General features: G+C 40.9%; 7 protein-coding genes, 1 long non-coding RNA gene and 2 other non-coding genes across 12 annotated transcripts; 4 read left to right on the forward strand and 6 right to left on the reverse strand.

Moving 5' to 3' along the window:
* Positions 1–25,753: 25,753 nt before the first annotated feature.
* On the reverse strand, positions 25,754–28,698 carry LOC146691157 (CD276 antigen homolog). The gene is made up of 5 exons (XM_085435348.1): positions 28,598–28,698; positions 28,050–28,412; positions 26,791–27,084; positions 26,590–26,687; positions 25,754–26,385 (listed from the first exon to the last, which is right to left on the reverse strand). Exons 1-4 carry the CDS (start codon positions 28,689–28,691, stop codon positions 26,602–26,604), a joined length of 837 nt encoding a protein of 278 aa, XP_085291474.1. The 5' UTR covers positions 28,692–28,698; the 3' UTR covers positions 25,754–26,385; positions 26,590–26,601.
* Positions 28,699–31,735: 3,037 nt separating this feature from the next.
* On the reverse strand, positions 31,736–37,036 carry nifk (nucleolar protein interacting with the FHA domain of MKI67). Its single transcript, XM_085434446.1, has 6 exons — positions 36,796–37,036; positions 36,075–36,203; positions 35,241–35,349; positions 34,922–35,133; positions 34,111–34,173; positions 31,736–33,759 (listed from the first exon to the last, which is right to left on the reverse strand). Exons 1-6 carry the CDS (start codon positions 36,916–36,918, stop codon positions 33,547–33,549), a joined length of 849 nt encoding a protein of 282 aa, XP_085290572.1. The 5' UTR covers positions 36,919–37,036; the 3' UTR covers positions 31,736–33,546.
* Positions 33,944–34,074, reverse strand: LOC146691159 (small nucleolar RNA ACA64). Its single transcript, XR_014915854.1, has one exon. It is a non-coding gene; the product is annotated as a small nucleolar RNA ACA64 (small nucleolar RNA).
* On the reverse strand, positions 35,419–35,549 carry LOC146691160 (small nucleolar RNA ACA64). Its single transcript, XR_014915851.1, has one exon. It is a non-coding gene; the product is annotated as a small nucleolar RNA ACA64 (small nucleolar RNA).
* A 1,671-nt stretch (positions 37,037–38,707) lies between the features above and the next one.
* LOC146691161 (high affinity cGMP-specific 3',5'-cyclic phosphodiesterase 9A) lies at positions 38,708–47,907 on the forward strand. Of its 2 annotated transcripts, none has more exons than XM_085435353.1 (14): positions 38,708–38,822; positions 40,179–40,340; positions 40,428–40,479; positions 40,648–40,750; positions 41,016–41,158; positions 41,231–41,290; positions 42,798–42,975; positions 44,723–44,845; positions 45,376–45,468; positions 45,547–45,614; positions 46,154–46,256; positions 46,326–46,430; positions 46,895–47,041; positions 47,428–47,907. In XM_085435353.1, the coding sequence occupies exons 1-14, from the start codon at positions 38,735–38,737 to the stop codon at positions 47,617–47,619; spliced, it is 1,617 nt and encodes a 538-aa protein (XP_085291479.1). In that variant the 5' UTR covers positions 38,708–38,734; the 3' UTR covers positions 47,620–47,907. The 2 variants fall into 2 exon arrangements, with proteins under 2 accessions (XP_085291479.1, XP_085291481.1); XM_085435355.1 differs by having other exon boundaries at positions 46,154–46,253.
* Positions 47,908–51,005: 3,098 nt separating this feature from the next.
* On the forward strand, positions 51,006–76,687 carry LOC146691162 (glycerol kinase-like). 2 transcript variants are annotated; one of them, XM_085434448.1, is made up of 20 exons: positions 51,006–51,181; positions 54,028–54,101; positions 55,995–56,101; positions 56,187–56,264; positions 58,220–58,299; positions 58,491–58,628; positions 62,104–62,213; positions 63,655–63,721; positions 68,277–68,312; positions 69,053–69,120; positions 69,886–69,928; positions 71,630–71,710; positions 71,810–71,888; positions 71,987–72,083; positions 72,801–72,885; positions 73,136–73,256; positions 74,254–74,397; positions 75,106–75,192; positions 75,294–75,368; positions 76,622–76,687. In XM_085434448.1, exons 1-19 carry the CDS (start codon positions 51,128–51,130, stop codon positions 75,365–75,367), a joined length of 1,623 nt encoding a protein of 540 aa, XP_085290574.1. In that variant the 5' UTR covers positions 51,006–51,127; the 3' UTR covers position 75,368; positions 76,622–76,687. The 2 variants fall into 2 exon arrangements, with proteins under 2 accessions (XP_085290574.1, XP_085290575.1); XM_085434449.1 differs by lacking the exon at positions 75,294–75,368 and having other exon boundaries at positions 76,622–76,686.
* Positions 76,688–77,582: 895 nt separating this feature from the next.
* On the reverse strand, positions 77,583–83,688 carry ddx18 (DEAD (Asp-Glu-Ala-Asp) box polypeptide 18). Its single transcript, XM_085434447.1, has 14 exons — positions 83,502–83,688; positions 83,026–83,208; positions 82,793–82,942; positions 81,281–81,416; positions 81,099–81,199; positions 80,807–81,006; positions 80,603–80,717; positions 79,697–79,836; positions 79,336–79,497; positions 78,939–79,091; positions 78,701–78,814; positions 78,342–78,398; positions 78,081–78,258; positions 77,583–77,930 (listed from the first exon to the last, which is right to left on the reverse strand). Exons 1-14 carry the CDS (start codon positions 83,623–83,625, stop codon positions 77,785–77,787), a joined length of 1,959 nt encoding a protein of 652 aa, XP_085290573.1. The 5' UTR covers positions 83,626–83,688; the 3' UTR covers positions 77,583–77,784.
* A 1,293-nt stretch (positions 83,689–84,981) lies between these two features.
* LOC146691164 (uncharacterized) lies at positions 84,982–91,493 on the reverse strand. Its single transcript, XM_085434450.1, has 4 exons — positions 91,281–91,493; positions 90,888–91,139; positions 87,597–88,066; positions 84,982–86,045 (listed from the first exon to the last, which is right to left on the reverse strand). Exons 1-4 carry the CDS (start codon positions 91,408–91,410, stop codon positions 85,320–85,322), a joined length of 1,578 nt encoding a protein of 525 aa, XP_085290576.1. The 5' UTR covers positions 91,411–91,493; the 3' UTR covers positions 84,982–85,319.
* Positions 91,494–91,817: 324 nt separating this feature from the next.
* On the forward strand, positions 91,818–98,879 carry LOC146691165 (uncharacterized). The gene is made up of 2 exons (XR_014915550.1): positions 91,818–91,885; positions 98,273–98,879. It is a non-coding gene; the product is annotated as an uncharacterized LOC146691165 (long non-coding RNA).
* A 413-nt stretch (positions 98,880–99,292) lies between these two features.
* On the forward strand, positions 99,293–117,629 carry LOC146691166 (actin-related protein 3-like). The gene is made up of 12 exons (XM_085434452.1): positions 99,293–99,521; positions 107,047–107,102; positions 107,261–107,385; positions 107,805–107,915; positions 108,128–108,223; positions 108,943–109,050; positions 110,414–110,557; positions 111,789–111,962; positions 112,560–112,652; positions 113,651–113,776; positions 115,264–115,347; positions 116,686–117,629. The coding sequence occupies exons 1-12, from the start codon at positions 99,478–99,480 to the stop codon at positions 116,779–116,781; spliced, it is 1,257 nt and encodes a 418-aa protein (XP_085290578.1). The 5' UTR covers positions 99,293–99,477; the 3' UTR covers positions 116,782–117,629.
* Positions 117,630–142,599: the final 24,970 nt, after the last annotated feature.

The following is a 142,599-nucleotide window of genomic DNA, read 5'->3' on the forward strand; positions in this document are numbered from 1 at the left end:
ATAAGGCTTGGATGGAGCTGCTTGGCCATTGAAACCTATTAAATGAAGCTCTCTGCTAATCTGAAGGCCATGTGAAATTTGGAGGTCTGTAGCAACTGACTCTTCAGGTAGTTGGCGACTCGCTCTTTGATTTTACAACTTCATGTTGAATTGCTGTTGTTCCCAATCATTTCCACTTTGCTATAATACCACTAACATCTGACTGAATATTTTGTAGCGAGGAAATTTCACAACTGGACTTGTTGCATGGGCCACAGTACCTCATTGGAATTCACTGAGCTCCTGAGACCCATTGTTTCACAAATGTTTGCAGAAGCAGTCTGTATGCATAGGCGCTTAACTTTAAACATTTGTGACCTTGGAAGTGATTGGATGCCTGAATTCAATGATTTGGATGGGTGAGTGAATACTTTTGGTAATACAGTGTATGAATATAGTAGGTAGGTAGGTTATATAGAGCATGTACAGTTTTTCAACAGTGCAGTGATCAACTGGTCCAAAAACATACAGTTTTACAGCTTTTTCACAAATATTCTACCATTGCATCATATTTCTGAGAAGCTTATTACTCTCTGTGGTTTATCTGACTATTAAACAGTAAACCAGTTGTGACCCCTCTCAGAAAAACAAGCCATGTTTAGCCTGGGCTCCTGATCGTGTTTCTGATGTCTATGAGATGTTGACATTTCCTCCAAACAGACATTTCCCCTCTAAACTCTGGGTTCAATTTAAATGTAAACTGTCAAGAAAAGAAATGACTTAAACAAGAAAACAAAGAGGTTTAATTCTTCAATATTTCACCAGCAAAGCACGAGATGGAAAAAGATTAGAGGAAAGAACAAGAAGCTGGAGTCTTGCCCACTTATCTGATCTAATGGCACATAAAAGAGGGGAGAGTCCGAGCTGATCGCCAATCCTCGGCCTTCATGAGTCGGTTTCCTTCATGGTGTTTTACTGTGGATTTATTTCACTGTGGGTGTCACTGGTCTCTAACTGGGATTCCTCACTAAATATGACTTTTTCCATCATCTATAGTGTAAAGTGGTGGCTGATCTGAGCCTTCCTTCCAATTTAAATATAGATTACAGACAGTAATTTATAAAGAAACCCCCACAATATCAGGATGGTGTGCACTGCTGCTGTTTACAGAACCTCGCTATGGCAGCAGGCTGTAAATGTGTTTACTTGTGCTGGACATTTTATTATGAGAGCCTATGGGGACTTACTCGCTGTTGGCTTCAGCCTCTAGTGGACATTAGAAGTGCAATAGTGATTATATAATCAGAAAGAAAAACACAATTACTTACTTTCGGAAAAATCCTCCAGAGTCTCCAAATACAGCTCAGGAATCGCAGTGTATTCTGGGTAGTCCCACTACCACACTAATAGACACTGAAAAAACACCAAAATAACCTGTGAGTGATACAGCAGCCTGATATAAAACACAGACAAGCTAAACTGGTGTACATTTTTCCTGTTGTTAGATAGCATCATTTTTACAGGTTATACTGCTGTAATGATCTTAGTTACCTGACAATAGCACTAACAAAGGCTATGTTAACGTATCTGATTATGACAAAGTAATGGTTTAATGAGGGACAGATCCATATGAACACAAAGAATGGTCTTGGATACAACTTTAACTCCTGGATCAAACAACCAAATTTTTCCAGCTTCCAGAATCTTCACTTTGATCCTTTTCTTGTTTAGAAATATCAGGTCCAGCTCATCATTTCTTGATGTTGAATTTTCCACAAAAACGCAGCACATTGTGTATAATTAACTAACTAAATGCAGTTCATTTGACTTAATATTTAATACTGTACTTAAATATTTTTAGTATTTTTTAATTTTGTATTGCAGGTTAGATTTTTACATCTCACAACTCTGCATACACACTTATAAAGCATTACTTGGTGTTCAACATTTTACTGTAATACTATCTCACCTGTTCTGACTTGTAGTTGCAGCTCTACTGGGAGTCTTAAAAGTCATTCAGGTGTGAAGTAGTTTTATATTTTTTATTATGGTACAATGCCTCTTTACAAGACTTTGTGTTGTGTTGTGGTGCTGCATCAGCAGCTGTAGGAGTTTCTAGACTGTTCTCTATTAATACTGGTCTGAGGAGCTATGACTTCTGTATGTTCAAGGTGTAATGATAGGACAGTGTCACATTTCAGAAGCTGTTTTTTTTTTTTTTTTTAAACAAAAAGCATAAAAAATTTCTTTCATTCTGGCTATGCCATCATGTACAGCCAAGAGAAATTCCATAACTAAAGTGTGTAACCGCACGTAACTACAACAGTTAGACGTGTTATAACATACTTATATTTTCCAAAAACTCCATCCGTCATACATACAGATGAATAACTTCATCATTTCTCGGGTGGTTGGCCTTTTCTAAATCGTGACAAGCAAAAAAAGGAAAAAGATTCTTTGTACAAAATACAGAAAGAGACAGAAAAAGCATTTGTTTAAAAACAACAATCTTTGTGTTGTATCTAGCTATGTGGATAGATGTAATGTGAGACAACAGTGCAACTCATCTTTGCCTGAAACTCTTTTTTGTGACTTTAGTCCAACCTGAAATATCATTAAAACAACCCAAAACATAATCATGTGTCCATAGATTTAATGAAACATGTTTGAGGACCTTTGATGCCTCAATTTCTCTCCTTGTACATCTGTTTTATGCCTTTGTTTTCTTCATATAACTGATTGCTATCTTCATCTGTGATTGCCATCCCCCCTCTTCCTCCCCTCATTCCTTCTGTTAGCTTCACAGCTCTGCATCACACATGACTGCATCCCTCCCCTCCTGTATAAACCTTGTTTTCAGCCTGTTTGGCTGTTGCTGTGATAATGAAGGCACAGGAGGGGAGGTGCCAAGAAAAATAAAGACTGCTGGTTATTGCACTTACATTTTGTTGATGCACATCAGTTTCGCTGTGTGGGAGCGCTTTCTTAAAAAATTCTCATGGGTCTGAGAGTGCACTGAGGAGCATTGTTCATGTTTTAAATATTTTTTTAAAGTGCCATTGCCTGAACAGATTGGGACTTTAAGAATTATACCAACTTCACAGCTGGTGCCTCTTTTCTGCTCCCCTAGTGTGCCAGCAGTTAGCAGTAATAGCTAAAGTTAGTTTGGAAATGGACTCCACGAATCAGTAATGTAGCTGTGACATCGGCTGTTTGTTTGAAATTTCAGGCGAGTGTTTTCACTGTCGACATGTTGGTGTTTTGAAACCAGATGTGATGAGCAAGGGATGGACAAAATTATGGAACTACAAGCTAACAATTTATAACTGACAAGCAATTAGCCAGTTAGCTTACTGTGCATAATCCTCCCTTTTGACTTTCAGAATAACCAGAATTTAAAAAAGCTGAGTAAACATTTTAATCAATCAATAATTTTTCAGATACAGAAGCTACGTTTATACACATTTGATTTTACCTAAAGAAGCTCAAACTCTTTATTCTGGCTAATGTGAGCTAACACTAGCTTGTCTGCTAATGTAGCTGTTTTTCTTTTTGAGCTTTTTATGAATTTTTAATTTCTTGTGGTCCTGAGCAAACATTATACTAAATTCTTCATCATGCATGCATATAAACATCACCATAATCACCCTAATGTGTGATTTTTTCTTAAACCACAAAACCACAAAAATAGGAGTTGCGTTGCAGAATAAGTCAGAAATTCTGAATTCCTAGTTTGAAATTTTCGAGGTATCTTCCGAGGTATCTGGAACATTGTGTTAGTCACGACAGCCACAGGTGTCATTAATAGAATAATTTTTGTGGGTCTAATACTTTTAAATCATAGCAGGAGGACATGGGACAAGGTGAAAATGTAAATGAAGCAGCATGTCCAACAATGGCAGACCCGGTCTGCTACGTAATTCAACGTGCTAAGTCCCTGTTTGGGCCTTGTCTGAGAAAGAAACAGCCTCTCTCAGTGCCAGTTTGAGAGTTATTTTAATTTCCAAACATGGCAGAGTGAAAAGGTCCTTCTCTCCCGTGGCACCATGCCTCTGATTGTGATGCACGCTCGTGTTTGTTGATAAGGTCACAAAAGACCTCGACAGTGTTTGCGCCTGGTTTTAGTGGGCGAATGTAAACGTTTTGGGGAACAGAAACAATCCTCAGCTGACGGCGAGCTGTGAGCGAACACAGAGATAAGATGGAAATTCAATGGTAAAATTAAACACAATTAAACAGCAGCAATAACGAAATAGCACAGATGGTTTGAGTCACATGCAGACAGCACAGCGGGATAAGACAAAGACTGAAGTTCCCACCAAAAAAGAGACTTATAGTAAATGTAAAATGTCATCAGAATAAACTGAATATTACTGATAATATAATAAACTGACATACATAAAGGCTTAGATATAAAAAAAAAAAAAAACTGGTGGATGATCAATCATGTGCTGTGTTGTAAATGCTCACAGTGATGGATAAAAGTCTGTCACAGTTGGATCTTGGACATCATCTGAATATCTGACTGAAGATCAGGCTGAAATCTCTTTAAGACATGAAAAGGGAAGCAAATGTATTTAAAGTGAGCTTCTAAATGCAGCCTGATTGTAATCTGATTACACAATTAATGTTGGAATTTGTTGAAAGATTGAGATTCAGTCATTATAAATGATTTCAAACGATATTTTAAAGGCACAGAGTCTGAAATTTAAGAAAAAAATAAGGGTGAGAGAGGAATGTCAATGGTGAGGAAAAGAACACAAAAACTAAAACTTGCTAAGGAAAAACTTCTAAATTTGCTATTTGTGAATTCTGTATTTCTTCATTCAAAATTACAGAAATTACAGAAGATGATTAGGGCCACTGCATGGGGGAAAAAAAGTGGGCACGTCTATTTTTTCTTCTTTTCCAGAATTCTGTAAATGTTGTAATTTCTTTCTCACTGGTTTGTCATTGTTTTTGTTTTGTTTTGTTTGAAAAATAGGTGTTTTGTTTTTTTGTTTTTTTTAAAGAAATTTGCAGGATTTTCTAGAGTTTTCCTCATAAATTTGCAATTTTATATCTTTAATTTTTTCTTCTAAATTTCAAACTTCTCCCCAACCAAACCATCAGCAATCCTGATACTAGATTCACAAAGTAAAACTTTATGTTTTACCTTCTGTGATGTTGTTTGAGGTGTTTTCTTTGTCCTCACACCTCACAGAGCATCACTGTGGGAAACAAGAAGCCTCCTCCTCACCATCATCTGTCTCTCAGCCAAGCGTACACAAATAGGAAAGGACAGCAGCTAAATAGTAACACACACACAGACACACACACATCCGCTGTATTTGTGCTGTTTGTGCAGTCTTATCGGGCAGAGATAGGGCAGCTGAGCGGATTGTCTCAGGACCTCGGCTGAACCCCTGAACCTGGAGGCTGTTATCACGACCTCTGACCTCTCACACATGCACACACAGAGATAAGTTGACTCCTGCAGTTCAGGTGATTTTCGAGAGCATGAACGTGTGTGTGTTGATGGTTAATGTGTTCCGGAAGGCGAGCAGAAGAGGAAAGGGAGTGGAGATCAGATGAATCAGATGTGTTCTCTTTGGCCTCACAAACCAACACACACATATATGTAAAGAGGCTGTTAGCCGCCTCTTAGCTTTTCTTATGCAAAGTGGTCCCTGGAGGCGCAGACAGTAAAGTCACCTTCTCCACTCTCAGGGGAAGTTTCCACCATTAGAAGGTGAAATACAGCCAGAGATGACGCTCAGATCTCCTGTAACACAGTCCACATGTAGAGCAGATCAAACCCATCTCCCCGCTTCACGTCTAACTCCCCTGACGGATCCGAATGTTTGTTAGGTCTCCAAGTAGAAAAGACACCCGCCTTTGTTCCCTGGAGTTGGCCTGTAAAAAAGAGGCAGGTTTAATGTTTTAAACGACGAGCACCTTCTTCATCTTCCCGACTTTCCAGCGAACGGGGAAGGCCAAGTGGCGAAGATAATCATTCGCTGATCCAAATATTTCTCATCTTCATCCCTGAGAGCAGCCAGACAGGAGGAAAAAAGCAACAGCTTCTTTTTATCTAAAGCACGCATGGCCGAAATGGAGCCACCTCCATCTGACCCACAACATCTTAAAAAGGGAAAAGGCAGCTTTACACACAGGAACCTCAGCATTAATGACTGCATTGTGTCTGCACAGATTTAACTTTTTAAAGTGGTTAGTGACCCAGCAAACGCTTCCAATACCCTTCAGCTGACAATCTTTATTCTGAGTGATTAATCGTTTTAAATTAACCTTTGGGAAGGAAATCCAATGAACAAAACACGAGATGAATCGGGAAGAAACAGATGAGGCTGATGTGTTACGACACAAACAGGCGTTCTTTCTCTTGAACTGGAATAACATGCTCAGTCCTTCCTTTCCAAAGTGACGAGTTTGCTTGGGAGTCAGTGATGGTGGTTTCTCGAAAACCAGGTTTGATACAAACGTCAGCTTTTCTTTAGATGGGATGTTTTTTTAAAACTGCCATAAAATCTTTTTACCACAGTCTGGATCACATGACCTTGAACAAAATTATTATTGTGATGGATTTCCAGTTCACTTAGCCTATAATGAGGCATTAGCAGCTCTGCATCATGGTGCCTGGACGGGAGCAAGAAACGAATGTTAAGGATGGCTGTTTTATGCAGAGTTATTATACTGTTGTATTTGTTATTAATATTTTTTAAATTAAATTTCTTGTTTTCGATACATTGTCTACTTGGTTTGGTTTGGTTGTGGTTATTTTCAGTGCTACTTTTTAGTGTTTTTTTTAATACTTAATTTGGGTTCGGGCAGGTATTAAAACAGAAATAAACTGTGAAGGCAGCCATGAAGATAAATCAATAAACAAGCTTTTCAAACCATCTTTATGCTTGGCATATCAGACAAATGGAAATAAACTCTTATGTACTTTTTTAGATGATCTGAGTTACTTGTGTAAGTACAAATATCCTTTGTGACACAGTCCTTGAGTTTTGCAGCATTTTGGGTTTTAGTCCCTGGTTTGAACCACTTTTCCCATTCAGAGCTGCTTTAATTCTTCATTCCATAGATTCAACAAGGTGCTGGAAACATTTCTCAGAGATGTTGGTCCATGTTCCCATCCCAAAGGTGCTCTGCTGGGTTTAGATCTGGTTCAAGTAACCAGTTTGAGATTATTTGAGCTTTGTGACATGATGTGATATCCTGCTAGAAGCAGCCACCAGAAGACAGGTACACTGTCATAAAACCATGGACACGGTCGGCAACAATACAGCTGGCACTGAGGGCACCCAAAGTGTGCCAAGAACACAATCCTCTACACCATTTACACCACCAGCAGCCTGACCTGTTGATACAAGCCAGATCCAAGCTCTTATGTTTTTTTACCTCACCCCCAACTCGCAGCAGATTCTGTTTCTGCCGGACATTTTTTTCCTCTGAAAAGGGAGTTTTTCCTTCCCACTGTCGCCAAAGTGCGAGGGGTCTTCTGATTTGGGGGGTTTTCTCTGTAATATTGTAGGGTCTTTACCTGCCAATATGAAGTGCCTTGAAGCAACTGTTGTAATTTGGTGTGATATAAATAAAACTGAATTGAACTAAAAGTGTGTTTTGGCTCAGGTTTTGTCTTCCTTCAGTGTTTCCTTGTCTCATCTTTCTCTCTGTGCCTGCCTCTGTTGTTATGTCTGAGGTGAGTCTTCTCTCTGCGTTTAGCGTTTGTTTTCAGTGATTTCCTGTTTACTTTGAAGGTTGCTGATCTTGCCTTGCATTAGTTTTTCTTCCACCTTTATGATTGTCTGCATTACTTTCTGCTCTCACTGCATTAAAAGTCCCAGGTTGCTGATTGTTTTTGTTGGATTGTCTGTTTCACCTGTTACCCTCTCCAGAGTTTCCCTGCCTTGTTTATGTACCTCTAGATTTATTCACCTTTTGTTCTGAACTTAAATTATGAGTCTGCTTTTTATTTTTATTTTACTCCGTGTTTTGTTCTGTATTTGGTCCGTCCCTGAGCTGAACTGCAGGTTTTAGTAATAGCCTCCATTTAAGTCAGTAAACTTTTCATTGTGGCAGGTCATGTTTAAATTCAGGCTTTTCGCTAGCCTTTTAGTTTGACCCTGTGGAGAAATCCTCTGAAGGATGTTGAAGGAATATTTACAGTTGAGACAGGGAGAGACAGGTTTTAAGGGTAGAAATCAGTCGATTTGTAAGGGAAGATGGAGAGGGAGACGAAAAGGAGAGATTAGAGGAATGGAAGGATTTGGAAAAAAGTGACACACGAGAGGGTGATGGTGAAAGGCAGGGTCGAGCTGACCATATTCTGTGTCATTTTATTGGAGAAAATGTGCTTTTTTTGTGGAAAAACTTCAGTATTTCTAGTTTTTGTTGTCCAGCTTGGTGATAAAATGTAATTTATACAGAGTATTTTTAAAGAATGTCAAGTGTCCTCCCTTTTCTTTCCCAGTCAGGGATCAGGCTTCATGTTGGGTGTAGGGCATGGTTCCAGGAGGCACACGTGTGCACCAAATTTCATACATGTGCACAAAACACGATGGTGGTTTTTTTTCAGATATTTGTGAGGCTCAAACCTGTAGCTGAAAAAGAGATGTACCAGCTGATGAAAGCATTCCTACTGAAACCCAAAGACAGACAGCAACTGCTGCAACAGCTAACACCTGTTTATTATTTAAAGGTTACTGGGATAAAATAGAGAAAACTTGAGTATTTACTTAAGTATTTACACACTTAGGACACATCAACAAGCACTGTGATTTCAGCTGCTCTTCTGCCTGGTAACAGTGTTTGGTGTTTCACTTTGGATGGATCCACAGATTAGCATATGCTTTTTCAGACTGACACTTTTAGCCTTTCTTTATATAACCTTATACATTTATGACACACGCGTGCTGTGTCACGTCACACCATGTTTTCCCCTTGTGTAAAAGTGAAAAATAGGACAAAAAGATAAAACTCTCAGAATGTTCGACTGCTTCGTTATATTTGGAGTGGTTTCCATCACATTCAACAAAATCTGCAAATCTTGTAACCTTTTGGTGAATTGTAACATTGTAACATTCCCTGATGAGACTGACTTCCTTCTACCATGAAAAGCCTTCCCTTCATATAAACTGGATAAAAGCCAGACTTTCGAAAAGTGCATGTCTGGCAGAACCATTTAAAAGATATGACACTGTCTCAGTAATAAAAATGCTGTGCAATCACAGATAAAGAGCGACGTAAGGTCACCCTACCCTTCATGTTATAATCTTCCCAGCTTCGTTAACATGTCCCACATTTAGTTCATTTTGATCTGGTCACTCTAATCGCAGATGTTTATTAATCTCTAGGTGATTATTAGGTCTTCATAACTTTCTTCTTAAAACAAATGTTTCAGATTTCAAGTCGGCTTTGAGGACCCAGATCTCACAGCAGTCAAGTCCAAGTCTTGGGTTTGCCTAAGACTTGGACTTCCTTTTGCTGATCAGTTCTTGAGTTTATAAAATAGTTCCCATTACTGTCTGCACCTCTGACTGTTTTTTGTCTTCAAGTATGCAGCTCTTCTCTGTTTGCAGGACTAAATAAAGTCCCACAGCCCACCAACACTCCATCGTCCCATTCCTGTCATTCCTGGAATTAGTGACGCGAAGCGTGGGGCCTTAAAGAACCAAGGTGCTCTCCTCCTCCACCGCTTTGTTCTTTCTCACGCTGAGACCAGCCGAGATCATCACTTCTCCACTTCTTCCCATTGAATCCTCCTCCTCCTCTGCATTCCTGAGGGCAGCGCATTGCCTGGGAGTGACGAGGAGACATTCCTGGGACTTTTGTTGGGCTCAGGATGCTCTTCCGGGGAGAAATGGAAGGAGGAGCAGTAACGGTAGAAGGTGTTTCTTTACGACTGCTTTAAATTTATTTACAAAGATGGAGATGCTGGAGGTAATAATGGCCTTTTTATTTTCACTTACAGTGAATGTGATGACGCAGTGACACAGTGAGCTTGAGCAAGCTGTGTTCATGTAAGGACTTAAATAGCAAAGTGTATATAAATACTTTTAAAGGACACATTCTCTCCTCCAAATCATTGCAATAAAGCTAAGCCAAAATAAATCTTCTGGCCACCACCAAGCAACAGGCCAGAGCTGGCTATAGCAGTGCATTCAGCAGCTTAAGAAGCAGAATGGAGTGGCCACAAATCCCAAAGCGGAAATAAAGACCCCAAATCATGACATCACAGCCAATCTCTAATGTAGTATTGCATTTCTCTAATCTCTAATATAATGACCAAATACCCCTTTTGGGCACACTTTAGCCCATATGGGACCAACTCTGAACAGAGGGTCAACATTCAGTCACAAAGAGCCCCAAAAGTAGCCCCTATTAGGCCTAACCTGTTTGCTAACTAGAGTGGTTTTACCCCATTCAGGTGGGCTAACTTATTTTAGCCTTGTGGCAAATATGGTCCAGATTTGGTCCACTTTAGCCCAGATTTAACCCCAATGGATTCCATCTAGATAGCAATGATTGTTTTGCTGACACCTGGAATTTTCTTTGTGCTACATTTTGGCCTTGACTAGCCAAGTTGACTAGGGGAGCGCAAGATGTCAGGTGTGTTGTGGCACTTGGGTCACATCTGTCCCATTTTTTCCAGTGCTGTAGCTGAGCCATAAGTGCCGAAAGTAGCCCAGCTTTGGCACAAATGTGGGGAACTGGAGCAAGGGGATGGTTGTAACAAAGCTCAGGTCTCTGTGTGAGTACTGACCCACCTCACAGGTCAAATAAATCATTATTTTAAACATGACGAGCATTCTTTCTGCAGCTGTGCAAGTTTAGAAGTTATTTATCTGTTGGTTGTGTATATGCAGCTGAGAACCAGACTGCTCTTATCACAGCCAGTGTGTATAGAAGCCTGCACTTTTGTCTTACGTCTGCTGAGTAGGCTGGCACTCCTCAGACGGGTGTGTGTTTTGTGCCTATATGTCTGAAGAATGTTAATTCACGGTGGACAGAAATCAAGGAAGAGAGCCAGACAATAGAAAATGGATAACGTGAGAGGACAAAGAAGCTGGCAGGTCAGATTAATGAAGTTGAACAAGTCTGTGAAGTCTTTGAGAGTCATACACTCAGAGATGCTTTAATTGCTCCTAATCACGTGATTTCATTGTTCATTGAATGTCTGCATCCAGTTTTTAGGGGCCTTTTAGGGGGCTGTGGTCCATTCTCTTAGTGGAAATGTTAGCCAAATGGAAAGTTAGTCTAAGACCATGACTAAACAATGACAGGGCTGGGTGATTATTAGATTTTTTTTTTTTCAGCTAACAAAGATTACGGAAACAAGATAAAGGGGATAAAACAATTATTTTGCTTTATCTCGTGCTTTAAATCAAGCACACCCCTTTCGTTTTGCAATATGTGCTTTCAATGCTCAGACCCACTCTGAGTTTGGTTCAGCTCAAGTATGAGGAGATATCGGTGTAATTAACAGTTTAAGAGGGCAACAGACTTTTCTGTAACTTCCATGTTTGCTTCATAGAAGACTTCCAGAAAAGCACACCAGGGTGAATCAGGTGTAAACTCTTTATATACCCTTAAAAGGACCTTTAATATCTCCTTGTATATGATCCTTTATACGACTGTAACAACAGCACATTTCAGGCCTCGGTCAGCAACACTCCTTTCACCAGTTTCACTGAAGAATAACCCGGCCGTTCAAACTGAAGACTGATGTGAGATCATCATTACTTTTGTGCAATGAAGTGTGTCTTATAGTTTGACTAAGATTAATGCCTTCATGATATATTTCACAACCCAAGCAAGGAGCAAAAATATTACTGGAAACCAGTTGTTGATTGAAAGTGGCAGGAAGTACCTGTACGCATTGTGTCAGATACATAAACACAGTGAATTAACCCATAAAACAGCCACATAAATAAGCCCTCTTATCACTGCACCCTCTGGCATGGCGGTAAATAGGTGAGAAACCGCCATCTTTTCCTTTTCGCTCCCTCAAACTCGAGCACACAGACGGTTTCTCACAATATCCTGTTTCCGATCACTGCCTCTTTAACACTGGATCCCCCTGCACTCGGCCAGAGGCGAGGAGGGAGTAACAGGCGGGCATGAGAGAGACTGCCTCTGAGGGTTCACAGGCATCAGCGAGGGCAGCCTGGGCATTGTTTGTCTGAGTGGTTTATGTCTGGCATGTGAGCAGAAATCACTGATGGTTCATAGTCAAAATAAACACTCCTGTAAATCACCTTTGATTAAACCCTGTTCAGGTACTGATAGTGTAATGTTACAGACTGTAAATATAATATTTCCTATAGTTTTACTTAGAAATGTCAGGACTCTTACAGAAAGAGGTGCATTAATGTTATATTACACTTTAGATTGGATCATGAAGACTTTAAAATCAGTTGTAGACCTAGGAAAAGGTAAATATTCTCTTAATTGCTATGAATGACATTCACGGCTGTTAACTGAGCTGTCTTTAGCATTTTATGGCTCAACAGCATCTGTTTTTTTTTTTGTTTTTTTTAAAGTCTTGTTTATTATATATGTTATGATGACTTGGACACAAACGTAAGTGCCAGACACCTGTTGCATAGTCAATTTTTCCATGCTTCCCATAGATATGAACCCAATAAAGACTTTCCTGATGAGTTTATGCACTCAGATACTCATGAATAAAACATTAGGTCCATCTGACAGTCAATTAAATGTCAGAAAGCCGGACTAGCCTCTATAGCTAGCTGTTAACCTATCCAATGATAGGATTTTGCTGATTATGGTGTGCTTCTGTGTCCACAGACACACTAACATTAGCTAACATTAGACAGAAAAAAAGATAACTCAGGGCTGGATTTGATTATGAAGCACTAAACAATCCCTCTCTAGCCTTTATTAGAAAAAAAAACATGCTTTTTTACTGGCTAATGCTATGAATTTTCTAACGTCATCAAATGAACATATTTTTCATGTCTGTGTACGTCTGTTTTTACACCCACTAGTTTGAGTGCATAACTGTCTTCTTACTATCAAGTGCTGCTACATGAACAGTTTTGCCATTTGTTTAGGAGGGCTTCATTTCATCTGGTAAATGCTAATTTACCTTTCAAGCTAAATATTAGCTTACAATCTAATTTTACCTATCATTAGCTTCCAAGCTAATACAAACAAATAGCTTGATACCATATGTAAAAGCTAACTGGCTAACCCTAGCATTAGCAAAATACTATCTGAAACCACATCAGTTGTCAGTGTTTGTTAATGCTATTAATTATATGAAGATTTCAAAGGTAATGTTAGCTAATGTTCCTCACTGTTGTTATTGGGAGTGGGAAAAAATGAGGGATAATCCTTCCTGAGTCCTTTATATAGCAACCACTAAATGACTGGGATTAAAGCGTGTTCAATGCTTATGTAATACATGCTTAATTTGGATTTTTCCTTAAAAATTTATTTTCCTTAAAAAACAAAAGGTGAACTCTACCTGCTGAACCACACCTGTCTGAGAGTGTGTCTTCTAATCTGTTTTCAAAGCAAACTGCATGTATCAAACCTTCCTCGATTTACTGAGGAGCTAAATAAATATTTGAGGGGGATCAATGAACAGTGATGCTCTTCACAATGCTATCACTGTCTTGTATGTGCTTCATGCTAACAGAGCATTGTGGGTATTGTTAAACCGGCATTGTGGTCCTGTTTCTTTAATGTTTCTGTGATCAATCACAGGGGTTACAGTGCAAACAGCAACAGACCTGGAGTCAGAGCAGGCACAGCTTTCTACTTTACTTTCTATAAAAACCCCCAGCACAAATACAGATCTTAAAGAATCTGAGCACACATCACCTCCTACAATCCTGCAGCTATTACTGGAGGTTTTCACGTTGCCAAGCTTGTTTCACCTCAGTGATCCGAAGCAGAGAGTAAAACCAGCACCTGTTTCTCAGACCAATCCTCCTCAGTGCTGGAATCTTTCCTTCCCATGGAGATTACTGCTTCTGCAACTCCCTGATTTATGTTTCCTACAAGAGCTCAATAATAAAGAGATATGAGGGAGAGTGGGAGGAAGAGGAGAGGAGGAGATAGAGATGGGAGAAAGCAGAGGATTTCATGGTCAACAGGGCAAACACACACACTCACATACACAATGTTACACATGTTCACCCCACACAAAGTTCATGTCTGGTATTTACTGCTTCCTGGGTCTAGCAGAGCTAAAAGACTGTTTTATTGATCTCTTTGTGTGCACATTTGAGACTTTCTCCATCATTAAGATGTCCTCTAAGGCAGTGAGAGGTGAAGCATCTGCATTAAAATGTCAGAAAATGTGAAAATGATTAATTCCTACTGAGATAATTCATCAGTTTTATCAGGTGCCAGCTTTCAGATGGAGTCATATTGGGCCACTGTGTATTTAAGAAAGCCACAAAGCCCCACAATAATACAAAAATAATGTCTTAAATCATTAATCATTCCTTATCCTCTTTGCTTCCTGAACAGGGATAATTCTGTTCATATGTGATGGTAATTCACCAAACTTCAGCAGACTGCATATAACAGATGAATGCAGCCAGTGTAATGCCACCTATAGGTTTGTGAAGTTATTGTGAAGTTGTGGTCAACCCAGAACGTCAGCCCATATTAAAGAGGCGGGGTTTGTAGCACCTGACCAATCAGAAAACTGTACAGGTCTATTGGCAGCAGAGCAGCTGGTAAGAGAAAAATAAGGGATTAAACACATAATACAGACTGAATACCTCACAGCAGCAGTGTGTGTGTGTGTGTGGTTTAACAGCTTTAAGACTGGAAAGGAGCTGCATTAATAAAGTTCATTTGAAGCCAGGAGGAAAATTAACACGTCTCAGTGTCACAGCTCTATAATTAAGACACAGGAGAATCTGGCAGATTACAATTTTTATACCATTAACATAATATGTAGATGTGTGCAAGACAGTTTTATTCTTCCAGCTGCTGCCCTGAAGGCTTCGCCTGCGATCAGATTTGATATAAAGTCCGCAGGTACAAACAGTTTTCCTGTTTTAGGAGCATATATTAATTCTTAAAGAACAATAAAAATGTTTTAAAGTTGCCGTTAATAGAAGAAAAAAAAAGCAAGAATAAAGTTTGACTAGGAATCTGTATTTCTTACTGATGCTCAACAGATAAAGACCAAGACTTTGGACCCTCTTACTATCTGCACGCTGATATCAGAGGGGGTGTCACAAATGCAGACTCTGTTCTCCATGTAAGGATCAGAATATAGGTTTTAAGCTGTCAGTCATGCAGAGCTACTCTAGTGGAGTCCAAGAATAAAAATATTAAGCTGGAATTGAGCTGAATGGATCCACCTTAAAGCTGAAATGATGGCACTAGTACACTTGGACATGAAGGAGCAGGTTTAATAGGATGCATCCAGCTTGTTTGTGGCAGCAACACTTATCTGTGAAAGGAGTGTTTAAGCTCAGCTTTATTGACTGAAAGAGCCTGAAGCTGCCATAAAAGTCCACGACTACCACTTCTGCTAGTACTGCTACTACTGTGACTACCACTATTACTGCTACTGCTGTTTTATGACCGAGCCTGCAGGTTGTAAAGTTACTGCTGTTCACATACACAAAAAAGATGTGTGCTCAAACACACGCGCACGCACACACACACACACACACACACACACACACACACACACACACACACACACACACACACACACATAGAAGTCCAAGGGGAGATGTGTGGGTGGGTGTCACACCTGGTCAGGTAAAATCCACCTGGCTGCTCCCCTCTTCTTCACTTGTCGTTCACCCGGCGGCTGTGAAGCGAGCAAGGTTTCCCCCCCCGCTTTCTTCAACCTTTTGACCTCTACACTGATTATGAAACCACATTTACACACAAACATTTAAAGCATTCCTTAGACACAGTAAATTTCTCACGCACACACACACACACACACACACACACGCCCAGCCGGCCCTGCCAGAGGCCGGTAAACTGCAGTGTTTTTGTTATTCATGGACTCGGACAGAGCAGCAAACACTAACCAAGGCTGAACTGTTTGGACAGATGTGCTTCAGTCCCTCCAGCAGACACACACACACAAGCCCTGGGCTACCAGCTGACCCCCACAACCTTGACCTGTGACCCTCAGAGACGGTCTGGCTCTATTTTCAGACCAACATTTGAGCAGTGTGACACATAGAAGTGACATGAGCCTGTTTTCCAGCTCAGGGAAGGTGGACCTTATCCTCTCGTTTTAGCTGATGTAGATTTGTTCATGAAAGTCCGATTTCAAGTCATCAACCTTTGGGAGAGTAAGAGCCAAAGTCCCGGGTGGGCTGTAGGTGGAAGCCTATCCATTCATTTTCTTAACCGTTTAACCCTTGTGTCTACAAGGTTGGCTAAGCTGGTTGAACGTTGGTGTAGTTTGCTGTGTTGTGGCTAAACGTTGGCTGATTGCTGGCTCGGTGTTAGCACAGTGGCCATACTTTGGTTCAGTGTTGCGATTCTGGCACAGTTAATTAATTTTCATGCTAAATACTGTTGGAGTACTATTTCTACTTGCTTATTTCATGGGCTGTTTGGGATGTCTGTGGCCTTAAAATGCTGATTACCATATAAACAGCCAAAGCACTGAAGCTATGAGGCATTCAGGACTGCCCTAAAATTAGAGCTATGAAAGGCCCAGATTTTACTCTGTTTCACAGATCAATAGGCTTTTACTACATTAAAGCTATTACAGCCTTTTCACTTGGTTCACTGTTGTCAGTTGCCGGTTTCACAAACACCCCCCCTGCTGTGAAATTGCCTCAGTTCCCACCTGTTAACATGAGTTTTCAGCCCAGTTTCCTCTTGTTCTCTGTGTCCTCTTCCCTCCCTGCAGGGATCAGATGGGAATGATGCCTCTCCCTGCTCCCAGCTCCTTAACGCTGCCGCTGAGTGATGGGAACAGGCGACGTATGGCTACTTTCTCATGGCTGTGAGGTTTCGGTGCTGCAAGCTCTCACACAGGCCTGCAGAGGTAGAAGCAGACACACATAAATAGAAGCAAAGCAGAGACTATGAGGAGCTGAGAAGGGAGGAAGAAAAGTATAATCTTGATACACTTTTCCTGTATTTTTTGAGTCAAGGTCACAGAGGCAGGAAGGTGCAGGCGAGGGTGAAACACTAAGATAAAATGCTTTGACATCACTAAAATATGTTATTTCACAACATAATACAATGAAGACTCTTAATTTACTTCAGAATCTGGGTCTGATATTTTTTTTGAGGATCAGAGAATAAATTTCATTTTCAGCAGGAAGGGAACAAATCTTTGTAAGAGCAGATGATAATAATAGCTACAGTAATGGTCAGCAGTAGTGACAGAGTGGGGTGGTGGTGAGGCAAAACATGAAGCTAGAGTTTGTTTGCCATCAACACTGCTCCGTAAATATCCATATGAATTAAAAACGTGACTCCTGGGTCTGAAAATGTGCTTGGTGAGTTTATTAAATACCTGCAGCTTCATGCGATCCACATGTGCATCTCTGAAGTGGGAGGCACAGCCGTGCTTTGTGACTTCACAGAGAGAGGATCGTCAGGACCTAACTGCCTACACCTGAGAAAGGTGTCCCGTCTCACACACAGTCACACCTTTAACGATCTGTCATTTGTTAGAGAGCCGTTGTCCTCGTGTTTTGAAGATCCGTCACAGCTGTTAGTAAAGTTTTGAGCTGGCTACCAAACTGGTTATTATTATTCTTTCACTTTTTCCTGTTTAACTTCATACAGGGACACTTGATAAGCAAATAAATATTGTGGTTACCGTGTTTTTACCCAGCTCAAGACACACTCTCACCCTCGAGTGGATGTTGGAGGACAGCTTTGTTTGTGCAAAACAGATTAAAATCCTTTTTTTCCATCAGATCTCGAGAAAGTCGTGCTTGCCTTTGCAGCTTTGTTACTGGACGAGTGTAACACACTGAACGCCGGGCTTAGCAAATCATCTTTTGCTCTTTTGGTCCATAGACAAAAGATCACATTACTCCAAGGTTTGCACTCGTGTAGGATCCCTGTGTATTAGAGTCGAGTGTAAAATGGTCGTGCACCTGCATATGCGATAGAAGTGCTGTGCTCGTACACTCCTGCAAGATCCTAAAAATCTGCATCCCAGTAAAGAGTCTGAGTTCCCAGTGTTTTAGGGAGCAGATAATAACTTTTTTGTAGATGTACAGTTGCACCTCTAGACTAAAGGTCCAGGTGAAGGTATAGATAGGATTTAAATGAAGAGCTCAAGCAGGCGAAATATTAAAAATCAAGCCTTTTAATTCAGCTGACAGCAAAGTTCAAACAGATAAACTGAAAAACAAGCCGAGGGAGCTCATCAAAACACTTTAATAAAGACACAGGTAGGGAACAAGGTACAATTAAAAGCAAAGAAGAGGTGAAGACATTCAGAGAGTAGGGAAAAACAGGAAGTAAAACTGGCCCTCCCTGAGCCTGGTTATGCTCAAGGTTTCTTCTTGTAAAAAGGGAGTTTTTCCTTCCCGCTGTTACCAAGTATTTGCTCAAAGGGGCCCGCCTGATTATTGGGATTTTCTCTCTATTGTAGGTATAAAACTGAACTAAATTAGTGCGTCGCCTGCGAGAATAAGTTTGAGGCCCACAGAGCTGGAGTAACACACCTTCAGCGTACACACACACTCACACACAGACCTCACTTTTAGGCCCACTTAGTGCTCCAATGGGCACATCCATCTCACTCTCTCGGCACACACCGCTAACACGGACCCTCGAGTGGACAGCTCTGTTTGTGCACACCAAAAACAAAGTCCTATCTCGCTCTCTCTCTTTGTTAGACTCAGGGTGAGAGTTCATTTGCTGAAGAAAAGCGGGGTCAGATGCATCGATTTGGCCTTGTGACCGAGCGGGGAGGAGGAGGAGGAGGGTCTGCAGGCCTGACCTCTTCGTCACTGTTGCAGTTTTTGCTCTGAGGCTGAGGTGTTTACTCAAGCAGTGGGGGAACACGAGGATATCAACTTACCCCTCTGCTCAACTGGGAGCTAACCAGGCTTCCTATTCAGGCCGCACTGTCAGTCAATATCTTCCTCTATTCATACAAAGGTCAGCGGGCAGATCCCGGGGCAGCGGGGCCGGCCGGCGCTGAGGCCCGCGCTCTGTTTGTGTGGTAACCCCACTGCTCTCAGATAGAGTCCACCGAGAGGGGCTTTAAGTCCTTTTTAATCATTTCTTTCTGATTTATTATAACCTGGGCCGTAACTCGATGGAGCCGGGCCCTCCTCCTCCTCCGGAGATCTGAGAAGGTGTTGACACGTCGAAAAAGAAAGAAGAAAATGAATCATTGCTGAGTCTGAGTTTCTCTGAATGTTGTGCGATTGTTGACGAACACATGGCAAAGGACACGCACAGTCGGCTGCGCTTTGATGTGGAGCACATGCGTTTTACATTTAATCTGATTGCAGTGTCACTCTGTGTGTGTGTGTGTGTGTGTGTGTGTGTGTGTGTGTGTGTGTGTGTGTGTGTGTGTGTGTGTGTGTGTGAGTGAATCAAAGGGAGACGAGGCTTAGCCCGGGACACGGTGGGTGACCCTGACAGTGTGAAACGCAACCTGACAGGACAACAGGGAGGGTATATTACCACAAAGTCTCCACAGCATGTGTGTTTCACTGTGTATTTTTGTTTCACTCTGTGTGTGTGTGTGTGTGTGTGTGTGTGTGTGTGTGTGTGTGTGTGTGTGTGTGTGTGTGTGCGTACGTGTCTGGTCACTGCAGGACATAGCTCACCCACATCTGAGTGACAACACAAACAATGATAGCAGGTAGCAACACATCTGCAAATCAAAGATCTCATAACGGGACTTCAGAGTGGGAAAGTTAGAGCAGAGGACTTCTCATCAACACACACACACACACACACACACACACACACAACCACACACAACTGGGAATTCGCTGGTAAAGGCTGCCCTCCAGTGGAGAAACAGGTGCACTATCTTGTCAACTATTCGGTTTTTAAAGTCCTGCAAACTAAATCTTTATTTCTAAATATTTTTATGGAAGATTCTCTTTCAAAAATTATTCATTTAACTTTTATAAACACTCATAAGAGTCATGCACATCCTTGGTTAACATAGGATGGACGGCGGATCAAACAAATTGAGCCGTTCTACATAAAATGAGACAAATCTGAGAAGAGCTTTAAAAAAAAGTAAAGAAAAAAAAGCATTAATGAAACTAGGCAAAACGGTACCTTCATACTGAGTGCGTGAATATATTTGAAGTACATATCAGTGGGATGAAATGCAATTTTTCTGGCATTTCTGATCCCTCGTAACCTCGTAATAGGAGCTAGCCAGATTTTCAGGGTTGAAAAACTCATTTAAGCCGTGTGGGATGGATGGCTACTCCGAACAAGTCAGTTCATATGAGACGGCTCCTTCACAGGAGCAAACATTTAATACCGGCTTCATCTTCTGGCTGTGGCTTCCTCTGGGTTAAAATAATTTTCTGATTAGTCCTTAAGTAGTTTTTTTTTAAATCCTCGAAGGACGTTGATCTCTGAGGGTTTCGGGATCAGTCTGTTCAACTTGGGATGATTTTCTTTTGCCTCTTTTACTTATTTTACTAAACTTTAGATCAGCTTCTGTGATGCTTTTGTTTAGATATTGACTTTTTGGGTCCATTTATGAAACAAAACAAATCAGATTATGAATAAAACTGTAACTATATCTATCCACAGCAACGAAACACAGACAGATAAGAAATCAATGGATAACTTCCACCCGCAGCCTTGTTGATTATTTGATAATTTACGTAAGATTCAGCTGGTCACTCTTTGCCATAACATTCGAGCGGTATGGAGATGATCTTCATCTTCTTCATTTTTTCTTTCTGATTTGTACATTTACTCTGGAATGAAATTTGAATGTTTTCTACCCTTTATCTATAATTTTTATTATCTTTCTTGGGCTTTTTTGTCGCTCCGTGATCTTGTCCTCCTCTCCCTGAGGGGTTTCCATCTGCCATCAAGACCTGGACTTGGTTCAATGCTGTGTAGGAGCTCCAAAGTGCAATCAGTGTCTTTGCTGTAAATCAGAAACACTCCTGGTCCTCGTCTGATTGGATCCCAATCATCTTGAAGCACAAACGAAAGAGAATAAACACATTTTATGAATAAAAATGTTCAGAGCCACGATATGTGGAAGAGAACAGGATGGCTTTTATGTGGATGTTTTCTGATCTTACTGACTAATGCACATGTTTCACCAGCACTGCAACATGTGGAGGTAACGCTGGGGATATTTTGGTAAAACCACCCAAAATCGTACCCCTAATGACATCATGATTTCTCTAAATTGCTGCAAGACGTTTTCCTGACTTTCTTTGGAGAAGTATTTTATGTTGGAGCAGCTCTGAGAACTGAGTGCATAAAATATAAGATTTCTTTATGCCTCGGGATAATTTGAGCACTTGTTATCGGCTGCTGTAGTTCGCTAAGGTGAAGCTAATCGATACAGCCGGAGTTCACAACTACAGGCATCTCATTGTGGTTTCTAAGGAAAGGTAAAGGTAAAAAAAACTCAAGAAGAATGGAGAGAAAACCCTGATTAACAGACAGTCTGTGGAAACTGGGAACTATGAGGATGTGGACACATTTCAACAGAAGCAAAACAGTAAAAAAAAATCTGGACATATGTGAAATGTTAGTTTGTGCTATCGAGTAGAAAAAATGCAAAAAGGAAAATTTTCTGTTAAAAAAAACCTCTGTGATAAATTACTGACAGACAGTCTGATTACAGCTAACACAACATAGAGTACAAAATCAGTTTCTTAGCAGCAGGTTAGAGCTGAGCATAAAAAAACATGTTAATTTCACTGAATTTAGCTTTATGGCTGCTGCCATGTTATCAGTGTTGTTTTTGGTCAATAATAATTATCTGTTTATTAATTATCTGTATTTAGCAATCAATAGCAACAAAATGCTACCATTGAGGCTTCTGAATGTGGAGTCCAGAAACCCGTGCATGACATCACAGCTGCTGTGGCTGCTGACGTTTTGGGTGATTGAGGATTCGAGCTGCTGGGCCCACTGAGTCATTTTATGAAGCTTCAAAATGTTTTCAGACTCTTATTGTGAAGCCATGCTGCTGGAATAGATGCAGTATGTGGTTTAGCACTGTCTTGCTGAAATATGCCATACCTTCCCTGAAAACATGTCTTCTCAATGGGACGTGTCTTTCAGCACTGATGGTCTTTTTCCAGATGTGCAACCTACCAACTCCACAGGCACTGATGCAACCCATTACTATCAGAGAGGCAGGGTCCAGAGGACGTGTTGTCCACGTTCAGAGCATTTCAGACTTTGTAGACACAGTTTTCTTTTTGTAGCTTGATGAACCTCTTCCCATTTAAGCCCACACCGAGTAGCAGACCTTCAGACTGGTCTCCTCAGCACCGTGACAGATAAAAACTATCAAAGACTCTTCTCTCTGATTTAAACTCATCATCAGTGTCCTGGTCGCTGTGGAAAGCTTCTTCTACTGTGTTTCCTGCTGCTAAATCTGTTCAGGGTGATGTTTGTCCTGAGTTTGTCCAACACCTCCATCCCTCAGTGTCTGTCACAGAGGATCCCTGTTGGGTCGTTTAGCCCTCTTGTATCTTTGGCGTTCCCGGCTCCGTTTGTGGACCGACGGGAACAGCTGCTGCTGGCTCTGATCAAAGCAGACTGGGGCCTGAGCACCGTCAGTCCCTGTGTTCAGCAGGGCCATTCTGTTTGGGATTATCACACCTGTGGTTCAGGGATTAATCCCAGCAGAGACATGGGAACCAGGAACAAGAGGCTCCCGAGAATGGCTGCACTACCTGAGTGCATGCTGGGAGTTTGGCCCCATAAATTGACTTTTTCATTTAATGATCAGTTGATTGTTCTAAATTAGTTTGGATCTAACTGATAAAGAACATTTTCAGGGAAACTGCAGAAACATGCAAGTCTGAAACTGAATAAAGTGTTTGTCATAGCCTGTATTTAAAAGATGTAACCTGTGTGACATCACCGAATGGTTTGTGAGGTTGTGCATTTGAAGGCTGAGCGTTTTGGCTCTCAGCTTTTTGAAACCAGAGGTCTGCAGCGTCTTTGGGTCTGAAAAGTGAAACCAATGCTTTAGACTTGCAGCGTTTCCAATGACCAGCAGGGGGCGTTTCTGTCTGATTCTATGGGAGTCTGAAAAAAATGTACCTCCTTCTCACCCAGCTTATAACCTCAGTTATTTCCTGCTCAGTCATTAATTTTAAGTCTTAATGAATGCCATACAATTTTTATTTTATAAATTCTGATCATATTAGAGGGGAAAGGAGGAGAAACCAGAGCAAACTAGTGCATGCTAGTTGGCTAACAGCAACTGAAGTTTCAAAATAAATGCCAGGGGATTGTTTGCTACTGAAGTATTCATGTTGTTGTTCCAGACAGATGAAAAAAACTAAATAAAACTGAAAGAATGCCAAAGAAACTCTACATATATGTAACAAATGTCCATAAAAAGTAAACACAAGCCAGCTTGAATTAATTCAGTGATGCACGGATGCGTTTCAATTTTAAAGAATGACACAGAAAACACTCAGACCTACTTTGAAACAATCATTCGTGTCTAAAAGGAACTGCATTGAACATATTTCAGGTCTTTCGGTGTCGTGATTCTTCAGCATGTCGGCCTCCACTCACTGTGGAGACGAAATAATGATCTAAATGAATGGAAATGTCATTGACTGAACACATGAGGTCTTTACTAGTTTGGTATTTGCTAAAGTCTGACCTCCGACCTTTGAGCGTGATTCCAGCGGCGTCATGTGTCCACACACGATCAGGCCGAGCGGAAAATCCTCTCCTTGTTTGCTTAGCTTGTTCGACTGTTTCCCGCTCTGTTCCCTGTGAGCCCGTCTGTCCAACAGCTTTAAGTCCTGGCTGGCTTCACCCTCCACCCCCCACCCAGAAGGTCAGGCGTCTGAACCCATCACACACACACACACGTATGTAAAAACACACCAAATACCACTAATGCCACTTGTGCAGCAGCACCTTTTCTCTCACATTGTTTGACAAACATGGGCTTAACCCTGTAGGACCCTTAGAGACACACACTTCATTAAAGCAGCCACAAAGGCGGCATCTTAAAAACACTCTTCATTTTTCCCAATTTACCTCGCAGCTGCAGATGAGGGACAAATTAAAGGAAAAACTTGAACTTTTAACCCTACAGTGAGGAGATTCGGTGTCTCTTGCAGGGTTTGGGTCCCACATTTGTGTCCTAAGTGGTGTCATCTTCAGTAGATCAACCAAAATGAGCTGAAAATATAATTGATTAATTTGATTTTCCTGTCGTGTCATGACTAAATCAGTACGCCCAGCTCAAACAGGCTCATAAATACCAATAAAAAAAAAGTTGATCCGAGGAGAACTATAACCTACAATTACTGAAGAAATAATCCAATAAACCAGTTTTTTTAACTCACAAGTGACCGAGCTACTTTATTTTAATGGCTGTTTGGGTTTCTCACACCTGTACCTTGTCCTTTATTTGTGATGGCTACTCTAAAATATTCTAATGCAAAATTAATCACAGTTTTCAATCATGTAAAATAAGCTAAAACCCCCACAAATTGTGCTTTCTGTAATCCAGTACGCTTGTATTATTTTAACATCAAAACACTGATGAACCAGTAACTCCATAATACTTTGATCAACAACAAATTACTTCCATGCTTCAGTTTCAAGCTAAATGTGAACAAACATCTGGTTTACAGATGTGGAAGTCTTCAAGATTTTTGTGCAAAAAGATGAAAAAAATATTTAGATTCATGAAATATCTGAAAATTGTGCTAAAAGAAAAGTTTATTTATGTAATAATAACTACAGAGAAATTACAATAAGATCAGAAGACTGCAATATTAAAGAGAGAGAGACGCATATTTCACACAGCTCTGCATTATCCGCACCATTAGCCTCAATCAGTTTAATCAGGTCCTGTAAAATCTATGAAAAGATGCAGAAGGTTGGTTGATAAATTCATGGTGGGTTATTAATCATGTTCATGAATAATAACATCCACAAACAGCAAAAAACATGGACATATCTTCAAGATCAGTAAACTGAAGCCAGTGTGGACGTGACTTAAATCTGCTTTCTCTCCACCAGATGGCGATAAGCTTTGGTCATCTTGACCTCTGTAATCTCTTTCCTTCTGATTTCATGGACTCAGTCGCTTATTTTGGTTCACACTGAAAAAAAAAAAAGAGTGTTTTGTATTTTGGTCACACAACTGATGACTGAGGGCTGCTTTCTGTACAGCCTGCAGGGTGGAGTCAAAAGGGGGGGGGGGGGGGGGGGGGGGTCCTTCACCATATTTCTCTTGAAGTCTGAATAAAACATTTTTCAGCTTATAATATAAAACATAAATATACTAAAAAACATGTATTATTGTAAATGAAGCCACCCAGCAGCATAAAAAGTAAGGTTGTAAAGGTGCTTTGTTGTTTGCAGTTCAGCGCTCTCCTCTGCCATTATTATGGGTTGCAGGGAGAGACCATTATGTTTACATCTTGCCACAAAGTTATGAGCCAATCACAATAAGGCTGGTGAGTGTAGTTCACTATGCCATCAGCATAATCTGAATGGATTTCCAAAACTTTACAGGAACCACCAGGAAATATCAGGAAGAACTAAAAAACCTTTAAACTTTAATGGCAAAACTGTAAAATAAGAAACAGAAGCATAAGTAAAATAACATTTTATTCATATAGATAAATATAACAAAGTGCTTCACAATCATAGTGCTAAAAAAACCAAACAAGTTTAAAAGGAGATTTCTGCTGCTTTTCAAAACAGATCACTCCCAGCACCCTCCCCCATCACCAGTCCTTCACTACATCCATGAATCTCCGAGGTCTTCCTCTGTTTCTTTTCTTCACGTCTCGTCTGCTCTCATCCACCTTCACAATCTCTACTCCTTTCATCTTCTGCCCGCACTCCCTTCACTGAACACAAAACTAGCAGGACTATTATTATCCACCTCGAGGTTTTTGACCCACATGTGTGCGCAATTGTTCCTTTTATGAAATCCTGAAGTAACTACTGACACGAAATGGATGAAACCACACAGGGAACCTGATCCTAGGTGTGATCTTTTGGTTTCATTTTTCTGATTCATGAAACTCAGTCTGTGTTTTCCCATCCAGGCCAGACTGAAACTGGATAAGCAGCATTTTCAAAAGTCTCTGATTTGGGCTTGCAATAAGACTGGAGTAGTGTGGCATAAATACACTTATAAATACATCAAAAGTCACACAAACTTTGGTGTACTTTGAATATCCTAGACCAGCTGAAGTCGTCCACCACCAAAACCAGGCCCTGAGAAAGGAACAGAAAATAAATTAACAGATTTTTCTATCTTCAGGTGGACAAAATACACAGATTAATCTATTTCTAATACCTGTATTCAAAATGTAAAGGCACTAAGATGTTGCTGTGTCACATACACAAGAGACAGAAACACATACACGTCCTTTAAACATATATAAACCTGAAAAAAGCTTCTTCTGTCGATCAACTCACATCATGTGTGAACTACAGCTGCTGCAGAGCTGTTAGAAGAACTGCAGCAGCCACTATGAGACCTGCAGTCCGGCCAGGTAAACTCCACACTGCTGCACCTGGAGAAGCAGAAAGACACAGTCTGTATCCACAAAGCTCTTCCTGTTTCCTGTTTTCTGACTCAACATGTTGAAAACAGGGCATTATGAACTTTTAACCTACCTTTGCTTAAAGTATAAGTGGCGTTCAGAGTCGTATTTGAAGTGGGGTTGTGGCACAGACAGGTAATGGCTCGGTAATGATCTGCAGGGATGTGGAGAGTGCTGCTAGAGGTGTACAAATAGTTTTCAGGATCCTGCTCTGTCTTAGTGTGGACATGCTTCGACTCAACCAAGGATTCAGAGTGGTTGTAGTGGATGGTCCAGCGTATCTCAGGAGCTGGAAATACACCATGCAGCGTGCACACTGAAGTCATTGTTTTAGTGTTTACAGCCAGCTTGAGGTGCTTGTAAGGCACTGAGGAGAGAGAGGAAGAATGTTAAAGTCAATTTAAAAAAAAGTCCCTTTCATCTTTAAGAATGCTTGTTCGGTTTCGAGTGAGAGTTAGATTAATCAAACTGATACCATCATTCTACCTACTGAGGTTTTGCAGACACGTGATGACATTAACTTGTCTGACATCGAGACTGGTCATGAGGGGAAATGAATAATTCCTGACTGGTTGGTGGTAGTTGCTGGGAAAATGACTGCTAAAGTCACACAGGCCTACCGACCAATCAGTGACCTGAATCTTTCCCTAGCAACCGATCTGTTGCTAGAGAAAAGCGTTTATTCCCCAACCGGCTCCCAAAACCCTCTGTGATCAACTATAGTTTGCATGGTCATGGCTAATAATATCCATCCACTAATACCTTTAAATCAGTAGAAGTAATTTCTTCTGATCGTTAAAGCTAACCATAAACCCAGTTTTATCCAAAGCTAACAGCTAGCCTGTTGTATTCCACAGCTAATAACATATTTCAAAATCAGCTAAATCTCTCATTTTTTTCTTTATTTTATATCTTATATCTTTAGCTAGCAGGTAGTTAGCCAAATGTAAAAAAAAAAAAAAACGCAAAATTAGTTCGAAGGTTTATGTTAAAATAAATTAACTGTAGAGAATCCCAACTGTAAGGTCACTTTTACTTCATGACCAGGGCTGGGTCAGATAACTCTTACATGTAGTGAGTTAAAAATAAATTACATGGGAAGTTGCGTCTTTAGTTATGCAATCCATTATGATTTAAAATCATGTGCTCTAACTAAAGTGAAATTCACAAAAAGAAAAGAGTTCACATATCTTCTCTTTAATCCCAAACAACTTATGCATATTTAGTGTGAACTTTGAGTGTTAACTCAAAAAAGCCTTTTTCAGAAATTTCGCTGGTATACTCACTTCTTCATAAAACATAAACATCAGCAAAGCCAACTTCCTCTCTTACCTGTTACATACAAATTTGCATGGCAAACTTTTGAGGTCTGCATCACTGTCTCCGAACCATTAAAAACTGCAGCGTAAGCTTCAAATATCCTCCCATTATCTCCAAGAGTCAAATTCTTGACTAGGACTGAAATATTTCCTTTCGTCATTTCCTGGGTGAAGGCCGCGGTCCTGTTCAGATAAGGGTCTTTTACATGCGTGAACATTGTCTTTCCTTTATTGAAAGAGTACAAAACAGCCTTCCTTTCATCCTGCCAGTAAAAGCGAAGATTTTTCAAGTCTGTTTTAACTGGCACGCTACATCCCAGGAGTGCTGAGTCCATGATGGTTGAGTTGACATTGTACACAAATATGGCTTCAGACACTAAAATGTAAAAAAAAAAAAAAGGAAAGCAGTTAATGAGTCTCAAACACCGGTATTGGTATTTTCGATGATGCAACAAACAGCCATGTTTAATATGAGTTTCAAACCCAATCCCACAGAAACCAGCTGACTTTGTTTCTTTAATGTAAACACACAGGCTTTGCATAAAAATATATAAAGCTTACCAAACAGGAGAGCAGAAAAAAGTCCAAGCAGAATAGCCATTTTTGTGAGGATGTTTCCTATAAATCGAGATGACAAAACTGATTTTAGACGCATGGTGCCCAGGCATGGTGCATCTTCCGCTTCCTCTTATGAGATGCGGTAGACGTCATCGGGACTTCCCCTAAATTCGCTTTGATGACCATTTTAAAGTAATGACGCATGTCTCTAACAGTTCTTTGCTATTTCTGATTCACAAGAATATGGCTGACTTGTTAATAGTTATGCAGGTTTTGCAATGCGTATTATGTGTAATGGAGTATGTGACATTTGTAGGGTCAAAGGTCAAATGGTCACAAAGACAATTAAACGGAGGTGTGAGGTTAGACAAAAACGTTTGGCACGTCTTCATAAACTGCACAACTTTGCCCGGTTTCCCGTCATTTTTTTCATCCTTTGCACATTTTCGAATTATCGAATTTCCCAGAGGAACCCACCCGAGGGATTAATAAAGTTCTATCTTATCTTATTTTGGTGTTATCACGAGGTGCTTCATCGCGTCTTCCACCCACCCTGTGATCACTGATCTTCGTTCTGTATAGTTTTTGTTGGGATAGATGACTGACAAGCAGTTTCGTGGCCAGACGAAGCCTATTACCTTATTACCTCAGCCCAGGCATAACAGCATCATTTCATAAATATTTCCAATACAAACAAAGGCAGTAGAATTGTAAAAGACATAATTTTAAAGATAATAGACATTTTATGAAAGTTTGACCCTGGTTGACCTCCAGAGGAAGATACTTAGAATCCCCGTATGTCATCCCCTACGTGCCTATATGTTGTTAATACAGACAAAGTGTCAATGGAAAATTGTATTTAGTAGTCAGTATAATCTTTTAGTGATATAAGTTTGCATATGGTAGAATACTGCATGTAGTTATTTGTATTAGGAAATATTCAACCATGTATACTTAGAGGCATATAATTAATTGTGTGTGATCTCTAGCAGGCTGCAGGCTTGGCGTGCACCCCAGGAATGCACCCCCACGTCCTGGGAGAACGAGAGAGCTTGTACCTGGTTTTATTGTTTTATGGCAGGATTAACGTAGTTACGTTTGTTTTAGTCTAAGTGCTTTAACTGCTGGACTTCCTCACCCTTCTCCTGACCAAGGATGTACCTTTTATGACCCTTTGATCAGCAGGACACACACACACACACACACACACACACACACACACACGTACACACGTTCAATGGAGTATAAAATAAAGACCAGGGGCAGTGCTCAGCGCGAGTCTCAGTCTGGAGGCTGCCCTTGCTAGCAAGAAGTTCTGTGTGTTTCTCTGAGTCTTTACTGAAGAAGTGTTTTAGAATATTTTCCCTAACACAAAGGCAGGAAGAATCATAGGTTTAAGTCTACAGAGCACTTTGACACTAAGATCAATCTGCTGACCTTCAAGACCTCAGTAGATGTAGGCCAAATTTTATTAGACTGTTAACATCACTGCACTCTACCCCAGCGGTCCCCAACCCCCGGGTCACGAACTGGTACCGGGCCACGAGAGTTGAGGCTCAGGTGTGAAATTCATGGTTTTCAGGGTTTTTATCGTTAACTCGGTTTCCCTGGATCTTTTCCCATGTTGTAGTTGTGCGTCTTATTTTGAAAGAAATATTTACGCATTACCATAGTGACCAGAGGGCATTAAGGGGCAGAGCGGAGGATGTTGCTCTTAATGTTGTTGCAGCATTTTCGGAGGACTCTGCTAATAAAGTTACACAATTACACAGTGAATTCACGTTTATTATTGTATTTACAAAACACCACAGTTTTTGTCTTGATCGTATCATTTTATTTTGTTGTTTATCCGTGACAGCTTAAAGGCCGGTCTGTGAAAATATTGTCTGACATTAAACTGATCTGGTTGGGGACCGCTGGTCTACACCCCTGCAAAGTTTTGTTGGAATTGATTCAAAACTTTTTGAGCTATTGTGTTTACAGGCAGGATAACCTCTATACAAGACCTTCTTCTAAACTCTTTGGAAAGAGGAATGTTTTAATAGTCTACATTCCCCGTCTGAAAGGTCAAAAACACCCGGTAAATACAGGGGAGGTATTGCTGATATCAATACCGATACTGATACTTTTAACCTATAAAGGCAGCTTATGTAAGGGAGAGCAGTGTTTCATAGCTTAAGAGATCAATCTCAGTTCACCAAATTCTGAACACATTTCAATTACCACCAAATCACTTTCATTTTCCACAATAATAAGTTAACACACCTTTCGGTTTTGTTTTGAGAAGAGGAAGGTATACGTGCCTGTCTTTGGGTCAACTTCTGTTGTTTAAATGTGTTGTAGGCTATTATTAAAAGATGTGACTTTCAACGCAAAAAGATTCAGAGATTTTTTTATTGTGCATGTTTGAAGTACAGTTTTTAATTTGTAAAAAAACCAAAACAATTCAGTGGGCTACATGCTGAACTTGGAGGATAGAGCCAGATTATCGATCTGATACCAATCCCAGCATTGGTATGGATCGTCTCTACGGGTGAGCATCAGTATCAAGTGGCGTCGTTTAGTTTTACCCAACAGGACTTAACGATTGCTGCAATTTTTTTCAGGAACCAAATCATACTTACAACTGTGTAACAGCTGTTACTCATAGAAAGTTTAGAGAAATGTTTTACAGAAAAAACAAAGACTGAGTCAGTTGCATTTCTCAGATTTCCTGTAAATTAATAGTAAACAGAGGCCAGTTCAGGAGCGTCACATTACTTATGCTGAAGTACGGAATTTTTTTTTCAGCCCTTTTACTGGTAATAAAACGAATTGTGTGGAGTTTCTGATCTCTCCTGCAAGGATTTTCCCCGCTCGCCAGCTTTTTCTCGCTGTAAAAACTAACCACACACTCAAAACTTTCATATTGTTACAGAGAAGTGCTCCACACCGAAGGTCCAATCTGTCAAACAGGAAGTGGGAAGTTCTATTTATAATGCGGGGGTTTTGCAGGGTTTTATCGGGACACCCTTTTTTCAGTTTAAAAATAAAAAAAGAAAGCAAATTTTCTACTTAAAGTTTAAATTGAAAGACTAAACACATTTAACACCTTTAAAAAACAAATCAGTTCAACAGCTTCATTTCAAAAAGAGACATATGCATTATTAAGTCACACTTTATTAAGCTGAATTAAATAAAGTTCAAAGATAAACACACGTATGCTTGTCATTAGTTGTTAGTCAACGAGGAAGCAGTCACATCGTCCCCTCGATTCAGAGAAAAACTTTCAGCTTTCAGTCTTCAAAACTTCACCAGCTCAGCACTCCTGTTTCCCCTGCTGAGGTTCTCTGCACTGCCTCCAGCTTTGGTTTCTCCCGGGAAACTACCGCAAAGTGTGCGAGCTTCAGATTTTACTCAACAGAGAAATTAGTTTTTTGTGTGTTTTTCCAAAGCTCTTTTAAAAGTTCACTACAGTACAGCTTATTCTCTGCCCCCTCTGTTTATTCAGACGCTTACATCATTCATTTTTAAAAGCAGAAATCTGTCAATGCTGAAGCACTCTGCACACTAACAAGCATGCTCTTCCTCATTAGTCGACTTAGTTTTTAAATAATCTGATGATTCTGCTGCATCAGATGCTTGCTCAATTCCTAAAGAGCCAGACTATCAGTCAGAAGTTTGAATTTTAAACGGACTAAAATGAGATGAGGCTACACAGGAGGGACTGCAGATTCACCCCGATTCTCCATTTTTATGTTTCTACACTGGCCTGTACATGTTGTCACATCTTTTTGTCCATAAAACAGTCCACACACAAGTTGACCCCACGTGCGTTGACTTCAGGAAACACAGACGCACCTTTTTCCAACAACTTTCACTCAAAAAGTGTTCATCAGAGACCTGATTTAGACTTCTGCAATGAGTCTTTGCAGAGTCAATAATGTAGCCTATGTTAGCAGCGGCATTTATGGTGAGATTATGCCCCCGTTTTATTTGACAGCTGATACAATCAAAAAGCCAGGTATTTTTTTCCTCTAGGTTCTCACTCTTAAATTTGTCCCTCTAGTTTTTTCACTTCTTTGCTCATTCTGAAGGACTCAGCCATCTCCCACCATGAATTTGCAGACATTTGGGTCCTTATATTGACCGTATGATTATTTTTCCTTATACTGACACAATAATTTTATTCTGACGGCTAAATTCAAGAACTGCCCCAAAAACATAACTGGAAACAGGAGAGGTGATGGTACTCAACAGGCCAATCACAAGAGGCGTGAGCTTTGTCGACATGCCATTTAGTCAGGGTCGGGTTTCAGAGGCGTTCGTGGTTATGATGTAGAATTCCACCGAGTCAAATCTCCAGTAAGGGTGAACGGGCGTTTAGACGACGTCTAAAAGTGCAACACTGGAAAATCTGAGGCTATAAAACAAATCGGAAATCTCTGGTTGGTTTTAATATAAACTTTTAATTTTATTTGGGAAAATATTTAATAAATTCACAGATGCGCTGCGATCAAAATTACCTCAGTTATCAGAGGTCTGATGAATACACGGCAGTTAAAGTGTATTCAACACACACACACACACACACACACACACACACACACACACACACACTTCAGAATTTGAAAAGTAAATGGTGGCAGGTATCCTCAACAAAGGTGACGCCCCTTTGGTTGCGACCATCTTTTAAATACAGTCTGTGGCTGAAATGTGAAGCGATCTACCTTCCCGCCTGCTTTCCTTCCATATTTACATTTATTGTTGAAGAATTATAGTTTACACATTTTTAGACGAAGCAAAAAAATCTAAACGCAGCCTCGTGTGTCGTACACGCGCGGCCGCAGCTCGCCTTCAGCGGTGTCCGTCACACAAACATGTCCCATCGATTTCTGAACACAGAACGATTCAGTTCAGGATCCTGACGTTCGTTTCTCTGCTCTCAGAGTCCACAACAAAACTCAGGACTTTCACTCTGCTTCCTCCTCAGAGTCCTCCTCGCTTCCCTCTTCCTCCTCATCGTCACTCCCTTCTTCCTCTTCCTCCTCAGAGTCTTCCTCCTCAGAGTCTTCCTCTTTGTCTACAGCTGGCATCTTGATGATGATCTCATCATCAGCATCATTTTCCGCCGCCGTGGACTTCCTTCTCTCGAGGAAAGAGGGTGTGCAGACAGGTGTGCTGTCCTAAAGAAGAGCAAAGATTACACTGACTCACTGCTCCACCTTGTGGTAAAAACCAGTACTGCATGGAAGTACAGCATGAAGCTCAGGCATCAAATTCAACACCTTTCTTCTGTCTCTCTGGATGATATCAATCCTTTTTTTGCAGATTTTGTTGTTAAATGCATCTATTTTAAGTAAGAGGCTTAAATGTTGGTACATGGGTTTTATCACGCTGGCACTATCAGACACGCGCGATAAGCTTAACGCACCGCAGTTCTTTAGGCGCAGTTATCTGACCCCAGACCACTGAGAGACCCGGGGCCATTTTCACTCTGCGCCCGACATAAAACCAAACATGACAACAAGACTTACGTCAGTGCACGAAGATACGTTCCCGGCATCGGAGGATGACTTCTTCTTAGGAACCTGAGCTGCCTGGAAGAGCACAGAGAGCAGTGAAGGTGAAGTTTATAAGACCTCGGAAAGAACAATCTCAAAAAAAAAAAAATTTCACTTTTTTTTGACCAAGCCGAGCTGACAGTGTAACAGTCCTGACTGCACACAGTAACTGAGGCCTGACGTTAAAGACAATCTGCTTTGACTTTCTGGACTGTTGCTCAGACAGAATAAAGAGTATGAAGACACTGATTGTAGTTTTCACTGTTTACTGTGCAGGGAGTCTACTGCAAGTCCCAGCAGCCCGCAGGCTTAAATCGCAGCACATCACAGGATTTCATACTTTGAAAACCTTTTTATTAAGCTACAAACAGCCCTGAGTTTAGTTTGTGGAATTTGCATTTGAAGTGGGGAGATTCCTGCAGGGAATGACTGGAAAGAAAGCATGAGGGTAAAAGTGTGCATGGCTTCATTAAATAATCTAAAGTTTCTGTAAATAACCAGATGATTCTGAGGGGGACAGGTGGGAAAGTCTTTCCAGATTCAGTTGAATTTATATGGAATCAGCAGTATTCCAAATCGCTGTAATTCTCTGAAGATCCTTTTTCTTTTTTGTAAAAACTGAAGCTTCTGAACAGATCACAGCTGCACGCTGTTTGGAATTTAGTTGGAAGAAATCCATTACTTAAATCAGACGCCTTTAAATATGCCGCCATGTCACGGCACATTTCCAGTTTTTAAAACCTAAATCCGTTTAATGTTTCCGCTCCAGCGTGTAAACACTTACGAATCCGGGGAATTCGTACTCGATGCCGTATGCTGCAATCCTCTTTCGGAGCCTCGACTCTTTGCGCAGCAGCTTGCCGGTCATTTTTGCAATTTCCTCCTCTGTGTGCTTCTTGTTGTAACGCGTTACCGCGGGATACGTCGGCTTTTTGAACCCTCGCTCCGAGCCGACAAACAGCTTCTCGTGCACCTTCTCGGGAGGAAACACCTGACCTGGGAGGAAAAAAAAGTATACATTTATATAAACATCAGGTAGGAAATAAGACCCTTAGAGGAAAACTTCCTGTGAATCAGGATCTAAAAGATGAGGTTTGACTCACATTTGATGAGTCTCTCTCCCATCAGGTAATTATTCATCGTCTCTGCAACGATCTTCGCCACTTCATCGCAGTCAAACTCGATGAAAGCGTAACCTTTGCTGTTACCAGTCTGCAAACAAACAGAGAGAGGAATAAAGTGACAGTCACAGACTCTCAGATGTTTTCATTCCCTCCAGATGTTTGTTGGCACATGGGTTTTATCACTCTGATAACAGGCAGAGCAGGTGATAAGCTTAATGTACCAGAGTACTCTAGGCTCAGTTATCTGACCTCAGACCACTTTTACATCTGAGATCATTTTCAGTCTCAGCCAAAACTCCAGATTTTAAGAAGTGGAGCTTCAAACAGGCTCCTGCCTGGACTACTTAAACCAAAATAAAGAAATCGGAATGTTTGCAGAGCGTGCTGGATTCAAGAATAGCAATCAAGAAGTTCCTCGACTGCTCCTGCTAAACACGGAGGTGTTGGGAGTCAGTTTTATTACTTTGTTACTGGAGACAAATCCCTGCAACTTTTTACCAAGTTATAGTTCAAAGGTCATTTTTTGCTTAGATGCAACATGTGGGCTCCTTTTCTGGTGAGTTATACCTGAGATTTTTTATCTGGAAGTTTCTGTTCTGGCTATGAGGCCTCAAACCACACAATCTATAATCAGCCTCACAGTGACCATTTCCCTCTAAAGTTTTATCAAAAATAAAAATAAAAAGACTCCAAGTGAAGTTTTTAAGGAAGTGATACATCGCTGCAATAGCTGTGAAAGTTTTAGAGATGCAGTTGAAGATTCTGATCGCCCCTCACACATTCACACGTCTGTTTCCACATGTTCAGGGTTACCTTCTTACTGCGGGACAGCCGCAGCCGCAGGATCTTCCCAAACTGACCGAAGTAAGATTTGAGCTGAGGCTCCACCAGGTTTCGGGGCAGGTGGCTGACGTAAATCACTCCTGGGGTCAGACGGTTTGCCTGTGATGGGGGAAAGACAGATCACCACATTACACAGAGAGCTGGGCCTTCACCTGTGATTTATAATACAATATAATGCACAGACTAAATTATGAGAAAAAACAACTTTAAAGATTTATTTTTCCCAGGCCGGCTTTTAAAACGTCTACAAAATAAAAGTACAAAATAAATACACTTTATATATATTAAACATACAGATGTTCGCCTCATTTACAGATTTTCTTGTTTAAATCAGTTTACATTCAGTTTGGTCACGTTTCTTTGGGGCCAGTTCTCTTTATTTCTTTACTGTAATAACATTAATCTTCTTCTCAGTCCGTAAACTTAATAACTTGAGACAGGATGTCATTTCTTCTTCTTTTTTTAAATGGGCCTGCCTTACATCTGTAAACCTGAGTAAATACGCTGCACGTGGGCCGACTGACAGAGTAAAGACCACGAGCCTATAAAGATGTCACGGCACCTGAACCAGAGTTAAACACAGACTACAGAGAGAGACATAGGCAGTCTTAGAGTAAACTAAGCGACAGTAAACAAAAGAAAAATAACTGCAGACTATCGGGTCTCCTTCAAGGCCACATGTCTCACCCACCTTGCCTGATTTCTTCTTCTTCACCTCCTGAACCTTCTTTCTGAAGTCGGACTCCTGTGCAGGATTCAGCGCCAGCAGCTCTTTGGCCGCAGCAGGAGCCGCTTCGGCGCCACTTTCACTCATTTTTCGCTGTTGGAAGCTACAAACGCCACATAAACTGAGACAAACACTCACTTAGCCGTCCATAAACCACGATGCTGCTGCTGATAATGACCCACATCCGGCTGCACATGCGCTGAACACCAACGAGTGCCGGAGAATCGCGTCACGTCTGCAGCTCCGCGCTCTGTGCAGCGACACCTACAGGTGCGGAGGTATGTTTGTTAGTACGCTCAAAAAAGAAAGAAAATAAAACCTCAGTAAAAAAAATTAAACAATGTTTTAATTAAAGGAAAGTGAAAGTAAAACAAAACAAAGGTACTTATTAAAATTATTCCTCTTTAAGAATGTTTTAGAAAATGTTCCTGGTACATTTAATTTGAACATATTCCTTTAAATTTAACATTTTATATCGTGTTTATTTAACAAAAAATGGAAAATTTAAAAAAAAAGTAATTGAATTGAAATTAAATTAAGTTAAAGTCAGAATCTTTGGCTAAATCTTGTTTTTAGTTAATTCTTCTTCTTCTTTTTTATTATTGTTGTTGTTGTTATTATTATTATTATTATTATTATTATTATTATTATTATTATTATTATTATTATTATCATTATTATTATTATCATTAGTAGTAGTAGTAGAAGCTATATTTAGGGGAAATCAACATCTCATTTTCTTATGTGATTATCACTTCTTATGTCTCACCTGGCTGTGCGCATCTTTACTTAAGTTTGAGAACCTCTACATTTCTATTCATAAGAAACATCTCATAACATTTTAATTATGATAAAAAATTCCTGCTCCAATCACCAATCCTAAGAATTGAAATATAAAAATGTGTAAAACTGAAAAAAGTCATTGTGCAGGCATCATATTTTATTTTATAAGATTTCATACATTTTGGTACAAAGTCTTAAAGTTTAAATTACAAAAAAGATAAATATTTCAAGGAAAGAAAAACACATTTGTGCAAAAACTGGAAAGAAAATTGAATAAATTTGAAAACAAATGCAATAAATAAATACATAAAAATGAAATATATCAAAATTAAAATGAAAGAAAACTTAAAACTGTGGAGAATAAAAGCAAAAATTCAAAAATATGAACTAAAAATATATAAAAGTCAAATTTTAAACAACAAACAAAAAAAGCACATATAAAAGTTTTCACATTTAGAAAAAAAATGGCCATATTAGGATTAAAGTTGAAATTTCGACATTAAATTTAATTAGTATTTTGAGAATAAAAGTCTAAATGGGGAGATTGTGGTTGTTGTTTCAACCAAACAACTGCAATGGCTCCTGTACCTTCTATAAAATTCTTAACATGGTCCTAATACTCTTTCATAGCAATGTGCCTATGAACACAGCATCACAGCATAGGGGCACAACGTGCACTAAACAGCAGGTTCGCTACAGCACTTAAAAATCAGCCAAAAACACTCTGATTGGTTATCTCATTCTCAGTTTGACTCTATAAAGACCATTCTCTCTTTCTTGTAAAACTGTAATTATATTTGTATTAAAAATCAACACCATGTTCACCTCTGTGCCCTTAATTTGTCACCCGCAATTTGAGAACCACTACTGTAATCATTTTTTGAAAAAAAAAAAAAAAAACCTCATAACCTTTGTAATTGTCATAAAAATCTAAATTTCGGGTGAAGACAGTTGGCTATTGCTCTGAGAAATGTTGGAGTCCAAAGGCAGGGGAGGAGGAGGAGCTTAGGAGGAGGTGGAGAGGGGGTGGAGTGTTTATCATTAAGATAATAAGAGGAGATAGACATCAGAGCCAGATCAGCAGTGCGCACAGCAGCGTCAGTGGGTTTAGATTCATGACATGGAAACAAAAGTAATCTACTTCACGGTGAACGGGAGACCGGAGCAGGCGGAGTTCCCGGTTGATTGTCCGGCTCAGGACGTCAAAGGTAGGAGCCGAAGCTGAAGTTTATGTTTCATATGATCAAATGCATTCTAACGTGTTGTTTTGGACAAATGAATTAAAGTGGAATATTCTTATGCTTAGAGTTCAGGAAATACTCTTTTGTGACTAAAATCAATAAAGCAAATTTGATAAATGGATCAACATAAGACAAAGCAGTCTTTGCTGCAAATACAGCTGCCACTGACAGCTCCTCACCTCTCACAGCAGCTTCAGCCTTTGGCATCATGGTCTCCACGCACATTACATACTGCAGATTTTACTCATTAGAACAGGGCTGTAACTGCAAGCAGTGTTCTTACTTAATTTAGATGACTGCATTTAACTTCTACTGTACTAGTTTTTGAAGTTTACTTTCCTGTATTGAATTATCTGAACGTTGTACCTGCATAGTTGTAGACACTCGTTCCACTTAATTTGTGCTAGATTTTTCTAAACAGTTCTGCAGTGGGAAGCTCAGAATCGAGTCACTGTCAAAAATGTTTACCTTTACATCTTTTTTTGGTTAATATTTCAGTGCAGTCATTTATAGAAAACTTTACATGTGTGATGCGTGTTTTTCAGCGTTTGTGACTGATAATTATAATAGAGACTCCTGCAGTGCCTAATGCCCCCCAATCATGTTCGGGGCTGCTCGTGTTTCTGAGACACTACGGTGTATGGGGCACATTAAGGCAAAACCCCCCTCAGCCCTCTAAGTACTGTAATTCTCTGAGAACTGGGTATATTAAAACATTTATAAACTAATATTAGATGAAGTGCTATGAATATAAATAATAGAGCTCTTTTAGTTTAATATACATTGTATGATTATGGAAGTTCATATTGAATACCCAAGTATGAGTATAGCACAACCACACTAACCAAATTTGTGTAAATCACCCCTCTTAAGTAGATTTTACTTTTTTCTGATAAACTGTTTGTTGATGTTGGTTTTTGTTATAGTTGGTTGTTGTTGCTGATTGTTGTTATTGGTGGTTGTTGGTTGTGGTTGTTGCTGATTGTTGCTGATTGTTGCTGGTTGTGGATTGTTGTTGGTGACTGTTGGTGTTGCTGGTTGTTACAGTTGTTTGACGATAATGGGTTGTTTAGATACTGAGCACTTTACAAATATTATATAAGTGTTAGCACAAAAATTATACCAATAACCTAAAGAAAACAAAATGCAAGAAAACTTTCAAAATAGCTCAGAACAGACAAAAAATCTAAGTCTAAATGAAATGATTCATATCAAAGTTGGTTAGTAATTTGGACGTGGTTATATATATCTGTTCATTTGAATAACAGTTCCTGGATTTCCTCAAGTGATTCTATAAAATAAACCTCAAGCTGGTCTTTCTAGATCTGTTCCGCTCTGCCGCCGAGGCCGGACCCCATGACATCCTGAAACTGTACAACCCTAAAGGCAACATCATCAACATTTCTCCGAGCCTTGAACCCAACAGCCCCAACCTGTGCTACAAGCTGGAGGTGGTGGCTGCCGACTGTAACAGTGAGCTCTTAGGTATCTTTAATTAGGCATTGTGGGAATGGCAGTGATCTAGTTCACATGGAAACTGTTGACAGTCTCCATCTTTTTATGTCATTTCAGGTGCCGAGCTTGCTGGTGCACTAGGATTTGACCTGTCATCCATGGAAAAAAGGTAGGTGGGGCAGGCTGGGTATTAAAGGAGAGAACATGCGTAAAGATCTCTTAGGTATGCTACCATCAGTGTGCTTTTTAAAGTCTCATATCAGGCATTAAAGACCAGAATCTGAGCCATGACACGTACAGCTGAAAAGTTCATGAATGGTTGCTTCACTGATCCCAGACTGCAGGGCCTGGAGAAGAAAATCCTCATCGAGGCTGGCGAGACGCCTGCAGTTGTGTATGAGATGAAGAAGCAGGTGGATTCATTCAGAGAGAAACTGGAGGTATCCCAGCAAAGTTTCCCACATCCAGTGTTGTGTTGTTTAAGCTTGTTCCGCCTCAAATAACTGAACAAAAATACCAGAAGTTTTTTTAAATTCAAAACTTAGAGACAAACATGGGGATAAAGTGGGTTTGGCAGGTGGGGGAACCCTATGATTAGATGTCACAGTGCAGCAGGGCTGGGGAAATAATCACTTAGGAAGAAGTCAGTAATAATTTGTAGTGTGAGCTCCAGTAGGTTTGTGTTCAGTGCTCATTTGTCTTCAGAGTGTGGAGCATCTAAGCTGGCTGGGGCTGTTCAAAGATCTCTCGGAGGGAACCCACAAGCCCTCACCGTTCTACCACAAAAGGACGCTGCGTAAAACCAGGGAAGAGTGTGAACATGTGCGGGAAAAGTTCCTGCAAATGAGGTTTGTAAAAATTCACATTAAAATGTTTGGAATAATTTGCTATTCTTACTCCTCATGCCACAATCTTTGCAGCACTTTGGAGGTATCTGAGGAAGTGAGGCAGTACCTGAAGACGCCAACCTTTGATAACTGGTAAGTTTTGCTTTAAAATGCATGAATCCAATTGCTTTTAATGTCACCTGCTGAATCTGTGTTCATCACCCTGATGCGTCTTTGTGATCCTAAATAAACGAGCGCACCTGTTTCCTCCGTGGACAGTGAGGCAGGCGGTCAGCCAATGACAGTCGTGCCCAACAAACACATCTGATGTGTTTCTGAAGAGGATGGAAGCCCTCAGCCTTTTCTTCTGATCCGCACACTCATCTCAATATGAATAGGCCTGGATGAGGACTCGCTAATTAAAAGAAGGTCTTTATAAAAGCCTTAATATGCACACCGCGTTTGAAGTGAGTGCCATGCATTCACTAAGGTTCGGTTATCTTTTCATTTGTCCAAAAGCTTTTAAAGCAAACCTGCAGCAATAGAGGAGCATCGATGAGGTTAAGTTCAACCTACACACCTAAAGCTTGGAGCTAAATTACAGGATTCCTCTAAAGACCTGATAAAATGTGCTTTTTGCAAGTTGGCCAGTGCAGTATTATCAGGAATAATTCTGACGTGATCCTGCACTCTTGCTGCTGTAAACAAATTTACTGAAAAGACTAAAACCCTCAGTGTGTTCGTATGTTTCTCAACACAGGAGTGCAACCACTCCTCGTGAGCACAGTCCAACATGTGTTTGAAAAGAAAAAAACACATGAGTTTTAAGCAAAAATGCAAAAGTAGATGTTCAGTAGATAGATAAACAAATGTGGGAACAGGGTCCCAGCAAACAGAAAGGTGATAACGCTATACCTGCACTAAATTTTGGAGAAATATAGTGAAAACTGATGTTTTTATGAATATTTTAGTGCTGTCAGCATTAATCGCGGCAAATCTCTGTTAGCGAGTTATCGCAGATCACCCTGATGCGTGTGGCTGGACGGCGCTAACGCGTTAACGAGCATTAATGAGGTGTGCAGCCACAGGCACTGGGCGAACTCGCTAACAGAGATCTGACGCGTTAATGTGGTTATGACGTTAATTTCGTTTTAGCGAGATTAACGCTGACAGCACTAGAATATTTTTTTGTTTGTGTCAGTCAAAATAACATTTTTTGTTCTTTCTGGATTTGCAAGACTTTCACCTTTTTTTTTTTAAAAGAAAAGAATTTCATGACAGATGGTTATGGTCCTCACTATTCCAACTTTGGCATCAGAGGGTTGAATATGTCTAAATGGTTCAATAATTGTCCTCTTTCCTTCCTCAACACTTCAGCTGACTCCACAGCTTCTGCATTTCTGTGTTGAATAATTATCGTCTGCTTGTCTTTCCTCAAAATCTTGTCTTGAAAGATGTGCTGAAAGATCCATTCTTGGACTTTGTAGCAATGGGAAATTTATGTCTTTTACATTATCTGTGTGTCCATTAGAAAACATTTCACCATTCAAGGTTTTTTTGTTAAGCTGAAAATTGGCAGGTCACATTTAGCCTGGAAATCCGAGTGGAAGGACAAATGTTGACTGGTTGGCTATTGATTTTTTTTTCTGGTGATGTGCAGGCAGTGGGAGGATGCAGAGATTATGGTGCTCCTGCAAGTCATGTACACAGATTTAGACTTTATACCAACCTTCAACATCGAGCCCGAAGTCTTGCAGCAGTTTCTGTTCGAAATCTATCGCAGATACAACAACATCCCTTTCCACAACTTTAAACACTGCTTCTGTGTGACCCAGATGGTGAGTATGTTTAACGCCTGCAACCACAGCGTAATTCCCAATTACGCTGTGGTTAAATTTACCTACAAATACTTAAAGGCAGTTACACTAGAATAAGAGGGTAAAAAGTTAGTTAGGAAACAAAGAAAGTAATTTTAAGTACTGTGTAGTTTCATGGTAATAATGGTACACAGCACTTTTCAGGTTGTGAGGCATATTTTGGCTCCATTACTAAAAGCTCACACAGGTCTACAAATTATTAAATATAGCACAAACCCCGAAAAGTACAGCATATTTACGCATATGTAAGAAATATTGTGTTTTTCTGCAAAATCCATCCATCCATCCATCTTCTTCCACTTATCCACGGCGGCCAGGTTGCAGGGCAGCAGCCTAAGCAGAGAAGCCCAGACCTCCCTCTCCCCAGCCACCTCCTCCAGCTTATCTGGGAGAACACCAATGCGTTCATAGGCCAGCCGAGAGATATAATCTCTCCAGTGTGTCCCGGTGGGACATGCCTGGAACACCTCACCAAGGAGGCACCCAGGAGGCATCCTTATCAGATGCCCGAACCACCTCAACTGGCTCGTTTCAATGTGGAGGAGCAGCGGCTCTACTCTGAGCCCCTCCCGGATGGCTGAACTTCCCACCCTATCTCTAAGGGAGAGGCCAGCGAACCTTCGGAGGAAATCCATTTCCAACACTTGTATCTGCTATCTCAATCTGTCAGTCACTACGGACAGCTTGGGACCATAGATGAGGATAGGGACTTAGATTGACCGATAAATCAAGAGCTTCGCTTTTACACTCAGCTCTCTCTTTACCACAACGGACTGGTACAGCGTCCGCATCACTTCAGCTGTAGCACCAATCCGAAAGTCGATCTCCCGCTACCTTCTGCCATCACTCGTGAACAAGACCCTGAGATACTTAAACTCCTCCACTTGGGGAAGGAACTCGGAGTTGGCACTCCACTATTTTCCAGGTGAGATTTGGAGGTGCTGATTCTCATTCCCCCTGCTTCACACTCAGCTGTGAATTTTTCCAGTGCGAACCATCACCCGTTGAAGCCAACAGAACCACATCATCCGCGAAAAGCAGAGATGGGATTCTGAGACCACCCAAGTGAAAGACTTCCGCCACTTGGCTACACCTAGAAATTCTGTCCATAAAAATTATGAACAGAATCGGTGACAAAGGGCAGCTGTGCCGGAGTCCATCACCCACTGGGAATGAGTCCGACTTATTGCCAGCTATGTGGACCAAGCTCTTGCAATGGTTGTATAAGGATCGAATGGCCCGAAGCAATACGCCAGACACCCCATGCTCACAAAGCACCTCCTACAGGACACATGTAGACTGGTTGGGCAAACTCCCATGCACCCTCAAGTATCTTTGAGAGAATAAAGAGCTGGTCCAGTCTTCCACGACCAGGACGAAAATCACATTGTTCCTCCTTTCTCTGAAGTTCGACTAACGGATGAACTCTCCTATCTAGCACCCTGGCATTTCTGCAAAATTATCATGAAATTACACAGTTTTCAAATTTACTTACGGTATAATTGTTTGCTTGTTTCCTCTAAGAACGGGACTTGTTCCCCCTTATTCTAGTGTGCCCATCTTTAAGTATTTGTAGGTAAATATAATTAGATTTTAATTTGAAATAAAAATTGGACATTATAAAGTGATACCAATAAATGCAGGTAAATCCTTCTTCTTCATTCTCTCCATTTGTGTTGTTGCCTTTGTTTGTCTTCCCTCTGAGCAGATGTATGGTTTGATCTGGCTGACTGACCTGAGGAGTAAGATGGACAGCATTGACCTGCTGATTATGCTGACCTCTGCAGTCTGCCACGACCTCGACCACACGGGATACAACAATGCCTATCAGGTACACAAAGCACACTTTTTAGGCTTCCCTAGTACTGAAACTCAGACCGGCATTGTGGTTTGTTGTACCAGTTGGAGTTAGAGCACTCCCGGCCTACATATCAGAATATGAGAACAGAATTTTGATTCAACCTGAAAATTTGGCTCGGTGCGATTTTTGTACACATTTTCTCACTAGATGATGTAAAACTGTGATATGGCAACAATTTTCTGCATGTAATGGATGGCACTTACTGCTTTCATATAATAATGAAACTCCTTTAAGATTAGGGAAAAGTCTCTTTGAGACTCTTTGAGAACCAGTCCATGTAATTCTGTGTAGTTTCATCGCTTAAAATCTTTTATACCAGTTATTTCGAAACTACCACCTTTTGCACTGTAGAAGAACAGCCAACACAGGTTTTGCTGGGACTTCAGTGCAGATGATGTTACAACACTCTGTGATGTTTTATTCATCTGAATTTTCCAGTTTTCCAAAATAAGGTTGAGGCTTGAACTTTGGTAAGAATCTCATGTCTGACTGTCCTTCAGATAAACGCTCAGACTGAACTCGCTCTGCGCTACAATGACATCTCTCCTCTGGAGAACCACCACTGTGCTGTAGCTTTCGAGATACTGGAGAGGGTAAGAATGAAAACCCTCCATTAACCTGCGTACATGCATGGATGACTCCACAGTGACCCGAGAGTCTTTGTTTCATAGACAGAGAGCAACATCTTCAGGAATCTGTCCACGGATCAGTACAAACGGATACGAGAGGGGATCATCAAGTGAGATCATCTTCCAATAGTCATGTTTTTAATTTTTCTCCCCCCAAAAGGAGGGAATATGTCTGCCTGTCTGTCTGTTTGTTAGCAGTCTAGCATCCACAATTTTCAAGATATCATGTTCAAATTCTGTGTGCCGGTAGAAACCAAGCTAAAGGTGATTTAATTTTGTGTAAAAATGCTAGACCTTGAGGGACATGTGTACCTAGTTTGGCTAAGCATTTAACCTTAACCTTCATTGTTACGTCCAAGGTCAAAGTTGACCTTGAAAAAACTTTGTAGAAACCATATTGAGTAATATATCATAAGAAAGGGCACGCAGAGAGCAGTGCAAAACACTTTTTATTTTGTCAATACAACACCCTACAGTGTCACAATGATGTCATAAGATGACATCAGTATTTTATAATAAAAACACAAAAAAAAACCCATCAATGTGTTAGTGTAGTCTTTGCCTTCTGTGGGGAAGTTGTGATCTCTGAGTGCTCTTGTTCATCATGATATCTTAGCACAGAATTTATAATGAGCACTGATTGTTTCAGATGCATTCTGGCCACCGACATGTCGAGGCACAATGAGGTTCTCAACAAGTTCAAGTCCATCCTTCCAGTGTTTGACTTCACCAACAAGGACCACAGAGACGTGGTAAGACTACAGAGCACCGTGAAAATTTGGAAGCATGTATACATCTATTTACTGTTGTTGTTTGTGCAGCTAATGACGATCCTGATCAAAGTGAGCGACATATCCAACGAGGCCCGGCCCATGGAGGTGGCTGAGCCCTGGCTGGATTGTCTTTTACAGGAATTCTTCAACCAGGTACCGACTCCTGCTGAACTTTGTCAAGACATTTCAAAGTGACAATATGATATGATGCTGTTTTTGATGAGATATCTGTAACTTAAAGAGGGATGTTTTGGAGCACAGTGACCTGAACTCTAAATGTTTTGGCTCTACCATGAGATTCAGGGACGGTCCAGCTGATTTTTGAAGGGCAGAGACAAACTGTGAGGTTCTTTATAGACACAGTCTGTTATCAAGTTGTGTGAGAATTTATTTTTCAGATGATCTGACCTTGTTGGTGCAGTTCATTATAACAAATGCAGAGTAACTTCACTTTTTAAAGCTACAGAAACTAAAATATATTACCTTTTAAATTCAAATGTTAAATCCACCGTGGCCTTACAGTAATGAGGGTGTGCCACACAGCTGAACACCCCTTATAAAGCAATAGAAGTAAACTAAGTTAAGTGGGTCAAATCTGTCTCCTGTCGTTCTGTCAGAGTGATGTGGAGAAGTTGGAGGGCCTTCCCGTTACCCCCTTTATGGACCGGGACAAAGTTACCAAACCTTCATCTCAAACAGGCTTCATCAGATTTGTTCTTCTGCCTCTCTTCATCGAGCTGGCCAACCTCTTCCCCTGCCTGGAGGTATTAAAATCAAAAGTATGGAGAAAATGTACTGTATGTACTTCTTTGAAAGCATCTTTGCAAAATTTAATGAAGACTTTCACAGGAAGGTGTCCAAAACATCTTAAATAAGTGGCTCAGATGAAAAGAAAAGACTAAAATAAACAAACAAAAAAACCCTAATTGGTGTGAAAGGCAGCACAGGTAAACAGTGAATGGTGAACAGTGTAAACAGGGTAAGATTTACAAAATAAAACAGGAAATTACTTTACAGAAACCCGTCCTCAGCAAGTGTTAAAGTACAGCCGGCCTTTTTCTACAGTAAGGAACTCATAAATGGTTAAATTCAACCCATGTTTTTTGGTAAATTGTAATCAGTTTAAACTTTTTTTGCAATAATTCTGCAGCAACACATTATTGATCCCGTCCGGAAAGCTCTCGACTACTACACAGAGATGGAGAAAGCTCTGGAGACGGAGCAGCAGAACCGGGCTCAGAGCGAGAACGCAGCCAAGAGCAAGGAGGCAGCGGGAGGCCGACAAGACAGCCAGACGGACGCCGGGCCAGACACCTCGGAACCAGAGTCACAGTTAACATGAATGATTTCATATCAGTTCACTGTCATATTGATTATTTGGTGGACTAAACGTCCTGTGATGTAGTTTCTCTGCATGCAGCGTTGATGTAACTAGAATAGAATAACATCACATTCAACAGAAGTCTATTTTAAAATAAATCTGTTTCTCACAGAATGTATTTTATGAAAGAAACATTATTTGTAAAGGATCATAACACTGCGTTGTTACTCTGGTGCTGAAGTACCCATGAAAACGCTATGTTGTAATGACTGCCGCTGTTGTTTGTTTGTGTGTGTGTGTGTGTGTGTGTGTGTGTGTGTGTGTGTGTGTGTGTGTGTGCTCTGAGTTGTTCTTGGTCTAGTTTGCAGTTAATAAAACACACACAGGGAGTTTGCTGTACTGTGTATTGTTGTCATTGTTCTATCTGTAAAAAAAATGGGTTAAAAAGTGCTAAAGACTTGAAAACTGAAAGACGATAATTTAATGCCAAACCAACCAATCAAGCAAGTGACATGACCCTAACCACAAAACTGTGTTAGCCAATCAGAAATGTTAATATCCAGGTTAGCTAAACATTTGACCTTGACCATCATTGCTAGCGCTCACGATCAAAGTTGACCTTGAAAAAAAAAAAGTCAACAAATGATCCAACCATACATTATCTTATCTGCTTATCCTTATCAGGGACACTGATGGGCTGGTAAAGAAACCATATCAAATAATATTTCGAGTCGTAGGTGGTTGCAATGTTACTATAACAGGCTGATGTCATCATGTTGGAATAAGAACACCATAAAACATCAAAGTTTTAGTTTGGTTCTCTTGTTTTGCTGTTGTTTAACAGAGACTTTGAATGAAACAAATGCCTGATTATCAGCAGGTGCAGGATGCATTACTGGACACTAGGTGGCACCATACTGCAGAGCTCAGAAAGATCAGCTGGGACCAGAAGTTCAGTCAGAGGGAATCACAGCTTTGTCTCCAACAGGAAGTTCAACTCTTAGCCACCAGTATCTTTGTTAGAGGCTTCCTTCTCATCTGCTTTTAATGTATATTCAGTTTGGTGCACTTTCAGAATGAATTACCCAGCAGTGTGATATATTTTTACCTTTACACAATAAACCTTCTCTAAAATGTTGATTGTTTACTTGTTTTAGAGGTATTGACATCACTTTAAGACTGTTCTTTCCCCCTCGGGAAGACAAAAGACGCCGTGGTGTGTGGGGTCTCTGGCTTCTCTCGCCTGAATGAACGCTGGTATGTGCTCTGTACTTGCAGGGGGTCACCATTCATTCTTCTAACGCCAGCAAGCAATGTGACCCGGAGCAAGTTTGGCAGCGGGGAAGAAGTCCCAGAATAGTGTTCCTCTTTATCGTTTTTTCAATGACAGAATCAGCTATTAAAGTTTGCTGGTAGCAATCCCATCACAGCTCAGAGCCAAATACAGATCTGTTCTTTTTATAGGCTTCTCATAATCAGAGGAAAACTCTGAGTGAAAGAAGAGAAGGGCAGGCAAACGTCGTCACCCAGAGCTGCTGCAACAGCTGCTGACAGCGAAGGACTCAGATTAAGAGATGATCCATTTACAAAACCCACTTGAATAAGATTAAAACTCCTAAGAACCCTAAAAAATCAAATATTTAGTATTTAGAGGACTTGTATTTGTGCACACAAATAAAATCCGGAAAGATTAACGCTTTAAAAACTTGGAATCAGCTTTGAATCTTTGATCTGCATAAAGATTCAAAGCATGGCTGTGGAGCTACTTCAGACAGTTATCCAGTGACTTCTAAACGTCTGAGAATTAGCGCTTGTGTGTGCACTTCAGTCCACACTGTCTGGTTTAAAATCCACTGTGGGGTTGTACAGAGGTAGTGGGCCCCACAGTGGCAAATACACATGACCCTGACTGCATGATTGTAAAGTTCATGAAACCCAATCTCAGAATGAATGAGCAATAAATGCTAATCAGAAATATAAAGACAGTTATCCGTTGACTCTATGGACTTCCCCGTATAATCTCGGGTCATCCAGTTCCATGTTTTTGGTGTTTCAAACTGCAGCTGCTCGACTTCCAAGTGATCTGTCGGAAGGACAACAAGTGTTCCAGCCCAGCTGCACGAGCTGAGGTCATTTTTACACAGTCTTTGAAGGTCTCTGTGAATATGCTCCACAGCAGATTACACATCAAATCAAACCCCATCCTCTGCCTCCAGGTGATCCCCTAAAAACTAAAGGTGACCAGGCTCTGGAAAAGTGTGATGGCCCACATGAAGGTTCAAGGTTCAAGGTTCTTTATTTGTCACATGCATAGTTATACAAGTATAACACACAGTGAAATGTAGCCTGACACGCTCCTCGACATGTGCAAAAAAATTGGGGGGGGTGTAGAGGAAAAACATTATATATATATATATATATATATATATATATATATATATATATATATATATATATATATATATATATACACATATAGTATATACATTGGGTGAATGTGCAGTAGTAGCAGCAAGCAGGTGAATTCTGTACATTAATATGAATAGACATCTGACTATTTTACAGGATAGACAATATAAACATATTTAAAATTAAAGGAATTGAAATGTACATTGTGCCTTGGTTTAGAGTGTCTGGAAGAGTCCTGTCACAGTCAGTTATAGATGATGTGAGAGGGCGGGTGTGTGTGTTTAGGGCACGGATGGCTTGGGGATAGAAGCTCCTCTTGAGTCTCTCTGTCCTTGCCCGGAAGATGCGGAACCTTCTACCAGATTGCAGAAGTTGGAACAGTTTGTTGTCAGGATGGGACGGGTCCTTCAGTATCTGCGCTGCTCTAGTCCGGCATCTCCTGGTGTAGGTGTCCTGAAGCGGGGGGAGAGCAATCCTGCAGCAGCGTTCTGCTGTACGGATCACTCTCTGGAGAGCTTTTTGGTCCTTCACACAGCTGTTCCCAAACCACGATGTCATGTTCTGTGTGAGGATGCTCTCCACAGCGCCTGTACATGTCTGAGGGTTCAACTGTGAAGGTTATCTGCCCCAAATTTATTATTTTTTAAATATTTACTTTATTGTTTTTATTATTATTATTTGGAGATGTTTAAAGATGTTTCTGTTATGTAGAACTTTTTTTTAATGATATTTGATATTAATTTTTTGTTTTTTAATGTGTTTTTTTTTTTGCATTTTTGAATAAGATCCAGATGTTTTAAAATTCCGTTATCTATTATTTTTAGTTACTTTTGGTTTTATGTGTCTTCGTTGTTTTTTTTTTTGTTTTGTTTTTGTTGTTGTTTGTTTTGGGTGAACTTGACCCTCACAGCTGATTGGTCGGAGTGTGACCAACGCCTTCTGAGCGAGCAGCCAATCGGAGACTGCGCTCTCTGCGGGCCGGTTCCGGTGATCGCAGAGGAGGAGGTCTGTGTCAGTGTGCACAGCTGTCCTTCTCCACCTCACCGAGGAGTCGTGTTAGATTAAAGCAGAGATTCACCGGCTGTGTTTAACACTCGTTTTAAAGAAGAAGAGAATAAAAATGGACCCGCTGGTTGCTGCTATTGATCAGGGCACGAGCTCCACGAGGTTTCTGGTGAGTTTTAGTGAAGTTTCGCTGTTTTCATGTTGTGTTCAGGGCCCGGGAGCAGCTGGGACAGCAGACTACGGAGACTCTGTCCTGTGCTCAGAGGCTTTGGCCAAACAGCTGTAATCGTGGATGAAGTGCAAATCACCACGTGACTTATGTCTGTGTTGTGCTCGGCTCAGAAACGAGCTTGAACATCACGATGATTCTATTTAAACAGAGATTTAAATAGAAAAAGCAACCAGTGGACTGGAGCAGCACACTGACCTGTAGCTTCCACCTGCTTTGGATGGGGTTCAGGTGCATCTACAAAGAGCTAAAATCAGTCCAGCTGAATGATCACTTTGAACAAATTTGGACTTCCTCAACCAGGTCAGCTGGAAAATCGAGCTTTGGCACAGAGCATGAGCAGTGAGGGGCTCAGAGGAGGTAAAAGTGCTGTTGGAGTGCACAGAGAGAAATTCAGATTTGTGGGTTTTTCTGACACGTAAGAGCTTCTACTCATAAATGAATCATAAATGAATTTCTTTTTGGTGCTTGAGATTTAAACGTCCACAGGTGCTGAACTCTCTGAAAATAAAGGCCTTTCCTGTGTCATCATCAGCTGACATAACGGTCGTTCTGAGCAGCAGTAAAACTTTAACCTAACGCCTGATTTTGACTCTTGATCATTTGGCTGCGGATCGACTGCAAAATTGTCACAGAGCCTTCGTTTGTGTATACATGTGTAATGATCTCATAAAAACAAACTTTAATAATAATAATGGATACTTTATTGATCCCCATGGGGAAATTACTTGTTTTTTCTCTGCATTTGACCCATTCACTCAGTGAAGCAGTGGGCAGCCCACTAAGCAGGCGCCCGGGGAGCAGTGTGTAGGGACGGTACCTTGCTCAGGGGTACCTCAGGGTAGCCGTTAAGTGGATTCGAACCGCCGACCTTCCGATCATGGGGCGACCACTTTACCTACTGAGCTATCCCTGCCCCATTACTGCATCTTTACGGTGTTGCATTTGCTACTTTGTGGTCCTCCGTCATGGTGTTACTCCAGAACATAGATTCATAACATCCTAGAGGGTCTCAGTTGGATTCAGGTCTGGAGAATGTGAGACAAAGGCATCAGCGCCTCCATCATCCAGGAACTGCCTGCACACTCCGGGTACATGAAGCCAGGGATTGCCCTGCACAAACAGGAGGTCTGAGAACCTGGCATGTAACAGAAGTCAGGGTGCTGTTGGCTAGCACGTGGAGGCCTGCGTGACCCTCCAAGGATACGCCTCCCCAGACCATCACTGACTCACTGCCAGGCTGGTCATGCTGGATGATGTTACAGGCAGCATAACGCTCGCCACGGTGTCTCCAGACTCTGTGAACCTGCTCTCGTCTGTGAAGAGAAGAGAGCATCAGTGGTGGACCTGCCAGTTCTGGTGTTCTCTGGAAAATGCCAGCCAGGCTGTGAGCACAAGTCCCACTAAAATGCCCTCATGTGACCCTCACAGAGTATCTGATATCTCAATCAGAGACATGCCTCTGACTCTGGCAGTACTCCTCCTGATCCGCCTCGCATTAATAAGCAGATACCATCCCTGCTGCTGGGTCTACTCCACGCTCCTGACACTGTGCCTGGAGACACGGCAAACAATCGGCTTCCCAACTGGACGCGAGTTTAGAAATGAGTACATGAGATGGAGCGCTCAGGGTGAGCAGTTTGGAGGCAAAATTAGAGAGGGAAGGCTGAGATGTTTGGATGTGTGCGGAAGAGGGAAAGGAGGAAGAGGAGGTTCACAGATGCTGAGGGTTGGGTGAGGGATGGGGTGAGATGGAGGGAGGTTATCTGCTTTGGCGACCCCAGAGGAGCGCAGCCAAAAAGAGAAGAAGAAGACCTGGAGACTTTGATATCCCTGACGTTTACCTGACTTTTAGTTATGCTCTGATGATCCAGCGTTCCCTTCCTTTTTTTGAGGTGTCATTAACAGTCAGAAGGGCAGAATACATGTCTAAGCTGTGGGTGGATGATTGGGAATCAGCCCTAGAGTCAGCAGCTGACAGTGGAGTTGAAATCAAGATGAGGAACTCAGAAGAGAAGCAGCTTTATTGTTTTATTTGTGTATTTGTCACAGATTGGGTCTGTGGGTGCAGAGGATGTTGTTTTATATGCTTATTAGTTTTTGAATCAGTGAGCGTGGCCCCGTCCTCTGTGGGACCGCAGCACTGATTGAAATTTGCAACGATCAGTATTTGTGAGGTCACATTTTTTTTTGGGAGCAGGTAAAAAAAAACAAGTTCAGACTGAGTTCAGTTCTCATCAGTTTTCAGTAAGCGTGATGATTCAGACTTTTAACACTGATGGTGCAACTGAACTAAGATGACATCAGACATCCTCCTTGCATCAATGCTCTCTCTTTTTACAGGCTTAGTTTGTTCCTGTTAGATTTCCAGTGTAAAGTAAGTCAGGAAGTCTAAAGTTTAGACTTTAGGGTTGAAACTACTCTTGGATCACATGTCCTAAAAGCGTAACAAGGATTTCCTGTAGCTGAGTGAACGCACGGTGAGAGGAGGGTGGTGCTGCACGGAGCTTTATCCTATTACTTAATCAGAAGAAACGCTGACTTCTGTCTGACTGCAGGTGACAGGGAAAGTCCTGCCTCGTGTTAATTCCCTTCTTCTCTACAATACTCTGGCAGCACCCAGAGGCGATCGAGCCAGTGATCAATATCGTCTTTCCACTCCTCAGTGGGTGGAAGGAAAAACATAACTGGAAAAATTAAACTGTGGCAGCTTTAATTTGCTCCCTAATTAAATGAAGCTTTTAATATTTCTGTTCCTGCTTCTAATGAGCTGTGTTTCTCTGCAGGTGTTCAACGCAAAAACAGCTGAACTGATCAGTCACCACCAAGTAGAGATCAACCAGAGTTTCCCCAAAGAGGGGTGAGTGACTCGAACTTCAAATTATCACAATTAGACACTGTGTGTATCCACCATATTGACCTGGTGCAACAGATTGCACACCTATGTGCAGTATTTATTATCTCTGCACACCCAGCCTGAGATCCGTGTTGCTTGAATAGTTGGTGGAATAACAGGATGCTTTGCACTTCAAGTCTTTGTGCACTCACAGGAGTCCAGTTTTCAGGTGACGGCTCAGTTGTCTACTGAGGCCGAAGCTGGTAAAACAAAAAAAACAATGCCATCAGGAAGCTGATGATAAAAACGCTGTCCTTTGATCAAATGTTACTCATTCAGCTGTGAAGCAGAGAGCAGAGGAGAGAAACTAATCACAGAGATTCATCACACTGGGCCTTCAATCAAATATGTGCACACGCTGAAGATAAAGAGCAGAAATACAGGAGTTTAGTTTTTATGTTTCATTTTTTTTAAATGTTGGTTTCTTTGGGGATGTGCAGTTTGAATGTTCTTGAGAAAGCTGCAAGCCGTTGTTGAAAGGCACCGTGGCACAAAGTAAACACACTTCCATTCATTTTTGGCAACGCTGCGGTCAGGGGACTGCGAGGGCCACTGTAAAAGCTTCAGCTTGTCTTTCTCTGGGAGTAGTTCACAGATTATCCTTTGAGCTGTTGTCCATTTTATTTCACCTGCATGTCTGATAGCAGGGCATGTTTGTTAACAGCAGATATTTCCACCTGCATGCCTAACAGTTGAAAAATAAAAAAGTCTGTCCACATCACTTCCTGCCCACTTCTCTGAAACACCTCTGTCTCATCCACATACTGGTTTTCAGTAATGCACTGGCTGACTTTTTTGATGTGATAGCAGTTAAGTTTACCTGCTCATCCATATAGAGGCTAAAGCTTCTTCCTGCAGTCACATTGAGTTTCCTTTGTAGTCAGCAGACCGGCAGGTTTCTTATCCTTCAAAATCTCATTCGGACCGCCACCGTTTATCACTTTGATTCACATATTTTCACTTACCAATATAATATAACCCAATGAAAATAGCTCAAACCTGTTAATATTCTTTCTTCTGAATTTTAACTCTTGCTTTATATAGGAGTCTTTCGCAGTTGCACAGATATGTGTTGATAGAACTGTAAAGCTTGTAACAGCAGCACCTCCCCCCTCCTCTGGTGTCTTTTTAACAGGCTACTAAGTTACAGTTTAACCACCTTTTAATCACATAACTTTATTTGATATGTAACAAACTGAGTCTATGGTCCAGGTTTTATTTCATTTTTGTTCCTAACAAGCTGGCATGTGTGACCCGGTACAAGAAACAGACTGACCGGCTGTACTGCAGATCCAGAACACCCAGACAGAAATTACAGCAGGCTGTAAACTTAAGGTGTTTTCTTCCTGAATGCAAATCTCACAAAGCTGCAGGTGATCATTCGGGCCGTGGAACCATGGAAACATCTACAAGCGAGACTTTTTCTCTGTTAATGAAGTCGGCTTTTTACAACCTTAAAATGTAGAAAAAATTAAGGATTTCTGTCAGAAGAAGTTCTAACATGCACGTCTACAGGTTAGACAGTTATAACAATGTCTTTACAGGTCTGAGTAAAAAATCAGAAAACTACAACTCATCCAGAGTGAAGTGGATAACTCCCTTTGTTAAACCACTGCATTGGCTTGGGTCTGGCTGGTGTGCCAGATCATAGTTTTTAAAATGCTTCTATTGGTCTATAAAAGCAGTAAATAGGCTTCCCAGATTTTAATTTGATCTTGATTATCATGTTTTTCATAAAAATTTGAAGCACTCTGGATTTTCACATCCTGAAAAGTCTCAAAACTTCATCTGTCGCAGATTTCAAACGGGTTTTAAACATGCACGCGTGTGTTTTCTGTGTGTTTGCGTGTTGGCCAGATGGGTGGAGGAGGACCCGCGGGAGATCATGCAGTCTATTCACGAGTGCATTGAGAGGACCTGTGAGAAGCTCTGCAAGCTCAACATCGACGTCTCCAACATCAAAGGTAGGACGCTGACGGTGGAAGACGGGGTAGAAAATGAGGGCATCGGGGCAAATTCATTGAAATTTATCCTTTTTTTTGTTTTCAGCGGTGGGAGTGACCAATCAGAGAGAGACGACCCTGGTTTGGGACAAAGACACCGGCGAGCCGCTCTACAACGCCATCGGTGAGAGCGTCAGCATCAGTATTTTTGGATTTCTACATCGGTGTCAGACTCACCGAGCTGTAAAAAAAGTGGATTGTGTAATGTGGGAAACGACTCGGGGCATGACTTGATTACATCAGGTTGAAGCATCCTGTGTCGTGTCTGTTCCTGCCCCGCCAAAAACCATCAGAGCTGTGATCCAGCAGCAGCCACTCCCACTCACACAGGCTTTCAGTTTAAAAAGCCAGTTTATCAGCGAGCTCTTCAGTCCCCTGATTCGACTGGGGGGTGTTGTGTCAGCTGTTCACTGATCAGAGCACTGCTTGAGCTATGAACAGCCAACAAAAGCTAGCAAAGTTTTTTTTTTTTTAACAAAATGTTAGTGCTTAACTTCTCACAGCAGGAGAAAAGGCACCGCAAAGCAATTTTCTTCAAAAGGTGTGTCACCTTCATATTATTTAATCAGGTTTTGGGCCAAAAAGTGAACGCAGATGTTTTTATGTGGCTTTTTTATGTCTAATATCCCCGTTCATGCTGGAAAATAACCTGCAGTTAACAGGATTTACAATGGAGTCATATATAAAATAAATTCAGTTCACTTTTCTTCATATAACACCAAATCACCACAGCAGTTGCCTCAATCTCTCTATATTGTGAGGTAAAGACCTCACAGAGAAACCCCCTACAATCATACCACCCGCTGTGAGCACGCACATGGTAACAGTGGGGAGGGAAAACTCCCTTTTAACAGGAACAAATCGCTTCAATCTAAATACCAGCAATCACTTTTTGCCATGACAACAATGACAATGTGTAGAATGGTAGTAAAAATAAGTCCAAATTCATTGTGTCAGTTTGTCGCTGTGACCAGAAGCTGACAGACAGATGTTGTTAAATCCAGTTTTCCTGGTTTTTGGTGTTATTAGTGGGTCTGATGATATAACCTGATTTCAAACTGTTTTTAGCAGCTATCTTATTGATATGCTCTGTTTGGGATAATTTACTATCTATTTGCAGTTTGCAATAATTTGAAGTTTAAGTCGGGCTCTCAGATTAATGTTAGCCATTTTCAAAAAATGCACCACAGCATCATCAGACAGAGGTGCAGAACTCCCATATCCAAGTTAGGTTGAAAATTAAACAGAAGTTAACGTGGTGGTTTGCTCATACAAAGTCCACACGGTCTCCTGTTTTGCCTCCTGCGGGATTCACTCTAGCAAAAGTTGTATTTTCAAAGCGGCATTTTACTTTCCTGCTGTGCTTTGTGTGATGAAGCTCAACTGGGGAAAATCCCGACCTGGTTCCACAGCGTGCTCCAGAGTTCATGTGTGAAAACGACCACACAGCTGCACCAGCAGCCTGGCTAGTAGAAGTATATATAATAAAATATCACACATTGAAACCTTAGACAGGAAGGACTCAAGTTTAGCTGGTTAATAGTGACCAATCTTTCAAAATAAAAGCAAGGACATTGTTCACTAATACATTGTGGATGGCCTTGTTCTTCCAGAAAGATGAAAAATAAAGAAGCTAAAATTAGAGTTGGGATTATGCCCATGCCCATTCAAACAAACCCTGGGAACGCTGAGCTGTGAGTCTCATTTCTCATCCATCCTGAAAAAGACCTGGAGCTCTGTTGCCTTGGATCCTCTTTGAGGTTTAACCACAGAATTTAAATGAAGATCAGGTCAGAGGGCTGTAAGGAGCGTGATTAGTTAAACAAAGTTCTTGTGTTGTCTCAAACTTCAGCTGGTCCTCGGCATTCCTGCCATTTCTTTAGAAACTGAGGAAAATGTTTCCTGATTACTCAGTTTTTATTCATTACGCTGAGACCGCCTGGCCTCTGATTAAAGAGTTAGTCTTTATGAAGCTTAGATCTACAACTACATATTGAGGTTGCTGTTTTCTCACAAAACTAATGCCAATGTTTTGGGTTCCCGTGTTTGAATCTTTCTCCTCTCCTGCTTTGTGTTTAGTTTGGCTGGACCTTCGTACTCAGTCGACGGTAGAGAGGCTCATTAACAAAGCTCCGGGAAGAAACAAGAACCACCTCAGGGTGAGAGATGATTGATAAGAAATTGGTAACAACTTAATCAGGGCAAGTTGTGTGGGTCAGAGGAACACTTGGGGGTGTAGTAGTGACTTTGTTATCTACTTTGAATCAGAAATCTGAAAGAAGGCAGGACTCTTGCTTTCTTTGTTGAAATATCTTTCTGATCTCTGTTTCTATTGTCTTAATCTCCACAGCATAAAACAGGCCTTCCCATCAGCACTTACTTCAGTGCAGTGAAGCTGCGATGGCTGCTGGACAACGTGGACGAGGTGCATGAGGCTTTCCTGAGCCAGCGTGCCATGTTTGGCACGGTGGACTCCTGGATCATCTGGGTAAGACCTGAACCTGTACCTCTACTTCTGTCATGAGTAGGGTTGCCAACCGTCCCTTAAAAAACGGAATCGTCCCGTATTTAGAAACAAAAGTACACGTCCCGTATTGAGCTAATAAGGGACGCACTTTGTCCCGTAATACAGTGAGAATCAAAAGTAGTCTATAACTTTTAATGGAATTAACACTTTGTTTGAAAAAATAATTCCCAGCCCCTCTCCTGCTTTGTGACCAATGAGCTGACAGCACACTTATGACAATTCGAGTATGACAATTCAGATTACCGCTCATCTCATTGGTCGAGGAAAGGTCGCTTACGGAGAAAATACCGGAAGACAACAGATGACCACAACAAGAAGCATGGCCAACAGGGAAACAAACGCCGTCACTGCGGTGCAAGTCTCGGACGTCAGTACACCTAAAGCTGGACATACACTGGGAGATTTTCAAACTGCACGATTGACTCGCAGGGGTTAGAAGTTGGTAGGTCACGATGCAGGTCTCACACTATACCGCCCGATGCTCTGATGCGACCTGAGTGCTCACACTGTGCCTCCATAAAATGAAGGTTATAACAGAAAATCTGTCGCTCTCTCCCTCTCTGTCTTTCACTCACACAGACACACACACCACCACCATCAACTTTGCTAAATTGCTAATGAAAAACATTGATCAGGCAGCTGTGATTGAGCAGCAGTGTAAATCCAACTATTTTCACGGTTGTTGTGGTCGTGATAATTTTGTGATGCCACATCGAAAAGGCTCGGATGAGCTTTTTAAAGTTCTACAAGTTGTGCCTCCATCGCTTGTGTCCAGATCACACGCTGCACAGCCGTGCTGCTCCATCTTTTTCACCGACGTTTACGTGTTTGCGCGCGAGCAGTGTGAGCGGCTGTGGTGAGACCCTCACGAGCGATTGATGATCGGGAGCTGGTCGTGAGGTGTTAATCACTTCTCGTTACCCCACGTATACTACACGACGCACGATGAAGGCCAAAATCGGTCCGATCACTCAAAAATCGTCTCAAAATGGGCCTAAAACCGCACAGTGTAAGCCCAGCGTTAGAGCAGCAATGTTTGTTCCCCTCAGAGAAAGGGAAGAATGGGAAAAGGAAAACACCTGGCTGGAAAAAGTTAATATGGGCATGTGCAGTGAATATCAGCGCTATGTGGCCAGAAGTGTGATAATATAACTTATTTTGTGTAATAAACAACTGCAAGGATAGATGATTACAACAAATAGATGACTAATACATAAAAGTAATACATAGATGAATAATGATGATGAGTTAAGATGCGTAATCATGGGAACAAGCGGGTTTACAAACAGGAGCAGCTGATTAGCATTAGAAAAGCTGAAATAATACCTCAGCTGAAGCCAATTGTACTAAATGCACTAAATGTGCACAGTTACAAGAATGTTTTTCTTTCTATTGTTTTCTATTATTTTAAGTTAAGCAGGACAGAGTTCTTTTAAAGAAAGATTTACTTATATTCTCAAAAGTTAAGCATGACAGGCTTCTGTTTACAGTTTTTTACAGACGCTAGGACACATTTCTCAATACTTAGGTCACGTTTGCAAAACTCCCCACACAGTGAGCACAACAGAAGTCTATGTGGGCTAAACTGAGGACCAGTTATCATTGTTTTGGCACAAAATGCATTCAATGACTACATCTCTCAAATTTCATGAATTATCTTCTCACTCAGACACAACAACTGCCAAAAATCTTTGTACAGACAGGACATTTTGCATGTGCTTACATACTGTTTTCAAAACTGTTAAACTTATGGCCAAAACAATAACACAATGCAAAACTTAAAAAGACAGCAAAATGCAACAGCAATATTTTATTGAAACATATTTTAAATCTAAAAATGCAGTTTAACCAGCCACAGCTGATTCTCATTGTAGATGAACATCTACACAGGTGTTACTCCTTCAATTTTTCAACTCCTTCAATTCTGGCAGCCAGAAGATTCTTTCCTAGGTGTGTTGCCCTAGATGACATAAGATGTGATGTGGATGAGAACCTGTGGCCAAATGGAGGAGACCGAGTAGATTAGCATTACTATTGTATGTGTATCAGTGGATGGTGTGTATACAAATTCTTGTATTTTGGGATTACTTAGTGCAAAAAAATAAAAATACATAAACAAATATTACAGTTTTTTACAGACTCTAAGACACATTTCTCAATACTTAGGTCACGTTTGCAAAACTCCTCACACAGTGAGCACAACAGAAGTCTATGTGGGCTAAACTGAGGACCAGTTATCATTGTTTTGGCACAAAATGCTTTCAATGACTACATCTCTCAAATTTCATGAATTATCTTCTCACTCAGACACAACAACTGCCAAAAATCTTTGTACGGACAGGACATTTGGCATGTGCTTACATACTGTTTTCAAAACTGTTATACTTATGGCCAAAACAATAACACAATGCAAAACTTGAAAAGACAGCAAAATCCAACAGCAATATTTTATTGAAACATATTTTAAATCTAAAAATGCAGTTTAACCAGTCACAGCTCATTCTCATTGTAGATGAACATCTACACAGGTGTTACCCCTTCAATTTTACAACTCCTTCAATTCTGGCATGCCAGAAGATGCTTTCCTAGGTGTATTGCCCTAGATGACATGAGCTGTGATATGGATGAGAACCTGTGGCCAAATGGAGGAGACCGAGTAGATTAGCATTACTATTGTATGTGTATCAGTGGATGGTGTGTATACAAATTCTTGTATTTTGGGATTTCTTAGTGCAAAAAAATAAAAATACAGAAACAAATATTAACGAATTCTGCATGATGTCTGATTCATTCCAGTAACATATATTGAAATTATAAACAGAGATGTGTCCTTGTTTTACACAAGAAAACACTGTGTAATGCTACATGTTGTTAGTGTTTTTCAGGTCATTGTTTTGTGGGTGACAAAGTGTGTTTGTCGGCTGTCAACCTTTGCTAGTGTTCTGGAAGAATGAGTTTATTTGAGACCTGAATGAAGTGTTTTGGTAGTTGTAGTGCATTTTGAATGTGAAATGAACTGCTTTGCCAAGCTGACGGTCAGTTAGGAGGATTGTGTGAAGAGTTTTGCAAAAGTGACCTAAGTATTGTGACATGTGTCCTAGCGGCTGTAAAAAACTGTAAGAAGGAGACCTGTTTTACTGTGTTAATGTTGTCATTTTGAGCTAAAAATAAATGGCTAAATTATCATTTGTTTCACATGTGTTCATATCACAAAGAATACACATCTACTTAAATCAAATTCAAGTCAAAGGGTTAAAAAAATAATTTCACACACAAAAAAAGAGCTAGAAAATTCACCACACTGGGAAGGGTGAAGACAACTGGGTCGCCCGGCCCTGGCCACGAGGTGTCCCTTATTTATTTTTCAGGGAGTTGGCAACCCTAGTCATGAGTGTGTGATTTGTTCTTTTAACACCCCCACCCCTCCACCCCCCAGTGTCTAACAGGGGGAAAGAACGGCGGGGTCCACTGTACAGACGTTTCAAACGCCAGTCGCACCATGCTCTTCAACATTCACACCATGGACTGGGATCCTGAACTCTGCAGGTGATTCACACTATACCCTGTACACTATAGACTGTATATAAAGGATGGGTGCCACAGCCTATCCAAATGTTTTGGCCACTGCCATGTTGGATTGTGGAGCCAGAGTGACCATATTTGCACGAAGGGCCTGAAAAGCTGTGTTATTGGCTAATGCTAGCTAGCTAGGTTAGCAAACAAACTATATAAGAGCATCAGAGAGTCAACCAATTAGTGTTAATAACATTAAATAACAACTGAATTCATCTGAATTAAATATTAGGTAATAAAAGGCTCCAACAGCACAAACACAGAACAGAGGTCTAGTTCAGGCCGGGTGAAGCCTAGCAAAGAGCTAGCAGCTACAGCTACCTGTGTCGCCATAAATCTGTCAGTCAGAGACGCCACACCCCTAATAATGCAAACTTTATTGCAACTTAAACAGATGAGTGATGCATATGTTATGTCTTTATTTCTGCTGTAAAATTGGATGTTTTGGGGATGGACTAAGTTTTTAATGCAGTCTCAAGTGGCGGCTAAAGGAACTGCAGTTTTTGGTTTCATGTTTTAGCCATGGAGGTTGCTGCTTAATTGTCACACACAGAATAAAGCATTTAAGGTTATCGTCTGCGTATCTGTTTGCACACTCCAGTAAAAGCTCATTCACTTCCCATTCAGGGAGTTAATGAGCCATCTTTTGTTTTATGCAGTTGGCTGAGCTTTGAAGCAGTGGAAAAAATGCTGCACCAATACATTTTATTTCTTTTGAGTCATAAAAGCACAGAAAGAATGGACTGGTCTTCACCTGATTATTCAGAGTCAGCTCCCCAGCTTTAGTGAGAGAGAAACAAACACTCTGTTTTAGCTCCGTTTTGTCGAACTCCTCCAGATTTAATTTCAGTCATGATTCTTCTTCTTCTTCATCTTGCTGCTCTGCTTAGAGGTTGCTAAAGTGGCTCACGTGCCTTCATGCAGACTTAACCATCCCAGTATCGAAATAATCGGAGTCATATATTCGATTGTAAAAGATTTTACACCGGACATCCTTCCTGTACTGGTGAGGAGCTCTCATGTAGTTTGCTTTTGATTGCTTGTGGTTTGCCCAGGCCAATCCTCGTTGCCCCCTACATTGAGGCTGCAGGTTGCCCTTGGAGACGGGCTGGACGGGCTTAACTTGGCATCCGATCAATGTCTGCCTTGTTTTTAATTGATTTGATTTATATTTAAAGTTTAAAGAAACCTCGTGTGAAAAGCTACATTTTTAAAGTCACATTGTTGCCACTTTCTCCTTTGTTGTCTGTTCTTCCTCATCTGCAGCAATCTGGGGATTAAAACACAGAACAACAGGACAGAAAATAGAACAAAGACCTCATCAAAAAAAAAAAGAAAAACTATAAGCGCCTTTGTGTTTGTTTTTATTATGAACCTACAACCTCATGACAGACTCCTGCTATGCTCCTTTCAGGTACTTTGACATCCCGATGGAAATCCTGCCCAGCGTCAGAAGCTCGTCTGAGATATACGGCTGGATGGTGAGCTCAGATACGCCTCACAGCACGCTGTGTGTTTGTTTCTGTGACACCATTTGTGTTTTGAGGTCACAAACCTGAAACAACCTTTTTTTTCCCTCTACAACTCAAAGAAGAGATATGTGAAATCTGTGCAACCTGATACCGACACGAACCATAAATATTTCTGGTGAATGGTCTCGTTAAATGTTGTTATTACTGTAATGGCTATAAAACTTGATAAGAAGCATCAGGAGAGGTGATAATGTACAGACAGTGTAGATAGTGAAGGTCTGCTGAAGATTTCCAGCTGAACGTTTATTATTCTGATGGATTTATGCTGCACAGTTTTTTCCATACATCCAGATGCATGCATGACTTCATCCAATCCTACATTTTTTAAATTAATTACATTTAAATTAATTCAGTAGATATTTTTCCTACATAAATCATATTAATTAGTGTTTTTAACCTCTTTCCATATAAAGGATAAATGTCACCATGCTGGACTTCTGAAGGTGCATTCCTACATTTCCAACTAAACCTATATGGCTTGGTTAGCAACCTACAGCCACAAACTGTGTAGGTACAGTGTATGCCTAGAATTTCACCAAAACTGGAGCTTAACCTCCTTGGACAGTCTGGAAGTACAAATCAATGCACTGCAGTCGTATTATTGTTGTTCAGATAATTGTATTTAAAATACTCCAAAAAAGAGGGAATTAATGAAGTATTTGTAAGTTTCTATTCCAATCTGTACACTTCAAGCTCTCCCCCTCTATCAGAAGAAACTCTCCAAAATATACATTTTCCAAGAATAGATAGTGATCTGACGAAGGGATTAGGGGGACCTATTACTGTAGTAGAGGTACAAGAAGCCATTAAATCCTTAAACACAGGTAAATCGCCGGGCCCTGACGGTTACTCTGCAGAATACTATAAAGCCAATTCTGATCTTATGGCACCGTTGTTGAAAGATATGTATAATGAAGCCTTTTCAAAATGTCAATTACCCAAGACTTTGTCCGAAGCTACTATTTGTTTAATCTTGAAAAAGGACAAGGATCCTCTGTTGTGCAGCAGTTACAGACCAATTTCTCTTTTAAATATTGATTTTAAAATACTATCTAAAATCCTCGCACTTAGGCTACAACGTGTTCTGCCACAAATTATCGCCTCTGACCAGACGGGATTTATGGCCGGCAGGCACTCATATGACAATTCAAGACGCCTCTTGAATATTATCCATACATCGTGCAACTCAATTCCAGAGGTTGTGGTATCTCTTGACGCGGAGAAAGCTTTCGACCGCGTTGAGTGGAGCTTCCTCTATGAGGTGATGGATAGGTTTGGCTTAGGGGCTGACTTTATTCTCTGGGTTAAGCTACTATATTCCTCGCCATCCACCTGTATTCGTACTAACAACAACTTGTCTTTGCCTTTTCCACTTGAGAGGGGCACTAGGCAAGGGTGCCCTCTCTCACCCCTCCTATTCGCCATTGCTATCGAGCCTCTTGCAATATGGCTGCATTCAGAGGATAGATTTAAAGGCATTACAAGGTTCGGTGTGACCCACAATCTCTCCCTTTATGCAGATGATTTGCTCCTGTACATTTCTGACCCTCTAAACTCATTCCCGGTACTTTTTGACATACTGGACCAATATGGTACACTGTCAGGATATAAGCTCAATTATCAAAAAAGCGAGTTGCAACCCCTCAATTCCCTGGCCAGAGCTCTTCCCCACTCAATAGTGCCTTTTAAGTGGACAGAAACCGGATTTAGATATTTGGGGGTTTTTATTTCCTCTTCTATATGTAAAATGATGAGGGAGAATTTTCTATCCCTACTAGAAAATGTTGGGAAAGATTGTGACTGTTGGACTTCTCTACCATTGTCAGTGGCAGGGAGAGTTAACCTGATAAAGATGAGTGTCCTCCCAAAATTCTTGTATCTTTTTCAACATGTCCCGATTCTTCTTACCAAGGCATTTTTTGACAAGTTAGAAAAGATTCTGTCACATTTCATATGGGGAGGGAAACAAGCTAGAATTCGCAAGTCTATTCTTCAGTCCTCTAAAACTGACGGCGGTCTTGGTCTGCCCAATTTTAGACACTACTATTGGGCAGCTAACATACAAAAACTTTTACATTGGGTTCATAACGACCCCCCTGCACCAGCCTGGGTACAAATGGAAACTGCATCTAGCTGTTACTCATTATCATCAATACTCAGCTCACCACTCCCTTTTTCTCCAACCCTTGTTGGGGATAATCCAATAGCTAAGGAAACGGTAACTATTTGGCGACAGTTCAGAAAATACTTCGGGCTACTTGGACCGTCTTTGCTAACGCCTTTATCAAAAAATTGTAATTTTGCACCTTCAAACACTGATGCGGCCTTTAGGAGTTGGAAAGATAACGGACTTAGGACTGTTAAGGACTTGTACAGTCAGGACACCTTTCTATCTTTTGCTGACCTATCGTCTAAATACAACCTGCCTAATTCCAACTTTTTTCGTTATCTTCAGGCTAGAAATTTTGTAAAAACGCAGTTCCCTCACTTTCCCAATCGGCCTCCAGAAACAAATCTGGATATCATCCTGCAGACGAACCCTCATCAAAACAGACTGATATCAGCCTTGTATAAAATACTAGATGCTTTGGTCCCCAAATCCATTTCTCATATTAAGCTGAGATAGGAGGAAAAGCTACAGACAACCCTGCCAGAACAGCAGTGGGATTCTGCTTTGAAATTGATTCACTCGTCCTCAATTTGTGCTTGTCATGCTTTGATTCAGTGCAAGGTGGTCTATAAAGTACACTATACAAACGCAGAATTATCTAAAATCTATCCAACCATTAGTGATGCCTGTAGCAGATGCGGACTATCGCCTGCCAACCATGTCCACATGTTTTGGTCTTGTTCGAAACTGAGTGCATTTTGGAGGAATATATTCGACACACACTTAGCCAAGCATATGGCCAGACTGTCCCTCCTAACCCACTCTCCGCAATTTTTGGCATTCCTCCCGACTTGAACTTATCTGGTCCCCTCAAACAGGCCCTAGCCTTTACCGCTTTACTGGCTCGGAGGCTTATTCTGTTGAAGTGGAAGCTTCCCCACCCCCCAACTCATGATCATTGGGTGAGAGATGTACTCTTTAACTTAAAGCTGGAAAAACTTAGATTCTCTCTAAAAGGTTCTATTAGGGAATTTAACAAAATCTGGAAATCATTTCTCTTGCTGGTGGACACCATTACTTTACTTCCTGAGTCTGAAGTGAACTGAGCGAAGCTACATTATAATGTGTTTTTTTTTTTTTTTTATCTTATTTATACCTTATCTATTTGTTTTTCCTTTTGTTTGGTCCTTTCTCTGCTTTTGTTTTCTCTGTTTTTGCTTTGTTTGTTTTTGTTTGTTTGTTTGGTTGCGGGGCGGGGCGGGGGGGTTGTGGTTGTTGTTGTTTTTTGGGGGTTATGCGTGTTATGTGTATGGGTCCTGAGATGTTGTTGTTTTGGTTTTTTGTTGTTTTTTTGTGTGTGTGGGCAGAGACTGGTTCTCTGCGGTGTCTTGTCTAGTGTGGACCTGGTAGGGGGAGAATTCGGGTTGGGGGGTTGGAGGGTATAATGGACATACCACTGTTCTGAAATCAAGATTGACTTTGCTGTTGCTAACTTTGTATGTCATTGCTGAAATCAATAAAACAAAGTTGGAATAAAATACTCCAAAAAGCTCCCAGAGCACAAACTGTTTAGATAAGGTAACGCAGTATTTCTTCTATATATTTGGACCGCTTGTGTAATTACACACTTGCAGAGGTCCATTTTAAACCCTGTCCATGGCCCTTCAGGGGTGCAGGCACCTCGTCCATGGCCCATGGACTCCTCATCAGTAATAGTTTTTTTTTCTGTGCAAATGCACGTGTTACATGTGTGTTGTGAATCACAACACAGAAATATTTTCTGCATGTGTGTGTGTATATAGTATATTTGTGGAGTGTAGGTAGGAGTTCATTGAGTTGTTTAAAATCCCATTCTGTGGCCTCTCCCTGATAAACATCCTGATAAGAAGCCGTGCGGCTCTTATCTCATCTCCCGACAACATCATTGACTTTAATGTCGAAGCTTTTTTATGCAACGTGCTCTATGGACTGAGGTCCAGAGATCAGCTGAAGCAGCTGTTTGTTTCTCTCTCTCTGCCTCATTGATCGGATCATTTTTCTTTTTCTTTTTTTGCCTCTACATGTATCTTTCCATGCAGGACCGACCTCTTTAATGACTGGAATTAATGAATAAATAATCAGTTCTGATAAAACTAGAAAGGGTTCAGTTAGGTTAAAATAATAAAAGTATCCTATGCTCACTTTGACGCTTGTGGAGCTTTTATTAAACTGTAATTACCACTGATAACTCAGTGTGATGCATACTTGGCTACAGGGCCACGAGTCTGATTCCCTGCACAGCAAACGGCCTCCTGCTTCATCCTAAAGGTTTTCATATCATTCTTTGTGTCGCACTGAGCTCAGCGGTCATTTATCCAGAATCTAAACATGTCCACATTTCTGTCTCCTAACCAGAAATCCGGCTCACTTGCAGGAGTTCCAATTTCAGGGGTAAGAGCTTTTCCCTCTTATGCAACTTTGTTTAATGAGTCACATCTGTCTGTGTTCCGCTGCGAGGCTGTCGCTGTGCTGGAGCAACGCATGGCTCCCTCCCACTTTTTTTTTTTCTGAGTAGAGACCATTTCGCTCGACCAATGAAAAATCTGCCCTGTGACACCTCAGAATCAGCTGATTTGTTTTGTATGTAATGAAGCCAAGCAAAAGCGGTATCTTCACACTCTCTTTCACAGTTCAGGCCCGCCAAGTACACGTGGGCGGGTCTGAACTAGCTGCATAAGTACAGGAGACGTCAGCAAGACCAGTTCAGGGCTGCAAAACACATTTAAGCTGCAACCAAATCAATTTAAAAGGAAAATAACCGTCTCTGAGCATCAGCATCATCTGAGGTCTGTCGTAGTTTGAATGAGCTGCAGCAGTTTCATCTCTATAGAGTAGAGGAACAGAAACAAGCATTGGTATCCTGGTTGTTTGATCTGTTTTCTCATAATTCCCTTGAAACTTAAAAAGTGCATCCTGGGTACATTTTAATGGTCATATCACTATGTAGTTTAGTGGGGTAGATCAGAAACACACTGTAGCATATGGAAGGTCCCCTTTTCAAAAGGTCATTTTCTGGCTGTGGGTTTAAAATTATGTTAACTGCTGGGTTGGAGCTTCCAGGGTGAAGCAGATATGTTTGCGGTTGTATCCACTCATCTATGACTGTTTACACGTCCTACTTGATCTGTCAGTGTCTCGGTGACCAGTCGGCTGCTCTGGTTGGTCAGATGTGCTTCAACGAAGGCCAGGCCAAAAACACGTAAGCACTCTGCTCCCTTCTTTATCACGGTGACGTCAATTCATTGTTTTTCTATGTTCAATACAGAGATTGTGTTTTTTCAACTTGACAAAATAAATTACATGACATTTGAGGCTGTTAATAAATATCATCATAGGGATATGTGGACTGGGTTAAATTGCACTACACTGATACGATTGAGTTCTCTTCAAATGTGTCTCTACTGTGTTTCAGTAAATTGTAAAGTCGCTATTTTCACTCTAAAGAAAGGTAGTACTTAGTAAACTGTAGCAGTTAACATACAAATCTATCAGTTTATAACAAAACGCTAAGTCAGTGGATTTAATCATCGCTCAGTGCCTGCTCAATCAACTGAGTAATCTCCCCACCTCCTGATTCACCAACTCTGTGAGATAGAAGTCACAGTAACTAACCCAAGAAAGGTGCTTGATTGGAGTCAGAAAGAGTACTCATTTCTTTATTTTTGTCCCCCGATTTCTGTTCCTGTTGCTAAGGTGTGTTTTAACCCAAACCACCTGCTTTCTCTAAATCTAACCAGCGAGTGGAAGTGGACATGAAACGTAAAACAAATATACCCAGGTTGGCTGTAAACCTGCTAAAATGTGACACTACAGGCTCTCTGTCCTCCTCATGAGGACTATGCAAATCTGTTAAGTGTGGCGAATATCAAAAATCAAAACACCAGCGCACCCACACTGTAGATGAGTTAACGTCACCAATAAACCAATCGCGTGTCTAACGCTTCTGTTTTATTCTCATGTAAAGGTATGGGACTGGCTGCTTCCTGCTCAGAAACACAGGCACCAAGGTAAGATGTTGTTTTTAAAATATATAGAGTGGGGCAAAAAAGTATTTAGTCAGCCACCGATTGTGCAAGTTCCCCCACTTAAAATGATGACAGAGGTCAGTAATTTGCACCAGAGGTACACTTCAACTGTGAGAGACAGAATGTGAAAAAAAAATCCATGAATTCACATGGTAGGATTTGTAAAGAATTTATTCGTAAATCAGGGTGGAAAATAAGTATTTGGTCACCTCAAACAAGGAAAATCTCTGGCTCTCACAGACCTGTAACGTCTTCTGTAAGAAGCTTTTCTGTCCCCCACTCGTTACCTGTATGAATGGCACCTGTTTGAACTCATCATCTGTATAAAAGACACCTGTCCACAGCCTCAAACAGTCAGACTCCAAACGCCGCCATGGCCAAGACCAAAGAGCTTTCGAAGGACACCAGGAAAAGTATTGTAGACCTGCACCAGACTGGGAAGAGTGAATCTACAATAGGCAAGCAGCTTGGTGTGAAAAAATCAACTGTGGGAGCAATCATCAGAAAATGGAAGACATACAAGACCACTGATAATCTCCCTCGATCTGGGGCTCCACGCAAGATCTCATCCCGTGGGGTCAAAATGATCATGAGAACGGTGAGCAAAGATCCCAGAACCACACGGGGGGACCTGGTGAATGACCTGCAGAGAGCTGGGACCAAAGTAACAAAGGTCACCATCAGTAACACACTACAACGGCAGGGAATCAAATCCCGCAGTGCCAGACGTGTTCCGCTGCTGAAGCCAGTGCATGTCCAGGCCCGTCTGAAGTTTGCCAGAGAGCACATGGATGATACAGCAGAGGATTGGGAGAATGTCATGTGGTCAGATGAAACCAAAGTAGAACTTTTTGGTATAAACTCAACTCGTCGTGTTTGGAGGAAGAAGAATACTGAGTTGCATCCCAAGAACACCATACCTACTGTGAAGCATGGGGGTGGAAACATCATGCTATGGGGCTGTTTTTCTGCCAAGGGGACAGGACGACTGATCCGTGTTAAGGACAGAATGAATGGGGCCATGTATCGTGAGATTTTGAGCCAAAACCTCCTTCCATCAGTGAGAACTTTGAAGATGAAACGAGGCTGGGTCTTCCAACATGACAATGATCCAAAACACACCGCCCGGGCAACAAAGGAGTGGCTCCGTAAGAAGCATTTGAAAGTCCTGGAGTGGCCTAGCCAGTCTCCAGACCTCAACCCCATAGAAAATCTGTGGCGGGAGTTGAAAGTCCGTGTTGCTCGGCGACAGCCCCAAAACATCACTGCTCTCGAGAAGATCTGCATGGAGGAATGGGCCAAAATACCAGCTACTGTGTGTGCAAACCTGGTAAAGACCTATAGTAAACGTTTGACCTCTGTTATTGCCAACAAAGGTTATGTTACAAAGTATTGAGTTGTATTTATGTTATTGACCAAATACTTATTTTCCACCCTGATTTACGAATAAATTCTTTACAAATCCTACCATGTGGATTCATGGATTTTTTTTCACATTCTGTCTCTCACAGTTGAAGTGTACCTCTGGTGCAAATTACTGACCTCTGTCATCATTTTAGGTGGGGGAACTTGCACAATCGGTGGCTGATTAAATACTTTTTTGCCCCACTGTAGTTATTGCTATAACAATTTTAGTGAGAAATATTTCACCCTCTCAGTAATAATTTTCATGTGATCTGTCAGCCTGTGATCTCAGACCACGGCCTGCTCACCACAGTTGCCTACAAACTGGGAAAAGACGAGCCGGCCTGCTATGCCCTCGAGGTGTGTGGTGGCCTCTATTAAATAACTATGATCGGTGACGGCTGTCTGTGCTCTGGTCTGATTTTTGGGATCTGCTTATTTTTTTCTTGTTTCCTGCAGGGGTCGGTGGCCATAGCAGGAGCAGTGGTACGGTGGTTGAAGGACAACATGGGGATGGTGCAGTCGTCCTCAGAGATCGGTACGTGCACTTCACCATTGATTACATTCAGGACTCGGCGCTGGGGTTTGTGCTTGAATATCACGTCTGCTTCCGTCTCCTGTTGTCCTCTCTTTCAGAGAAACTGGCAGCGGCAGTAGGAACGTCGTACGGCTGTTACTTCGTGCCAGCTTTTTCGGGGCTCTACGCCCCCTACTGGGAGCCCAGCGCAAGAGGGTGAGCGAGTCGGCCCAGGCTCATTCTAAACTGAGGAAATCCTTTATGCTTGAACGCTTGTTGAAATGGCTATATTTCTATGTATAACAGTGCATGTGTTAAAAGATCAGCTATGAGCCTGGTGCTGAGCCCTGAGGAACCCCAAAGCTAATGTAGGAAAATCCAAACCCACATTTTGTGCACTCAGCATTAATAATAAACAGGATGGAAGCTGATTATAAACTCTGAGATGACACCCTCACTGGTAATCGAACAGGTGGGCTTTTTTGTCAGGATCTGTTAAGTGACTTATGGAGATGAGCTTCTACAAAACATCTCAGCTGCTCGATATTTAAAGACATTTAGTATATTCACATTCAATTTCAGTTCCTCAAAAGACACATTAACAGAGTTTGGAGGATGCACATTTGGACTCTTTTTAAAACCTTAAATGAAGCTTTTGCTCCTTCTGATGTAAATCCGGTGTTTAGCAATCAGATTAGCAGTCTGCTTCTTACTTTTTTAAAATCTGTGTCAAAGTATGAACATGTGGGGAGAGGTTGTTTTAAGATCATGTGATTCTATATCTATTCAATGACAAAAAAACACAAAACACAAGGCCACAAAAACATGACAGAGCTCTGCTGTGCTGCCCAATAACACAGTAGTAAATGTGGAACAGTTTAATGTTTGGTCTCTGTATTAAAGTATTAAAGTTTTGCTTTCTCTGTTTTGCAGCATCATCTGTGGGCTCACACAGTTCACCAACAGGAACCACTTGGCATTCGCTGCTCTGGAGGCCGTCTGCTTCCAGACCAGAGAGGTGAGCCTCCTCTTCTCATCTCTAGAACGAGAAGATACACAAGAGTGTAACCGGGCTATCACTAAGCATTGATCACATAGGTGTAACGTGAGTTTATGATACATACAGGTTTGCTTACTGAACACTATATCAGAGCATGGTAGTATTTCAGCTAGGCTGAATTTCAGATGCAACAAGAGTTAATAAAGAGGGGTTAGAGACGGGTTTCATCGTAGTTGAATTGAAGTGTGTGTGCGTGTGTGTGTGTTAGATTCTTGATGCAATGAATCAGGACAGCGGGGTCCCTCTGACGCAGCTTAAGGTGGACGGAGGGATGACGTCAAACAGATTACTGATGCAGCTGCAGGCCGACATCCTCTGCATCCCTGTAGGTACGACTACTAAACGCACACACACTCAGAGTAACTCTGTGTTTTAAAATCGAGGAACTGGTGACACGAGGCTGAACCTTAACCTTAAACTGTCCATTCTGATATTTGACCCATTTAAAACAAACACTTTGATATACAGGTCGAAGGTAAAGGCAGAAATGTACCTGTGCTAACCAGTTAAACATGAATTGACTTTACACGCACATATCTTCCTGTTCATTAGAATACTTTGCCAGCATTGTGTAAGTGGATGATTTTATCACCTGTAAGATGTTTCCCATCAAAGCTGAACAGCTGCTCCTTTTGAATGTTAGAGACTTTACTAGAGACTCTAATGACCGTTTGGTTCACTGTGACAAGTTTAGTCACATGTAGAAATGACAAAATGTCCTCACTGTCTGATGGTAAAGATTATTCTTTACTCACAGTCTGCACTTTTGAAAAAACAATCAGGCACTATCTGGATGATAGATCTGACTAGTAACACACAAAAAAAACAAAAACAGCAGCACTACTCCCCTGAGTAGTTTGGACATTTTACAAAACCACAACATGACCTCATGAACTGAAGATATATTAAAAACCAGTGTAGCACTAAAGGTTTTTTGGTTTTGTTTGAACATTTGCCTATGTTCTGCTTTAATTTCTGTAACTTAGGTGTCAAAGTACCTAGTTAATTTCCAATAGCTGACTAGAAGATTTTATTTTAAAGAAAATGACTCTTTAAAAAGTCTGGCTGAAGTCCTCAAACTACATGGAAGCTTTTATTTTGAAAATACAACATGGCTGATGTCAACCTGATGACTTCCTGCAACTAACTTTTAAAGAAATTTAAAAAACAAATCACTGACTTGAAGATTTCACCAAAAATATTATGAAAATGAAGAATTTTTGCATTTAAATAGCAACCAGAATACAGGAAGTGATGAGCCTGATCGCTCTCAGGGGGAACATGTCTCTCTGTCACTCTCTAACCGTCCGTCTTACGTTGCTCCAGTTCGACCCACCATGTCCGAGACCACAGCTCTTGGTGTAGCCATGGCGGCGGGGGCAGCAGAGGGCGTAGGCGTATGGAGCCTGAGTCCCGGTCAGCTCCCACATGTCACATCTGAGAGATACGAGCCTCAGATAAACCCTGAGGGTAAGACTGTGAGAGTGAAAAGCTTGCAATGGGATCATATGACATACATGACACAGGACATACAGCAGATAATAGAACACAGAGCAGGATGGCCTCGAGTTTTGGTTAATGTTATGCAGCACTATGTAATTTAGAATTTACAGTGTCAGCCGTTGTTTCTGTTTGTCCAGATGCTGTTAAACATTTACAGTGAAATAAAACACTGTGTAAAACATTAATTTCCCATTTAATAGATTAAAGTGAACTTAAAGTTGTTTTTTATCCTGTGACAGCAACATGCTGCAAGAGTCAACATAACTGATGGTTGATTGGCTGGCTCCTCCCCCCTTCAGGCGCATGATGGTGTTTTTCTTTGTGCAGAGAAAATGTTCCTTATTTTACCATCAGCTTTAAAATTAGCAGATATATTCAGATGTGTTTATTTTTCAAGTAATGTAAATGTTCTTTTGTTATTTGCTGGGCAGTAAAATTCAAAACAGTGTCACTCTGTGCTGTTTTGTGGTCTTTGCTTTGCAATGGCATCAAATGTGAATATCTTAGAAATATTTGTGTAGCTTATTATTTTTACACAGCTTCAGCTTTAAATCAGTTTTGACTGAATCTGTAATCTCAGTGTTTTCCACTCAGTGACTTTTAGGTGTAATTTGCTGCATTTGGTGGATGTTACTATGACGACATGACTTACACTTGTTTCCTCGTCACAAACAGAGAGCGAGTACCGCTTCGCTCGCTGGAAGAAGGCCGTCCAGAAAGCCATGAACTGGGAGACCACAGAGCCCTGCTACAACGGCAGCGGTAAGCCACTGCATGCAGGAAGTGACTTCAGCTGTTAACTGTTTCATTGTTGGAGAATTTCCCCCTCACTCACTCACAATCTCCTCACTTACTGACAACAGGTTTAGGAAAGAATATGAACGGCGCACCCTGGGGGGTCCATCCCAGCCCTCCCCCCAGCAGAGTGGACCACTAAGGTCCGACATTTGCCGCTGCATGCCGTGTGTGACACTTGAGTTTCGACTTGGGGCATGTTTACATATTAAAGGCTTTACTAACACGGTGTGTTCACGGCTTTAACCGACGCAGATGTCCTCACTCGTTAGAAACTAATTTAAGGCGGAACTGTTCTGTTCATATTTATTCTGCTAGAGCAGCTTTGCATGATTCTTGGTTCAAAGTAATCCTTCTCTAGCTCATGCTTGGACAACAAGCTGTTTTAGCCCCTCCCCCTTTAAGCCAACTGCCTTCCTACTGGCTGTCCTTATAAGCAGAATGGTTGAACAACAAGTGAGCAGAGCTTCTGATTTTCCATCTCTCTGACATCATAGAGATCAAAGAATAGAAAAAACTGTGTGACACTGACTGCCTGCATAACATGAAATAAGTTGAAGCAAAATAGGTCAAATTAATGATACTTTTAATCCTTCCTAAAGTTGTAAACAGAATGTGAGGAAACAACGTTACAACTGAATTTCCATAAATCTTTTTCTGTCATGTTAACAGGAATTACGTGCTACACTGGCTCACTGCACCACCCTGTGGTTCTTAGTGGTATTACATGACAGTACATTTCAATTTCACCTGATATTCTTGCAATACAACACCACAGTCGTCTCGTACGTAATGTCTTAGCGGTTAATTCTTCACATTCTGTTGTTTTTTTTATTTGTGTTAGAAGGTTTTAGAGTCTTTGACAAAGTTGGGGTTTTTTTTTTGCAAAACCTACATTTCAGATAAATTAAATCTGAGTCAGACCAGCCTGGTTGTGTGTGGGCATGCGACTGCAGTTATTCTTGTATGCCTCTACCAAGGAAGTCTTTTAGGATTCTTTTCTAAAACAAGATAGGTCAAAGTTAAAACGCTGGCTTCATTTGTTTACAGATAGATCTACATATACTTTCAGGTGGTATTCAGGAACTCACTTCCTGTCCCAGCTTTAGCCTTGATGGAGGTATACATTCTCACAATGCTCTGTTTTTCCTGCTGGTAAACCGCAATTGTTTCTATGACTTTTTAAAACGTGTGGAAATCAGGAGATTGCAGATCGCTAAGAGGTTTGTGCTTTAACTTCTAAATCTGCAGCTAAGATGCTAAGTGTCCCACAGAGCTCCTTTGAGTCCACGTTTAGTTTTAATCCTTTTCTTTAAACTAACTGCTTTGCTTCCAGAAAACAAAAGTCTGTCAGTGTTTGTTTGCTCTCTTAGACTCGTTTCTGTTCGCCTCACAGGTCACTCGCAGTAACTTTAAACTGTGTGGAGCCACATTTTGGGGGGAACATGATTGTAGAGTACGGTGAAGACGGGACTGGCGACTGCTCGATCCAGCCTGCGGTCATCTTCAGTGACGTGCAGCCTCTCAAATGCTCTGAACATCCAGCGAGCTTTTCACGAAGAACGACACCACATGCAGCCAGGAACAGTTTCTACACCGTCCAGTTAAAACAAACATGCCTTCAACACAGAGACTGCTGTAACTCCTCACTGCACCCAAAGGGAACACTGGACTTTATTTTGAATGTGTTCTGTACATGATGTTGATGTTTAACCCCCAAACACGGAACAGAAGTCACTCATGGAGGGGACGAGTACTTTTAAGTCAGAAAACCGTCCTTTTAAAAAAGAAAATTCATTGTAATTTACTGCACTTCATTAACTACAATCGGAAAGCCAGCCAATTCTTAACAGCACTTTATAATTTATCCTGTTTGTGGAAAACTTTTTTTTTTTTAATCATTTGATGTTTTGAAGAAACAGGACTTTGACTCCTTTATAATTAATTATAACACTTGATGACCTTTGAAGATCTGAGCTGTGGCACGAGCCATAAATACCTGGAGGATCATTTTCCATGAGACTTAAGCTTGTCTGTGAAAGGGGGAAAACGTGGCGACTGTTAAATCCTGCTGATTTATTACTGCTGTTTGAACCCTTCATATTACCAGGATGCCTCAAAAAGTTGTCCAAGTCAGAATAAACACAAAATGTACTTTTCATGTCTTTTCTGAACACACAGCAGGAAGAACTCTTAAAGACTAAACTCTTGTAGATCTTTAGGAACAGCAGGAGTGACAGGTTTTTATCCTGCAGAAATTTCAGTTCATCTGTCTTTCTGGGACGTTTGGGTTGATCAACCTGCAGCCGGGTGCTTTTTTGCACTAACAAAAAGAATGATATGAGCAAAACACACTAATCTGTTAGAGGTTTAATTTGCTGCAAATACAAGAAAGAAAGGACAATTGATAGCCGATACAGGGATTAAATGTGAACATTTACAAAAATATCTTTAAACAATGTTTCAGCATGAAAACTGATAAAAGACGTCTGAGGGAGAAGGGTTAGTCCGACTGCTCTGAAGCAGGAAGTTCATGGGATTAAAGTAGGAGGGGGAGGATCAGCGGGAGAACTGCCTTCGGTCGCTCTTTCCTTTGTTCACGTGTTTGAAAATTTTCGATTTCTGCACGTTTTTGGACTTCTGGTATCCAAAACCACCACCGCCACCTCGCTTCTGCAGCTTGGCTCCTTTACTGCTGTGCACGTCTGAAGAGAAACATTTAATTAAGGAGAACATCTTTCTTTTTAAAAATGATCCTCTCTATTGGAGAGCTACAACCTTTTACATGAACGTGCAATTCTGTAACATTCAGATGTTTTCAAGCATAATGAATAAAAACAAGCAGCAAAGGATACTGAGATCAACATATGGAGGAACTTTGAATCCAAATGAGAGCGCCACCATGGGGAGGTTCAGGGTGTTGATGTTGTAGATCTGTTTGAGCGAGTGGGAATCATAAGCCCTCACGTAGGACTTGTAGGCCTCCTGGGCAGACTTGTGGAGGTAGTAGTTCTTTTCGATAAGTTTCTCCAGCTGAGGGAGGACAGAGTTCAAGTCACAAAACTGCCTTTGCTATCTGAGGCATTGCTGAGTGTAAACCGCACGTTAATTCTCACCTGAGACTGGATGTCGGAGATTTTACTCCAGGAAAATTCAAACTCACTCAGTGGGACCTAGATGAGATAAAGCAGATAATGCAGACTTTAAAGAAAACTAATCAACACAAAAAAGGGACAATCAGTGTCTATGAATATCTTTTCATTGGCATGTCCTATTTTTTCCATTAAAAACATTAAAACAGGAGGTCCCCAAATCAGAGCCCTGTGGGACACCACAGCACAGTGGGAGGATTTAGATACAAAACCTTCAACAGTGACTATAAAACTATATGTGATGTAAAATTTAAAGGCAAATCCTGCTTAAAAGTCTGTATGTGTTCGTACAACTGAAATGACCAGGCAGGTGGTCAGCTCACCTTGGCCTGTTTGAGGAACCGCAGGAAGCCGAGTTCTTCTGGCCGCAGGATGAGGAGGGCGTGGCCTCGACCATCGATGCCTCTGGCAGTCCGACCCACCCTGTGGATGTACTCCTGTGGGAGAAAAATCAACCTTAAGATTAGTCCTGTTCTGGGAATTTTTGATCAAACTCAATAATTTAACATGACAAACTAATGCTGCATATGCAATAAAAAAAAACCCCAAAAACTTATTGACCTTGGGGTCATCTGGAGGGTCGTACTGCACGATCCAGTCCACCTCGGGGATGTCCAGCCCTCGAGCTGCCACGTCTGTGCACAGCAGGATGCCGGAGTCAGCGTTGCAGAACTGGAAGAAGGTGGTGGTACGTTTGGTCTGCTTTTGTTTGCCCTGCGAAATGATACAAAGCAAAGGAACGCTCAGAACAGCTGCAGCTGCAGGTCAACATCTGCTCACCGTCACCCTTCAAATATCAAAGGATAAAATAAAACAAAAGAAAAACCATTTGCTTCTAACATCAGCCAACTTATTTTTCACAGGTACAACCAAAGAACTTTAACTTTTAGAGGCTCAGTTTTTTTGACCACTTGTATATTTAGATAAGATTCATGTAAGCTGCGTCTGGAGAACTTACGTGGATGGCCATGACGGGCAGGTCGATGTAGTTGAGCAGTTCATAGTGGAATTTCACAGACATGCAGGAAGAGAAGAAGACCATCAGCTTCTTCTTGCGGTTCTTCTTCAGGAAGGTGAAAAGCAGCAGGAAGCGCTTCTCTGATGGACACACCACATAGCCCTGAAACAGGAGAGAGAGAGAGAGATCACTGCATCAGCAACGAGAAAGAAGACTGAGTTCTAGCTGTTTCTGTGATTTCAGACCATCTAGTAAAACTGATGTGATTTCATGAAATACTGAAAGGATTTCAGTAAAAAGGATGAAAGGGAAACTGGCTTCTTTGGATTTGGCCTGTATGCAACAGTTTATGACTGAGTACCTGCTCGAGGCCGTCAACTGTGGCCTTGTCTTTGTTGTCGTCCACCCCAACATACAAGGGCTCCTTTTTCAGGGAGATGCGAGCCAAGTCCTCCACCTTCCTTGTCTGAGTGGCTGAAAACAGCATCGTCTGCCTCCGCTCTGAGAAACATCAAAGAGAGAAAGTAAACAGAACAGGTGAGAGGGTTTAACAACATCTGGAGTTTTAAGGACTCTCTCAGGATATTTTACACTCAGGGTTAGGATTTGATCCAAGATCAGCTAATCCTGGTAACACTGGTCAGGTTTTTTCAGCTCTTCAAAGCCAATGACAGATGTTTGAGGGTTGTGACGATGTTCGGAATTTTTTTGCTGAATTAAAAATGAATTAAACTAAAAGCACGTGCTTAGGGCAGTGGAGAGCTCATTTACTGTTTCAGAGAAAGCCAAGGCACATCAAAGAAATGAGAATAAAACATTTACAATACAAGTCTTTATAAAACAGGAAGCTGCTTCATGTCACAGGTTAGTGGTCAGTTTTTTAAATACAAAAACAGGAAACCCCACATTTCTCTTTATTTACATGTGATTCACTTCCTCTTTTAGAGTCAGAGTAAAAAGAAGCAGCACCTCTCTCTCAAAACTACGATTGGTGTTACGCCAAAAGGTCACGATGACACATTATTGGCTCTACCTGAAACATTTTTTTTTAACTGGACTGATTCCACAGTGTTTGATGTCACTAAGGTCCATGATTTAAATACGTTTAGACTGAACAAAAATGCTCATGAGTTGGTTTTACTTTGCTGCTTTGGAAATCAAAACGCTTCTTCAAAGAACTAAAAGTTTTTTGTGCCAAATCATCAACTAAATCAATGTTCATAAATTTCTCACTATTGGGTTTATTGATACTTTCACTGATACATACTCGGCAGCAGTTTGATGATCTGCTTTAGCTCCTCCTCGAAGCCCACCTCCAGGATCCGGTCGGCCTCGTCGATAATCAGACACTGCAGGTTCTTGTACATGAAGCCGGACGTGTTCTGTAGATGTGGAACAAGCCACTCAGACGGTGTTCTTCTTAAAGTATTAAAAATGAGAATGAAGAACAGAGAACTTTGTTTCTGCTCACCTGCAGGTGGTCCAGCAGGCGTCCGGGTGTGGCTACCACGATGTTGACGCCGTTGGCGAGCTTCTGGGCCTCAGCTGAGCGGTTGCTCCCTCCCATGATCAGACCGTAAGTGTGCACGTGGTGCGTCATCAGCTCCTTCAGCACGCCGTAGGTCTGCATGGCCAGCTCGCGTGTAGGAGACAGGATGATGACGCCGGTGCCTGAGATGAAAGAGAGCAGTTACAGAGTTAGCGAGTGAGAAAGAGGAGGATGAAGCTAAGCAGGAGACGAGGAGACTCAGACGGCAGCTCACCATTCCTGGGCATGAACTTGAGTTTGTAGATGAGCTCGATGCACGGAATGAGGAAGGCCAGAGTTTTACCGCTGCCTGTCTTTGCCGCAGCCAGGACATCCCTGCAGAGTGGAGCAAACGATTTCATGTTATTCCGCCGCCTCGGCTGAGCAGCTCAGAGTCTAAGTGGACAACCAACCCACCTTCCCTCCAGCAGAGGGCGGATGCTTTTGTGCTGGATCTCGGTCATGTGCTCGAAGCCCATGCCCTTCACTCCCTTCAGCGTGTTCTCGCTAACTATACTGGCGAGAGAGGCAAAGGATGTGTCCTCGAACGCCCCTGAAACAGACGGAGAATTGTGGATTTTTCATATTACATCATGGTTTGATTATGCACAGGTTTATAGTGCTTCTGCCATGAATGTATTTAGTACAATACTTGAATGTCATCATAAAAAGACATAAGATAAAAGCAGTTGTGAGGTTTTGCTGACTGACCAGACTAGAAACAGTCTCAAAGATCAACTTCTTCCAGTGATCCAGGAGCAATTTGGTGACATTCTGTGCAATTTCCAGCATTACGGTGCCCCATGTCACAAGGCAAAGTGACTCAGAGGTCATTAGATTAACATAGTCTGATCCAGAATCTACGCTCAGTCCTTAAAAAACAGATTGACATGCAGAACAAGGCAGGAGTGGATCTCCACCAGGAGCTGATCTGTTTATTTACAAATACACAATGTTTGCCGCCTAATGATTTAAATTGTTTCCCAACAAGTTAAAGCTGTTTTACCCTGTACGAATGAAAGACCTTGCAGATTTTTTTTTTATTATCATTTAATAATTAATATCTCTATTATTATCCTTGGGCAAGATACTAACCCCATGTTTGCCTACTGGTGGTGGTCAGAGGGCCCGGTGGCGCCAGTGTCCGGCAGCCTCGCCTCTGTCAGTGCGCCCCAGGGCAGCTGTGGCTACAATGTAGCTTGCCATTGCCAGTGTGTGAATGTGTGTGTGAATGGGTGAATGACTGAATGTAGTGTAAAGCGCTTTGGGGTCCTTAGGGACTGAGTAAAGCGCTATAAAAATGCAGGCCATTTACTATTCACTTGAAACTGACCAAAGAAAAAATTATTTTCTCTTCTGTTTGTGTTCTTCTATAAATCTTGAAGCTTTTGACTGGTCAGAATTAAGATTTTAGTTTCTTATAAATACTGTTTATTTTATTTGAAAACACATTTACAGTACATTTATCATTTTCCAGTAGAAAATAAATAATATTCAAGTCAAGAGTAACCTCAACTTCACTTGGGAGCAAAAAGGAATCTTTAAGCTTGACAGTGGTTTTAGTGATTTGAATTATTATATTATTATATTATAATATTGTGATATAGTTATTGACTAAGATGTAAAAATTGTGATACAATTTTTCTTCCATATCAGCAAGCCCAAGCTGAACAGGTGTAAGGAAGTGTCCAGTGTGTATTATAAACAGAGCAGAGATACGGTTTGATTCAGCGTGTCCTTACAGTCGTTCCTGTCAGAGGCGTCACTAAAGACGCCGCCCACAAAGACCACCGTAAGAGTTTCTGTATGCCTCAGCTGACACCCGGCTCATGATGGAAGCAGCGACCGGGCAACACATGAAGGCAGCACGGCAGAGCCGGCCTCTCCTGTTAACCGCCTCATATGCAATTAACCTGATTCACTCAGTACCTGTGAGTCCACACGGCAGCTCAGGCTCATCTTCCTCCTCTTCTTGTGGTTTGTCAGCAGCTGCATCTCCATTGTCATCTGCTACTTCTTCCTCCTCCGTGTCCTCCTCCCCATTTTCTTCTTCTTTTGCAGTTTTGCTCTTTTTCACGGCTTCAATCAGAACACGGACATTAACCGAAGCACCAACAAAGTAAACTTGAGTGTGTTACCCGTATAAAGGGCTCTGTTTTTACCTGGAGGTTCAGCACCCTCAGCCAGCTGCTTCCTTTTCGCTTTCTTCTTCATCTGAGTTTCCTCTGTGCTGGTCCCTTCCACTGGTCCCTCTTCCTCCTCCTGATTCTTCTTCTTCTTCTGTTTCTTCTTTAGCTCTCTGGGTACCTCCTCCTGGAGGCCGTTTGAGCTCACCGTCAGACTCACTGGAAGTATGATCAAAGTTTGTTGCTAATAAACCCCAAAGGAAAACTCTGGAAGCCTGGTTAGCACAGTGCTAGCTAAATTGTTTTGTATACTAATCTTTTGAGCTAGTATGCGGCGAAATGCGCATGCAGTTGTGTAGCAGAGAAAATATACCTGCATGCGCAGCTACAGTGAACCCAAACTCAGATTTAAACCTTAGAAGAGTAAAAAAAGTTAGAAACGGACCAGGGAAGAGCGCTACCTGTTAGCTTAGCCTGCGACATCAGCGTTTACCTAGCCATCAAACACTCACCATCTTCTCCATCTTCTCCTGTTACTTCGTCTTCCCGCTTCTTCTTCTGCAATTTGCGCTCTCTGTCCTTCTCGTTTCGCTTCTGGATCTTCTTTCGGAGAAGCTTCATCTGGAGGTCCGCCATGGTTACCGAGAACACGGCGCACACGTGTGTATGTGAATGACGCTCAGGACCCCTCAGTGGAACAGAGACAGATAGCGGCCCGCAGCGCCTGACTGAAAATCAAAAAGGACCCCGTGTGCTGTGAAAACAACCGAGATAATGCCTAAAAGAAAAGACACCTGAACACGGGAAAAATAATGAAATAAAGATAATCAACACTGAAGTGTGGAGTAATAATCATTAAATAATATGAAACATTTAAGGCACTACAGTTAGGGTACTAAAACACATTATCAGCAAGCTTTACTTATAAATCACCAAAAACTTTTTTCCCCGTTTTCTCATTTTTTTTTTTGTTTTTACAATTTTTAATTGATTTTATTATTTATTTTTAAATAAACAAATAAGATATATTCTTTTGTGGCAGGAAGTTTGCATACATTGATGGAAATGAATGTATGCACAAATGACTGAAGACGCTATTAAGAAAAAATAAATACATTTTAAAAATTAAATTTCTTTAATGTTAATTTTGCAGGGTGGAAATGCTGGAATAATAAATTAGTCTTGAAATACTGTTTTAGGATTAAGGTAGAAATTTGCCTTTTTAAAAAGTATAAGCATAAATTTGGGGTTTAATTTGCAGTCCTGTTAGTTCAGGAGGAGCTGTGACTTACAGATCCTTTCCAAATAATTAGGATATCATGGAAGAGTTTGGTTATTTCCATAATTCTATTCAAAACAATAAACTTTCATAGATTATAGATTCAGGGCCCACAACTTAAACGATTTCAAGTGCTTATTTGTACATAATTTGGGCTTCCAGCTCATAAAACCCACAAAAACAGGATTTCAAAAAATTAGAATACTGTGAAGACATCAGCCCAAATTTTACAGGGCATGAATGTTTTAAACGGAGTTTCACACATAACTCATCTACTAACCTGAAAGCACCTGCACAGGTTTCCCCAGGTGTCATTAAATCGCTTCACTCAGTCACTTTTTTTTTCCCTGCAAAAAATGAGACGTTAATGGTGAGGTCTTCACAGCATTCAAATTTTTTGAAATCCTGTTTTCGTGGGTTTTATGAGCTGGAAGCCCAAATTATGTACAAATAAACACTACTTGAAGTACTTGAAATCATTTAAGTTGTGGGCTCTGAATCTATAATCTATGAAAGTTTAATGTTTTGAATAGAATTATGGAAATAAACTTTTCCATGATATTTGAATTTTTGGGAAAGGGTCTGTGGTGGGTTTCCATGCTTCCATCTGCAGGACAGGGGGGGGAAACTGCAAATATTTCCTCATAAATCCATCACAGCTGTGTTTAGAGCTGGACAGGTTACTAATCCATAAAGAAAAGGGCCAACAAGGCTGAAAACAAGAGATTCTTTATTCACAACAGAAAATCCAAACAAGATTCAGACAAGTTTTTTTCTTCTTCTTTTAGCTGGGTAACAAAGAGAGCTGCCTTGTGTTTAAAGCTAATTTCCTCATCTTATTCAGTTTTCTGAATGAAGACCATCCAAAAGTTCAACTACAGGCTTATAAACATTTACTTTGCAAAGGCAGAGATGTGTCTTTAGTTTAAATTCTAGCTATGGTGGCCCTGAGGTGAAAGATCCAAAAATAAAAGAAAAACTAGAAAAAAAATGACAGCCTTCTCTTCCATCCCTCCAAACCCTGCTCATCTTGCCCCGACAGACTCTCAAGTCAGTCCATGGCTAAAGGCTCATCTTCAATCTTTACTAAATCTGGCTCCCCATCTTTTTTAATCTCAAACACCTGAAGAATAACCTGAGGCCCGTTTGCGCTCAACCCCTCTGCTGACTGCCCTGGATCGACAGGTGGTGCTAACTGACTCCTGGACACCCTCCTATTCTCCTCCCGCCTCTGCGACCTGCTTCCAGTCCTATGCCCTTTGTTCCTCCTCTTCCTCAGAAGCCTCTGGCTCCAGGAGATGTTTGAATACAGCTGCAGAGGATTGCAGCAGCTTTGCGTGCCATTCCCAGTCACTGAGGATGGCGCTTGAACACACCGCCTCCGCATGTCCTCCTCCACCGCTTTGAACACCAGGTCTGTGATGTCTCTGCGGAGCCTCATAAGCAGCACAGGGTCTTCAACCTGCCGCATGTCAGCCAGCATGACCTCAGCAAACTGGTTGAGGACGTCGTGTTTGGGTGCCGTTTTAACAGGTTGATTGTCTTCATCGCGATGATGCGGACAACTCAGAGACACGACCTCTGTGACCCGAGGCTGTGGACACTGAAGTGGGGCGAAGCTCGGGGCAGAGTCCATAGACTGGGGCTCATCCAAGTCTTGGCCACCTCCATCTGCATCCAGCTGGCTGCTTACTGAGCTGCCCATCTCCTGATCAATGTTCCCCTCAGTCTTCAACTCCTCTTCATCCTTCTCATTATGATCCACAAAGTTGTCCGCCTGCAAACAAAACAAACAAACAAAAAAAAACATGCAGTTTAGAGGATTTATAGATATATAGATAAAGCTACCCTGTGATGATGACAGCGTCAGTCGCTATGGAGCAGGCTATCAGTCCGAGCTGTCCAGCTGTATCCTCCTTTTATGCTGTTCAATAGGCTACTGAACAAGTTTAAACTTTTTAAAATTATGCAAAATTGCAAAACTCTTAGCTATGTCTCTAATAAAACCTCTGTAACTTTGCTCTGTTTCACTTCAGCAGCATCAGGCAATGTTCATATGTTGATTAATGGTTTTCTTTCGTTTTTGATCTACTGCACACAGAATATTTTTATAAAATCCCAGGCCAGGAAAGTCGCCTTCACGTTTTTTCTGTGTTTTATCCTCAGTTACTTTGACACAAAGGCATCTTCTATGATGCTTACACCTTTGATAAAGTCTCGCAAGTGTCATCTTTCTTTTTACAGAAATAAAAATATGGAAATGTACAGATGCATGATCTGAATTGTAATATTTCTGACTGGGGCAAATTTTCCCCCGATTCCTCGATTCGAGACCTTGTGAATCGGATTGATTCTAGAAATCAGTGACGATACCCAGCACCATTGATTACCTCTAACTGAGACTTGTGTGAAAACCTCTGCACAAAGTTTCATGATTCAAAGCCGTGTATACTTGCTAGCATCTGCCTACTGGGAACGAACCCTCCTGGGTAGCGTTCTTCTGCCAGATTTGTTGAAAAGAATTTCCTCTTCCTACCTGCAAGCAGCCTTTCAGAAAATGAGTCGTTTGAGAGAAGAAGAACAAGCTGCAAAATTGTTTTTATATCTGACCCTGAAAAACTAGTTCAATTATTTAATTCTTACAGGCATTACTATTTTGACTCATTATTATCAGGATGTCCTCAAAACTCCTTGAATTTAATCATTAATTATTATTAATATCTGGCACTCTTTCACAGTGCGTCTTTTGTCCTGTCTCCTTCTCCTCAGCCAGCTCCCTCTCCCCTCCCTTAGCCTAGTTCTTCCAGTTAAAAAGGACAATTTCCTCCCCACTGTCACCAAGTGCTTGCTCATAGAGGGTAGTCTGAATCTTGTTGTTTCTTTCTAATATTAAAAGAAATAAAATGGCTTTGCAAACACATCAGACCCAGAACAACTTAAGTACTTATTTTGAATTGAATATTTGCGCTCCACCATCTGAGAAACTATCCGGTTTCGATGTTCATTTGCTGTTCAATGCAGCGGGAGGTCGTCTGCTGCATTTATCAGTTTTGCTGTTGACTATGTTTCAGTTAAAGTCCTTAAAACTATATTAAAACATTTAAAGGCAAAAATGTAAAATGCTAAAAAAATGCTTGATCATTCTCATGAAGTCTTCCAAAAATTTCACATTAGACACATGAGTTATTCTAAATATAAAGGACTTGCTGCTGCAACTTTAACGTCTCCCCCCCCAATTTTCTCACCGATTGATGTTGTTATTTCTTTAAACTGTGATAAGGACCTTCTTTAATATTTAGGAAATGTATTTTTCTCTTTGCAGACTTACCAGAGATGAATATCCTTTCCTGCGAACTATGTAAGGCCTCAAGAAACAGAGTTTCTCCCTCAGCTTCTCCTGCTGTCCAGCGCTCAGCTTCTCCTGCTGTCCAGCGCACAGCTTCTCCTGCTCTCCAGCGCACAGCTTCTCCTGCTCTCCAGCGCACAGCTTCTCCTGCTCTCCAGCGCACAGCTTCTCCTGCTCTCCAGCGCTCAGCTTCTCCTGCTCTCCAGCGCTCAGCTTCTCCTGCTGTCCAGCGCTCAGCTTCTCCTGCTGTCCAGCGCTCAGCTTCTCCTGCTGTCCAGCGCTCAGCTTCTCCTGCTCTCCAGCGCACAGCTTCTCCTGCTGTCCAGCGCTCAGCTTCTCCTGCTCTCCAGCGCTCAGCTTCTCCTGCTCTCCAGCGCTCAGCTTCTCCGGGTGATACAGCACCCTCCCGTACTGTGTCCGCAGAGACCTGGTCCTCCTCTCCACATCAGACACTGGAGAAAACACGAGACACACGCAGTCGTGAGAGTGCCTAACGGTGCATACTTGTTATGGTAAATAAGAATAACTTTATTTATCCCGAGGGAAATTCTTTTGTCATGTACATGCTCAAAGTAGCAGGAGAGCCAGAGGAACAGATAAATAAGATATACACAATAAGAATAGTAGTGCAAATGCGATAAATGCGATTCTTCTTACTGAATCGAGTTTGAATGAGTCACTCACCAAGATGAATCGGATTTTTTGAGTCAGTTGCCTAGAGAGTGCAAAAGTTTTTACATTTTCACTCAAACTTAATTTGTTTCTCTTTTCATATATATCCATAAGCAACTATTTTTATAAAGCATTAAAAAAAATTAAGATTTCTAAAGGGAACATGTATTTTTATATTATTAGTATTTTCCTCAGATGTGTCAAATATATATTTTCTCATCTAAATGTCCACAGAGCTGTGAGCCAGGGGGCGGTAATGCGCCTTAACATTGGTGGCCAACCAAGAAGAAGAAGCTGTGAGCCACAAGGGAGAGGGTGAGTGAATGGCTGTGTCCCAATTAAGGGACCGCACGCTTGAAGTACGCATTTTGAGTGCGATTATGTCACCGCCACGCGACGACGGCTGTCCCAATTTGAAGTATACTTCAAATGCATACTCCAAATGCACCATCGATTTCCCCAAATATCAAGCGTGGTCCGGTGCACGCTTCGTGGTCCCATATATCCCACAATTCATAGCACGGCGGTGGGTGTGGATAATTTTGCCGCAAAATACGGCAGAAGGGAGCGGCCGAAGAGTGAACTGTCAAAAGTAAGTACAGAATATCATGTCACTTATATATGTGCAAATGTTTAATAATGAAGAACATTAAAACATTACTGTTGGCCACAGGTCGGCAAAGTTATGTGACATTAGTGATGTTTGTACTTTCAGCGTTTACTTGGTTTTAAAGCCTCTACACACACACACATACATACACACATACAGTTGACCTTAATCTTACAGAGAATGTGATGATTTTATGGATAATTAAAGTCAGTCATGTATCCACAAACACAACAAGCTGAAAGTCCGTGATGCTGCTCGGTTTGCAGTCCTGAATATCACAGCACAAGCAGGATTCACCGCACTGTTAATGTTAGCTATGTTATATTGCTGCCTCTGTTCGGTGGTGTCGAGCCAAACGGACTTTAACGTGTGTTTGAACGAGCTGACGGTTCACTCGTTAAGCACATCATCTGTGAGGCTTTGCACCCCTGATGATCCACCAGGATAAACTCAGCAGTGTGTGAGGAAGAGGAGGAGGAAGAGCCAGCAGCAGCTGACAGACGGAGAGAATAGACCGACTGAAACAAGTTTAATATTCAGAAGCCTAAAGTATGTATCAGCAGCAGAATGGACCTAAAAATAAATGTTTGTTTCAGTTCTATGAAGCTTTGAGTATTTTGGATTAGTAGCACTGCTGTGTTTGTTGCATCATATTGTTGTAATTGTTTATATGCTTTATATATTCTGAGGTAAGTTGATCTATAGTGTTACATCATATTCTATATGGATGTTATGTGTTTGTATACTTTCTGCCCAGTTTGACCCATTTAGCAGAAGTCAGCCTGTTTAAGGCTCTGATATCTATTCTGTATGACTTAAGCAGTTATGACGAGGTGTGATTTTCTCACCCAATAAAGGAATATTTAATATATCAGTCTACTCTTCATTCTATCAGAAACAGTTTTCACAGTTTGTACATTTTCCTTTTTACACATATATGTGAGCATTGAGCCAAATGTAATAATGCCAACATATTAAATGAACAATATTTGTCTCTTATGTATAACACATCTATATATACACTGTCAAAGATACTTGTCTTTGAGTGAAGATTTAAGGTGATAGGAAATATAAATAACTGCAACTTGAATCTTTGACCCAGAGTTCAAGCTCACTGCTGTAATATATCCTGTATATTTTATTTTTACATTACCACAGTGAGATGACTTTAGTCTCATGACCAACATTAGCTAATTGTTATTTACTAACTAATCTTGAAATGACTGTTCAGTACAGAAATGAAACCCAACTATCATGTTTTACAGTCCTGTGGTCTTAGCCTCAGATATTCAACTAATCAAAGTGATGTCATGACAAAAATGAATGACCAACAAAACATTTTTTCTCCTTCATTTAGGACACACAATGCTGTATGTAACGTTTCTCGCAGTTAGTATCATGGTTGCTAGGCAACCTGAGCAGCGCAAAGAGGGCTAGACCGGCCCATTTCACAGGCCTCTCACTTCCGCACTTCTCCTACTTATAGTGTGCATGCTTCAAGCATGCAGACCCTGAATTGGGACACAGCCATCGATTTGTTCATGCTAAGATTCAGCACAGGAAAGGGGGGGGCCTGAGTGACTCAAATGTTCTGTTAGCATGTTAGCAGAGCGATGCTTCTACTCAGAGTTTGTTCTTACAATTCAGAGCAGAAATGTTTTTGTTAAGAAACTGGCAGTTGTTTCCCCCCCGCAATTTTTATTATAAGCTAGATATATTTGTACTAATGAAATTAGTTTGCTAACAGCAACAGGGATGAGTCAGTGAATGAGTCAGTTGGGTTTGTGAATCATGATTCACGAGTCAGTAAAGTGCTTCTCGAGTATTGAACGATTCGTTCATGATTCGCACATCACTAGAGCACACACACCGAACGCGACAGAAGCATCAGAATCAGAATACTTTATTGATCCCTGGGGGAAATTATTTATATATACCTATATGAGAACATGCATAAATTAACTGCCTACATTAATTCATTGTAAACATACCTTCTGACTGGGACTTCGCTGCTGCCTCTTCGGGCTGTCTCTGGTCCTCGGGAAGGATGTTCTCCAGGGTCCGCACCATATTGCAGCTAGTCTCCCGCGGGGTGAGGAAGGGGTCCAGAAACCCCATGACCGTGTAGAACCTCCATTTCCTCCCCTTTACTGCTGCAGACCCACTACTCTTCTCCTTAACTACCCTCTTCTCCTTGGAGTATGTGTCCCTGAGGCTCTTCCACTTTCTCCTGCAGATGTCCTCTGAATAAACACATTCTCTTGTTAGCGGAAAGGTATTTGTACATCAGTGGGAAATAGTGGGACAGTAGGCGGGCTTGCTAGCTTTGACGCGGCTTCCCCGGGTCAGTGAAAAAATTTAAAAAGAGAAATTAATGAACTTACCAGGTTGCCCTATATCTTTACATATCTTTCTCCAAGCTAGGTCCTTTTTATTCCTGTCTCGGTAGAAAGCACAGTTGATGTCATACAGCTCTGGGTGGCTGGCTACTGCCTTGATGAGCCTTTCCCACATATTGAATGAAGAACAAATGACTTTGGCTGGACCTGCCCCTTTGAACTAGGCCAGAGCGTCGCGTCACCAGGTTCCTGATTGGTTGTCGTGGCGCGACTTGAAGCTGGGGTCCGGTTTTTTCCAACTTGAGCGGCAGATGCGATAAGCACGAATGCATAAAATGCAGCGTGTATTTTATTTTGCGTCAGTCGCGATACTTGGTCGCGCGAATCAGGCAGAAAGCGATTTCGCAATGCAAATCTACTTGTGAAGTTTAGCGGGACCCCCAGTCGCGCTCCTCGCGCTCCTCCAGTTACTTCTTCTTTTTCTGTATAGGGTTTATTGGCGGTTGGCAAACAGCAAAACGGTGCATTACCACCACCAACTGGTGTGGAGTGTCCTCAGTTGACTTTACATGTAAACCAGAAGCTCTTCTTCTTCTTCTTGACGGAGGCTCGCGAGATGGCGGACTGAGCAGTGGCATCTGTCTGAACCAGTGAGTGTTTTCTACAGTCAATGGTAGAAACCCAGGTACGGGCTGACATCTGACTAAAAAAGGAATACACAGTGGAACATTTCGGATGATGGGACTTTTACCTCAAGACTTTCCTACTCCACCTCCTAAACCTGTTCTTTAAAGCTGTTCATGTGTTCCGTGTTCCAATTGAAAACTAACATTTCTTTTTTTCCCTTTAACACAAGGGAACTTAAAGACTCAATTAAGCATAAAGCTGTTTTCTGTTCTGCAAGGGGCGACAGGCAAATTGTTTTTTTTTCCTCCAGGAAACTCATTCTGAGGAATCTGATGTGAAGTTTTGGTCACAACAATGGGGAGATAAAAAAAAATTTTAATCATGGTACAAACAGGTCTGCTGGGGTTGTTTCAACAGATGTCCTGGTAGGTTTTTGTGCAATATGGCAGACAAAGATGGACATTGGGTTGCCTGTGTGTTAAATACTGATAATACTCTCATTATTTTGATCAATGTTTATGGATTCAACAATGATCAAGAGAATAAGAACCTTTTGTATCAAATTTCTACAGTTATAAAGGAACTTAATACCAAATTCCCCACTGATTATATTGTAGTTGGAGGTGATTTCAATGTGACTCCCGAATGAATGGTTGGATAGATGGCCTTCAAAATTTTCAAGAGAACATAAAAACCCAATATTTGAAATTTTCGCTAATGATACTAAATTAATAGATGTATGGAGATACTTAAACAAAGATGTCAAACAATTCACCTGGCACAAACCTAATGGTCAAAGCAGGTCACGTATTGATTATTGGTTGGTATCCAACTCAATTTTACAATAGGTTAAGGAAACAGTTATCTCTAATGGCCCCATAAGTGACCATTGCACCATTATGCTAAGATTATAAAGCAAAGACCAAAACAACACATTTAAGGATTATTGGAAATTTAAGTCTCAGATGCTGAGAAATGAGGAGTATTGTAATTCTATTAAAAAATAATAATTTTAGATATCCAGAATGACGAAGCCATCAATACACCGATACTCAAATGGGAATATCTTAAATTTAGAATCAGAAAAACCTCAGTCACATTCGGTAAAAAGTTAAACAGACAAAGGAAAGAAGGGGAATCAAACGTAGTAAAAGAACTTATGAATCTTTATGGCAAATTGAACTGGACTGAGGAAAAAAAAGGAAAAATTAACAACTTACAATCTAAATTGGACAAAATATACCTTCATAGAGCCAACGGCACTTATTTGCGATCCAAAGCCAAGTGGATAGAAGAGGGTGAAAAGAACACTGCCTATTTTTGCAATCTAGAAAAACGTAAACAAGAATATAATTCAGTATGTAACCTAATAATCAACGGAGAGGAATGTACAGACCCTAAAAGCATTTCAAATGAAGTATTTACTTTTTACAGTAACCTTTATAAGTCTTCATACTCAGAATTATCACCTCCTTCTTTGACAAAATCAGTATTTGGATTTCAGTAATTGATGATAATTTTAGAGAAATTTGTGATGAAGACCTAACTATAGAAGAATTTGATTTTGCTATCAAGAGCTTGGCATCTGATCGCTCATGGGACCAGATGGAATAACAACTAATTTCTATAAGCACTTTTGGGAAGATTTAAAATTACTATTATTCAGTGTGTATTAATCAAAAGGAGCTTATGACAACAATGAAAGAAGGAGTTATAAAATTAATTCCAAAACCAGGAAAAGATAAGAAAAAACTAAGTAATCTAAGACCTATAACACTCTTAAATAGGGACTACAAAAGTTTTAGCAACCAGACTAAAAACGGGTATTTCTGAAATAATTAGCCCAACACAATCAGGATTTCTCAAAGGACAGTTGATCCAAAATAATATCCGCTTGGTTTCGGACCTTATCGATTACAATTACCTAATTGAGGATGATGATTTTATGTTGTTCTTGGACTTCCATAAAGCATTTGATTCTATCGAACACACTTTTACTATTAAGACATTTAACCATTTTGGGTTTGGAGATGCATTTCTGCATATGATCACTATGTTATACACTGATATTAATAGTTGTGTTTCTCTTCCAGAAGGCACATGTTCCAGGTTCAGGGTGGAGAGAAGTATCAGGCAGGGCTGCAGCATCTCACCTCTTTTATTCATTGTAGCCACTGAACTACTTGCTATTACTGTCATAAACTCAAACATCAAAGGATTAGACATAAATAACCACAAATTAATAATAAGTCAGCTTTCAGATGATACAACAATATTTCTAAAAAATAAAGAACAAATTCCATTGGCCTTAGATACAATAAAGATCTTTTCTGATGCTTCTGGACTACGCCTGAACCTGGACAAATGTGAACTCATGAGTATCCACAATTGTTCTCACTCTTCTTTGTACGATATACCTGTCAAAAATGAAATGAAATATCTTGGAATTTGGTTAACTAAATGCATGGCTGATAGTGAAGAAAAGAATATTCAGAATACAATTGGCAAATGCAAAATAAACTCTAAACCACTGGCTACAGAGAGATTTAACGTTGTTCGGCAGGATAATGTTAACCAAGGTTGAATCTTTGTCCAGATTAATCTATCCAGCTTATTCCCTAGCCATCCCACCAAGGATTATAAAAGACATCAATAAGGTGAATTTTAATTTCATATAGAAAAATAAACATCACTATATAAGTAACAGGGACTTGATAAAAGACTATGAAGAGGGGGGTTTAAGAGCAATAGATTTTGAAATAATGAATGGCATGTTAAAGATTTATTGGCTTGATCTTTCTTAAAAAATGATAATGAGATCTGGTTCTTGATACCATCTCTTATTTTCAACAGAGTTGGGGGGATCCAATTCCTATTAGTATGCGATTTTGAAATTTCTAAACTGCCCATAAAACTCTCCAAATTTCATCACAAAGTTTTGTTAAATTGGAAATTAATGTTTAAACATAACTTTAGTCTGTCTGTGAAGGTTCTCAGTCATCCAGGTCATCGTAGTCAAAGGAGCTTGCAAAGAAAAGCGTCTGGACTTCTTTAAGTTGCTTGAAGACGTTTCACCTCTCATCCGAGAAGCTTCTTCAGTTCTAAGGTCAAATGGTGGAGAGTCCCAGATATAAACCTAGTGGGAGTAACCCCCCACAGAGGGACAAAAGGACCCCCTGATGATCCTCTAATCGCCTGAGCCAAGGTGGGAAACTGGGCGTGGGTCCCAATCAGCCAGAGTTTCGGGTGTGTTCATTGTGAAACCTGGCCCCACCTTATCATGCGAATTCCTGAGGTCAGATGGCCCAGGATGTGAGTGGGCGTTAAGGCGTCTGGGAAGGGATCTCAATAACTTTAGTCCCCACAACGGTCCATTGTGGAATAATAGGGTGATATTGAATCGGGGGAAATCTACGTTTGTGGAAGAATGGATGACAAAACAAATTTGGTCTGTGACACATATAATGGATGAAAATGGAGATATACTTGAATTAAACAGGTTTAATGAGAAATGTGACAGGAGTTGCTCGTTCGAGCTCTATAAAAAGGTTTCACAGAATATCCCAACAGACCTTGTCAATACGATAAAGAACAATTTTTCAAATACACCGACTCCAAATTTACATACAATTAAACTAGATGGTCTTGACTTGGTTAATGAAAAATGCAATAATCACTTTTTGAGGAGGTATTTGGTTAACACTTTATATCAAAGTAGGTCAAAACACTCACTCATCTTTAAAGATTATAACAAATCTGAGATCTCGTTGATGATATTAATATTTGAAATTTCCAATCCCCCCCAAACTTAAAGAAGTCAATTTTAAAAATACAAAAAATATTTACCCCTCCAATGAATTTATGAGAGAAAGATTTAAATTTGTGTCAGACAACTGTTATATTTTTAAAACAACTTTGGAAACAACAGAGCACATGTTTTATGGGTGTGTGACAGTCCAGAATTTATGGAAATCCCTCCATGTCCTAATATTGTCCCAGTATGGAAATAATGATTTTTGGTCTTTTCAAATAGTGATGTGTCGGTTGCGAACGAAACGGCTCTTAGAGCCGACTCTTTGAAGTGAACGACACCCTCTCTCTCGCACTTTTTCCGCTTCACTCTGCACGCGAGGGAAGGGGGGGAGGGGCGGTAGTTACACTCGCAGTAGCACAGGAACACAGCCGGAGGGAGAGACAGCGAAAGAGAGCCAGGGACAACAACGTCACATTAGAAAGGTATAGTAATCATCCACAACTATTTTCAGTTGCAGATGATAAAGGATTCAGAAAGTTTATTCATGCAGGTCCATATGACAGAGAATATGCATGTTCTTTTTGTTTTCATATTTAAATTTATATTTCATTGTGTTGTGGTTTGCAGTGTTTTGTGTTGTTTCCCTTTACATTTGTTTAAAAGAAAAAGTTGAAAATTTAATTAGTTAAAAGTTGAAATGTAAATAGTTGGTTTTTGTATTATATTATTTATTTATTACATTTTATGTGGAGTGAATAAATAAAAGTATATTTACGGTGACTCCTAGAGACAAAACACCTACAAACTCCAAAACACGTACAAAACACAACGGAAGTACTCCAGGATGCTAGGCGCAGTGTTGAGCTTTGTACATGATTTGTCTCTAGGGGCTAGGGCTGGGCTTTTCCTAATCAATGAATCTAGCGATTAACTCATTCACTGCCAGCCATTTTCAAATCAGGTAACTCCCCACTGCCAGGGTTTTTGAGCATTTTTACTCATTTTTGAAGAGCCACAGAAAACTGTGTGTTATGATCATATAAACGCTGAACCTACCAAAATGAAGAACAGACTCTCTTCTTTCATCCAAAAAAAAAAGCTTGTTTCTACCATTTTCCATTCGTTAGTAATCAGCTGTAGAAGAGAGGTGGGTTCCACCAAAAATGCCTGTTTTGACCAAAAAAAGGGAGAAAACGAGCTTTTTGTGAAAAATACATTTCAAGCAGAAAAGTGCCTTTGACACTAATATTTCTTGCTTTGTGACACCTCTAACATATAAAATAGTTTTTCACTTCTATAAAACAGAAATAACACTGAGAAAGGTTATGTTTTATCAAAACAATTTATTTACAAATATATGAAAAAATAAAATTCACTGACAAGCTGCCTGAGGTTGTATTCTAGCCCCTCCCATTGAAAAACGAAATTGACGTCTATAGACGTCAATGGCAGTGAATGAGTTAATTTTTCAATCTGATTCTATTTTGATTTGATTCGATTAATTCCCCATTATTTGACTTGTATAGCAATTTCACATTTACTAATTTATATATCTCAATGAAAAGCACAGATTTCTTCATTTGAACACCTTTTAATAAAAAAATTGCAAAATAAAGTTGTAGTAGTAGTACAATCTTATATTACAGATAGCATTTAACAAGAAATGAAATGTGCAAACATATATACAATTAAGGAAAAGTTAACAAAACATTTAAAAGATTTAATCCTTTGCAGAAGCTGCTCCTGGATGCCGTTGTTTGAGGTGCTGGTGCATAGCCGTCGTGCTTTTATGATAGGCCATTTCCACCTTACAAAGCCGGCAAACGACTGAATCACTTCCTTTTCTGTTAAAATATCCCCATAATGTAGAACTGTGTGTTCGGGTGGAGTGATTTAAGTCAACTGTGGCTGCCTCACTCATTTTGCCGCTACTCACTGCCGCCATGTCTGTTTTGAAAGTGATGACGCATCGACGCACTTTTTTTTTTTTACGAGGGGCCACCGTATATATTTATATGTAAACATAGATAAATAAAACCACGATGTTTTTTACATTAGTAATTCCTTTTGTGCATAATTTCATATTTTTATTGATAATAAATTAATTAAAGCAACAAAACAACCTGAAGAGCCGGTTAGGAGCCGAAAGATCCGGCTCTTTTTAGTGAGCCGAGCCAAAAGAGCCGGTTCTCTAAAAAGAGCCGGAAGCCGGAAGAGCTGAGAGAAACAAGCCAATTTATGCCATTTTATTTGCTTTATTACATTTGAAATAGAAATTGAAAGAGTTCAGTAACAGAACGTGTGTAACAACCACGCTTTTTTCAAGTACGCTCACTGGTTTTACTTAAACAATAACATCTAAGTATTTGGTGGAATTTAAAGATAACAAAAAAAGAGTCAGGCTGGAGTAGATCTGCTGCACTATGTCAGACACAGGAAACCTTCAGCTGGACGACCTGAATGAGCTGCAGGTATCCAGGTTACCTGTCGTCACTTTGAGTTGCACCAAAGGAGCTGGAATGGACTCAAAGTGTTTCCTGCTGATTATGCAAACAGTCATGACTTTGATTATACCGACTGTGCCTGAATGTATAACTTTAAACAGCTTCTTGGGCATCTGTTCATTGGTTTCCTTCATTTTTCTTGTTTTTATAAGTGAAAAAGGAACAGAGAAGCCCACCTGACACCACGGCTCGCTGACATAGTGTCCGTAAGCCTCCCGGCCATCCTTGTCCTCGGAGTGATGGAGGGAGCGGGCGGTTAGTGGATATCCTGGAGGAAGATTCTCGAGCAACACTTTAAACTTCTCGTCAGTCAGAGCCTGACTCGGTGTGAGAGAGAGGTTGGGAGGAACTTGTCACGGCCGAATCAGGAAAACGGATGCAAATGCAGACGGAGACACTTATGAATGTGATAACAACACTTTATTTATAAGCTGTGGAGCAACACTTAAAGGCAATCATGTACTGTGAACTGAGTCCCATAGACAACAATGATGCTAAGTTTAGCTAGTAAAACAGTTTGCTAGTGTAGCTGCTGACACTAGTCTCATTTCAGTTTGATGGTACAAACGTAACAGGAGTGACATTATTGATATTTTACTATATACACACTATTTTGGAAAAAAGAAAGCTCAGTGGTGGAATCAAATATGACATTTCAGTCCAAGGTATTTATTTCTATTTCATATCATTTATGACTCCTGTGTGAAAGCTTTAGTTATATTTAAGGACAATATCCCCAAAATAAAGTCAGAGATTTGATCCTTGTGTGTTTCAGATAAAATGAAGACAAACTGATGCAGTAAATATTCTTTTATTGATGAGAAAATTATTTTTTTTTGTTTTCTCTTTTAATTTTGAACTTTTTATAGCTTTTTTGCAACTTTAATTTCAGTTTTTTTTTCAAACCTGGCTATATATATTTATATGTATAAAACCTTAAAATAAGTTAACTTTACCTTTTTTAACTAAGTAAATTTTAGGTTCATAGAAATATTAGTTTTCATTTGTTACTCGCAATTTTATTTTTAAAATTCCCTTAAACATAATTCATTCATTTTATTTTATTTTATTTTTTGATTGATTGCTGATTGATTTTGGCACTTTTGGTCCGCCACACTGTGGCCCCGCCCTATCTCGGTGATTGACAGCTCCGCGTCCCTGCCTGCGTCGCTCTGCCCGGCCTCCGCCATCTTGCCTCTCCCTGCCTGCCAGAAGCCGAGTGCGGAAGTGGAAAACGGCAGTGTGCGGGGCTTAGGGTTCCGCCTGTGGACGGCCAGCCAGATCCTCCAGCCGACACAGCCAGCTTTCCATCATATCTTAACGGTTTCGTAGCGCGCCAGAGACCCGGGGGGCAGAGATGGCTGGACGGTTACCGGCGTGTGTTGTCGACTGCGGCACAGGGTAAGCTGTTTAGTTCGGACCGCCGTGCAGGCAGACGGGCAGCCCGGGGGCTGAGGGGGCTGTCAGTGTCAGCAGGGGCAGCAGCCATGGGTGTGTGTCTGTGTACACTCACAGCTGGGCAGCGAGCGAACATGCTAACAGCGACTTATTACTGCTTATTATCGGGAGCTTCAGGGTTAGTTTAAACGCCTTCCTGTTCTGGTTCTCCTTCCTGCCGCTCAGGTGGTGTTTTCTGGTGCAGACCTGAGGCAGGAAGGGTTCCCCTCATTCATCTGGAGCTGGAAAATCTGCACCTCCGCTCTCATGATAATATCTGATGCTAATAAGATAAAAATTTCTTTGCTTGTGTTTGCTCCCACTTTAAAAAAAAAAAAAAAAAGATTGTAAAAACGAGTGTAATTCATAAATCTCTTTGCTCACTAATTTGGGATTGAGCATGCGCGGTACTACTTCCTACACAGCCTACACTTCCTCATTCACGTTTTTTAGTCCATATATGGTCGTCTCTCGGCATCCGAGCGTGGTTTTTTTTTTATTAACTTCTCTAATTTCGCCTCTTTTACCGGTCCGACGATTCTTCTCATAACGACTTGATCTCGCAGATAAAAACATCTAAAACTTTGGCATCGGATGTTGTGTTAGAGGACAGAGGGGAAAAAAACAGAGAAAGACAATCTGAGCTCCTCCTGCAGCTCCTTGCATTGATCAGAGTACTGCTGTGCAATGCTCTTGGAATTTTGGTATCAATCCCATAAAGTAAATACAGGGCTAGCTTTGCAAATATTAATGCCGATACTTTTAACTTATAAAGCCAGGTTATGTAGAGGAGAGCAGTCTGTCATCCATTATGAGATGAATCATTAATTTGCAAATTCTGAACGTATTTTAATCACCACCAAATCACTGTCATTTTTACTTTACACAATAACTAGCTACAACAGAACAAAACACACCTTTCTCCCCTATCCTGCAATCACTCTCTGATTTATTTATTTATTTTTTAATTTGGTTGAAGCTAACAGATTTTTCTCACATGCTATCTAAGTATTACAGCCATGTCTATAAATATTTGGACAGCGACACAGTTTTTTTTGTGAATTTGTAGCTCAACGCTGCCATGATGGAAATGATTTTGTATGCGTGGTTTTAATGGAAATGCTGTGTTAGGTGTCAACAACCTAATTTTGGGTGCAGACTTTCTGTTAGATGATGCATTAAACCATGCATGACATTTGAAAAATGCTGTTTCCTTTTCTATGAAGGAGGAAGGAAAGAGTTAGAGTCAGTATTGAAACATGGTCAAATTTATTTTAGTCTTGTGGGATATGAGAATGTTTTGTCATTTTCCAGGCTCATAGGTAATTGGAAATAAAATAAAATGTTAACAATTAGCTGAAGTTTTGGAAAGGGATGATTCTGAAAGATATTGTTCAGCTGTACTGTTCCCTTTTGGGGACTTTGGGGGGGAAATGAGGTCAGTCCATAAGTATTTGGACAGTAAAACAACTTCAGGGTTTTTTCCTGCTTTAAAAAATGTTGACATCCACCAAATAAATGCTGGCTCTTCACAGAAGGAAAATCACCAAGACTGTGAGAAAAATGTAGCCTTTTTACTCAAGCTGAAGTCATACTCATGTGCATGGCCACCCTGAAAGGACACTTTGGAGAAAGTTTTTATTAAAAACGTTGTTACTGTTGCCACTCCAGTTCATGTGAAATGAAGCAGTCAGGATGTGCTGAAAGTTCTACAAATCTGAAGAAATTATTGCATTAACTCCCTTGGAACTGCTGCCCCTTTCACACGCTGCAAAAACTATAAATGAAAGGATTGTTTTTAATGATTGAACCACGCGATGAGTTGTAAAGATGAGCAGGACTGTTTTCTTTTTTATGAATGAGGAAGGAAGGCGTTAAAAAGTCTTTCTGTGAATTATATTTTTAAACCTTTGCTTTTTTTGTGCCCTAAAAACATGTTTACAACATTACAGCTGAGATCATTTCCATAATGCTGCTTCATAAATGCTGCATGATGCATTTAAGGGCAGATGTTCTTTAATATTCCTGTTTAGGACATGCTGCAGGTTTACAGTTAAAGGTGATAGAAAAAATACACAAAAGTGTTTAGGGGGGAAAATAAAAAAAGAAATTAGGATGGTTTTCTGAGGTGAAGGTTTTGGTTGTTGGAAGCATCTTGTGTGTGTGATTATACACAGAAGAACAGTTGATCTAATGTTTCTGGTCATTTGATGAACAAAATGAATCTAAATGTGAAAAGAAAATGATTACAAACTGGTGAAAGGTTAAAAGATCTTTGGTGGGCACCACAGTGCATTCAAAATGCACCAACTGAGTCGTGATAGGAGTGCAGCTTTATGTAATGGCTTGTTTGAAATATTAAAATTGACTGTGCAGCCATTTTCAGAGGCTCAAACGCTGCAAGAACGTGAACAGTAACAAACAGAGGGAGGTGGTTTTTTTTATCCTAACTACCTGCAGCCCTGGCTAAAAGGTGGTGCCGGTGTGATAGGTGTGCTTGCTCTGTTAATCTGGGCTAAACGTGCCATGCATTGCTTGCATGTGGAGGCTTGAACTCGTCACAGTGTATACAGCTCGTATCAGCAGCCTGCCTATCCCCTCAGGTTGTTAACCAATCTACTGCAGCGAAATCTGTGAGCTAATTTCTCCTCAGCGAGCAGACTGCTTCATAATAACCCTCAGGTTCCACTTTTATACCCATGCAAACCTCTGACCAGAAGAAAGAAGAGTTTTCTATTTTTCCAAGTAGAAACTTTGCGGCGGAGGCACACAGTGCCAGCTGTGGGCAGATGTTTTACAGCTCTGATGGGGCTCAGCAGCTGCCTCTGACTAATACAGTGACCGCTTCACATCCTTTTACACATCATCAGGCCTCTGAGTGGCCAAGATGATATTATCAGATTAGACTGAAAGAAGCTCAGTCACAGTCATACTTGTTTTTTGGTTTTTTTGGACACCAAAGCTTCCTTAAAAAAAACAATCGCAGGTGTTGCAGCTGAAGTTTGGGTGGAGTCTTCTGTCTGAAGCAACCTGTGGGGGTCTCCTGACATGAGTTCAGCGGTGTCATAAATAAAGCTCATGCTGGACTTAAAAACTGTGTTTTCCAATAAAAATAAAGGATAATTTAGCTAAAGGCAGCATAAAACCTGCAGCTCGTGTTGTCCTGTGCAACGATGTGTCCGCTGTCGTGCTGGGTGACGTGCTTTTTTCTTTCTTTTTTTTTTTTAATTTAAAAGCGTGTCCGGGCAGGTCAAAGTAGGCAAGCTAGGACGGCTCTGTGGAATGAAGGTTTTCAGAGGACTGTTGTTGTTACACATGTGATACAGCTGTTTGTTTTTACGATTGCCAGCACAGGGTTTTTCATTTTTAGCTGTGTCCAAGGCAATAAAACCCTGAATCGTGGTCATTTTTGTGATGAAATTTTGAAAGTTTATTTTCTTTAAATAAATGGGAAGTTGAGGTTTAGGAGGTGGATCAGGTTAGTGGTTTTATTGGTTCTCATTTTTCTCAGAAGTTTAGTTTTCTAGTGTTTATTCACACACTTATAGTTTTAAACAGCTCTTTGTGTCGCAGAATAATGTTTGTGTGAGTGTTACTCGTATCATAAAGTGCTTTGAGTGCTTGAAAAACTAGAGAAATGCAGTATTAACAGAGTCTGTTTACCATTCAAAGTTTGAAGCCATCACTTGTAGCATGTGTCAGATCATCATCATTAATAACTCTGTAGCTGTGACTTTAACAACATGAATGTGACTAATTACGCACTGATGAAGGAAATTAAGTTGCACAACATTTTTTATGGCAGCTTTTGTCAGCTCACTCTTTTCCTTAATCAAGCAGCATAAATCTTTAAGGTTTCCTCAGAGACAAACAGCTCCAGTGCTTTCCAAATGGCGACCCTTGGGATTTTGTGTCAGTTAAATATTATCACTGTAAGCACACAAAAAGTAATGAATGATATTCAAATTTACTGCATTGCTGAAGACCGTTTGCCTTCTCCTCTCGCTGTCTGAAGCATACACTCTGGAAAAGATGAACCTAGCTTCCAGGTATCTTAAACGATCACTTTTTAATGGCCACTAGGGGGCGAGAAATGTGTTTGCAAAAGGACTTCCAGTCCTAGAAAAGTCTGAAGACCTCTGTAAACACTTGCCTGACTAGTGACTGTTGTGACGTCATGTCCAATGTTAAAACACCAAGATGGTGACGACGAAACTGCTTAGCTCAAGTTTTCGTAACGGGATGTCAGTGGGTGATGTCATAGCAGCTATGGGATACATTGCTGCCTGATTCACAGTCACTTATATGTCAGCAGTGCTTTCCATGAGCGTTTCTGCTGCTCCTTCTTGGCCTGACTGAGGTCCAGAGGGATGCTGCTCACTCACAACGACACGGTAAATCAAATCCTGCTTTATCATCCTTTGTGACCCTGATGATTCTAATTTACAACACAAACATCCTATTTATAGATTCAAATTCACTGAGGTCATAGCTCACATGAGGTGATTTCCCACAGACTCACGTCACTGTTTTTGACTTTGAGATAAACTTTCACAATGCAATAAAGGCAAAAAATATATTTTGAAATTTTCATTCATTGTTATGTTTTTGTTTTTTTTTTTTATTTGTTTTTTTTTGTGAAAGGAGCCATTTAGGATGTAAAACAAACTGAAAGCACCACACTTACATTTCATCACGAAGAAAGAAACTGTGCGTTCACCGCACCTGTTCACACTTCTTCTCTGTTTGGGCTCCACCAGCCGAGAAACTCGTTGCTAGCTTTGTGTGCTGTTGGTGCAGGTGAAGCTGTCTGCAAAGCAGCCCTCAGTTTCAGGCTGTGGTTTTAATGCTGTGGCTGGTGGGTGCAGTTATCTGTTCTGTGTGGCTTAAAATAACTTTGACTAAACCAAAATTCATGCGATAAGCTGCATGGTCTCTTAATAACTCTGCCTCAGTTTGTCGCTGTGAGTGTCTAAAGTACAAAAATCTGAGCTCATGTTAAGTAAAAATATTGAGTCTGCTGAGTCTCACCTGACAATTCAGTAAAAAGAGACACAGCAGACATGGTGACATCATACAGTAGGTCTCCAGGCTCCAGGAGCACAGGTTTGGTGGGTTTCCCTCCGAGTTTCTGCTGTGCTGTTTTTTTCTGGCTGCACCTTAAAACAAATAAAAATCTGTGCTGGCCAGAGCTCTGTTAATATTTCAATGTGCTGTACAGATAAAGTGTGAAGATGCCAGATAAGATTTTACCGTATAACCAAAAGTTGTTGAGCTGAAGCGGAAAAGAGAGAACTGGGTGGTGTTTTCACTCTTGCCTGTCAGCTCGTACCTCTTGCTGTCAGAGGACTTTAACTTTATTTGACCCCAGAAACATAAATCAGATGGTGGAGCACATCTGCCTAGCTGTGAAGCAGAGTTTCCCTTTTTGTCTCCCAGCTACACAGACATGCGTAGATCTGCAGAACATGTGGGCTTTCTAACGGGGATTTTTATTTTTTACATTTTTCTTGCACATTTTTCACAAGTTATCAGGACGATTTAGTTATTTTTATGTAAAAGCTGATGTTTTCTCACAGGCTTTGGCAATGAGATCAGACAAAACAAGCAGTTAAAAGCGGTTTTTTTTTATTTCTATGTTCACCATCCCAGCCGGTTTCTTCTTAATCGTACATCTCTGCTTCCTGTCTGTATTTACTCTACACAAACTGCAGCGTTTCCTGTGCATCAGAAGGTGCTGTGCAGGAAAAAGAAACCTGTGATTGGAAAGGAAACTCAAAAGCCATCATAACTGTCTTACAGGGTAAATATTCTAAATAGATGTTTGTTCCTGGATAAATCTCCTGAGGTTCATCGTCTCATTTTAAGGAGTTTCAGTGAAATATTACAGCAGCTTGAGGTCAAACAAATCTAATGAATTCATCTGTAGGTGAAAAAATTTAGAAAATATGGGAGGAGAAGTGATGACATCATTGAACATATTTTGTTCACAGTTCAATTTTTATTTTTATAGCCATAGTTCAGAACAACAGTTGCTTAAAGGTGTTTTATATTGTAAGGTATAGACGGTACAATCAGATGATCGGCTGTGAGTAGCTTCTGGTGACTGTGGGGAGGATGAACTTCACGAAGAGCACAAAACCTCAGATAGAACCAGGCTCAGAGAGGGGCAGCCATAAGCTTCGGGCTGTTTTAGCAAGTTCCCATTTTACTTTTGGAAACTGTAGAAGTAAGACAGCAGTCTGAGAGAGAAATGCTCTGTTACGATAATAAGATACTGTGAGGTCTTTAAGAGTTTGAATGAATGAATTCCAGTCTAGAAGTAAAAAGTACATAAACTAATTTTTCAACATCACTCTGAGACGGGGATGTTTCTAATTTTTCTAACAATAATCATCAAATGAAAGAAAGCAGTCCTACATTTTTAATTAATCTACACATTGAAGAACATATACTAGTCCAAAATGACTAAAAGATTCCTCACAGTATTGCTGGATTCCAAGGTCATGCCATCCAGAGTCAGTATGATTAGCAATGGTGTTTAGAAGTAGAAAATTAGGCCATTATGTCTGTAAGAGGTGTCTGTAGTTAAACTAATTTATTAATGTAAACTGGTCTCGTAGGTAAATATAGGTGGGTATCATCTGATTAGCATTTAGTTAAATGTTTATTTACATTTAAATATTTTTTATATTTTAATAATATTTGTTCCTGATTTCTTATGAAGAAGATCAAAAGCGAGCAGCCTCATATGAATCTTATCTTTAAAGTTGGTATTTGAGTCGTATTTTTAGCACATTTGTTGTGCCATAACTTCAGCATCTTTGAGATACTGCTGATGTCCTTCCGGCTCCTCGTTTTGCAAAGATGAATTCAAAGCAGCCACTGTTGTGACCAGGATGTGGTTTGTTTTGCCCGCGGTGCTCTGGCATTCGTCAGCAGGGTCCTCTATCGGTCCCTCGGGCCTTGTGTGCAGGAAGTACAGGAGCCCTGAGCCGGGATCACATCTGGTTCACATGTGCCTGCGAAACATTGTTCAAACAGAGGAGAGACAGTTGTAAACTCAGTTCTTTGATGTTAAATCTGAAGGTGTGCTCTCTCAGGATCAGCCATTCTTAAATCTTAAACATCTTAAGTCATTTATCATGCTTACAGATTCTCTCGTACTGCAGCAACGCTGCAAATGCAGCTGCCCGAGTTATATGAAAGACGCTTGATTTCCTTGACAAACATAGACGAACATAGTTGACCAATACAGCATGAATGGCTCTTTCAGGGGGCTCCCATTAGCAATCCCCAGAGTCGCTGCTGCTTTTGGCACCCACCCAGTGCGCCTGAGGGACAGTGACGCCATTGATCAAAACGATAGGGCCAGAAATAATCTTTACTGAAGGAAAAGGCCTCGCATACAAATGCAGTTCCAACAGACTCGATGTCCATGACGTGCAGCCTGTTTCCCTGTAGTGAAACTGATTGTTGTCTGTTGCAGTTACACCAAACTGGGGTATGCAGGGAACACAGAGCCACAGTTCATCATTCCATCATGTGAGTATTTTGCATCCTACGTATTTAAACCAATTCCGCCAACGGGCCTCTGCAAATGTTTGACATTATTCCACTTTTCTAATGTCTTTAGTCATAAAATGCACCAGATTTTATCAGTTTATTTTCTTTCTCTGTTTAATTCTCTCTTTTCTCGTCAGGTATCGCCATCAAAGAGTCGGCCAAGGTCGGGGACCAGGCCCAGCGTAGGATGATGAAGGGGGTGGATGATTTGGACTTCTACATCGGAGATGAAGCCATAGACAAACCCACGTATTCCACTAAGGTACGAGACCTTTAGAGGAATACAGAGAATCCCGGTCGATGTGAATTTCATCTAAACAAGGAGAGATTGGATATTTTATCAAGGCTCAAGCTGGGCTACTTGGTTTTGGGGTGCATCGTGTAGATGTTTCTCTGTACCCGAGACAGACTAACAGCTTGTGAAGAGGCAGACTCAGGCAGCGCTCCCTTCTATTTTTAATTTGTGAGAACTGCAGGCTGAGCTGGACTCCCAGAGCTAAAAAGTGGGATAGATGAGACTGTAGGAGTATCTAAATTTAGTGGATGGTCTGTGACTTTGCTGAGGGTTCAGCTGTTGAGTGTTTGGAGGCTGAGGAAGGAGAGCTGCCATCTTTAGCTTCCCAGAATAGGTTTCTGTAAAGTCACTAATGTCACTCATTAAACTGAGCTTTGTTGCAACAGTGGCCCATCCGTCACGGCATTGTGGAGGACTGGGATCTAATGGAGCGCTTCATGGAGCAGATCATCTTTAAGTACCTGAGGGCCGAACCTGAGGACCACTACTTCCTGTTGGTAAGAGTCTTAAACACAGGGCCTCTCCAGTGATGTTAAACATTCAGTTTAACTGCAACAGTCACTTCTTAGAAAGATAAAGATAAATGAATTTAATGCTCTGCCATGAATATGTTTGAGTATTTGTAGATCTGTGTTAGTGTTTTTGATCTGCAGAGTTTTACTGTTAGGTCCAGACTTGAGTCTAACTGTACCACATCCTGTGTTTGCAGACGGAGCCTCCACTGAACACACCAGAAAACCGAGAGTACACTGCCGAGATCATGTTCGAGTCCTTCAACGTACCGGGGCTCTACATCGCTGTGCAGGTCAGGCTCCCTTACCCTAGAGCTCTAGTTTGTTTGTTTAACTGTGGAGGCATGTTTGTGTCTTTATTTTGCAGTGAAGACTAGAATTAATTCAACTGCACAGGGGGTAACTTTATATAGGAGTGTAAAGTTTGCAATAATAGGGTCCTGGAAACTTTATAGGGCAGGTGGCTCTAGCTGGTAGCTGTCAGCTAGTTGGCCTCTGTGTGCTGTTGGAACCATTTGGAACATTTTTAATGATGTTATTCATCAACAAAAAGGCCGCTGTGGGGTTAATTGTACTAACAGACCGTATAAAAAGTCTGTGCTTCAGATTACTGAGTGAAATTCTGGAGTTTTATTTGCACTAATTAGCAGGTATCTGTTCCTGTGTGACGCGCCCATACTGATACTGATATCTCAGTGTGAGATTCAGTTCAACATAAAGCAAAACTTGAGATTCTGAAATGGATTTTACTTAAAATACTTTTAATGTAGCGTTTGTTTTGTATGTTCTATTATAAAGACACAAACGAGCCTCCGTATGTGAACAGAATATGATTGTATATGGAGGAATTTGAAAGGTTCAGTTATAGCATGTCTGTTTTGAATAACTTTTCATATCATGTGATCATGTGACCATGTTTAGTTCACAGCAGTGTGTCACGATCACTAGCACTGCTGAAGTGTGAACATACTGTGAAGTGTGTGACATTCCCGTGTGTATGTGTGCGCGACAGGCTGTGCTCGCTCTAGCTGCCTCCTGGACATCCAGACAGGTCGGGGAGAGGACGCTGACGGGTACCGTCATCGACAGCGGAGACGGCGTCACCCACGTCATCCCTGTGGTGAGTATACAGATCACGCCATTGAAGGACACTCATCCCTGAGCTGCACTTATTTTTGTTTTCTGTTCATTAGAAGAAAATAGAAAGTTTCAGAGGGGAAGAATCGACAAGGCAACCGAGAAATGTTTTGTGAAACATGAAATGAAAGTGATGGTTTGAAAGCTTAAAATTAAAACATTTCTGATTCATTTCTGATCTGTTTACCCACCTCAGTTCATTTGAAGTAAAGACAATCATTTAAAAAACATTTAAAAATCGAGCAGTGGAGGGTCTGGTGTTTCTTTTTTGCTCAGTGAAGGTAAAATGGGAACAGAGCAGAGTTCTAGTATAACTTCCAATGTGCACGAAGAACCAGCAACACTTTTGTTTATAGACCGAGTTTATATGATTGGTGTGTTTCGACATGTGGCTTTCATTACTGAAGTCGTGCCTGAAAGCGCTGCTCTTTTCTTATAAATGTACCTTTTATCATTTTTTTTGTTCTGTAATTTACTGTTTATGTGAAAATTAAACATATTTTTTTGCATTTCCTCGTAGCTTTTCCCTGTTTTCCCCTTTTCACCAGGCTCCTTAACTGTTTTTTTCCCCTTTCTGCCTTCAGTGTGCACTACTACCTTATTGCAGAACCTCTTTTATTGAAACGATCCATCTTGATGTGTATATGAGACGTGAAATGTCGAGTTTCTAATATAAATCAGAAAACAAAAGTCCAGAATTTAATCTGATATCTTAAAAAAGCAAACAGTTTCGGAAATGAGTTTTTAAACCTTTGGAGAAACTAACCACTCACATGCATCTACTTCCTGGTTCAATGACTAACCAAACCAAATGTTTTCTAGTGTGTGCTTTAGGAGTTAAATGGAGTTTAATGTCATGTGTACAGGAAGCAAGTACACTGTTTTTGTTCATTAAAAAATGCTCCTGTGCTAATTTTAATCAATTATTTCTACAGCGTTTTAATTGATTGCTGTTTTCATTATGGTCATTTGTAACTGTTAATAAAAACAGATGGCTTTCATTTACCTGTGATGCAGAGCAGCAGTGTATGTTTCTTTGAAGTCTTATAGACCGTGTGCAGTGTTTATATATTTTTCCATTTTGCTGAGTAACCGGATAGTGCCGATTTTAAAAAGTAGGGCAGAGTGTCTCGGAGGCTGGAAGAAATTACTCAGTTTGAGGAAATGTGCTTGCAGAATTCGTTCTGAGGCTGAATCAGCGAGTCTGCTGAGCACGCTCACGTCTCCGTGGGGCCTCGCAGATGTGATGGAAAAACACATCCAGCTTTAGCCGCTGGAATCTCTGTTTGGTTGCAGATTGTATGACATCCTCTGTCTTTCTTTCTCCACCTGTCTCTTTCTCTTAGGCTGAAGGTTATGTAATTGGCAGCTGTATAAAGCACATTCCCATCGCAGGGCGAGACATCACCTACTTCACCCAGCAGCTCCTGAGGGAGAGAGAGATCGGCATCCCGCCGGAGCAGTCGCTGGAGACGGCCAAGGCAGTGAAGGTACAGCTCCAGCTCCCACCGCCGCCTCTGCGGGGGAGGCTGTTATTATAGTTATTCAATGTGTCAGCAGTGGCATGCAACATGTTGGTCTCCTGTGGCTGTAGAGGCTGAAAGCATCCCCTTGCTCTCTCTTTGCTCTCACACACAACAACACGCTCAGTGTGGTGATAATGTTATTGAAGAATGTTCTACTGACAGTCATTAAAATATCATTGTCATACTGCTGAATAGCTACAACAAAGACAAACTGCAGCATTCAAATGCAATATTGTGTTTTAGTGTAAAAGGATCGGCAGTGTTATATCTGTATAGCCCGAATTTTCTGTTTCTGTGCACAACAGAAGCTGAACGCTGTTTAAAAAAAAAAAACAACAGTATGAGACTAATTTCACTCCTTAGATTAAAATGCTTCAGCTGAAAAAGAGCCGGGGCACTCGAGCTCCGTTTGCTGCAGTGACAGCACCGGACTCCGCTGAATTATTTTTTAAATCAGGGAACAAAGTGGGACTGCACTGCATTTATCTCACAGTGACAGCAGGTGGCGCCATCAGTCTGTCTCAGGCAGCAGGCGTCCTTCACACACAGTTTCCCTGAAACTCAGCCTGAGACGATTCCTTGTGGGACACAGACGGCACACTTCAATATTTTCTCTGTTTTTTGCAGCTAAATTCGTGTCTCAAGAATTCATTATTTTTTCCTCCAATTAATTTTCCAACTTTCCCGGTCACGGATTGATGTGACTTTTATGTTAATGCTCTTTCTTTTATTTTTCCTCCCTCTGTCAGTCACTATATTTTCTTGATTTGCCCCATTTCTCCATGTTTCCTCTATGTTTATTAAACAGCTTGTTATCCAGGACTTTGTTCTGGATGTCAGGGGCCATTCTTCATTACCCCGAAACGGAAAACAAGAAATGAAGTGAACTGAAATAATTAACATTAGCACTGTCTGTCGTGCATATTGCCTATCGTGTCTGGAAATGTTAATTCCGGTGCCTCCTGGTGTGCTGGCACAGTGTACCCCAGTCCCTGCAAATCAAAATAATGAGTATGGGGCGCTGTTAGTGCTACACGATTCAAATGTGTCGGTGCCTAATGTTCCTATCACTCCGGCATTACAACCCATGATAATAGAAGCTGTGACACAAATAGAGCCACGATGATTAAGTTGGCAGATTCTGCTTTCTGTGACCTGATATAACACAACTTTTTCCTGTTGCTCTGACCACCAGGAGCGGTTCAGCTACGTGTGCCCGGATCTAGTCAAAGAGTTCCAGAAGTACGACACGGACGGCTCCAAGTGGATCAAGCAGTACACCGGCATCAACGCAATTAGCAAGAAGGAGTTCACCATCGACGTGGGCTACGAGCGCTTCCTGGGACCCGAGATCTTCTTCCACCCAGAGGTCTGTCTGTGCCGTGCAAATCATGAAACGCAAATTTGACCTGCTGTTTGTCGCAATTGGGTGCTGAGACATGTGGGAAATTGTGGTGTCAATATAGGAGTTTATCAGGATTGTTTACACATGCACTTAAAGACAAAATGTTAAATTAAAGGGAATTTGTGAGTTTGTTTACTTTACTTTGCAAGTTAGTAAGCAGCTAGTTTGACACACAAAGCTGTGGGGAAACCAGTGTGTGTCCTGCTGTTATGCTCCTCTGCTGCAAACTTGCAGGACTGTAAAGAAACAAGTCTGAGGTGTTCTGCTGGATAAACTATTAAAGAGCCCAAAAATTAAACAAATGAACACACGCCCCCAGTCCCACGACATTATTAGGCATGCACAAAGCTCTGATATTTTGTTATGGCTGAATTAGGGTGGCTTGTGAATGTTTTCTGCTGCTCATAAATGCTGATTAGGTGGCTCTGCTGTTACCTCAGTGAACCACCCGTGGTAATTAACTGCACATCTTTGTTTTATACTTTGCTGTTTGAAGGCTACATTTAGTATCTACCTCCACGCTGCACCCGACGACATGTCAACCTTGTTTCTTCCTCCTAGTTTGCCAACCCGGACTTCACCCAGCCCATCTCCGAGGTGGTGGACGAGGTCATCCAGAACTGCCCCATCGATGTCAGGCGTCCTCTCTATAAGGTGAGCTGACACGCATGAAGACCAAACATCTCAAAGAGTGAAAAAATCTGCATTTTTGTAAGACTTATTCACATCATGCTGCTGTTGGGGGGAGAACTGAAGCACACGCTCCTGTTTGTGCGTTTGATGGATTGTTCAGGTAAAAAAAAAACAACAACAACAACAAAAAAAACAGGTCAAAATAAAAAGATTACAACAGGTGGACATGACACTGGCTGACAGAACAGATGGTGTTCACCATGCTGAGCTCGACTGTTTTCATGAGCCCATGGAATAAAACATGTTTGATATTATCCCAACCCCATAGTGGGAAAAAGACAGACTTAACACGACCATTTGACACCAAACCATCGAGGTAACAGGAGCACGGCACAGCTTTAGCAGACTCACAGCTGTCACATTACATTTTCACTCCATTTTATCATAGCCAAAAAATTATCCAATAAATAGTTTCTTGTATATTTATAGAAAATTGAGCAACAGTGTGATTAATGTTTATTTTTTTATTAGTAAAAATCATCTTTGTTCAGCATGTGTGTGTTTTCTTTTTGGTAAATCGCTCTAAAATGACGTAAATTAAGGTGGAGAGTTTCCAAAAAGTTCAGTTACGCAACTGTTTATAGGATCATCGTCTTCATTAACACCATATCCATGTTTAATCTTTAAATATCAACATTGGCATGAGTACAGGTATATCTCTTAGAAAGCCAGTATTACTCAGTCTTTTTAAGGGTCTCATGGGAATGTTTGTTTAGTTTGAAAGAGACAGGAGTGAAAAAGTAAGAATCACAAGTCTTGAAATGTTTTTTTTCTTTTTTCTTTTTTAAAGCTTTTATTAAAACAAAATCATGTGACGTGATCATTTGTTGGGTTTTAATGCATTTTGAGTTTAGTTTGTAAGAGTCATACAGGCCGCTGGTCGGCTGCAGGTCACTGGTGTTAAGCGTTTGTGTGATTTTTCGTAGCTCTGTAATAGCGGTGTCCTTTTTCTTCCACAGAACGTCGTCCTGTCGGGAGGCTCCACCATGTTCAGGGACTTTGGGCGCCGTCTGCAGAGAGACTTGAAGAGGACGGTCGATGCCCGCCTGAAGATGAGTGAGGAGCTGAGCGGAGGCAAGCTCAAGGTGAGCAGAAAAAATGAATTTACACTGGGCACGGATCGATAGTTCTCAATCAGCTGAATTACAAAACGGCACACAGGTTTATTGAAAGTAGATGAACTGATTTCAACAGCAAATTTCTCCCTATAAAAATCTAATGAGGCTTAAAAAGATTAGAAATATTTCAGGCTCAGGTATGCAGGGCACAGTTTTTTATAGCTCCATAGATGCTCAGGTCATAAAGGTGATTCGTTACGAGCGGACCTGCAGCTGTAAATCTACCTCAGACGGTAGAGGAGCAGCAAGCAGCGACTGCAGCTAATTTAAGGCGGACCAGAATGTTCTGAACCTCAGAATAAATCTCCTCGGTGTGCGTAAGTAGAGCAGGAGCAGGTTCAGGTTTAGCAGAAATGTCCAGAACCTTCTTGAAACACTTATTTAAATCACATGCAGATAAACTTTTAAGTTTTAAGTAATACCAACCTCCTAACTGTTGATTCAGGTTTCTCTTACTGTACTAAAAGCTTTCCAATAACTGTTGGAAATGGAGTTTTTCAGTCATGCCAGCTCACGTGACCACAGTCTACACTTAAGTGAATAAATGTGCTGATATCAGAGCGATCCGTCCCTAATTTTAACGTCTTTACACTGAAACCCTTCCAGGCCACACGGTTGCAAACTTGTTAAGTATAATTTTGCACCGTCCTGGACAGCTGGTGGGATCAGGCTTTGTGAGTCAGGATTAGAGAGATATCAGATCAGCAAACTCTTCCTTTTACTCATCTGTGACAAGGTACTCCTGACTCTCTTCTCCATCCACCCCGCCTCAGCTGGACTCTGTTCTTCTCCTCTCCTGTGAACCCTCACAGCTATTTGTCATTAAAAGGTGGAATTACAATTACATTCAAGGAAAACAGGATAGGATCTTCTTGGCCTTGATTTTGTGAAGTTGTTTCAGTTTGATGTCACTTGCTCGATGTCGTTATCCCACATTTATTTATATTAAGATATAGTTGACACACTAGGGGGCACCAGCAATCACAGGTTGTATGTAGATGTTGTCATCACCTGGTTTATTTGTTACATGGGTTGATTAGTGGTGGACGCACCGTAGAAACCACACCCGTATGTTATTGATGGATTCCTGTTCTGCTCAGAAAAGCCCAGTAAATGTGAAAATATTCACAAGTAAAGCATCAGTTACTTTTAAGTATAGTAACTTTTAAGTACTAGTAACTTTGGCTAATTCATAAAGGTCTGAATATAAGGCGGCACTTTCTTTGGTTTATTAAGCTCCAAAAACAAAGTCTTAAACACTGATTTAGATTTTGAAAACATTGAGAAACTGTCAGTCAGGGTTCGTGCACGGTTGCACGGTTTCAAATATAATCTGTGGTGATCAAAGTGACTAATTCTTGTAATGTCACTACTACAGAGTCCTCCCCTGGCTGCATTCACTCTGTAGCTCTCTCAACTTCTGAAATAATCTTTCCTCTGTGTTTCCTCCGCAGCCCAAACCGATCGATGTCCAGGTCATCACTCATCACATGCAGAGATACGCAGTGTGGTTTGGTGGATCAATGTTAGCATCAACTGTAAGTATTTCTCATGTTATCATCATCATCATCATCATCATGTGGTTAAACTTTATTGCAGGAGAAGGAAATCTGCTTTTAGATTCACCCGCATGTCGGCTTTGCTCCCGTGTGGCATTTAAGGCCACACGCACTTTAGTTAAGCCCTCATTTATTGTGTCGTTTCTTTTAGTCCCTCTGAGTGGAAGTGAGTGCTGTGGGTGGTTGTGACATTTCATTATTCTTTTTCCTCCCCTGTCTCTTGATGAGTTATTTGTGTGAGTGAGGCGGATAATTTTATCAGCAGGAAACGTGAGTGGGAGCGGAGGTCTGACAGCTGATTCACCAAAGGCTAATTGATGTTAAAAATCGAATAATCCGATAAGAATAACAATCCTTTTCATGTCTCAGGATTCACAGTTAAAGAAAGTTTTGTCGGATAATCGCAAACATCTTGAGTTTGTACCTCGACCCCTGTTTACCCCCGCGGTTTGGTCTAAATTTAGAACCAATATATCGATCAGTCAATCAATCAAACATCACAAAGGAGTCGTGCTTTTAATAAATACACTCCAATTCAAACCCACTCCAGCACACGTACAGTTCAAACCTCAAACAGTTAATTAAAGAAAAACTAAACTAAGATAAAGCCACAGACTGTATGTAAAAGATGGAAGTACTTTTCAGGTTTGTAAAGTGAAACCTGAGTTTTGAACTTTAAAATAATTTGCACTCTGATCTCTCCCTGAAAAGTTTGAATCTTTCTGCCAAACATAGTAAAGTCCTCCATCAGCCTCTGTGTATTTATTACACGTCTGCTATATTGTTATTACAACAGCATTCTTTATAATGACCAGCAGGGGGCGACACTTCTGTTTGCATAAAGATTTCCAGTTGTGTAAGAGAATAAAAATACAGTTTTATTCATCCCAAATTTAGGAAATGTTTGCTCCAGCAGATGTAGTAGTAGTAGTAGTAGTAGTATGGTCATTTATTACAGTCTGCGAAGATCATCCATAGAGTTGGCTAATGGTTTTTCAGTTAAAGGAGAATGGACGGTACCATAACTCGCCTGGTTGAGCAGGTCACCGTGTCATTTCCTGTCAACTCTCTGTACTTCCCTGTTATAGAAATAAGCCCCCAAAATCTCATACTTTTGTCACGATAAGCTACTTTTAGATCTTGGAAGCTTTGTGTTTTGTGCTACTGGATGTTTCACATGAGTTCAGCACCGTGTTTCATCCATGTTTTCAGCGATAACTGTTTAGTTTTCCACCACGCCTCCTGTTTCAGATCTTTGGCTGCTGATTGTTTGCAGTATTTTAAATGTTGACAAGCTCCTGTTTTGTGTTTCCTCAGCCGGAGTTCTACCAGGTGTGCCACACCAAAAAGGACTACGAAGAGATCGGGCCGAGCATCTGCCGCCACAACCCCGTGTTCGGAGTCATGTCCTAACTTTCTGGAGTTTTGCTGGCAGTAGGAGGGTGGGGTGGGGTGCGGGTGGGTCTGAGGCAGTGATGTTAGGCAGCGCTTGGTGGCATGTGGAGGTGTGTGCAAGAATCCAGGAAAAGGAGGAAAGAAAAAAAAAAAAAAGAGCCCAGACCAAACAGACGGGCTGGAAAACGTGTTGTGAATGTTTTTCCGTTTTCTTGTTTCTTTTCTTTTTGTTCTTTTCATAATGAGGGAAAACAGTCTGTAAGCCAAAATGATTTTAAGACAATTTCTGGATCTGTTGAGTGGCGATGATGATGACGGTGTTGGTGGATGTTGGTGGGATGGTATTTTCCTGACACCAGAACATTATTTATGCGAATAAAACGCGAGCCCAGGCGAGATCTGGTGACTCTCTGAGATCACGCTTAGAACATATTTTTGTCCTTTTTTCTTTCAGCTTCAGCATCTGCCTGTCTGTTTGCATCCTGGGAAGAGCTTGTTTATATTTCATACTAAAGTTTTTGTATGTAAAACTTGGGGAAATCAGGGGTTGAAATAATGTTACGAATATCAGTGCCAGCGAGAGACTGTTTTAATCCTCAGTGCAGCTTTGATACGCAGTATTTACTGAATTCGAGTAGGCATTGTTCTTTTATTCCCCGCGTCCTCGCTGTCTGCCCTCTCATTCTTCACACACAGACCACGTCAGGTTTCCAGGAAAGAGAAGTGAAACTGAATAAGGATGACTGTCAGATCAGTATTGTTAGACTAGAAGTCTTTTTTTTTTATTATTAAATACCAAATTATGAAAAGAATGGGATTTGTGTATTTAATGCAACATTCCAATAAAGGCTCAAATTTGTTTCTAAGCCCCGCTGTCGTCTTTGTGACTCCTTATTAGAGTAAAGCTCAAGTATCCATCTCAAGATTAAGAGGTGACTATGTTAAACTATTTTTAATCCCAGATCGGTCGAAATAGAGTGGTAATAGAAACAAACCCTCGACTGACCACAGTCTTCTCAGGTTTTGGAGTCTTTTAGTCACCCGCCTTCAATCACTGCTCAATCCAACTAGCAACAGTCCCCCAAGGCTTTCCATCTGTGGGCCCAAACAGGCCCCTCCCCAGGCTCAGCTCCAGGATGGTCTAGGTGAGGTTCCTTAAATCCAGTAGTGGATCTATAAAATCTTACATGGGGGGCAAGGGAGGACTAGGGAGGGTGACATGTGAAAATCCCCTATATGTAAATGGAGTCCACATATATGCCCCATGTCCTAGCACCTCTAATGAAGGCGGCAATATGAGAATCAGTGATGGTGTCAGTCTTTGACCAAGTGTCAAGTCTTTTTCTAAGAAGAAAATAAAGCCTAAAAGTGACTGTTCAGCAGCATCCCATCAGGTAGGATGGAAAGAGATGGAAATGGAATTATTATAAGCCAAAAGATTAAGTAAAGACCTCACCTGATCATAAAATCCAGGATCTGATTTTCCATTTTGAGGCCTATAAGAAGTAATGACTCTCATGATAAGAATAAACCACCTCAGAGTCTGAGGGTTTTATTACCATCAAACATCAGGAAATAGAAAGTTCAGTAAATCACACCCCAGAAAATATCCTTAAAAAAATCGCTCTGAACTTCTGACCTTCAAAACTTCCTTTGGCAGAAAAAGTCAGGTTCACTCTGCAGTTGTTCCAAGCACGAATCCCACAGAGCGGCGCGTGATGAGGAAACTGCAGCAGTTTATAAAAGTTTATAAAACGTGGCACGTGGTTAATGTCTGTCAGTGGCAGTCTGCTGCCTCCAAGATTGACTACTGACACATCCTTCCTATCAGCCAATTTTAGGTGGAATAGACTCTGGCCTCAAGCAGACCTGCACAGCAAGAATTCCCAACAGGGCAACGAGCCCCCTGCCGGGGGTATGCAGAGGGATTACGGAGTCGCTGAAACGGCATCAAAAATTGATTGTGTGCAACATCCCTCATCAGTCCACAAGATGGACACCCAAGTAACTCTTTGCCTTTTTCTTTCATGATGATCATGATGATTATAAAAAAAAAAAAATCACACGCCTGCCTCAGCAGCCCACTGCACACATTTATCAATACCTGATGACGAGAAGATAACTTTCAGTAAATACATTTAAAAAGTAAAAAGCAAAAGATTTTATTTAAATTATTCATTTTAAAAGAACATCTTAAAGGTGTTTGTTGTATTTACCCTCTGCACAAACTAAGTAAAACTTAGTCACCACCAGGGGGCGACATTTACCAGAAATGTTTCGAAGGCCAGCACCTTCAAGCCTGAGGCTATTTATGGTTCTCTGCTGGAAAATGGTGTTCTGTCTCCTGTAGGTTGTGGGGGTGAGGCTACCCCGAGCAAAGGAGTTTAAATGTTGTGGATTGATGGTGAGTGATGCTGGATGACTGGCAGATTGGTGGAGCATCAGCAGGAATGTGGGCGTTGTACTGGAGGGTTGTGGTAAAAAAGGCAAAGCTTTTGTTTTACCAGTCCAGCTACATCCCAGTCCTCACTTATGGTCATAAGATTTGTGTTGTCTTGCAGTTTCCTGGTAGGCGGAGTTAGTTAGTGCAACTGGTCATTGTCTTTGGCTAGGCACTCCCAGCACCATGTTTTCATTTGGTTGGCTTTGGGCTGGTTATTTAGATTTTTACTTTCCACAACCCTGTACAGCTGACATTTAACCAACTGCTGCTGACGCGCTGATAAAGTGCTAGCACACCTCATAAAGTTAATCACATTTGCTGCTTTTAAACTAGTCAAGTTTGTTTTGAGTTGCATCTCTCTTGTTATTTATCATGCCTCTTCAATTTTAGTTTGTGTTCTTTTTAGTCAGCAACAGTTTGCGCTTTTTGTTTTGTTGAGGTATTTTCCAAAGAGAAAAGTTTCATCTCACATTTGCTTGATGGAATGTGAGATGAGACTTTTGGGGAAATATTCTCCGGACTGATGGAACAAAAGCTGAAACTTTTGGAAGGTTTGAATCTCATTATATGTGGCGTAAAAGTAACTCAGCAATTCATAAAAAGAAGATTATAGCAACAGTCAAACATGGTGGTGGTAGTGTGATGGTCTGAAGGTGCTTTGCTGCTTCAGGATATAGATGAATTGTTGTAAATGGTGGAATCGTTAATTCTGCTCTCTACCAGAAAATCCTGAAGGAGATTGTTTTGCTTCAGGACATAAACTGGTGGCTGGACAATCATCAGAAACACACCAGCAGGTCCACCTCTGAATGACTCAATAAATAAATAAATAAATGAAGGTTTTGGAGCGGCCTAGTCATTGCCTAAACTTAAATCCAGTTGAATTCTTTAGTGTGACCTCAAACAGGAGATTACTCTCTCGCAACCATTGCAAATGTCTGATTGCAGTTCTTGCTGCCAAGAATGGCACAACCAGGTGTTGGGTTTAGAGGGTGTTTAATTTTTCACACACTTCTTAAAAAATGAAATCATCATTTAAAGACTACATAAGACAAAGATAACCACAGTAAATATGTCAGTGTTGAAACTTGTTTGATATTCTGAAACATGAAAGTGTGACATAAGCAAAAAGCTAGGAAAGCAGGGAAGGGGCACATACTTTTCACAGCACTTTATCGCTTCCATTTTGCTGTGAAAAATGATGTCTGGATGCCTGTTTAGCTTGCTGCAACTTGACACATAAGTAGAAGAGGATGGATGGATGGATTTTCAAATGTACCATCTTCTTTTAGCAAACCTTAAAAAGGTTACGGGCGTATTTTGGGTTCATGGTTTTCAGCTTTTTTAAAATCTGACCTTTGTTAAAATCCCCAGTATCTTTGCACAAGGCCATTCTCCCTGCAGCCAGCACACTGACTTTAAAAACTGACTGCTCACTTGCCAAAATAACCAACAATACTGGTTTCATTTCTGAGTGTTTTTAATGTTTTGGTACATCAGTGTCAGTGTGTTGTGCTCAGGTGTCTGGGCACTTTTAACTGTGTACCGGAGCTGTAAATCTGTCCTCTTCAAATTCCAAAAAAATGTGTGAAATCTACGCATAACGCAACAGCCTCTATTATTTCTCCAGACGGCTCAGCGGTTTTTCTCAGCTGTCACTTTGGTCCTTGGGAACCACTTATTAAAGTCTTGTCTTCAGCATTTGGATCTCTTCTGTGCGAATGACAAATAAACTTGGAGGCAAAAGCTTCATCTAAATGGAGGGGGGGTGTCGCACCCCGCCCATGCACTTAATCGTTTCTCACTGAGAGTCAGACAATACGGCACAACACCAGGTAGAAATCTGCATTTAAATGGACTAATCCCCCTGACAGGAAGTCAATTTGTAAAAAAAAAAGAGCTTTGCAATGGTTTTTGTGTGGCATTGTTGTTAGCAGGCAAGGACGCATCAAGCTTCTGACATCTGCATTAACCGGACAGGGTTTTTGTTTACAGTGCACATCACCTAAGGCAAAGTTTAAATGAATTCTTGTGTGATAAAATATGCAGTGTTTTACTGTGTTTGGAGTTGGGAAAAAATGTCTTTGGAGAAGTTGAGCTTTTTGAGTGGTGTCAGTCTTTCTTTCAGGAACATTAAATAACATACAGAGACGTAGTTCCCCATGTGCCCAACAGATGTCACTCTCCCTGCATCCCGGGGGTTGCTCTTTTCCTTCCTAACTGTTCTTGTATGCCTTTGCATGAACATGCAATCCATTTGGGTCTAAATGCTCCACGTACGCTGCAAAATGAAGACCCTGCTCAGTAAAGACATCCTTTGAGCAACTTTTTTTCCTTTGCAGCAGGTGAAAGGTCTGAGGAGTGGGAGGAACAATTCTCCACAGCAGCCCGGTGTGCAAAATCATGTGCCGACACCATTCAGATAGAGACTGCAGGAAGGTTAAATACTGATATGTCACAGCAGGCAGATCGATTTGACAGGGCATTTCCTCTTTGCAGCCTAAATTGCCGCCGCTCTCACTTGGCACGGCCATTGTCCTGATTCATTTGAGGGCTAATGACACACGCACTGCAGTGATTGCCGGTCTCTTTGCTTCATAAAAGAAAGTAATATCCGTTTATCTTCAATAACTGGCCAGAAATCAGATGTTGGCTCTCTTGAGTGAGTGCCAATCACAGGATGAAGGCTGACAGACCTCACACCGTAATATGAAATCAGACATCATGTAGGTGACAGCTGGTTGGTCACTGTAGCCTGCATCAGCAAGAAGGTGCAGGAGAGCTGTGCAGCTCTGCAGCGGATGTTTTATAGTTATTACTGTCATCATGACAGGAATGATAGCGTCCTTCAGAGTAATATCAGAGCAGAGTTTCATTACAATACCTACTGGCTAAACGGCAACAAAGAAGTGGGGTGATACTGCACAGCTTTCCTGTCTAATTTGGCAAATCAGGAGAGTCAGTGACTGTCAGTGGAAAGGTCAGATTAATCCTCAGAGTGTTGTTTGAACACATCCTTAGAAATTAACGTACTCAATCCAGAGTCAGGGGTGATTTTGGCCCTGATGGTTACTGTCTTGTTGAAAAAACATTATAAATGCAGGAGGACCGACATCACAAGTTTCAACTATGAAGCAGAATTTAAGGTAACTTTAGGTTTCTTACCAGGATTCATTGCCGTGGTAACTTAATGCTGCACACTTAGTCTGCTCTGGATGAGGGTATGTTTGAGGTAGATAAACACATACAAATCACTGCGATAGAGCGTTCTCCTTCAAAGTAAAGGTTGTGCCTTTTGAAATTTCTTGGGGGGAGCAATAATGAACAGCTTTTACTTTGAAGGACAATATTACATGTTTCTGTTGCGTCCCACTTTTTCAAGTTTCACTTCAACTCAGAGCAAATGGTGAATATTTGTGGACGTTATTAATCTATGTCTCTCTTCCACGGCATGTCTTTATCCTGTTTTCCTTCTCCCACCCCAACCGGTCGCAGCAGATGGCCCCGCCCCTCCCTGAGCCTGGTTCTGCCGGAGGTTTCTTCCTCTTAAAAGGGAGTTTTTCCTTCCCACTGTCGCCAAAGTGCTTGCTCATAGGGGGTCATATGATTGTTGGGCTTTTCTCTGTATCTACTGTACAATATAAAGCGCCTTGAGGCGACGTTTGTTGTGATTTGGTGCTATATAAATAAAATTGAATTGAATTGAATTGAATTGAATTGAATTGGACAAGTCAATATCTTCACTGCAAACTATGGGTGACCAAGCTAATGTCCGAGCGACCAGTGGAACAGTGCAGCAGCTCCAGCAACCACTCGCCTGCCGGTCATGTTCTTACTAGTGAGCATTGGATTTTCTGATAGTCGCTGACTGGTCCCTAGGTCTGTGTAACTGAGACCTAAGCCTGCTTAAATTAGACTGTTTCACACTGCAAAGAGGTTAAAGGCCTTTACACACCGATGGTGTTGGAAAAAAGTGAAAGGAAATTCAGAACTTTTCAGATGCAAATGTTAAACTAGTTGTGTTACATATACAGACACTGAAATCGTTGCTTTGTTACAGAAAATTAATCCTCGAAAAAAGATGAAATTTAAATCAAGCCACGAAGAGCTGGTCCAGATGTTTCCAGACCAGCAAAAGGAAGAAAAGGAGTTTCTGAGTTCATCTGTCAGAAGAAGGCAGCAGCAGGGAGAACTTCATGGTTTGATCTGGGACTTAAAGATGTATCACGGATGCTTTCGTACATATTTCAAGATGTCAGTGGGGCAGTTTGAGAAGAGTTGCGATCACATCTGCGGAGGCAGAGAAATAATTTCAGGGAATTTCAGAGAAACGTTTGACTGAGAGCAGCTGTGCTTCTGCGCTAAAATGCGCTAAAATGTTATCATTTTACTGTTTCCATATCATTGTACATTCACTACCAGTGCACTTGTTGCCAAAAATGCACTGACCTGATTGGTCATATCTGTTTTTTCAGATCCAAAAAATTGAGTTTGGTTAAAAAAAAAATCGCAAATTCATCCTGCGAAATTACGCAACTTGACATATAAGTAGACTGTGAGGCAGTGTGAAGGTTGTATTTAGAATAATGAGTCACAAAAATATTTTTAACATAAGAAATATTTGTATGAATTTTATGTGTCCAGTGTGTAAAAACCTTAAGACCAAAAATAAATATCAAAAGTTAAAAGTGCGTATCTGAAAACATCTCAACAGACCCACTGGTAAAACACTGCCCTCTGGTGGTGAGAAGTTTAGTTGAATTCTGCAGAATTCGTGTCAGTACTAAAAGTACCTTTAAACTGACTTTGGTGTTTCTCCAAATGCTTAAAGTGCACACACACATTTATACAGTGTTTTTCAATATTAGCACTTATTTCTTTCCTCTCTCTCTCTCTCTCACACACACACATACTTGCCTTTTATATCCTTGTGAGGACATCTAATTGTCATAATGCTTTCCCTTAGCTGCTTACCCTAAATCTATGGAACGCCAGGACTGCCATAATGAATTAATTAAATACACCATTAAATAATTAATTAAATGTGGCAATAATTAATTAAAATTGGAATTAATTAATTAAATAAATAGTTATGACACATGTAATTAATTAATTATTGACACATTTAATTAATTATTTATGTATTTCACATTTTAATTAATTATTGACACATTTAATTAATTAATTATTGACACATTTAATTAATTATTTATGTATTTCACATTTTAATTAATTATTGACACATTTCATTAATTATTGACACATTTAATTAATTATTTAATGATATATTTATTTATTTCATTTTGGCAGTCCTGACGCCTGGCTCTCGTCATGAAATAATTTTATCTGTCAGCCTCACCCATCAAACTCAGGGGGCGGGGTTAACGCTGCCCATGCAGCTTCTCTAACATTTGATTGGTTGCCGTGCAAAGTAAGTCAAAACAGGTCGATCCTAGAAAATCGATTGCTTGTGTAGACTTGGGGCAGCCAGTTATCCCAGAATGCAGATCAAATCACAGGCAGCAATGGTGGTGGTGTAGTTTTTCTGTCACCAGCTACACTTTTAACAGTGTTTTAGCCGCGAATGTCGCGACGTATGTCTGGTCAGGTTGTCAACATAGAACATGTTTGCAAAAGTGCTCAGATGTTTTCAGAGATTTCACTAGCTCTGCTAACAGTTAGCATGCAGAGTGCACCCAGGGGGTTACGTTAACCGGTTTGTTTACATATTCCACTCTCCGTGTTCCACATGTTGCATTCGCAGATTCTCATTTTCACCGAACGATCGTCTCTTTCCGCCTGGTCTTGTGTCTCTGTGCTTCTGTAACATAAAGAACGAGCTGACATTTTTCTCACGAAACCAGCGATCAGCTCAACAGACCCTCAGTTTACCTGCACGCATCCTCCTCCTCATCTGTCAGCTGTTTAACACCTGCTGCTAATTCAAGAAACACGCCTAGTTACCTGGTGATAGTCACAGTTTAACTGGGCAGCCGGTGCTCGATATAACGCAATGTCAGCGCATTTTTCTGCACAAGATAAGTAAATATAGTGTTTTCCCCGAGCGCAGAGCTGCTGGAGCTCGTTTCCTTACAGAGCACTTGTGGTGGGGCGTGGTCTGCGGGGCCGTGCGGACGCACCTGCACGGCATCCGCAATCACGCCCGCCGTGTTAAAACACGGGGACTCAGGGGGTGGTGTGGTGTGACGTGAATCAAATAAAGTTGGCTCTGAACGTCGCTCCGTGGTCCCGCCGTGCCTTATTCATGCCACATTGGTGCCGAAACCCAGGAGGCGGCATGGCGGGTACCTACCAGAGCCAGGAAAGGAAAGAGCTGGCCGAGAGGGTGGCCGAAATAGCGGCCACCCAGCGGAAGCAGGCGGCGGAGGTGCGTCGCCAACAGGAAGAGCTGCGGAAGGAGAGCGAACGCCACCTGGGGAAGATGGCAGAGCTGGCAGCGCTGCTCTGGGCCTGGGCGCCACCCCCACAAGTGTGTCCCGAGGACAGTGAAGCGGTGGAGGAGCCGTGTGGGTCACCTCGGCAGCCGGAGGTGGTGGACGAGCCACGCGGGGGTCCGAGCCTGCCGGAGGAGGAGGAGCAGCCGGGTGAAGGGCTGCTCCTGCCGGGAGCGGTGGAGGAGCCGCTCCAATCGGCGGCCGAGGACGAGGCGGGCGAGGGTCTACACCTGCCGGAGGCAGAGGAGTCGCTCCACCCAGAGGTGGGCGAGGGGCTGTGCCTGCTGGGGGCGGAGGCGCAGTGCGGGGAGCCGCTCCAAACGGGAGTGGCGGAGGCGGTGGCGGAGCAGCTGTGCGGGGAGACGGAGGTCCCTGCTCCAGGGCAGCCTGTGCAGCCGGAGTTGGAGGCAGAGGAGCGGGACAGCCCCGCTAGGCCGGGGATCGGCGGGCTGGCTAGTCCAGCCTCGCTGCCACCAGTCAATTCTGCGCGCCTGACGTCTGCCCAGCCGCCTGTGTGCAGGAGCTCACGGCCATGCCTGTGGGGCCGTGTCCGCTTGCTACGCGGCCGACCTCCGGACCAGCTTCGCCGTTGCCGCTGGATGCGCGGGCGGCCACCAGAACGGACGCGTCCCCGTCGCTTGGTCAGGGGCTGGGGCGCCGATGTGTAGGGGCCGAGTCTCGCCCCAGTTCGCGCGGGGGGGGGGAGTAGGTTCGGCCAGATTGCTCCCCGGCCTCAATCGGGCGATGGGGGTATGTGGTGGGGCGTGGTCTGCGGGGCCGTGCGGACGCACCTGCACGGCATCCGCAATCACGCCCGCCGTGTTAAAACACGGACTCAGGGGTTGGTGGTGGTGTGGTGTGACGTGAATCAAATAAAGTTGGCTCTGAACGTCGCTCCGTGGTCCCGCCGTGCCTTATTCATGCCACAGCACTTTATAGGCGAACAGCTTTATCAGCGGCTGATGTCCAATCACCGGCACACAGCTTTCAAACCTCAGCTGAGTTTTAGCTCTCAGTGGTTAAACGCTGGACTTCATTCACTCAGGTTCTGTCTGTCGGGTCACGTTTACTTCGCTGTTTTATTTACAACTGAGCAAATCGGTTTGGCTGAGGTTAAAGTTACGTTTCATAACTGCATAGTTTCACAGACGTTTAATGGTTCACTGGCACATGTGTTAGACTGAACTATCATCTAAATATCATCTGTTTTTTAATAGTTATTCAACTGTATTCTAAGCACCAGCTGTCTGTTAGAATGTGATTTTTTTTTTTTTCTCTCTCTGTTGGCAGAGGTATAAAAATGCGCAGGAAAATCTGACATGCATGGCAAACTTCACCGACGATATTTAGGGAGGAATAAACACACATCAAACGAACCATTTGTCTGTCTCCATAATTGAGAGAATTTTCTCTTCTTATGTCAACACTCTCTCTCTCTTTTTTTTTTTTTTTTTTTTTTTTTTTTTTTTTTCTTTTTTTCTTTTTCGGTCATGTTATGTTTACCTGTCAAAGGCTTGTTACAAACTATGAAACACATTGTGCAGACTTCTGGATGTTAGAAGAAAACTAATACTGGTCATGAATGAGACTAAAGGCAGGAAGGTGTCCTTTAAAACTAAACATGTTAATAGGACCTCCCTGTTTATATCATAGTTTATGATATAGCACGTGTATTTCAGTAATAGCCTGCTGAGGCCACTATACGTGCTGGCCTCATATCAAATGTGAAGGCAGACTGAGTCTATGTTTGACGTTTTTTATATCTAATCTTCCTTTTCAAACATTTAAACAGCAGCGAGTCTGCAGCTGAGGGAATACAAATTCAAATTGTCGGAACAGGTTTGCTCGTTTCTTGGATTCATTTGGTGATTTATTAAATGTATAACTGTTATTCTAATCTGCTTCTGAGTCTCTTACACTTTTCTTTATGCTGTATATTTTCACGTCTCTGGAATAGTTGGCAGTTAGTCAGCTGGGAAACTTTGTGTTAACTCATGGAGCTGAGGATATCGTGGATATGCTGACCTCGCTGCGTGGTGTACAGAGCGAGGTCAGCATGATTAATATTCACAATAAAAATATTAGCCGAACATCATGAAGTCTGTATGTGTTTCATAGTGTCGAACAACCTTCGTACAGTTAAAGCCAGCAGTTACTACATGACGGAAACACCAACGTTATCTCTTTTATGTGTTTATACACAGGTCACGCTGATTACTGAACAAAAACCCAAAGATCAGATGTTAAACAGATTTATTTGCTCTCTCTCCTCCTTAAACATGTTTTTAATGTTAGTTATAATTCAGAATTGGCGACTGAAACACGTAGGACACATAAGAACATCAGGAAATAAAACATCGATAAATATAACCTCAGTAAAAGAAGTCAGCGGGGGTTACTACAGCTGTGTACCGGGGCCTGCGCTTTGTCGGTGGGATTGCTTGCGAGGCGAGCGGGTCTATCCCACGCTTTGCCGTGAGACTGGGCAGACATCTCCGAAATCATCGAAACACTTTTGCAAAGAGGCTGTATCTTGACAAACCGACCAGACACATGAAGATTAAACCACTACATTCTCGGCTAAAAAAATATTAAAACGGTATTTGGTGACACACAAACAGGGTTTTTCAAAGCTCAGTTCTGTTAGTTTCAACATGCCGGTTGTTGTGTGCTAGAAACAATGGCCACCAGGCCAAAGCAATGGTTTTGACTCGATCAGCGTTAACCCCGCCCCCTGAGTTTGATGGGTGAGGCTGACAGATAAAATTATTTCATGATGAGAGCCAGGCGTCAGGACTGCCAAAATGAAATAAATAAATATATCATTAAATAATTAATTAAATGTGTCAATAATTAATGAAATGTGTCAATAATTAATTAAAATGTGAAATACATAAATAATTAATTAAATGTGTCAATAATTAATTACTTAAATGTGTCAATAATTAATTAAAATGTGAAATACATAAATAATTAATTAAATGTGTCAATAATTAATTAATTACATGTGTCATAACTATTTATTTAATTAATTAATTCCAATTTTAATTAATTATTGCCACATTTAATTAATTATTTAATGGTGTATTTAATTAATTCATTATGGCAGTCCTGGCGTTCCATATAAACCTAGCCATCAAAAATTAATGCCTAAACCTAAACCATAACTTTACTGTAACGCTGACACTAAAACCAAATTTTGAGCCTCAAAAATGCCTTCAAACCTATGGGCCCTGATCCCAACAAGTATAGTAACACAGTAAATTTTTGGTCTCACACACACACACACACACACACACACACACACACACACACACACACACACACACGCGCGCGCGCGCCTGGTTAACCTCGTTTTTCTAACATCATAATTTCTATTCCTTTGTAAAATATGCAGCTCTGCCTCTTTGATGTGAAAGTGCCAGACTGGGAAACCCCCGACTGATTTAGCGAGTCCCATCAACGTGTGACTGATTAGCTGGATTGCTGATGTTAGGGGCAGCATCAGACTCTGAAGAGTCTTGAGGCCTTCAGAGTTTTTCAGTTCACAGTTACTGAAGCCACCGTGTTCCTGTGAACACTTAATGCTTTAGGAATGCATCCTGATCTTTGCCCTGTCACATTTTTAGTGTGACAGACTTCAGAGAGGTCTTTGGATTTGATGTTTCAGTGCGTGTTTTTCTAACACGATTCCAAATATTTCAGTTTGTGTGGTCAGATCTCAAGATTAATTCAAGGATCTCATTTGTGAAGTACAGCTGACACTTGGTTACTGACCGATAGGGGAAAAAAATAACATTTTTATTGCTTTAAAATGTCTCCACATTTCTTTTTCAAATCATACTGAGTGTTGGAAAAAGAAGATTAAGTTGAAGAATACTATCACACAGCACTGAATCAGGCAAAAACACTTAACTCTGGTTCTTATTTTGCACCATTGTGTGTAATTTAATTCCATTACAGCCCAGTTTGAAAGTCCCAGTCTCTCGCCACGTGCCAGACGGCCTCAGCTCTCTTTCAGTACAGATTCAAGCTTCGTGTACTGTGATGGATTTTCCTACATTTAAAAGTTTTCTGCTAGATCTCCCTTTAAAGCTTTTTTCCCCCAAACTACCTCTGCTGAAATCCAGAGAGTCTCTAGGAAAATTGGAGTCATTCTGTCCAGGAGAGTGAACAGATCTAATATTTCAGGAGTAGCTGCTCTCTCTGTATACAGCCCTCAAGATGAATAAATATTGCATTTTTAAAAATCTCAGCCCTGAGCAGACAGAACGCGGCGATGTTTCGGTGTTCATCACAACCGCACTTTGAATATTTCATGCTTATGTCACGGCCAAAAGGCATTTGAACGGATGCTGAAGTGTTCATTTATCTTTTGGAGCACAAGTGCATCTGAGAAAAAGCTGATTTTAAAATTCCAACGCATCAGCATCACTAGTGAACAGGTTATATCGACTTTATTTTAATGGCTTTTCAGAGGCGTTATGTCTCAGGCTAAAGACCTCCTTACCTTCCCCACACATATATCACATTCAACATAACAAACAGTTTTTGAATAAAATTTGTGTTCTGTAGTTTATATTTATTTTTTCCATAGGAGATTTCGATGATTTTCAAATCACTGCATTCTGCACATTTAATGATGAAAAAGGGAAGTTGTTACGACCCGGCTCTGCTAGGCGACAGTGGACGTAACAGAAGTATAACATCTTAAATTCTGCAATGCATAAAATATATTGTACTTATTTATGTAATACATCGTATATATTTGAATAGTCTGGTGGTTTACTGCCTGTTGGGCTGTACTGGTGAGAATGCAAATGCTGGACATTTGAGGCAGAATAATTTAAAAGAAAAGCGAGTTTTAATGCTGAAACAAGTCTAGAAATCCAAAATCACAAAATGCGAGGAGAGAACAGGAAACTGGGACTGAACATGAGCAAACAAAAATACAGAGTTCTGTTCCAGACAAACAAGAATGTAGTACTACACTCACTGGCCACTACATTAGGTACAATGGATCAGAAAATCACACGGCTCTTAATGTCTGACTTTAGGCATGTAGATATCATTACAATATCATTATAATGAAGGTTTGCAGAAGGACATCTCTGAATGAACAACATGTTGAACCTTGAAGGTTCTGTCAGCTGAGAACAGGAAACTGAGGCTACAGTCTACACAGGCTCACCAAAACTACACAGTCGTTGCCAATTTCTGCAGCGACATGAAGACTGAAGGATCAGAATTTAGCATATAAACAACATGAAAGCATGGATTGATGCTACCTTGCATCAACAGTTCAGACAGCTGGTGGTGTAATGGTGTGGAGGAGATTTTGTGGCACAGTTTGGGCCCCTTAATACCAACAGAGCTTTGTTTAAACACCACAGCCTACCTGAGTGTTGTGGAGTTTGCTGAACTTGCTGAATCTGTGTCATAAAGAATAAAGTTGATTTTGAAGGTAAAAAGGAATCCAACGCAGTACAAGCAAGGTGTAACTAATAAAGTGGCCGGTGACTACCTATACCTATCTATACGTACACATATGTATGTATATGTATACACACACAACACTATAGGTCCTACCCAGTCCTTTTTTAACAAACTGCTACGAGACTGGGCTGATTAATGTCCAGGTTAATATCTGTGTCATTGCCAGTTAAATATGTTTTCAAGTCTCCCATTCTGATTTTAACATTTTTTTATTTTATTTTAAGGGCAGCACTGTTGCCTCACGGCAAGAAGGTCCTGGGTTTGAATCCACTATCTGTTTGCGTGGGTTCTCTCCGGGTACTTTGGCTTCCTCCTGCAGTCCAAAGACAGGAAGTTTGTGGGTTTAAGTGAACTGGTGAATATAAATTGCCCATGGGTGTGAATGAAAATGGTTCCAGGGTGTACCCCATCTCTCCCCCTGTGGTAGTTGGGATAGTCTCAACCCCTCCTGAGACCCTTGATCAGCATAAGTGGAACAGAATGGATGGATATAATAATGCAATATAATATTTGGCTTATAAACAATGCTTTTCTAAATCAGACAACAGAAGAGCACACATACTACACCTTCAGCTGACATTGTTATACAAAATTATTTAATTACAGTTCTTGCTGGTCGTGAAAATAACCGATCTGACATGAAATGCATTGCTTCCTTTATCAGTACATCAGTTTTAAGCCATGTCAGTGTGATAAATCAGCCTTTTAGCGTGATAAACTTTCATGAGATAACGTAATGTGGTGCTGGAACATGGGAGTGAAAATGGGACTTTATATGCCATGAATGACTTACGATGAATGACTCCGATTCATCCTTAAAGCTTTCCTGTTCAATTAAAATATTACATCAGATAAAAAAAAGAAGCTTTCTCAGAAACAAGGACATTTTCTAAGTGACCCCCAAAATCAGAGAGGTACTGTGAGTTATTATTAATGGAGGCCAAATACAAATGAAGTTAAGCTTGAAATAAACCTCGTCATACACAGTAGTGTTTTTACCATCTGGGGCACAAGTGCACACTCTTTTGTATCCTTTTAAAGCGTCCTGATAAAAGGTTCAATCACCTCTAGTACTCTGACTCAAAATAGTCAGGGTGCTCCTGCTTTTATTTCAGAAAAAGATTTAAAAATGAAAAATTCCAGTTTGGACTCACAGGAGACATGAAAGCAGAAAATATGCCGTTAACATGTGAGTTTGAACATCGGTATTAACATGAACTCGCAGCAGTTTTAAAGAGGTTTACACAGAAAGCATCCATTAAAATTAAAGTTGTCACAGCCCAAAGCCCTCGCTTCTGTCTGATCTTCCTTTTTGTTGCTTTTCCTTCAGTAAACTACAAAGAGCATGGTCAAGCTGAAGAGCAGAAGGAGGACATCAAGGTTGTTGAAGGGCTTCTTTTTTAATCATTTGGGGCCTGAACTTGGAGGAGTCTGGGGAGAAGAGTGGAGATAAAAGCGGCTGAAGTCTGAGGGCTGTATAGAAGTGGATAAGATGGAGTCCAGGAGGACATATCAAGGAGGCAGCCAGAGATGTGGAGGGTGATAGGACTTTGGAGGAGGGATGGATCCACTCCCCTCGCGGCTAAGAGCAAGGGGATGGTAGGAAAAGAGACAAGCCACAGCCTATCTGTCATATTCTCTTCATCAGTGCCTCTTTCATCTTTGTCAAGATTATCTCTCTTTAAAAAGACACAGATAATGCCAATGTGGGCCGCTATAGAAACAAGATAAGCGGAGATTTACCATCGCTCTGAATCTTAATGTGACCCCTAATGTGACGTGCTTGCTGCCCTGAAAAGAAAGTAATACTATTAATTTAAACCCGATGATAAATCAAATCTAATGATACCGTAGCTGTTCATGTTTTGACTTATTATTTCTAACATGTTTAATTAACCTCCACAGCCTGTGCAGAATAGCCAAGGTAATATCCTTGGCAGAGGGAAGGCATTTGCATGAGGATGTTAATGTGTCTGGCTGGCGATCATAGATGGGGCGGGGGCGGTTTTTGAGTCTCTCCAAGAGGTAGAGTGTGAGCCCCGCTCGGCTGGCAAATGTACACATTATGACATAGAGCAGCAGATGGTCAAGCTGACCTTAGTGAGCGCTTCCAAAAACTAAAGCTGTGTTTCCCAAACAAAGGGCGTTATGGGATGCCACATTTTGACAGTACCCAAGCCAGACAGGATTATTTGCCACAGAAATAATCATCCAGCACCACCGTGATGCAGTAAAAAGACTAAAGGATGGTTGTAACAACATAATAACATAAATATTAGCAGTTAAAATAAATATAAAATTGAAGGAGGAGCTGGGCACACAATAACTGAACAGCATAAACCTTCCTTTACATCATTTTTATGTAATTTGTACAGGAAAGAACCTCAGACATTGACAACACTGTAGTTCTGCAAACAAGCATCCTAGTGCACTTCAGACCCAGTAAGACCCTCAGAGACTAACAAGAGCTGGTTCATCATCAGGACAAAACACCTGCATGCAAACTGATGAATGCTGTGTACGATGTGCAGTGCGCTGAGGAGTGCTCAGACTTCACGTAGGAGAGAAGAAACAACCAATCCACAGGTGCATGAGACCGGTGTGGGGTAAGTTACTTTAAAAAAGTAATTAATTACTAATTACTAAGTCAATATTGTATTTAAAATACTTATCTAATTACTATGTCAGAAAAGTAACCTAATTACTAAATAAGTAATTTAACTAAATACTTCTTAAAATCCCCATAAACCTTGAGTGGACAAACAATAGAAATTAAACTCTTTAAATAATAAATACATTTTTTTAAAAGACGTAGACTCTACAGTACGCAGCGGTAGCATCTCTTCCACAATGTAGCCTGCATTCCTTTTTTTAAGCTCACCTTCAGACGCTTTCTGTGCTGCTGAAGTAAAATCAAGTTTTGCTGCTTAGCAGGAGTTGCCGCGGTGTTATCCATGGATGATGAACAAGGATCACTCAGAAGTGTTCGTCTATGCTCTCGTGTCAGGCGCTTCAGTAGATTACTCGTGCTATTAACAGCGGCCAATAGTTTTTTCTCCCCAGGAGCTTACATATTACTGTAATATTCTTGTCTGCTTGTTTCTGAAAAGTGAAGAGTATGTCCATTTCATTTCCACTCGCTTCAGCCGAGTCCGACATCTTCCGCTTTAGAATACGACTATGCAGAAAACTGGCGCGAAATGACGTGCAGCTGCACTACAGCGATGTTAAAGCGGCAGAGTTTACTTCTACATTTAGAAGATAAATTATTGAAATTAAATAATGATATTCAGCGAGTTTAATTATTTTACAACGTAACGCAAGTACATTGTAAGTAACTGTAATTAAAATACCTAAAAATGAACAGTAATTAGTTACTCTACTTTTTCAGTGGAAAAGTAATTTAATTACAGTAAAGCGTTACTTAGTAACGCATTACACCCAACACTGCATGAGACAGGAGGAGAGTCACATCTTTAGGGCAGGACTCAACTGTGCATCGGCGCCTAATGGAAAAGGGACACTCCATTAAGACTGAAGACAGATAGTTTGAGAGAGAAGGTCAGCTATGCCCACCATCACTGAACAGAAGTCCTGAGACCGTTCACCTTCAAAGTAAAAGCTGTATTGTACTGACTGAAAAAAGAAGACAAGTGGACCTCTTTAGGAATGTGAAGACTTTTCACCTCTCATCCAAGAGGCTTCTTCAGTCCTAAAGAAAAAAGTCCCAAGCAATCACCATGAAGTCTTCTGTGCAGCACCATGCAACCTCTAGTGAATGCCAGTAACAAGATGCATGCAACCATGGGGGAAACTACCTGCTCACCTGGTAGTTGCCAGTTGCCAGAGGGTTTTTAACTGGTCTCTAGATCTGTATTAATGAGGCCCCACACAGTCAGCATTTTTGCCAGCATTCCCTCCTGACTTCATATAAACCAGAGTTTATTGAAATAGTAGGCCTTTCTCAATCTTAATGGCTTAAGTGTTAAAAAAAACAAAACACTTTTTTTTTCTTCAACACCGTGTGTGTGTGTGTGTGTGTGTGTGTGTGTGTGTGTGTGTGTGTGTGTGTGTTAAAATGCACACACATTCACTTTGAAATGATGGCTTCCCCTCTCTGAGTCTGGTTATGATTCTGCTATTGGCTTCTTCCTGCTGAGACAGGAGTTATTCCTTCCCCTTGCTTTGTTGCTTTCATTCTGTCTTATGAGCTTAATCTCTTCATATTTTTCTTATATTATAGTTTTGTTTACCTTTGTATAATTAGCTCAGGTTAGGCTGTGAGGACCACCCCTTTCATGTAAATTGTCATGGCGGGGAACGCTGGTGTGTTTATGAAACAGACCCAAAAGCAGACATGGAAGAAATGAACTGGTATTTAAACAAAAGGTGAGCCTTCATTGACACAAAAAACAGAAAAACAAGGCGAGGCAAAACGAGGACGAAACTAAACTGAAACCTTAAAAGAACATGAAACTGAACAGGAACATGCAACAACGTAACTATGAAACAGTCCAAACATGAACAGTAGGAAACGAAAACTCTGTGACTTGACATGACCTCACATGAAAACAAGCAGACGATCTGAAAAAGAAAAGAAGGAGACAGAGGACTTAAATACACAGAACGGTAAAGAGGGAAGCGGAAACACCTGGAGACACAGCTGACACAAATGATCGTGACGCCACAGGAGGAAGTAAAACAAAACACACTGAACATGGAAACACTAGACTCTTCAAAATAAAACAGGAAACATGGAGAGACGTAGGCATGACTCACCAGCTTCACAAGATGGACACGACACACAAACACATGACAGACAGGACAGGAAACATGACACATAACTAAGGAGACATAAATGCAACAAAAACCAGAATAAAACTCAACTAAATCGTAACTAATAATAACACAAGAACTAATTATCACAAACTTAACATAAGAAGCTCAAAAATACAAAATAAACTCAAAACGCTCGGTCCCAGCCCCTGACGTGAATGCTCTTGTATCTCGATTGATAAACCCTGATGTTATCAAGTTCATAACTTCTCTTTGTTTGAATGGATTGTTGACGTTACGGTAAGGGAAGTGAGATAAGATAAGATGGGAAAACGTCCTGAGGATGTTTGCTCCTCCAATTTCTCTTTTTTTTTACTTACACATCTAAAGTGTCCCATAACATTAAGTCACCTTTGAAACCTTGAAGAATTTATTAAACTCTCAGTGACCTAAAAAGTAGCTGTATTAGCGGGGGAACCCAGTAAAGAGGCAACCACTCTTACTGATGGGCGTCTTTTGTGGTACATCAGGATGACTTCTTCAAACCCTAAAATCAGACTGAAGGTGGGGAGGCTTTTATCTCTATGGTGTTATCACTGCTCTGGACAGGAAGGGCATGATGAGTATGGCGTTAATAACACCTCTGGAAAGTTTTCTTTCCATCAAAAGGGAAACTTACCTGACTCGATTTCACAATCCTTCTAACAGAAGTTTACATAAAATATTTAATTCACTTTAACACAACCTTGAATACAGTCAGGAAGACACAGACACACCTGAAGGAGAAAATAGCTTCTCTTTCACTCTATTAGAAGCACAATTATTGGAGGTGTTATGATTGAATCAAATGTTGTGGGTAGTGATCACATGCTTTCTGTTTTGATGTGTGGTTCCTCCCATATTGGTGTGTGGGTATGTGTGTTTTTTGAATCTCCCCCTGGCTTGGCATGTGGGTGTGTTTGGGTAATGGCTGGTGAAACAAGCTGAACTGCTGATTGGCTGATTCAAACAAGCTCCTGAAGTCCAGATTGGATGATTGACAGACAGCAGCCTTTTAAGCTCCAGCTGAAAGTCATCTACTGCTTCCTTTATCTCTTCTACACCCAACAAAGAGCCAGCCGGTTGTTTGTAGTTCTGTGAATTTGTGTGAGGAATCCTCAGTGATGGTTTCTTTTGTAAAATGTGAAAGTTTTGTAATGTAGTTATCTGATGTTTAAGAGCATTGCTTTATTTTGCAAATAGTTGCTGTAGAATCATTGTAAATTCTCATTCACTGTAAATGTTCAGCACTGTAGTAATTTAGTAGAGTGAGAAGCCTCTTTGTTGAAAGCTTTTCCTGTGTTTGGATGGGAGCTTAGGTTAGAGAATTGTCTTTTGTTTGCTTTTATTTTCTGATAGGGAACATTTTTTTTCCTTTTGTTTTGACACCTCTTTCACACCCGTCCGAAGAAAATAAACTGCTGTTTATCACCTTAGTTACCGTGTTGCTGGCCTTTCTTGGGAGCCATTGGAGTCACCTAGATGTTTAGGCCCGGTTATACGTAGGCCGGGTCGTAACAGAGGATAGAACGCCATGTTTTTTTTTCACATTACAGGTCAGTGTCTTTGAGGTCAACAAACAAACATACTTCTGAAAAGTAATCATAGAACTGAAAGAAGTTTTTGATCTCCAGCATTTTCAAGACATCACCCAAACATTTCAGATTGTATTAAAGAAGCATATAGAGAATAAAACAGGACCAAGAATAGACCCTGGGGAACACCGTATGAGAGTGAGGCCTAAAGTAAGGACAGTTCTCAGTCTACAATGGAAAAGGATAGGGACTGGAGGACATCCATTGGCTGCAGGTCTTAGACCTCAGCCAGTGAGATGAAAGGCCAAGTAGAAAGAGGAGGAACCCCAAACCGGCAAGGTTACCTATTAAATTGCCTCTTGTTTTTAGGTGTTAAGCATAAGGTAGGTCAGAACATAACCTGGCCCTGACCAATTCTGTTAGAAAATAGGTAAATGTTGTTGCACTTGAGTCTAATCTGCTGAAAAGTCTGTTTTGCACTGGTGGAACTGCAGCTACTAGAACATAGACACCCAGAATAACTGTTCAATCAAAATGAATTCAATGAATTCGCTCTGTGCGCCAAATCATTAGATTAATGATTTTCTGCAGCATTAATCTCAGTCTTATTTGCATAAGGTTTTATTGTTTTATTTTCTCATCATGGTTACGCGATAACGTCTCTGATCGAAGTAGGCGGTACTCACAGGGATCATTTTGTGTGCAAGAGTAGTCACATGAGTTGTGAAACGCACATTTTTATGTGAGCGTGCACAGACGCTTAGAAACAGAAAGCACGGCTTAGAAACAGAGATTTTTCCTCTTTCCAGTAGTGGGAGATGACATATTTTAAGCATCTTCTCTGGTTGTAATAGTGGCTGAAGGGAGACAAAAACTACAACAGCAAACAGGAAGCTCTTCTCAGCCAGGCCAAGGAAGATGGCCCCGCCCGAGACTTTTGGACCAAGACAGTGCTTTTAGGCTGGCTAGTGTAGCTGAAGGCTGAATGACCATACAGACCTAATAGGATGAAGTCCATTGGTTTTCCCTTCTATTTACAGATTGTTTGGCCCATTTCAGCCATACGTTTGTGAGTGGGCCCTAAACAGTGCACTAGAAGTTAGTATTGTGTGTATTTTTTCTGTAATAAGTAATAAGTCCAGTTAATTGTGCAATCTGATTTAAACAGGAAGGCAATCCAATGTTGATGAACTCAATTATAGAAATGTTTAAATCCTAAGGTCTTAATTGTTCTCTAGAATTCAGTTTTCTTCAGATAAACAGCCTTTAAATGTATTTTATGCTTTGGCCAGACATCACATTTATTTTTCCTACAAATGTGTATTTAAGTTTCTGTGGGCCTTTTATAGTGTTACTCTGTCTCCTCATTATGTGTTTTTATGTATCTGAATTAAAACTTTTGCTCAGTCTTTCCTTTGTTTTATTGTGTTTGAGGCAAAGAAGTCTTGTGACGAAGCAAAAGGAGATGTTATTGTTTGAAAAATATCAAACCCTGCGTTTTCCCATTTCTTAGTGATAAGTAATCGAAAATATCAAATGACATTACAAATTATAAAATACAGTTACCAAAGAAAAAGTGTAAAAAAAGCAGTTTTCAGCAGGTCTTTTTTTTTTTTTTAACTTATTAATAATAAAAACTGTGACCCCTGTAAAGACTTAATCTGAGGTGTTTTCACCCTCACCACGATGTCTTTGCTTCTTTTGCATGCAGACATAGAGGTCTGTACTGCACTAATATATAATCTACTTCATTGATCTTACATTATGGTGTTAAGTGCCTCCTTTGAAATACGGCACATTATGGAAAAGCACTTACGAACAAGGTCATAACAGGTTGAATGTTAATTAGCAACATTTTTCAGCAGTAAAGAGTTCTGACAATCAACGTGTTCATACTGCTAACAAAGCTCCAATTACGCCGAATTATCTGTCCAAACTGCGTCATTATCTTCAGATTTTATGAGTCTCTATTCATGGCCACTCATGGCAATCTATTCAGAATCACAGCATCAACAGTATACGTGCTGATGAGCTGAAATTACTGACCAGCACTTGGATCTTCTGAGGTTTGGGTGTTTGATGTGTCCTCTGGTTTCTGGCACCCAGACATTTGCAGCAAGTCCTTCAAATCCTGCTCAAAAGTGAAAATGCACAGTTTGAACTTCATAACTGGGTCTCACAAACCAGACAAACCAAACCAGTGGGCAAAGACAGGAAGACTGTTGGCAAGCAAAAGAAGCAAGATTGACATTTTATAATTTCATAACCTAAAAAAGAGGGTAATCAATAATAATCACAGCCACAGCCATCTATATAGCCTGAAAATACATTTAGAAACTAATAATTTGCAACAGTAAATGCATTTTGTCTTGTTTCTAATGAACACAATGGATATACTGTACATCTGTTTCCTTAGTGATCACTCACAACACATTTTCATCTCAATGTTACAACTAATATGAACAAGGTTATCGTGAGACACAGTTAAAAAACAACAACGAGGCCTTCTCCTTCTGTAACCTCTGGCACACAAGGCTGTTTTAAAAAATTTGCTATCTGGGAGAGAAAAAAAACTCACATTCAGTCAATAACAGCTTCTCAAATGTAAGGCCAACTAAGAAATTTCCTTGTTCCCATATATCTTGGCCACAATAACATGTGCAGCAAAAAAGAAGAACCAGTTTTACTTCGACTTTGCAAAAATGTAGAGAGTAAATACCACAATAAATGAAAAAAAAAAGGTTGCAAAAAGACTTCTGGTGATGTAGAAGTCTATGAGAAAATGAAACATGAAAATGCTGGAGATTTCATAACTGGACCACCAGAAGCCACTGGGTGAAGACATCCTAACTAACTACACCTTTCTACTGTCTACAGTAGAAACATATCTGCTTATGAATATGCAGAGTCTGTATGAAGCTTAGCTTTCTGGTGTTCATCTGTAGTCAAATAGAACTACACTCTGAAAATAACATAATCTACTGTAATTTTAAACAGGTGCATCAGCTTTGGGTTGCGCTCTCTATCAGGGCTTTTCACATTTTTCTGCACATCACAGAACGAGCTGAAATATCACACCTGCCTTCATATCTCAGCAAAACCCCTACGCCATCTAACCTGTGCAATGATGAGCTCTTCTTCTGCGTGCGGGGTCAGAGGAAGGAACATCAGACAGCCCATACAAGAGTGTCAATCCATTCTATGGGAAATACGTTTTTTAGGTGCACGCATTGTACCCATTATAGTCTCGATTAAACCTTAACTGTAACTCGTTTATTTCTTCTCTAAATACAATTTTATCCTTGTAATCCTTTGCCAGCATTTCTGCTTCAGAAAAAATAAAATGCCTGAAGAAAAATTGTCTAAAGCAGATGTAGAAATTGTTCTGTGGATGAGATCTGGCTGCTCAATTTTCACTTTTCCCGCAGTGACTCCCAGGTGGTTTTATTGAATTTTGTGAGCGTGGATTGGAAACGGTGCTCCAGGTTGCTGCACTTGAAACTGAAGGTGGTTTGGTTGCATATTAAACTCAATTGGCTCCTCGGAGGATAAATTAAAATTTACTGTCCTCTTTTTTTCTTCTTTGTGCTGAAATTTTCTGTTTATCTTGTTTTGTAGTTGGATTTTTCCACCGTTTGAACTTTCTGTGCTCTTTCTGATTTATTATTTCTTGCTGCATGCAACAGACGGTGTGTTTGTATAGTGCTGGATGCCAGATTGCAGGTGCAGTTTCCACTGTATGCCTTTATTTCTAGGTTTATTTTTAGATGCAAGCCTACAGTGCAGTTTATCCTACATATATTGTACTTTTTTAATCAGCTCAAAGCCTCATGCACCAACTCACGTGCCCTGATTAGATGCTAAAACTGTAAGCGTTTAATGAAAGTCTGCATTGTCATGATTATTAGCTGCCAGTTAAAGTTTGATGATGAGTTAAAGTTCACACAATAAGTAGTTTTAAAAGAAAATCTCATTGGCATGCCCTATCTTCATAACAGCACACAAATTTTTCCCCGATTCAGAAGATCAGAAGATTTTTGTCTCTAAAAGGTTACTATGCGGACAAATGAAACGCGGCCGTGCCGGGCAAAAGCATGTTGTTGCTCCTGTGTTGCATCCAGCAGATCAAAGGCAACAAAAGCCTTTGAGCCAGGTGACAAGTGTGGTAAATAACCCTGTCTGTGACCCAGAGGAATCCTTTGAGGGTGCTGTGTACAGTTAATAAGGTGTGAGGCGAGCTGCAGTGGTGCTGTCAGGGCAGCAGGAAGGGCGCTGTCAGAACTGGTATTTGGGGATGGCTTTTAAAGCCTGTGTGTCTCTCAGACTGTCTGGGGTGCTGATACAAGTACCACTGGTTCAAAGGCTTGTATTGTGACCAGAGATCTGCAGGTCTGATGAATAATCTTCTCCGAGGAGCCGTCTGGAGGGGCTGGGAGTGGCTGATATGTGCTTGTAAAAAATAACAGCGTGAGTATGTCGTGCAGCTCAACCCCTGTGTCGCTCAGAGAAACAGGAGTTTTGTTTCGTGCTAACAAATCGTTTGATTGATTCGGTAATCAAAAGAAAAACAATCCTGCTGGTCGATTAAGCTTTTATTTCAAGTGCCAATTACACTCATTTATAAGGACTCTTTACTGTTTTGTATTATTGTGACATTAATTACTTTAGTGTTGAGACATTCATTAAAAATAAAAAGCAAGACTGACATTTTATAGTTTCATAGATTAAAACTGATCAGTTATTTTTTAAAATAAGAGGGTAATCAGTAACAATCACATTCACAGCCATCTATATAGCCTGAAATTACATTTAGAAACTACTAATTTGCAACAGCAAATGCATTTTGTCTTGTTTCTAATCAACATAATGGATATAGTGTACATTTATTACATCAATCACAGCACATTTTCCTCTAAATGTCCGTTTATTACAACTAATACAAAGTTCTAAAAGGTTATAGCAAGTCACAAAGCACTGTAAAAGAATAAGACCAGGACCTTCTCCTTCTGTAACCTCTGGCACACAAGGCTGCTTTTAAAATTTATTATCTGGGGGAGAAAAAAAAAACCTCACATTCAGTCAATAACAGCTT

Source organism: Copadichromis virginalis, linkage group LG16 (assembly GCF_057382275.1).
Source record: "Copadichromis virginalis isolate Kocher_CV1m ecotype Utaka linkage group LG16, C_Virginalis_male_GT1.1, whole genome shotgun sequence".
Lineage (NCBI taxonomy): Eukaryota > Metazoa > Chordata > Actinopteri > Cichliformes > Cichlidae > Copadichromis > Copadichromis virginalis.

Coding starts and splice junctions, on each gene's coding strand:
- LOC146691166 (XM_085434452.1), top strand. CDS start 99,478: ATGGCTGGACGGTTACCGGCGTGTGTTGTCGACTGCGGCACAGG. Junction 107,386..107,804: donor AACCCACGTATTCCACTAAG/GTACGAGACCTT, acceptor TTGTTGCAACAG/TGGCCCATCCGTCACGGCAT. Junction 110,558..111,788: donor AGACGGCCAAGGCAGTGAAG/GTACAGCTCCAG, acceptor TCTGACCACCAG/GAGCGGTTCAGCTACGTGTG.
- LOC146691157 (XM_085435348.1), bottom strand. CDS start 28,691: ATGCGTCTAAAATCAGTTTTGTCATCTCGATTTATAGGAAACATCCTC. Junction 28,413..28,597: donor TTTTTCTGCTCTCCTGTTTG/GTAAGCTTTATA, acceptor TTTACATTTTAG/TGTCTGAAGCCATATTTGTG. Junction 26,688..26,790: donor CACTTATACTTTAAGCAAAG/GTAGGTTAAAAG, acceptor CTGCTTCTCCAG/GTGCAGCAGTGTGGAGTTTA.
- LOC146691164 (XM_085434450.1), bottom strand. CDS start 91,410: ATGTGGGAAAGGCTCATCAAGGCAGTAGCCAGCCACCCAGAGCTGTAT. Junction 91,140..91,280: donor TAAAGATATAGGGCAACCTG/GTAAGTTCATTA, acceptor GTGTTTATTCAG/AGGACATCTGCAGGAGAAAG. Junction 88,067..90,887: donor AGCGAAGTCCCAGTCAGAAG/GTATGTTTACAA, acceptor TGTTTTCTCCAG/TGTCTGATGTGGAGAGGAGG.
- LOC146691162 (XM_085434448.1), top strand. CDS start 51,128: ATGGACCCGCTGGTTGCTGCTATTGATCAGGGCACGAGCTCCACGAGG. Junction 56,102..56,186: donor CGACGTCTCCAACATCAAAG/GTAGGACGCTGA, acceptor TTTTGTTTTCAG/CGGTGGGAGTGACCAATCAG. Junction 62,214..63,654: donor TGGGATCCTGAACTCTGCAG/GTGATTCACACT, acceptor TGCTCCTTTCAG/GTACTTTGACATCCCGATGG.
- ddx18 (XM_085434447.1), bottom strand. CDS start 83,625: ATGGCGGACCTCCAGATGAAGCTTCTCCGAAAGAAGATCCAGAAGCGA. Junction 83,209..83,501: donor AGGAGAAGATGGAGAAGATG/GTGAGTGTTTGA, acceptor TCATACTTCCAG/TGAGTCTGACGGTGAGCTCA. Junction 79,498..79,696: donor CAGTTGACGGCCTCGAGCAG/GTACTCAGTCAT, acceptor CTCCTGTTTCAG/GGCTATGTGGTGTGTCCATC.
- nifk (XM_085434446.1), bottom strand. CDS start 36,918: ATGAGTGAAAGTGGCGCCGAAGCGGCTCCTGCTGCGGCCAAAGAGCTG. Junction 35,134..35,240: donor GGGAGAGAGACTCATCAAAT/GTGAGTCAAACC, acceptor TTTTCCTCCCAG/GTCAGGTGTTTCCTCCCGAG. Junction 33,760..34,110: donor ACGTATCTTCGTGCACTGAC/GTAAGTCTTGTT, acceptor GCTCTTCTTTAG/GACAGCACACCTGTCTGCAC.
- LOC146691161 (XM_085435353.1), top strand. CDS start 38,735: ATGGAAACAAAAGTAATCTACTTCACGGTGAACGGGAGACCGGAGCAG. Junction 42,976..44,722: donor GCTTCTGTGTGACCCAGATG/GTGAGTATGTTT, acceptor CCCTCTGAGCAG/ATGTATGGTTTGATCTGGCT. Junction 46,431..46,894: donor TACAGGAATTCTTCAACCAG/GTACCGACTCCT, acceptor TCGTTCTGTCAG/AGTGATGTGGAGAAGTTGGA.